The 121,896-nt window shown below is 41.3% G+C and overlaps 5 protein-coding genes across 9 annotated transcripts; 3 read left to right on the top strand and 2 right to left on the bottom strand.

Moving 5' to 3' along the window:
• Positions 1-2,657: 2,657 nt before the first annotated feature.
• On the bottom strand, positions 2,658-22,472 carry FLVCR1 (FLVCR choline and heme transporter 1). 2 transcript variants are annotated; one of them, XM_020794637.3, is made up of 10 exons: positions 21,081-22,470; positions 18,783-18,927; positions 16,819-16,959; positions 15,930-15,997; positions 15,094-15,197; positions 13,376-13,486; positions 12,901-13,006; positions 11,401-11,512; positions 10,445-10,509; positions 2,658-7,828 (listed from the first exon to the last, which is right to left on the bottom strand). In XM_020794637.3, exons 1-10 carry the CDS (start codon positions 21,786-21,788, stop codon positions 7,754-7,756), a joined length of 1,635 nt encoding a protein of 544 aa, XP_020650296.3. In that variant the 5' UTR covers positions 21,789-22,470; the 3' UTR covers positions 2,658-7,753. The 2 variants fall into 2 exon arrangements, 1 of the variants encoding a protein (XP_020650296.3); XR_013540326.1 differs by lacking the exon at positions 11,401-11,512 and having other exon boundaries at positions 21,081-22,472.
• A 133-nt stretch (positions 22,473-22,605) lies between these two features.
• SPATA45 (spermatogenesis associated 45) lies at positions 22,606-29,837 on the top strand. Of its 3 annotated transcripts, XM_072990169.2 has the most exons (4): positions 22,606-22,668; positions 22,861-22,942; positions 25,303-25,560; positions 27,920-29,837. In XM_072990169.2, the coding sequence occupies exons 3-4, from the start codon at positions 25,323-25,325 to the stop codon at positions 27,937-27,939; spliced, it is 258 nt and encodes an 85-aa protein (XP_072846270.1). In that variant the 5' UTR covers positions 22,606-22,668; positions 22,861-22,942; positions 25,303-25,322; the 3' UTR covers positions 27,940-29,837. The 3 variants fall into 3 exon arrangements, with proteins under 3 accessions (XP_072846270.1, XP_078239074.1, XP_072846277.1); XM_078382948.1 differs by having other exon boundaries at positions 22,613-22,961; XM_072990176.2 differs by lacking the exons at positions 22,606-22,668; positions 22,861-22,942 and adding an exon at positions 23,650-23,818.
• Positions 29,838-34,109: 4,272 nt separating this feature from the next.
• On the bottom strand, positions 34,110-49,942 carry TATDN3 (TatD DNase domain containing 3). Of its 2 annotated transcripts, none has more exons than XM_020794640.3 (10): positions 49,753-49,942; positions 47,824-47,856; positions 46,760-46,833; positions 45,943-46,027; positions 43,155-43,217; positions 41,478-41,587; positions 40,930-40,985; positions 38,546-38,658; positions 35,610-35,690; positions 34,110-35,526 (listed from the first exon to the last, which is right to left on the bottom strand). In XM_020794640.3, exons 1-10 carry the CDS (start codon positions 49,801-49,803, stop codon positions 35,383-35,385), a joined length of 810 nt encoding a protein of 269 aa, XP_020650299.3. In that variant the 5' UTR covers positions 49,804-49,942; the 3' UTR covers positions 34,110-35,382. The 2 variants fall into 2 exon arrangements, with proteins under 2 accessions (XP_020650299.3, XP_020650300.3); XM_020794641.3 differs by having other exon boundaries at positions 35,610-35,687.
• Positions 49,943-49,981: 39 nt separating this feature from the next.
• Positions 49,982-82,337, top strand: NSL1 (NSL1 component of MIS12 kinetochore complex). Its single transcript, XM_020794639.3, has 6 exons — positions 49,982-50,167; positions 58,394-58,472; positions 68,649-68,779; positions 70,453-70,507; positions 78,655-78,722; positions 79,976-82,337. Exons 1-6 carry the CDS (start codon positions 49,982-49,984, stop codon positions 80,249-80,251), a joined length of 795 nt encoding a protein of 264 aa, XP_020650298.3. The 3' UTR covers positions 80,252-82,337.
• Positions 82,338-87,032: 4,695 nt separating this feature from the next.
• Positions 87,033-114,493, top strand: BATF3 (basic leucine zipper ATF-like transcription factor 3). The gene is made up of 4 exons (XM_078383343.1): positions 87,033-87,087; positions 87,217-87,851; positions 101,924-102,028; positions 110,410-114,493. The coding sequence occupies exons 1-4, from the start codon at positions 87,033-87,035 to the stop codon at positions 110,593-110,595; spliced, it is 981 nt and encodes a 326-aa protein (XP_078239469.1). The 3' UTR covers positions 110,596-114,493.
• The last annotated feature ends 7,403 nt before the right edge of the window (positions 114,494-121,896 follow it).

Genomic DNA, 121,896 nt, shown 5'->3' with positions numbered 1-121,896 from the left:
ACAGTTTATTTAAAAATTGCTATGGTTATGAAGTGGGAAGGTGGGACAAAATGACAATTATGTTATTAATACTTATCATACATGTTCAAAGCTTAGCACAAATAACCTGATAATAGGACAGTAATTGCACAAGCCAGTTTTTTGCTTTCAAGAGATCATTAATTTTAGCCAGAGCTTGGGAATATTACTTTTTGGACTACAACCCCCAGAATTCCTCAAATGAGCAGCTGAGGGATTCTGGGAAATGTAGTCCAAAAAGTAATGTTTCCCAAGCTCTAGTTTTTAGTTATATCAAGAAGTAGCCTACTGCATGTCATAGTCCTTTGGGAAAAATAATTTATGGTATATACAAAGCTGCTGCAAATAAACAGTCTGTTAATATAAATGCCACATGCTTTGAAATCTTCATTTCTAATTCAAACTGTTCTAAACCTAATTTGCAATCAGTGCCAGTGTCTTGGGAGATTAGAGGGTCCTGATCCTGAGCTTTGTGTGGTGCCGTTTCTGATGCCAGATTTGTGTTTCTTTATTGTTCCTCTTTGTATTCTGCCCAGTTTGCCATGTGTAGAATGCTAAGGGTCATTGCTGGCAGAGCAGTGATTCAGAGACTGTAAGATTGTGAGCACCTAAACTGTCCTTCTGGCTGGAGATGGATTGTTTGTAAGTCAACTCATTTTGCTCACGTGCTTACTATCAACAAGGATCTTGGCTTCCTGGCCACAACTTGTAATCAACACGTTTTGAAGGCATTGAGTAACTGCTCAAAGGTAACAGCAGAGGTCTCCCTTTACTGAGATTTATGCCATGTTGGGGGAAAAAATTAAAGGAAAGAATGAAAAAAAGAGGTAAGTTGACATGCTGAAGTAACAAGGAAGTAAATGTAGCATGAGATAGACTATTGCTACCTGCGGAAAACCTAGATGTTTGCATATTTATGTTGCAGAACTCCATTGCGTTAAGACATTCAACAATTCCTGTGGCCAGCATTCTATCCATCTAATGCAGGGGTCTCAAACATGCGGCCCGGGGGCCATTTGCGGCCCCCCAGATGATAGTTTGTGGCCCTCGTCTTGCCTGCCCCCCCAAAGCGCCCACACATCCTCTGCTGTCAAGAGTAAAAAAAAAAGCCTTGCCTCGCTTGCCGGCTCTCTCCCAAGACAGCACCTCTTGCACCCTCCATCCAGAACTGCAGCCTGCCAGCCAGCCCACGTGTCTGTCGGCTAAGGAAACTCCTGGGCGGCTTCCTCGGGCTCTTGCTCTGCTTGGCGGAAAATCTGATGCAGCCCAGCCTCACCCAGACTCTGTCTCTAGTGGCCCCCAGGTAAATTGAGTTTAAAACCCCTGATCTAATGTGTGTAACTAGACAATAGCTGAACATCTTGCTGCTTACCATAAGTTACATTTGAGTAGGCCCACTGACTTAGTGGGCATTTGGTGAATCAATTCTTCCATAAGTTCCACAGAGGCACATGGCCCACTCTAGGTGCAATTTACTATGCTAAAGTAGCACACACACACCCCAGTAATCCCATTTAAATCAATGGAATATCTGCAGAAATTGCCTCACCAAATCACATTGGGACTATTCTATAGTGCGATTTAGTGAGCAATAGGAATTATTTTACTCAGGAACGCTTTCTAAGTTTATATTCACACTCTTAGCACTTCTTTCAGTTTTTTTCCTTGCACAGTTTACTTCTAGGGTCCATTATGACTTGACTAAAGCTGCCACATGACAAACTAATTTCTAGCCATGATGTTAATATATCAGTGTAAGGTTTATAACTTCAAATGTTTAAACAAAAAAGGTGTTAAATTGGCATCTGTATTAGGTACTCTCAAAAACATGCATCTTTTATTTGGATTTTATTCATGATTTCATTCTCAGGAATATATAGGTGGCCAGTATGCCCTTTGAACAGTTTTCTGTTCCAAAACATAAAGATGCTATATAGTTCAGCAGGCCTTTTTTTGGATCTTCTAAATTATAGATAAATGCAACAGGTATTCTTATTCCATAGTCTTTGGAGGCACTGAGAATTCAATTCTTCAGTGAAACATAATTGTTGTATCTCCAACTGGACAATTCTATTGCTGAAAAAGGTCTCCTACAGCAGAGGTTGTCACCCCCGGTCCACAGCCCAGTGCCAGTCCAGGGCCTGAGCTGGACCGGGCCATGAAGACAGACTCCCCTCCCCACAGCTGCTTTGCACACGTGCCGGAGCCCGCGTAAGTGCTCCCCCACCCCTTTGCGTACACTCAGGGGTGCCTGCACATCTGCTCGCACATTCCCCCATCCCTTCACGCATGCGCCCGAGTGCCCAAGCGCCTGCGCAAAGAGCTGGGTGGGCGCATGGGCGGGCGGACAGGCTCCCCTGCGCAGTAACAAAGGGTGGGGAGGCGGGCACTCCCCCACCACTTCGCACATGCACCCGAGGGAGTGCGCTTACCTGTGTGCACCTGTGGGGGGGGCGCGCCTTTTTCAGAGGTTCAGCCAGTCCACAGTCCCAAAAAGGTTGGGGACCGCTGTACTAGAGAATTAGTAAGAATAGCAACCTAGAGATACAATTCCATTGAGAAATGCCTATAAAATCTATCTAAATGCATAACTGTAACAATTTGAGTTCTGGAACAGTTTACACAGGCAAATTCACACATTGCTTCCATGGGGGTTTTATTTAGTAATACAGCAGTAGATACCTCAATACAGGCAAGTACAAACAATACAAAAATGAATTACAGTGCAAATACATTCAAGACAACAAAGATCCTCCCTTCTTGTTGACTTATGATATCTATTCTGGCACTTAAGTATCCAAACCATTGTGAATGTCATACTAGGATAGCAGTGTTTCAAGGGCATTGTAATCCTTTGGTCTCAACAGCTCTGTAAGAACTTTTAGTCTCTTACAAAATCACAGAAATAATTGTTTGTCTCTGGATGCAATCTTAAGGGGAAAATTGTTCCTAACAATGGAACACTGTTATATACTCAAAAGTCCTCCTGGGCTTTTTGCCACTAGGGTAGAAATATAAAGGAAGGGCATGAGCTGATGGCCCCCTCCTTTACAGGATTGGGGTTTATTTTGTATTTTTTCCATTTTGAATAAAATTCCCTCCAGTAAAAAAAAAAAAAAAGGATGGAATTCATTCAGAACTGGCCTTAATCCCACCTGATCACCCCCCTCCCCAAATTGGAGATGTGGCTGAAGGCTCAAAGGGTTGTGGATCCAGCAGATCCACATTCTTTCCCACTGGCATACCTGCAACATGCCCCTTCTTCCCTTTTCCAAAGCTGGAGTTCCAGCTCCGGGCAGTGGCTGCAAAGGGTACCTCAAACTGGATGTCCCCACCCCATCCAAGGCTGGAGCTTAATAAAAAATCTAAAATGGATTTCTAGAGCTTTCTAACAGCCCCATAGACACTATTCAATGGACCAACGAATTAGAGAAACCCCACTACAGGACAACCCTACCGTTGAATGAAGCCCCTAGCTGCCCCCATTAGATCTTAATTAAAATTTAGGAGGACTGTCCACAGAAACTATAGAGAAATTACAGGCTTTTATGCTAAGCCTTCATGTCACTATTGAATCAAAACAAATGAAACAAGGAGAAGATCTAGAACTAATAATCTCTGGTGTCCGCATCATGCTTATAAACATCAGTTGTTGCCATAATGGTTAATGAAGACAGAAAGCCACGGTTTAGTTTTTTTCTCTCACAACAGTTATGGTATATTAATCTTTCCTACAAAATAGATAGTTTTCCAAATCACTATCATTATCTATCTATGGAGGGTGTGTGAGACATGCACAACTATCAAAGAAATCAAGCAAAAAATTATGATTGCCATATGGGACAGCTAACAGAAATAGCTATAAAATTAGGGGAAAACTTCATTTTAGTCAATCATTATCATCATCATCCACTTCTTGCAGCCTAATTGTGATTGGTAAAAAAACACCTGGTAAAAAAATAAAGGCAGCAATAACAGGAACACAGCTCCTCCTAAATAAACTGTACTTACAACAGAACAATTTAGTGAAATCAAAGCACCTTTTCAGAGAGGTATCATTTAGTCAGTTCAATATTCACAGTATCTCTTTCACACAAACATACAAAAGCATTTGCACCTTGAGCACAAAAAATGTGAAGACTTTCACGTTGAAAGTATTCAGAATTATGACAGATACAGTTTGCTGTAACCATGAGGACACATGGAGTTTTTAAAAATGAAACTGAGGCAACTTTCTTAAAATGTTATACAACTACATTCTTCCTCTCTTACATATACTAGCAAACATTTTGAGTTTAGGGTTTATGATTTAGCTATTTAACAATGATTTAAACACACTTCAGGAGAATTCAGCAAATCCCAACAAAATCCTAAAAACGGATGATACAAAGCCCACATGCATTCCTCTAGTGCAGACATGCAATAAGAAGATCTGGAGCTATTTTTAAAAATAATTTTATCTGATACGTGCACACTGGCACAGTCATTAATAAAATAATGAATCTTCCAATGCAAAAAACTTACAGAGGATTCAGTACCTACAAAGGGAACAAAAGACCATGAAAGTAGTTATGCGAGCCTAGGAATGCTTCACGCTTCATTTTTCCTCAAATGACAACCAACACAACATTGCAAATTGACTTTGAAAGTGAGAGAAGTTTCAAAAGCTACCTGAGATCTGAAACAGAGATGGAAAAATAACACTTCCACTGGACAAATGCAATCTTGCTCTAAGTGATCAAGCAGCTCTTTAGATTCCAAAAGGAATTTTCCTTATAAGCTTGTACCACAGAGGAAATTTTTCTGTAGCTTCTCATAAGAGTTAAGTGATTCACAACGCAATAACCCCAAGTATACTAATGATACATAGCTAATTATGCATCATTGGTATACTTACCTGCCTCATTTTGAAGTCAATAACTTGTATTAATTTTAATTATGCAATACATTTTTCCATCTTGCATTTTAATGCATTCAGGATGTAATCTGCCAAAATATAACTCAAGCTCTTGTTAAAAGCATGCACAGGCCTACTAGGAAGCCTTAATTTGAACTAGAGTTAAGCTGTCATTACCAGGAATGCTTTGTTTGCAAAGGCCCAGCAGACTTCCTGTAACATCAAATTTATTTGGAATTTTGCACAGAGGATAATTTGGAATCTGGTGATGTTATAAAAAGGGACTTGCAGGATTAAGGTTTTCAAATTATAAAATGAAAAAGGAAATAAATCTCTTCTAACACCTAAAAATCCATGCTAAAGTGAAGATGCAGGCATAGAGTGGGTCAAAGAATAAGACTTAAGTTGACACAAAAAACCTGGATATTTATGAAAAATATTCAGAGACACTGATGTTTAAAATATAATATCATGCCTTTCCAAATGCATATTGAAAAGGCTTTTAACTGGTTTCACTCAGCAGTAGATAGAGAAGTCCAGCTACTAACTGATTAATATGCTTACTAGATAATGCTTATTAAAAGGAGACAACAGACTAGTAGGTATTCACTAGAAATACAGCAGAAGCTGAGCACTAGGATTCTTAAAAAATTAGGTGATGTGACAAATTTAAGATCAGAAAAGTATGATATAACAAGAAAAGCTTTAAAAATGTGGATCATATGCTATAAATCACCTGAAAAATCACCTACAGAACCTTCTAGAGCATTAATCTTGGGCTCACTTCTGTTCTAAAACTGAGCAAACAGACCTGCTGCCTCTGCACATGTTTTGAGGTGCAGGACAAATACCTTCCTATTCAACTCCTAACAAAACATTAACATGCTCAGAAATGCACAGCAGGGAAAGAAGACACAATGGCTGGATCAAGAATACCAGTTACATGTAGAAAGGTACCTTCTTCAGAATGCCTGTCCAATCCAACCTTGAGCTACTGGTAGTATAGTCCAGGCATCCAGCATACTGGATTATCACTGAAGAATAACCCACCCAAATGGCTTCAGAACAAGCTTTCAAAATAGCCTAATCATTATTATTAATAAAAATGTTCCAGTAAATAATTTGCATCTGTTATTCATATACTGTATTTTTAACACAAATTGCTAATAAAATGAGGTCTTGTTAAAATGAGTACTAATATGACAAGATAAAATTAGCTTTCCTTTTTTTCACTGTGGTCATGGAAGGAGGAGGCAGCTGTGCAACAAGTAATATCTCCAAAAGAAAGAGAGGAGAAGCATTTCAGCATACCAGTACAAACAAAAGACTCTTTTTGGAAAAAGGATTTAGCTTTTACCTTAAACCTGTGATAAGCTAATGTGGAATAAATATACATGTAAGCCAGAATTCAGTTGCCAATTTATGCTTGCATAAGAAAAATCATGGAAGTCTTGATGACAAATTTATGATCATTAATGAGATCTCAATCGCATTCCTGATCACATGCCTGATTGCACATGTACATACAGACATTAAAACCACCTCATTAATAGGTGACACTTTACTACCAAGACTTGCAATTTACCCGATGTAAGCATTAATTAGTAATTAAGTAATCACTAGAATTCTGGCCAAACAATCAAATAATCACATCAGGAGCTTTCACAAGACAAAAAACTTTTGTTCCTCATGTCAACATTTTTAAGAAAAGTTATTGAAAAGGCCCTTATTTATTTGAGAATCAAGAACAGCAGCATCCAGTGGCTCAGACAAAGCAGCAAACATTTCACTCTGATTGTTCCTTTAAAACAGAAAGATTTAACAGCTATTCCCCAGACAAGGTATTAAAGGATACGACAGAACATATTGTTAACATTTCTCAAACATACCAGAACTGACAAATTTCCACTCAATCAGCAAAAACTGAACACATGTATAGGTATATTCTCGTAACAGCATAAGGGAACAGATATTAAGCCTTAGAATGAGGCCACATTCTTTTGCTACATGATTCTTTAAACCTATGCAATATGCCAGACCAGGTGAAACACTTGACAGAGTTCATGGTGGGCTCCTGTCTCTATTTATCTGCCCCAAATCCATCCCTACATTAAGTGTTACTGACTCTCTCTCTCTCCCTCCCCCCCCCCATATATATATATATTCTATGCATTTTTGGAATGCAAAGGAAAAATAAGATGAATAAGGGTCTAGGAGTTTCAGCCCATAAATCTGAAAAGTCTTTGCCTTTAAAAGTCTGGAACATTATTTCAAAGAAATGTTCATTTAAGAAGTTCCTTCATCTGTATTTGGACATAAAATCATAAATCTTCCAAGGCCAACAGAAATGACAAATAGAATTTACAGTATAACCAATTCAAATCTGAATTTCTTATACTGTACGTCCCTCCTGGAGAAAGGAGAGTTTAAAATTTGCAACATATTTACAATTAAAAAGTTAAAAACCATCCTATGCTAAAAAGAATACCCATTCAACTATGCTTAAATATGTTCTGTGCACACATTTCATGTAAATATTAGTGTATGGATTAATTTGTTGTGGCTGTTTTTAATTATCTGTCACTTGCTGGAGCATTCCAGTTGCTTCACTGTATGTGCTTTTCAAAATGGGATATCATGACAATGTCAACAAAATGGCCATTAAAAATAATCAATGGAAAATGAAAATGTATCCTCAGCACAATATGTACATCCAAATGCAAACTATACTGCATAATTACCACTGGTAACACTCAGTTCTATTACATTCAGGCATATAGATGAGTTGGTTCTGTGCTTGATATAACTTGACTGTCCCACACTGTTAGCATTTCTCTTCTAAATTTTTGTTTCAGACTGACATTTTGGTGCAGTTTTACTCTGTTCATCTTCTGCAGAAGAGTCAACTGGTATCTGTGAGGAAATAAATATGGTTTAGAAACTGATGACTGTTAGATGGAGCAAGCTTATTTTGTTCAGCCCAAGTATACAACTCAAAGTATCGGATCCAAATTACAAGATATGCAATTTTAACATTAGGAAGAACTGTCCAACAGTAAGAGCTGTTCAACGATGGAATGAACAGTCTCAGGTGAGAGTGGATTATAAGCAGAGGCTTATGGCCACCTGTCAGAGTTATGTTGCTGGTGGATTTCCTGCTTCTCCAGGGAGCTGGGCTTGATTACCCTTGTTTATTTGTTTGTTTGATTATATACCATGTCACTAGTGTGAAGCACTTCCTACCAGTTCTATAATTCTATCACTCGATGAGTCAATCAATTCCTGATTAGATCACCCTTGAAGGTAATTCAAAACATTTCAAAGGCTCTAAAAGTTAGACATGTGACCATCATTTTAGAGAAGTAACTTTGTGAAAATAGACTTCTGACATCAGCAACGTGGAACTAAAGAATGGAGATAAATAACAAAACTATTCATATCTTTGATTCATTTGTTTGTCACACACAGAAACTTTGTGAATTACACTTAGAAATACTACTACAGGTTCAAAATAAGAGAGAAACATTGTATTTTAAAGTGTGATGAATTAATCTGAGAGTTTTCCAATTACTCAGATATTGTAGTTTGTTTAAAATACTTGGATATCTGACTATGTATGTATGTATGTATGTATGTATGTATGTATGTATGTATGTATGTATGTATGTATGTATGTATGTATGTATGTATGTATGTATGTACGTATGTATGTATGTATGTGTAGGTGATATATTTATTAGATCAGTGAAACAACTGAACAAGCAGCAAGCTTTCATGGGATAAGGCTACTTCTTCAGGCCACAGTTCAGAAAAATTACAAATTAGAGTCCCAAAAATTCATGGCAGGTAGATGTGACAAGCCCGCTTCTCAGACATGAGTTCAAATGCTGACTGCAAACAACCTTTGGGGCAATGTGGTTTCAAGATTCACACCTTTAGCATTTGGCTGGAATTTTCCCCCAGTTGTCCAAACAATGAGCTGTCAAACTGCAGGGTGCCTCTCGCACTCATATTGCCCAGTTTCGAAACAAAAAGTACCTATTTTCCCGAGGGACTGGGGAAAACATCTGCTTAGGTTCACCAGGTAACACTGCTAATTTGGCTTTAATTGGCTTCTCCTGTCTGGTGAATACACCACATTTTGACCCCAGCTCTTTCATGGAGGCTGCTACTTTCTCTGTTGGCTTTTCTCCTCCCGAACTTACCTCTGAGTCGTAGACTTAGCACAGTTACCTGCCATGAATTTTTGAGATTCCCATATGTAATTTTTCTGCACTATGGCCTGAAGAAGTGGACTTGACCCACAAAAGGTTGCTTTTTAAAAAATTTTTAGTGATCTAATAAAGGTATCACTCTTGCATCTGTGTAATTTTAAGGATCACACAGCTTTTCCCTAATTTTTTAAACTATGTGTATGTTTATTTTATATTCTGATTGCTTTACAAATTATTCTCCACTGATAAAGATGCTAAAACACTACTCCTTCCTGGTATTTTGTATATCTATCAGAAGCATAACCTATAAGAAAGAAATGCTACAATTCCCTCCTGTGTATTTCCAAAATATGGCTAATCCCACTTGAGTTCAATGGGCCTGTGCAAGAGTCAGTTTCTAGGCAAAGTTTAACATTTATATAGACCCATATGCCAGTTCAAGCTGTTAGATATAGAGTACACAACATATGGGATGTGGTGGTGCTGTGAGTTAAACCGCAGAAGTCTCTGTGCTGCAAGGTCGAAAGACCAGCAGTTGTAAGATCGAATCCACGCGACAGAGTGAGCTCCCATTGCTCGTCCCAGCTCCTGCCAACCTAGCAGTTTGAAAGCATGTAAAAATGCAAGTAGATAAGTAGGTACCACCACAATGGGAAGGTAACGGCGTTCCGCATCTAGTCGCACTGGCCATGTGACCACGGAAACTGTCTATGGACAAACGTTGGCTCTACGGCTTGGAAACAGGGATGAGCACTGCCCCCTAGAGTCAGACACAACTGAACTAAATGTCAAGGGGAACCTTTACCTTTACCTAGATGACATATGGCCCTCCAGGTATTATTAGCCTTCAGTTCCCATCAACCTTAACACAGCTAAGGGCAACAGACAGTGAGACATACAATTCAGCAATAGGGAGTGGGCTTCAAATTACCCGCAGAGTGTTATACATTTCAGTGCAATTATATAATTGAGACTTACTCCCAAGTAAGCATGCATAACACTGTGTCCATATGCAAATGATGGTCACGGGAAACAAAGTGAGGATTAATTTATGACCTATTCATTTCATAAATGTATAACAAGATATTTATAAGAAGATGTGGGTGAAAGATGATTCAGAGATTGTATTGCTCTGCCTTACAATTTTAGACTTGTATTGTCCTCCACACATTCTGCCAAAATCTTCATTAAATAATGGCAAATGCAATTAGTTACTTGAAGCAACCAGCACTATAATAACATTAATAGTCTTATATCAAGTGGCAGGAATTAGTGGCTAATCAAGCAAGCAAATTAAAAGATTAGAACTACTTACAGATTTAATGTCAACACTTATCCCTGAATTCACATTGTGCCTTCGTAAATCAGATTTGATTAAAGCTGAAAGAAAGTTAAAAATATAAATTATAATAGTTGCTGCAGTGAATGTTTTTGTAGGATAAATTTACTAATCCTTACAAGACACTGTTTTTTGAAACAAGAGACCAGCATGACTACCTGTCTTCAAGCTTTATGTTAGTTCCCTCACTAGTGGTTCTCCTCAATGTAAAAACAATGTTTTTCAGGGACATTTCAGATGTCTTTTGGTCTTGGACACCAAAAGATAATGTAAGAACCAGGGTTTTAAGTATTTAAATTATTCTGTATTCTCTGTAACTTTCAGATGACTAAAATAATAAAGAGAAGGAGCATAACAGAAGTAACATGGGTCAGACATCCATATTCTTCAAAATTCAAATGACTCCACAACCAAAATGCATTTCAAGCTTTCCTACCTATTTAAATTATAAACATTAGGCTAATTCTCATTATATAACTTTACACTGGCATAGCCTAGATCAAGTACTGGAAACATTTAAATTAAACTCAGAGAAAGTTTCCTATCCTCATCCCCTTTCAGGTTCCAAGGCTCCCTAGGGCTCCCTTTTGCCATGGAAAAGTCTTTGGTTGTGCAGCAGGGAGCCTTTATTAGTAAAAATTGCCACTAGATTGCCTCCGCCAGTATGATTTTAACCATTATTTTCTATATTACTTCCAGAGCATTATGTAAATGATGGATACTGAAATCTAAAATATTTAAACTACATTTAGTCAGAATAGCAAAGCTCCTCTACAGTCATGACAGTGTACCACCTACTTATGCAGTGGGTATACCCATGTTCTGAAGGTGTACAAGGGGGATTGTGAGCTATTCTCACTTTTGGACTACAGCATCAACTATAAGTTTTTGCTTTGACATGGTTACAGAGAGAAAAGAAACTAACTGGTTACCTGTTAAAATTATGCCTATAAACATCCACACAAAGAGAAAAATGTTTCCTGCCTGGGGATTGTAAACTGTTATAAGCTTCCCTTGGATCAGAGTAAAGATGACACCAAATATCTGTAAATTGATCATAAGACGACATTTTAGATTTTCCCATTTAGAACATCAAAAATAGAGCTTATCACATATGCAACTTGCATGGTGCTGTAGTATTTTTCTGGTGGCTCTCCTAAGAGACAAATGCTATTTGGTTTCTTCCTCTGCCCTTTTTAAAATTCAAACTGGCCATTATAAGATCTTTCCAGTTCTACGATCTGATGCCTGGGTTTGCACAGTTGCTTCTTCCCCTTTTTTCTCTTTAGGCTATTTTCTTAAGATGACAAGATCAGCAAGATCTGTCTTATTGTTTTCAACTGATCCTGTATAAACACATGCTGAGAACCATTTGGGCTGTTGATCTAAGTTTCTGAAAAGTTTTAAAGAAACAGTGTTGTGTCTGTCAATTAGTATACTACCTACAAGTACAACAACTGCACTATCCAATATCAAAATAGCTACTCCTTGCTATTTATCAAGTTTTTGTGAAATCCCGCAAAAGTAAACAAGCTCCGCAATCTTATTAAAATATCACTGGGAAAATAGCTGAGTGAATAGACAACTTGCATTCAAAACAAAATAAGGTAGGTGCACATGAACAGGAAAGCTAGAATAAACTGGTAATATCTATGACAGAGTACCCAATTGATTCCAGCAACACTACATTACCAAATTTGACACAGATTGTGTTCATACAACACCCTCTGACACACACACACACAGAGAGAGAGGCTTCCAAATTGTTTCAGCAGACATACTGCAAGCTAAGTGTGTCTCAGTGTATGTACAGTTGTGCCCCACTGGACGATTACCCTGCTCTATGACGAATCTGCTTTACGTTGACGTTTTTGCGATCGCTTTTGTGATTGCAAAACGATGTTTTAAATGGGCTTTTTTCACTGTGCGATGATCGGTTCCCTGCTTCGGGAACCGATTTTCGCTTTACAACGATCAGCAAACAGCTGATCGTTGGGTTTCAAAATGGCTGTCGCCGAAGAAAATGGCCCCCTGCTGTTTTCTAGGACGGATTCCTCGCTTTACAGGCACCGAAAATGGCCGCTGTATGGAGGATCTTTGCTGGACGAGCAGGTATTCAGCCCATTGGAATGCATTGAATGGTTTTCAATGTCTTTCAATGGGGTTTTTTTTAAATTCGTTTGACAACGTTTTCGCTCTACAGCGATTTCACTGGAACGAATTAATGCAGTCAAGCGAGGCACCATTGTATTAGGGAAAAAACAGAGAAAAAAAGATTCTTTCTCTGGTTAAACTAGCTGAATCAAGCACTGCACCCAAAATATTTTGAAGCACTAGATATATTTTGCTTTATTACGAACAAGAGTTACACAAATTCAGAATTTAATGGTAATTTTTTCAGTAGATAAGTTTTAGAAAGCATTCCTCATTACCTGTGCTGAAGCATTCAGAAGCCCTGATGAGGTGCCTTCTGACTCTGGGTATGTTATTTCCACCGCAAATTCAAAACCAAGAGGGAGGTAACCAGTCATGAAGAAACTGTCATAGAAGTTCAAACTTGAAATTACTAAGAGCTGTTAAAGATCTTGCACCAAAAGCAGCAACTCCACAGTATTTATTATCCTAGAATAATGCTAAACTAGTGTACTTTACATTTCATAATCATATTTATATTAAAGAACTCATGCTTAAGAAAATGTATCTAACATCAGAACATTTGTAACATTTCAATAGACTATGAAATACAATTTAACATATTTGATATACTGCCGAGAGTAGACCTTTGGTCTAGATAGGGGCTCATAAATCTAATAAAATAAATAAAATAATAATATATACTATTTTAATATTACCTTAATAATAAGATCAAAATATTTATTTTAATTAACATATGTTGAGTAGCCTTACCCAAGCACTCCACCAGTCACAAACACGACTAGAAGGTTTCCACAGTCCAAAGTGAATGTAAATACAACCATCCCAACAAATGACAGGATGTACACAATCAGTGTAGTCTGCCTAAAAACAGAATACAAAGTTCATGAAAGGAACTACAGCCCTGTCAAATACAGATCAAATCATATCATTTTTTTTGGCTGCAGTTCAAACCAAACCACACTGCACTGTAAACACAAATATAATTCTGTCATGATCTATCACATCTTTGTCTCATTCACCACTTTCACTGTCTACATTGAGTGTTTAAATATAACATTCCTTTCCAACTTCTGGGCTTCACAAGCAGTATCATAAAATCATAATCAACAAATGAAGCAACTAAATTAGATAGGGATAGAGAAAACAAATACCAATGCTCTCTTAAATAGCTGTATTAAGCTGTCCTTCGAAACCAATTTTTCTGGCTCCTCTTATATTAAGTCAGAGTTACTGGTTCCATTCGAACTGTGAACAGCAGCTTAAAATACATCTGATTTATTTTCCTGGTTGTTAAATGACATTAAGTGAGAGTTCCACAGCTTGACTATCACTGGAAACTCTGGCTCAACACAAGCCAGGATTTTTTCAAGAAATTCTGTGCAACAGAAGGGTGGGAGCAGTGAATGACGAGCACTTAGCTGCCACACAAGCTCCTAGCTTCATATGCCACAATCTAGAGAGCCTTGAAAAATCATTAAAACTGGGAAAGGATCTTGCTCTGTTTCTGGAAGGCAACAAACCAACTACAGTGGTGCCTCGCATTACGATGTTAATTCATTCCAGTGAAATCGCTATAGAACGAAAATGTCGTTTTGCGAAATTAAAAACCCCATAGAAACGCATTAAAACCCAATTAATGCGTCCCTAGGGGCTTGAAACTCACCATCCAGGGAAGATCCTCCACAGAGCAGCCATTTTCACTGCCTGTGCAGCGAGGAATCCGTCCCAGAAAAGAGCGGGGAACCATGTTTTTTTACCCAGCGGCCATTTTGAAACCGTCAATCAGCAGGGAACCGATCATCGCAAAGCAAAATTCCCCCATAGGAAACATCGTTTTACGATCGCAAAACCTTCAACGTAAAGCGATTTTGTCGTAAAACGGAGCGCTCATAATGCGAGCCACCACTGTATACAACAAGATGTGATGAGAAAAGAGACCAGTCATGGTGCAAGTTCCCAGCCTCATACACCATTCTTTAAGAAATGTAAATGAATAATCGGAATCAGACAAGTGACTGAGCTCTAGCAATTGGCCTACACTACTACAGAGAAACAGAAAGGTACTGAGCACTATAATTCTACATAGTAGCTTTCCAACCTCACCCATGAGAATAACTGTTTTACTTCATGACTACATCAAGAGCCAATATATTATTTTCTGAAAATCCAATCACAGCACATTTATACTCAGTACAAGAGAAGTCACAGAATATGTTAGTCTCCTGTATACCATTAGCTGTTGCTCAGCCCAAATATCCCTCCCCCCCGGAAGTGAGCAATGGGTATCCCTTGAGTCATTGTTCAATTGCAATTCCCATGATCTCTTAGCACCAGCTATGCTGGTTAGGGCTTATGGGAGCTGCAGAACAGCACATCTGGAGAGCCATATTCTGTCCATTCCCTGCTTTACCCCATAAACACTATATTGTACGTTGTATTGATGTTTACTTTCCCAATCACATACTTACTTATATGTTTTGGTATGATCCAGCCATAAGCCACAAATAACTGAGCCCACCATTCCAGCTACCACAAGTGTCAGACCAATCCTTCCTGCCTTCACTTCTTCTCCCTTTGAATAAAAGAGATATGGCAGTATCCATAAGGAATGCCCTCCTTACCACAACGGAGACATACATGCAAACTATCTCACATAAACACACACCTCTTGTCCTCAAAAGCCAGATTCCAACAATTATTACCAAAAAGTAGCCCTTACTTCTAGAGTTAAATATCAAAGACAAATATTGCCATATCTTTCATATATGCAGTGCAGACTAAGAAGGTGCTTCAACCCAAACAGTGAAAGAAACACTAACAGAAGATAGGGTACCAATTTATTGCACTGCTAGACATGACACTTTGTCAGTGTTAAATTTTTATCCCTTGCAGTTCTAAACTCTCAACAGTATTTAATAAACTACTGCATTATGAAAACACTTTTAAAAGGCAACTGTTTTTTTTAAAAAAAGCATAGAAAAAGATGCTGCCTGTTCATGAGATGTTCTGAGAGTCCAGACAACGGACTTACCTGTAATTCATTAATGCTTTCAAAGGCCATAGTTCCATGTTTCATTCCTACTGACATGGCATAGATCACGTTTTTAATTCCTGTTTACTATTCCACTACTGCTACAATACACTACATGAATATATGGTTAACATGTCTGTTTTAACCCCTAAGCAAACTGGTAACACTAAATCTGACTCAGCAAAATGACACCACTAAGTCTGATTAAGCAAACCGATCAAGACATGGAGTCCTTGGCTTTCAAGTCATTCAACAAAATCTAGAGAAACTTACTTCATAATGAAATACTATCATTTGATTTAGTAGAGTTGAGACTGAATAGAAGGCTCCAGTCATAATTCCTACAGGAAAAATACAGTTGATATTATGGTTACTAAAATGGAGTCAAATAACATTTATTTAGAAAGAACAAGAAATGTTTCAGCATATTTAGTGGCTTGATCAGTTTAGCTATCACCAGTTTCAAGTCAGCCAATTACTAAAGAAACCAGGGGGCTGGCTTCTCATGAAACAATAGCTGATATCTTGTTACTTATTATAATAAGTCATAGAGCAGTGATGGCTAACCTTTTTGAGCCTGAGTGCCCAAACTAGAAAAAAAACAACAGCAACCCAGCAGGCAGTGGACAGCGGGGGTGGAAGCGGAAGTTATGGCAGAAGGAGGAATCCTGGGCCTGGAGGTGTCTCCAGACCCCACTAGGATCTGCCTCCAATCATGCCCAACCCTGCTGCTCCGGATCCTGGTCCACCACCCATTGGGGCACTAACACCACAGCTGCAGCTGCCTCCTCAGGTTTGGCTGCCAGGGGTAGCGATCCAGCGACTTATGGCTCGCATGTCCACAGAGAAAGCTCTGCTGCCAGCTCTGGCACACGTGCCATAGGTTCGCCATCGCTGTCAGAGAGTATTCAAATATGCTTACCCTGTCTGTTATTTACTATGAAGTAAAAACTATACTAGGCCTATTTCTATTGATGGAACTCATGGAGGAGTTGACTCACACCCACATATTCAGTGGGTCTACTCTAGTGTAACTTACTGTGCTAAGCAATGGGATTTCAACCAGTCAATGGACAAGAGTGCTAGGGGTAACCTTACAGACAGCTAGGTTCAATCTCCTATTCTGAATTCCTAACAAGACAAAGACTGAAACAGTACTCACCATAACTTATCAGGAGGAGAACAAAAGGAAGATTTCCAAAAAGGTTGATAATTGACTGCTTGTAGGAGTAATTTTCTGTGGATGCCTCCAGGAGAACAGCCTGAGACTGACTTGGAGGATGCTTAGGTTTTTCCTTAAATACTAGGAAGAAGATACATAAATGTTAATTTTGCTATAATTGTTATTCAACAATTGGCACTGTATATTAATCTCTATCAGAACACAGAGAGATAAAATTACACTGAGATACATGACGTATCTTTTCATTGTAAGATCACTCTTTGCATACACTTATTAATAACATAGCCTGCTCAGTGTCCACCTGTGACAAATGAGCAGAAGGACAAGAATTACTGTGCCAGGTGCAAAAATTGTATAACCTAACACTTGTTTCAGTAAACTGCTTTTGCCTATTTGTCCCTCACAATTATTCTCCTAGTCTATGACTTCAGAATGTCAAAATCACTTGCATGAGGTTTCCAACAAAGAAAAAGCAAGGGTAACTATCACTGCTATTCTTCTCTAACAGTAAAAGGATCATGCAACAAAACCACACACAGTCCAGGTGCTCGTCTGCATTTTTCCAACTGGCAACAGTTCTTTTTGTTTCCCCATTCTTCGTGTCATTTCATTTTGGGTTTTGCCTCTTCTCAGATTCCTTCTACTGTCAAGTGCCATGGAGGCTTCTCTTCATTGTATCCAAAACTTATACAGTAGTTACTACACTGGAACTGCCAGGATGTTGCTTCAGGGTTTCACTTCTTAGTAACTGTAATGTCACTCATAGCTAATTTCCATACTTTGTTCTACGATTTATTATTTTCCTTAATATAAAATGGGGAGAAGGAAAATGACATACTACATTGAAATCATTGTAAAAAAAGTAGAGTATAAATGCAATTAATAAGAATGATTGCATATTTTTATCTGCTATCTCCTTTCTACATATTTTGATTTAAATCCAATTCTTCTTTGGTGCAAAATTCTTCTGTATAATCTTCTCTATACTTCACCTTCTTCCTGTTTCCATGATGTGTAGCAGTATAGTTTGGACTGTTGAATAACTTACGCCTCTTATATCTGAGAAACTGGACTTGTCCATGAAAGCTCACATTAAAATATAGCAGCTAGTTTTTAAGGTGCCTAATGTTTCTGTTTTCTTCTTCTTTTGTTATTTTTAATTTTTATTTATTTATTTTTGCCTGATATGTTGAAAAACTGCTACTATGCTCAGTTGCACCATGGACTGAAATACTGTGACTAAGATTCTGAAGAACTTAGGAATCACCAAAATGCAGTTTAGAAGTCAATGAAGTATAAGATAGGGAAATAATCAATGTAAATATTTTCAAATATGTGGTCTAAGAGGAACTGTCCAAACAGTTAATGAAATAAAGGAAAAATGTGAAGCGCCTATAGCAATGTATCTCTATAGCAATGAACTTTTGGGACATGAATTGTAAATAAAATCTGCTACAAACTTTAAAATAAGCCAAAACATTTTCCAAATATAAATTTTACAATGTTCAATGTACAGGAAAAGATTTGATCTCTTGCAATTTTAACTTTTTTTCAGTGTAAATAAGAAACCTAAGTTTAAAACAGGTTGACCCTGTCTTTCCTTCAGAATTCCAAAGTTTATGAATTAGAATTATATAAACGAACCTTGTGGCACAGTGGTTAAACTGTTGTACTGTAGCCAAAACTGTGCTCACGACCCAGGGTTCAATCCCAGGTAGCCGGCTCAAGATTAACTCAGCCTTCTATCTTTCTGAGGTTGGTAAAATGAGTACCCAGCTCATGGCGGGGGGACGACAACAATGTGTAGCCTACATAATTAGCCTGTAAACTGCCCAGAGAGTGCTTTAAGTGTTATGGGGCGATATATAAGCAGCATGCTCTACTTTGCTTTATATTGTTTAAACGCATTTATTTTCATTAAACTACAGATATATTACACTTACCAAGTGCTACTAGTATAAACAGGAACGTGGATACTGCTGCTGTGCCATAGAACATTATGCGAATGTTATGTCCCATGAGATCCATGTCATCAGGTGTGTTTGGAACTAAGACTGGTGGCAATAAAAAGCCAATTGCTGTTCCTAGCTGTAAAACAAATCTATGTAAGAACAAGTTTTAGAAATGGAAAGAGCATATAACATAACAATAAAAAGAAATGTATGAATAGAAAGCATCCATTCGTCATCTTGAAAGGAAACAGATATTAATGCACATGTTTGGAATATATTTAAATAATCCAATGTTCTTGAATAAATACAGATCACATTTACAGTATGTCAACAGCAGAAGACACTGGAATGGTATATGCATTTTGTCCAGCTGCTGATTCTCTAACTGTCTACAGATGACATATAAGAGGATCCTCCAATCTATCAGATCAGTATCCGCTGATTCACTTATCCATGGTCTAGAAATATTACAAATATTAAAAGAAAAATTCTAGAAATAGATATTTCTAAAGGTGTAATTACCAGAACTGGCTTTTAGCATCTGTGGGAGGGCCTTGGAACCAATCTCCTGTGGATACGGAGGTCCTGCTGTACTAAATTTAAAAACCAAGAAACACATACAGTATTTATATGTGTTTCCAGGGTGTAATTACCAGAACTGGACACTAGATGGAGCGATAGGCCATCCGATGTACAGCATTCAATATTTCTATCTTTTTTGGCATTGGGGGGACTGGGCTTGGAACCAATCCGCCACAGTTCTACTGTTGTATCAAATACAGTATTTATGAAAAATAACAGATCTTGAAATATACTAGCACAATTTTATTGATCCTGCAGTTTCAATTCTGTAATTGAAGTTCTGAGGCTGGAGATGTGTTCAAAGTTGTATCTCTTTTTGTTTGTTTGTTTTTATTTAATTTTTTTATTTCTAAAGAAATGAAAAGACAATCCATCATATTACAAATAAATACAAAGCTATTCCCCACAATTCTCCAAATCACATTTATGCAATTCCCCGTCACATTTTAAAGAAATATCAATCAACAATCTAAATGCTCCAAATTCTTTTCCAAATGACATGTCTCGAAGTTTATTTTGTTGGCATATTTTAATAAAGGCTTCCAATTTTCAGTGAATTGATTGTGTCTTATTTGTCCTCTATGTAATCTAACTATTAGTCATTTTTTCCATCAACATCGTATGCCATATCTTATTCGTAAATGCTTGTAATGAGAGATCTTGGGCTTTTTTCCAATTTCAACAATTTCAGATCTTGTGGTGCCTATAAGATTTGCAACTAATTCTTTATTTTCTAGTTTCTCATTTCCCCCTGTGAATAAGGAAAATAACAATAATGTTTCATTGATATCTATTTTTTGATTAGTCAGTGTCTCTATCCATCTAATTACCTTGTGCCAGAACACTTCTTTCAAAGTTGTATCTCAGAGAAATTAAAGGAAGCACATGATTTAATGTAAACATTTCAGAACTGCCTTCCAGCCTAACAATTATTTCAAATAATAGCATAATCTTTTGGTCTTTCAGTTTTTTGTTTGTTTTTCTTTTGGAACTATTTAAGCCTCTAAAAGGATGCTAGACTGTGTGATAGACAGAGTATGAAAATTAAGATTAACCTTCTCAAAAGAGAAAGGTAATTTAAACACCAGTATAGACAAGGGTCTGCAGTAATATGGCTGGCTGGACGGATCTGTGATTTAGGTATTTAACTGTAGAATCACAGGTCTTCTTCACTGTGCTCCTGGGAGAAAAGCTAGCCTGTGAAGTCTTGGGCAAGCTGTACAATCTCAGAGTGCCCCCAGAATGAAGGAATCGTAAACCAGTTGTGAGTAGTCTATATCCAGAAAAATCTGGAAAGAGTTGCTATGACAGAATTGACTTGACAACATATAATAATTATTCTTGCTGTAATTAACCACCAACCATGCAATACACAAGACGTTGTTACACTTTCTCCCCGGGCAAATATTTTTGTCCCTTTTACACAAACCTTACTCCAAATATATTTTTCTTTTCATTAGTAGGAGCTACTGATTTTAAATTTCCATTTACTGTTTCTGAAATGACAATTCCATTCAAAGAATAACCTTTTCTTATATTTTACTTACATTTGCCAGCTGAATACCCACAGAAACTCTCAGGCTGTTTCTGAGAGGTAACGATCAAATAAAATTATCTGTCAGCAAAATAGAAAATTCAAGTACTAGCATTATCCCAACATAAGCATCCCTCCCTAACCCAAGCATCATCAACCCTTCATTTCCTCACCTGGTTACCCAGAACAGCTACAGCACAAGCTGTGGATACTTCCTTTGGTCCAAACCAGACAGAGGCAATGCGGGAGGGTAGCCCCAAAATAAAAACCTGAGCTACAGAACATACAATCTGAGCAAGCAAGGTGACTGGATATAAGTTTCGCTGGACGCTGGCACACTTGATCCAGGCACCCAAGCAATTGAGTCCAGATCCGAGCAAGGCAGTGAGGCGAAGACCACGAATGTCCAGCAGCCAAGTGGCAGGGAAAATGAGAGGAACATATGCCACCATATATGCCATGGAGAGCCAATCGATCTGAGAGTTGAGGACACCATAGTACTGCGTAAAGATGCTTGTCAATATACTATACTGGATCCACTGGAAGGCATTCACCAGCGAGTACAAGCTGAAGATGGCCAGCACCACTAGCCTGCGCTTGGACAGCCGAGGGGTCAGCTTCATTCCCGATGTTGAAGGGGACAGCATAGCCTCCACCTCGGGATGCTCCTCCAGATTAGGAAAGGTGTCCCTTCTTCCAGCCTCCACATCACTCACTACAGCGACCAAAGGTGTGCAGACGCTGCTGTGATCCGACTCTTTGCCTGGGAGGCACCCGTTCTGCTGGAGGGGGGGCGCAGGCGCTACCTCCCCAATCTCGCCGCCCTCTTCCTCCCCACCCCCTTCCCTTGGCTCCACCACATCGGCTCCCTCCCCACCCATCCTCTCACTGGGGTCACCCTCCCCTCACAAAGCGGGGAGGGGGGAAGACTGCTCGATCCCTTTCAAGGCACCGAAGCAAACTCAAAAGACCCCTTCCCCCTCACGCCCCCCACTTTTCTGCACGACGGCTTCTACCCTCCCCCACAGAGACACCACCGCCCCTTTTCCTCTCCTCTCCTTCAGAGATACCGGCAGCCTGGAGCCTTCCCCACCTAGACAAATACACACACACCGGGGGGGGCAACTCCTAACCTTTCCCCTCAGCCCCACATCCCCCCTACATACATCCTCGCGGCGAGGCTCTTTCCCTCCACCTGCACTTCCAGCCTTCTCACCACCGGAGCGGACTCTTCCCTTGCCTCTCAGTTCGCCAAGGTCATCCCCGTCCGGTTCACACAAACACACACACCACACAGCCCGGAGCCTCTGACCTTACCTCAGGTTTCCCTCACCTGGTGCTTCCCCTCCCGCACCCTCGACGCCGGAGGCTTTCTTTCCGCCCACCTCTCGCCCACTTTCCTCCCCTCCTTTCCGCTCCCCCTCTCCTGCCCCTCTGAAGGCAAAATAAAATACGTGGAGCTTTTTTTTTTTTAATGGCAACGAAGCAGTCACAAAAAAAAACCTCTCTCCACGCCTCAACTCCCCGCTCGCTTTAATTACGAGGGACCGGCGGCCGAATGCGCAGAAGCAGCTCCTCGCGTTGCCGGTGCTCAACCAATCAGAGGGCGAAGCGATTGCCGCGCTATCGGACGTTACGGGATGGAAAAGAGGCGTGGCTTAGCCATCACGGACGTCTTCCTTTTCTGCTACGGCGGGAGGGGTGGGGCCGGTGGGGAATCTCCTTTCATCCCTTTCCAGCTCTGCGAGCGTCCACGTGGAAGTGGGTGATGCTGCCCGCAATCTTTAACTGCTGATATGTCCAAAAAACACAATCATGGAATGTTTTAATTTGATTTCTCACTTTTTTACCAGCAGCAGGCCTGATCATGCTGATGCTTGTAGTTCTGAACAGCAGCTTGCTTCTTGTACAGACGAGAATGCTGACCATCTTTTTTCTTCCACTCTTTGGTAGGAAGAAAAAAGATGGAGGAAGTGATGGAGAAACACAGGACAGTTCTAAATATAAAATGACACCTGGACCACAGCTTAATACAGTAAATGCCATTTTTGAAAGTAATTTGTTCATATAATTTGTTACAATGTTTGAGGGGGGAAATGTTATTGTTACTCATTACAATGTTTGAAAAATATATTGTTACATTACTTGTTCTTTTCATTACTTTAACGGGGGGGGAGGGGACTCTCAGGATTGATGTGAGAACAGCATGAAAACAGTACTGTCAAATGCCAAAATCATTAGAAAATATTACTTGTTGCGTCAATAAATTTTGTTTCCCCTAATCAAACTACTTTTGAGATGTAACTCCACTGCAGCTTCATTTCTTTGCCTCTATCCCCACTCTTTATTTCTAAACTTTTCTCTGGACACACCTATCAGACTTTCTGTGTTTGAGGCCCAGTAATTGCACAATAAAAGCCTCTTCAGGAAGTAGACCTTGTTACTGTTGAAGTACCTTAGTGAGTTGTTGGTAGAATTAAGCTGAAGGTTTTATAATCAATGCCCTGAAGAGATACTAGTCTGCTACACAAGGAATCCACTGCAAATCTTTTTCTGAATTTCAGTCTATAACTGTCTTGCCTCATAATAGTTCTATTTCATTTGCGTGACTTCTGTTAAGAATTTAACCACCTTGCATTTAAAGTGTTTTATGAGAACATTTCCCCTTGTTTTATAGTACATCACTATTTTTAGAGAAACCTCAATCTTACCTTTTAAAAAGCAGAGAAACGGGGGGGGGGGGGAGAGAGAAGGTTGGGCAAGCAAATAAAAGACTTAATACTGGTGATGATTTGAATTGGCAGTTGATAAGCCCTGTTAGAATCTCCCAAGATTCTCAAGCTCTCCATTGGCTGATAAACTCCAACATGTAAATCCAATCCACCTGTGTTCCAAAAACAGGCACTACAAGGTATGTATCAACAAAAATATGGGAAAGGGTGATCCAGTAGACCGTGTGTACTTAGACCTAAAAACAGGTCTGGACAAAACCTTCACCGATAGCTCCTGAGCAAGCTTACAGTCGTGGGATAATAAAAATTTTAATGGATTGAAAAAGAAAGCAGGGAGTAGGAGAAAATAAAGAGATGTAAATATCGTGATCTCCACAAAGATCTGAATTGGAAAAATACAAATCAAAATAACTTGTTCATAAATAAGCTGGTTTTAAGGTGGTGAGGCTTATTAAACGATTTAAGAATTAAGAGGTGAAAGGAAAATGGATAGGTATACATCTCTCTAAACTGAAGAAAAGGGCATTAAAATGGCAGGGGCCATTCATTTGTAAATGTTAAAATGTTGGAAGTTGGGGCAAAGAACCCTAACTTTAAACCCATATGCTGACGGGAGCTGAACTAGTATTTTTTATGTTTTCTTGTTTTAATCTTTTAATTGTATTTTAAATTATATATTGTTGAATTTATCTTTTAATATTTAATTTATTGTGTTTTTAAATTGTGTGAATTTTAATGTTGTGAGCTGCTTTGGGTCCCTTGTTGGGAGAAATGTGGCATCATCATCATCATCATGAGTTAAGGTGGATTCTAAATTAAACTTTTAACCCAGTGCCCAGCTGTGCCCATACTGTGAATAGGGCAAATTCCACATTGGAGAACATTAGGAAAGGAATTAAAACCACTTTTACAATATTGTAAAGAGGGTGTTTATAGAGCTCAGAAAGGTGCAGGTAAGGACACCTAAAATGAACTAGGGAATGAGTATATTTCCCCACATGACGAAACATACTATTGTCGATTATTTAGTATAGAAGAAAATGAGGCATCATACTTTCACCACTTGTGTAATGTAGTGACTTCACAAGTGGAATGCATCGCATGATCTCTGGCTTTCAGTTACAGAGAGCCAGACAGCAACCCCTTGAAAACAACGGGGCTGCCACGTGTGCAATTGGGTAGTGAATACTGTATGTTCTTTTGGAAATGCCAAAAAGCAAGCACACGCATGTAAGTAGAAATAATGTTCACTCCCCAGTTTTAATGTATTAGGTTAAATGCTGATGGTTCCAAGCTCTGGAAGTGGCTGAAGGAACTAGTGTTCTAGCAGGATTTGTAGAATGGTTCTGCTTCACACTACAGAAGTGTGTGGTCACAACTGGGAATGATGATGTATTGATGGAGCAACTTGGAGGAGCTGGCCGTTCAAGCAGGGCTGCCATAATGGCCCCAAAGTCCCATCATCCTCTGCCTCCGGGAATGGTTGCTTTCCAGGTCAATTCACACATCTTCTCTAGCGAGAGAGTATAGCTTAGGTTTCATTTCCATAGCAACCAGGTAGGATTATATTGCCTCTTTTCAGAGTAATGAAGCGCCTTTGAGGACATGAGGCCTGTTTTGCTTTGTTTGTTTGGCAAAAGCAGCAATTTATCTCACTTTACAGAGAAGTCTGCTTGACTAACCATGGCTGCAGATGAAAAAAAGCTCTTAGTAGAATATAATAAGCTGAGAGAATCCAACTGCTGGCTGGAAGAAAAGAGCGAATCAACCTGGCTCAGGCCTCAGAGGAGACATTATCCTCACTGGAATCAGGCATCACAAGAGAAGTATATAGAAAAGAAGAAAGAATACAACAGTGGCAGGACCTCCTGGATAAAAATAACACCTGAATATAAAGAAAAGAGACATTTTCCAGAAAAAAGTAAGCTTCTATTATATATTTAAAAAAATTTTTAAAACATGTTAAAATATATGTAGTTCAATATACATAAACGTGTGTGTGTGTGTACACACATTGCATTTTTCATAAATATTGAACTGCATATATTTTAACATTTTTAATTTTTTTTTTAAAAAAAATTGGAAATGCAACTAGGCTCTGGTGGATCTGTTACCCCTTTCCTGTCCACTCATCAATGCTTTTGCTTTGCTATCATCTACTCCCATGTCCTCTGTGCCTTTCTTCTTTGCCTGTCATGACATCCCCCCCCCCCGGCCGCCTTTGAGAAGCCTGGTATTATTGTTTCTCTCCCACTTTTCAGTCCCATGGGATGCAGTTCGGCATAGTTTCTTCTGTATATTAGTCAGAAACTTACTGTGGATTTAGATCAGCATAAATATAATTGTGTAAATCACAACTGGCACATGGCTAGGAATGCAAGCATAAGGAGAGGCAATTCAGTGTCATGATTTGCATTATTTCCTCTACACCTGGGATACAGAAGTTACCAAAAGTCTCTGGTGACCTCTACTTGTGAAGGATTGGGTAATCAGACTCAAGAGGCATTATCTCCTTTAAAGCACTTGGCATATTTCATGGTTGAGCTCTCTTCCTGCAAACAGATATTTTGAAAGGGCTTGTCTCTTGTGAGCCCTAATTTGCTAGATAGCTCAGTGGTTTAGGTCTCTGGTTGTGGAGGCAGAGGAGTTTAGTTCCCCACTGTGCCTCCCTGAGAGGGGCTGGACCCAGGCTATGACCCACAATGTTCCTTTCTTCCTGCAGTTCTAAGATGATTATTATTAACTGCCTATGACATTCCTTGTGAAATTAACTATTGATGTTGAGCATGGGCCAGTAATAACAGCATGGAATGCTATTCCGTTCCCTCAGATTTATTTTCATCACTGCTTTCAGAACAATGAGGAGAAAGGTCATGCTTATTTATCTAATTCTACCTTATCTTTCATGGCCCACAGTAGTACATGCAATTAAATTTCATGGCCAAGAGATATGCCAGTGACACAGCACTGGAAGGATTTTATGCCATTTGTCTATTTGTTGTTGTTGGTAGAACATTACCTCTCATCTGCTTTATTTTTAACCTTCTTTCCCTACAAATAAACAGTTTCTTCTTTTAAAAAAATCTGAATGGGATTCTATACAGCCTCCTAAATACACTTCGGAGTTGAACTTACATATTAGGTGCATTCCTTGCATATTCTTCCTGGTTTTTCTGCAAGAAATTGCAGAATCAGATCTGAATCATTTTCAGAAATCATTAGAGAACCCACAGTTGTTGGAACCCTTTTTCAGCTCAGGAAATGAAGTTCAAGTTGAGAAGTTGTATAGGACTGCCAGCAGTGGCTAGGCTAAAACAAAAATAGGTTGGGCAAGACATACTGTAATACCAATTTGATAAGCTACAAAGCATGGCTTGGTTCTATGCCTGTCTGTTCTGGAGCAGGTTTCAATACCACGCCTTCTGGCATGCAAAGTACAACTCAACTCAATGGCTGAAATCCTGCTGGAAGTTGCACCTGCAGATTGGTGCCAGCACTATGTTCAGGCCAACAGCATTATGCAATTGATTGCATGGTTCATGGTTGTGCAATGAAACATGTGGTTCCTATTACAGATAGTTTATGACACACCTACAGAAGTGCTTCACGGATTATCATTTCCACCTTGCTCTGTTTTTTTTTCCCTACCAGTTTTACAGTTTCATGTTATATACACATAGCTGCACAACAGGATTTTGGTCAATGCCTTTTACCCATATACAAGACTGAGGGAAGCAGCTTCCTGGGTTTCCAAACATATCTTAGTTCCAGGAACAGTCCCATATCTGCCTGGGCTTTAAATACTCTTGTATCTCTGATCACTGCTCAGAGATAGGAGCAGCAACAGAAGCTTGCAGCTGGGTGAGGAATCCTATAGGCATTATCTGGGGTCTCCAGCCCTCGTTTCTAGTATTCAATGGATCCAGATAGCTCAATATCCTTTGCCCACCAGAGACCAACTAAGTACTGGGAGACCTACGGACAGGCTTGGAAAAGTTTTTAGAACTGCTAGTTCCCCAGCCAATATATTTACATTATACTCTCCTTGAAGCATTTCATTAATCACCACCCACCATCCCTATACATAACAAGCTAATTTACAGTTGCATTTCGAAAGTGTACTGTTTGTATATCCTTAGTTTATATGTTGTTCCTATTTCATCTGCCATAAAAGTTAAATTCTAATCTAACGTTTCTCTATGAATTTATATATATATAAACAAAAGCACGGATTTTGTTTCCCTAATTTCTGATATATATATTTAATTTTTATCTTGCAGACAATGCTATATTTGGATGATCAGTCTACCAAAAGCTGTTTCTTCCTTAATAGAGGGGCATGAATAAAGAAACAATATTATTGTTATATTGTTTTTTCTGAAATTAAATCAGGCTACATTGTTTGGATTAATTTATTGTTCCGTTCGTATTTATGTAAAATATGCTGCTTAAATTGATTTTTGGAAAAAAAATCATCTACTTAAACTGGGAGAAGTAAGTAAAGAATAGTTTTCCACAAGAATGCATTTTTAACAGAATATTTCACATGCAATGGCCCAGTTAAATGGCCTTGGAAGTGCTATCAGGTTTTCATGAATGTCTGGTAAACATTTTGGCTACAGTTTTGATCTTAAGGGAATGGGGGAAATGTGTTTAATTTTATAGATTTGCTATAGAACTGTCTGTGGATCAGCTGTACAGCTGTTGGCTGAACTGATGATTCATGCCCATCTTTATCCTGGAGATAACTAGGGTACTGTCCATGTAATGGTTTCTCAGGCCATGCATCCTTGTGCTGTGGGATTTTCATTAATGTAGATTGGTTCCCACTGGCAAGTTATAGCGTTATTAGTCCTCTATCATTTTCTACTGCCATTTGATGAAGTGGAAATGTGTTTCCATGGAAGAATTTTCAAAGGCTGTTTGATCCAGTCAAGAGGTTGACAAACCCAAATAAAGCCCATGCATACATGTCTTTGGATTAGAGCACTGGTGTTTGGTCAGGACAATTTGTTTTTTTTTCTGTTTAAATTATCATGACTAGAGATGGGCTATATACTATAATATTCTCACACACGTCCTCATTATTTTCTCCCTATCTTTTAATTTTACAATTAGCAGTTTATACAGACTCCACACACCTTGTTTCCTTAATTCCTTTCTCCTCACTAACACAAGACTGACTCTCAGCATTCTTCTAATTTTCTGATGTCTCTCTAAACAGTCACATTTCAACTGATCCTTAGATCACATCTTTCCACATTCCATTTATACTAATTGATCAACATTCGGCTACTTAACTGCCACTCACCCATGCTCAACCGCAACTTGGGCATTCGAACCTGTGTACTGTACGTACAAACCTAAGTCAAGTAAATATACACAATAAATTTAAACATAAAGGCTCCAAATCAGCAGAAGTGCTACATGGATGTTCATCTTGCTGTTGCTTCTCTGAGAGCAATCCTAACCACCACGTTTCCCTCAAGAGAATCTTTGGAACTGTAGCTTCGTACTGTTTGTTAGAGATTCATGACAGCTTCCTCACAGGACTGCAGACGGAATAATGGTTAGGCAGTTTAAGCCTGTATGGCAATACATTCCCACTTTAGGCAGAATAGATTCAACGGTTACACAGAGGAAAAAAGTCTTCTACAAATAGAATGTCTTTCAACTTAGGATGATGTAAGATGTCATTTCATAACACTTATTGATTTCATAACACTCGATCTCAACAAATATTAGTTCTTGGAACACATAAAATACTTAAGTTAAGAGATGGTCCACATCTTGATTAATAGTCCAGCAGTTAAGCCAAGACAATCTTGGTAAAAAAGAAATGGAAACATTATTCTTGTGTAATAGACTATTAACGTGCTTCTCTCCTGTGGCGCACTAGATTCTAGTCAAGATAAGCAAAACTTGACTCATAATCTCAAAACCTTAAAAGCCCTTTGAAACTGTAATGATAACAGTGCAGGCAAGGATCAGGTGAGACAAGTGTCAAATTTATGCCTCTAATTTTAAAAAAAGTCTGTGCTATTGATGCTGCTCCAGATCTCTCTCTCTCTCTCTCTCTCTCTCTCTCTCTCTCTCTCTCTCTCTCTCTCTCTCTCTCTCTCTCTCTCTCTCTCTCTCTCTCTCTCTCTCTCACACACACACACACACACACACACACACACACACACACACACAAAATCTCTTATCATTCACTATGGTGGCTGTAGTGCTAGGAGACATAAACACAAAAAAACAAACCCCACAACCTTCTGATGGGCCAGTTCTATGCTCATGATAATCAATGTCCAAATCAATATTGATTACAGTACATCAATCACGATTTAATGGAAATTGCACGTTTTATCTTGAAGTAGTTGACAACAATGCTATTTCATGGTCTGCTTTTGATCACCACTAAGCAAAACACAGCTTGCCGCTAAAGATGCTTGCACAGACCTGGATGGATGGCTGGATGGCTGGATGGCTGGATGGCTGGATGGATGGATGGATGGATGGATGGATGGATGGATGGATGGAAGAGGCAGTTTTGGATGAGTACAGGTTACAGAGTATAGATTTTCCTATTTTTTGCTTTCTCCTCAACTATCAGATGTCTTATCCTTGGAAGCATGGGCCAGCAGGGTAAGATTCAGCTGCAGAAGACAGCATCTGGGCTAAGTAAAAGTTCTAATCATATAAGCATGTGGCTAAAATCAAATATCATAACAATGCTTGAACATAAATATTGCCATGATAGTCAGGTATGTTCCTGGGTTGTTCTGCAATAAGGGACCAGGAATTGTTAAGAATCTATCTCAAGGAACTAACTACAGTACAAACCTATTGAATTATCACAGTTATTCCATAGTTGCTTGGTGTTTGCTCAAATAATACTTTGCACGTCTATCCAAGTACTACCAACCTTGCTTTACCCATACAGTCCCACATTGAAATGGACTAGGTGAACTTGTGAATCACAGGTGGGGTGAGCAATAATTTCTGAGAACAGAGTAGCACATTCCCTTATTGACCTGAACTTTGGAATTAATGCCTAATGTATGTTTGTCTGGCAAGTTCTCACATGTTTTTTCCTACATTCCAGAGTAATTGGATCTACACAGTAAACTATATTTACTGTGTGACTTGTATATTGGTTGCACAGCTACAAAACCCTTGCATGTCATGATTGTTGACTAACACAAATGTTTGGACCATTTAAAGGAATTAGTGCTGGTCTGCCATACTACACAGATACCCATTACAATATAAACCATCAGTGAAATTAGTCCTACCATACTATCACTGCATTTGTAGCCATTATGTAGCCAAGTGCAGTATTGAGTTTAAATGTGGGGCCATAGGTTTTTGGTGGATTTTAATTGCTGAGAGAAAACGGGGTATCTATATTTGGATGGTGAAAGTTGTGTATATTTTAACTTTTTTTTGTAGTGTTTTCCAGTTTTCCCTTGGGGAAGAGCACCTCATTTCGTTGCACCCACTTGTGAGCGCAATGACAAATAAATTTCTTATGTCTTATGTCTTATGTCTATGTCTTATGGACAAGTTTCATCAATTAACAGCCAAGCGTCTGATGACGAGCTTCTCCATGTTTAGTCAGGCAGGACTTAGGAGCAAAGATACACAGTCCACCACTTGGTGCACTGATAGTTTTGGAAAACTCATACAGCTTGCAATCAAATGGCCTTCAAAGACCGCTTCACCACCACACTGTAATGAAGTGGCAGAATAGGACTTTTCGGAGGATTACATAAAGATATTCTGGAAAAAAAATATATAGTAAAATGCTTAACATATACCAAATCTAGCACTCTTAATAAATTTGAAGGTAGGGAGAAAGCTGGGAACGGGGCCAGCCCTACCATTCAGCAGAAGGCAGCAGTTGCCTTAGGTGGCACACACTGGGTGGTGTGACAGGTGAAACATAGCTCTTTCCTTTTGTTGTGGGATAGCCCGCCCTGCACCCTCTAATCTAGCCTGCTGCATCCAGATGCAGTGGAGAAAGATACTGTCTCACCACCCACATCAAAATAAGACACAACTGCTTGTCTAGTTGTCTTCTAGAAGCAAATGGGGAGGTGCACAATTTTGACCTTTGCCTCAGGCAACTAAGTGTCTTTGGTCAGCCCATGTGGAATAATAAAATGGCTGCTTCAGCTTCTTTTTTGACAGCTTGTGACATAAAACGCAGCTGTACATGTCTCTACAGACTCTTCCAGCATGGCAAAATAGCCTCTGGGTCATCTCAGAAACTGTGAATGGCCTGAAAAACAACCTTGACATTATTTGTATTCTAAAGCACTGCTAGGATTGAAGGCACCAGGCAGCCGAGCTGACTTTGTCTTAGAGCAAAGGAATGAATGTAGATTTTGATTTCCCACCCTTTGGTCAGTGGGATGAAAAAGGAGCAGGAGCAGGATGAAGATAATGAGCAGGAGGAATCCTTCATAATTCAACCAGGATGTCTAAAGCCAGTGCAGTGTAGTGGATGATGGGATGATCTAAGACTCTGGTCTTTTGCCCATCCCAGTATGTAATGAAATCAAGATCCTAAGAAAAACACTTCTTTCCTGTTCAGAGCTCACCCACTGGATTAAAGCATGGCCTTGTTCTCTGCTGAATACTCCAGAGGTCCCTTCCAAAGCCTGCTGCACCTTTTTGGCCTGCTCATGCACATCCATTTCCATTTCCAATTGCCTCTTACCATCTGCTTCCATGTTTTAATGGCAGATGTCCTGCATGGTCTGATTGCAATCTATGCTTCAAATCTTTCCCAAGTCTGACTTGCTATATTAACAGAGAGAGCCAAGAATAACGTCTGGCTGTAAGCAGAAACAAACAACACACACACAGCTTCCCTCCTTTCTTTCTCTCCACAGGAGAGCAAGGAAACAGGCAGGAGCCAGCTGCCCTGCCCCTTTTGATCCCACAGCATCTGTCAGGGTAATGGGAGGACAAAGAAATTTTTTTGCTGCTGGAAGGAACACAAACCTCCAGCTAGGTGCCTTCTCCTCTGCTCACTCCTGGCCAGTAACAACTCTTGCTTAGATCCAGGTTGCTAGAAAGCCATAAAATGAATGTTCCCATGTCTGTTTCTGCTTTTCCTGGTCCTTTATATTCATTGCCACTAACAGGGGGGCAATTATCACAGGGCTTTGGCTCTCACACAGATCCCATAGTACACCAAAGACTGGAACAATGAAGGATGTGTCAAGTGGAGTCTCAGGTCAATAGTAAAGCACATGCTGAGCCTGCAGAACATTCAGTTTGATTCTTGGAATCTCCAGTTAAAGAGAAAGAAAAGATTAAGGTAGAAGAGGGAAGGAAACACCATCTGCCAATGAACTGCTGCCTGTCAGAGAAGACATTTAATAGGCTGGGTGGAGAAATGGCCTGACTTAAAATATCCACCTCTTATGTTTCCATTAAGACACAGCCACACATCTGGATCCAGCTATGCACACTGGATGTGGGGGAAAAACTGGAAGCTCCTATGAAAAAGTCACTAAAAATGTGTAATTCCTCACTTAAAAGAAAGGCAAACAGGACAGACTGAGAACCTCTTGTCATTCCTGTTTTGACGCGTCACCTGCCCCACTTTTCAAACTCCAGAATTTGATATCATGTCACAACTGGGTTACCAAGTATAGCAGACAGCCTGTCTGGGTGTTAAGGCCATCAAGGGAGGCCTTGCTCTTGGTTCCATCACTTTCACAATTTCATTTGGTGGGGACACAGGAGAGCAATCTCTGTCACTGCTCTCAAACTCTGGAACTCCCTCTCACAAGAAGCTAAGCTGGCCCCATTTTTGCTGTCATTTTAGAAGCAGGTGAAGACCGTTCTCTTCAGGCAAGCTTTTCCTGAGTGACTAGCTGTCTAAGAAAGGTTCTTAAATGGACTGTTGTCCCTTGTTTGTTTTTAAATATTTTTGAGTTGATTTTTTTTACTGTTTCAGTGTGATATTTGTTTGATTTAATATATGTATACTTACTGTTTTTAGCTTTTAAATATGTAAACTGTCTTGGGTCCTTTTTAAGGAGAAAGAAGGGGTAAAATATTTTAAATAAAATTTAAAAAATAATAAATAAGTACTATAGCATTTTATCTAAGTAACAAAGCAACACTTTTCAGCATGCTTTCAGGATTCAGGGCCCACATCTCCCTACCTAATCTCTATAAGCTGACATTGAGAACACTAAGCATTCATTGAAATGTTTTTAGTTCTCCTGCCCTGCTTAAGACTTCTTCTGTCTCCCTCCTCCCCTGCAACACCACAAAGTATTTTTGTACTTCTACCAACCTCTGAGTTCTGAGTCTATTGATAGTCCTCCTTATTGTTGATTGTGTGGTTCTGGTGACATAAAAATTCATAACTTTTAGTACACAGAACTAGTTCAAATACCTTTGTGATGCAGTACTTGAGAAACAGCAATGACTGCTTGATACTGTGCAGTAGCTATGTCTTTTTTTTAATCAGTTATTTAAAGCTTTTTGTGTAACTCTTTTCTTGACTTGGAAATACAGTAGCATTGTTTTGCCAGAGTCCTTTCTACAGAAGCCTGAAAGTAGGAGTGCATGTGACTTTAAATGATAGGTTCCCAAACTGAGGGGAGTGACCCTAGAAAGTTGTGATGAAATTCTAAGGGGGTGCAGGATTGTGAGATTCATTGGAACCAGTATTGCAGATTTCTCAATAAAAACAATTCATGTTTATTCTTATTTAAAGCATTTTAAAATAGTTTTGATTTTTATTTATATTGTTTGTGTTTATTTTTAATTTTTAAATATATTTTAAAAGGGTTTGGAGGACAGTAAAGGAGAGCCACAGTGGCATGTGGGTTTCTTAGAAAAAGGGATGTGTGTGATGCTGAAAAAAATTGGAAATTTTTGCTTTAAAAATAGATGTACTAAGTAGTATTGTACCATCCAAAGACATGGGGAGGGCCTGCAGAAAATCAAGTTACAAACTCATATTAAGCATCCCAATGGACCCAGGGAGACTCTAAGATGCAAACTAAAATTGTTTCAGGATACAGCTTAATTTGAATGTCTTTTAAATTCATATACCCGTACTTTAAATCCATGTAGTCAAGTGTAGGAAAAATATTATGCAATCCTAAGTGAATGAGAAATGACCCTTTAGTCAGATGAGGTTTGTATGTAAGGGGATCTGAAATTGCACAATCCAGATTCTTTTAAAAGGTTTGCAGCTATGTCAAGGTATCTCACCCCCTCAGTCTAATTGCCTCACGTTTTTTTCTGACCTTCTCATGCAGTTCCTTGCATGGCTGCAAACCCATGGTAACGAATTAGAATTCCAGAGGAAAACTCAGGTTCGAATCCTTACTCTGCTAAAATGCTCCCAAAATGACATGTTTCTTTCTCTGCTAACCCAGCTTACACTACTGTGAATATAAAAGACAAAATTACATCTGGATGAGCAGGCATGCAAATATGAGAATTAAATGGCTTGATTTTATCACTAATATCTTTTTCTGTGCTTTTCATTAATTAACTTTTAAATAAGCAAATGTGAAAGTTATGGGAGGAAATAGTATTAAATTAAGAGAAATGCAATAGCATCATTTGGTACATATGGTAGCTTTCTTGATCAACCGATAGAATGGAAAACAGAACCAATATAACTTGATATCAGGCAGGATGGGAAGTTCCACTGAGATGTACATCAAAGCTGGATCAGAAGAATATCACAGCAAAATATTAGCTATTTCCCAAGGAAATTTTTCAGTTTGGGAAAGACCTTCAGTGCATTATGTGTAGTGACGTTTAAAACTTCTTCCACTGATATTTCTTTTATTTTAGCAATATATTCTGCAGCAATGAAGATATTCTTTGGTTCATTTCTCACCTGAAATACATTTTAAAAAATGTGATAAGTCTCCAGAAGCATCTGTTGCAGACTAAATTTGTCTTTACAGCCAATTCCTTTACCTGTTTTTCAGGTCCTAATGCAGGAGAATCAGTTTCTAAGCAAATGCTTTCTAGTGGCAGCTGCTTCACAAGCTTCTGCTTCTTGAATGAAATTAAAAAGCCAATTAATATTTATTGATCTTGAGTGCATGAGACAAACATTAAATGAAAGTAGAGCTGCTTGCTTAAAAAAGAATATTTATCTGATCCACTGTATCTCTTGCCCAAAGAAATATAATTAAAATATTTATATTCCCCAAAGTTGTGCCTCATGTGATAATAATAGAAACAACTGTGCACTGCCAAGTTGGTTTCTGACTTTTGGCAACCCTTTCCAGAGTTTTCTAGGTAGAGCGTGCTCAGAAGTAGTTTACCACTCCCTTCTTCTAGGGGCAGCCTGGAACTATGCAGCTTGCCAAAGGCTACACAGGCTGGCTCTTCTTTTGGTATACAGTGAAGAATCACGCACCTGCCTTTGACTCCACAGCTTAGATACCTAACTCACTGAACTATGCAACCAACCCATTGCCTCCCATAGGTGGCTCATAACCAGAGTAGGGTACATCCCCCCCAAAAAAAAATGGAAGGTGAGGGCATCCCTACCCTCCTTAGTCCATCAGCTTTCCCCACCAAAAGCATAATGCACATCACAGTGTGAGGATATGGGAATATTATTAAATCGTAAGCTATCAATAATTCCAAGAAGGAAACTAGGCAGTTAATGCTTTCTTGGCTGTTCCCTGTGCAGTAACATGAGCGCAAGACTGCTTCTATTAATAAACAAGAGTGCTTTTAGTTTCCAAGGTCACTCACAAAATATGTCCCTACTACTTCATCAATTAAAGCTTTAATTGACTAATCTACCCAAGTAACAGTTCAATGTGTGCATGTGTGCTCAAAAGTAAGTTCTACTGTAATTAATTGGACTTATTTGCAAGTAAACATTTATAAGATTGTAACCCGAGAATATAATCCTATGAATGTAGTGGGAAGAAATTCCCACTACATTCAATCTGGCTCTACCTGAAATAACCACGAATAAGATTTGTAAACTTTGTTTTTATTATCAGAAGTATCAAATGACAAATCTGTAATAAAAATCAAGAATCACAGGAACTACTCTAAATTACGTTTACGTGAAAGGTAAGTTCCTGTTCCCCTTGAAATACTGTTGCTATTATTTACTTTCCTAAATTTGTAGTATAATTAATTCCTAAACAGAGAGAAAGGCTTTCTGCTTGATCAGTCAATGTGTGCGCCCCAGGAGTTTCATGCACAAACCCATTTCTATGACAATACCAGGATATCCATCCTCAGGCAATAAACGGGAGCATTATACAGGGGTTTATTTGTACTGTTCATAAAAACAAATGTGGGCTAAAATTCCACTTGTGAAAGAGAAGGGAAAGTGAACGCCCTCTACAAATTACAGCAATACCAAGGATCCTAAACAAAAGGTTCTCAAGATAAGACAGCATCACTTCAGACAAATGAGAGCAGGAAGTTTTAATGGTCATCACGGCTGCTTAAAATAGGAATGGGCGTCATATGAGCCTCCAAATGTCTGCAGCAACCAACAACCCTGTGTCTGGAACTGGATGAACTAAGATGCCCCTAAGAAAACTACCGGTTTCTGCATTGACACAGCTCTCTGCAGAGAAGAACAGGCAATGTCACACTTACGTCCATGGACTTTATGCCCCTAAACATGTACTATGGACAATCTGATGGTAGGTGCCCCAACTGATGTTGCCCAGTACTGGGCAAAATGTATCTGACATATTTATCTAAGCACTCGTTTATATGGATGGGCTGGAGTGGGCTGGAACAGGCTAAATAGGGTCGCTAGTAAGTCCAGTATGCCCTTTGGTGCAATCCTCACATCCAAATGGCATATGGACCTCAAATGACCCTACTTGGCCCTCAGCAGTTTGCTGTGAATTTGTCAATACAGTAGGACCCCTGTATCCATGGGATCAGTACCCACAGTCCCTGGCACTCCTTAGTGGCCAGTTCTAATAATGCATGTGATAATAATTGCTCTTGTTTTGTTTTTCTTATCATGTGATAGATAGATAGAGAACGATAGATATATGTGTGTGTGTGTGTGTGCGCGCGCGCACGCGCCATTCCCAAGGTTGCTAAGCCACATGGGTGTTCTAGTGAGGGAAAACTCGCCTAGCATCCTGTGGCTGCTTCTGAGGGAAGGAGCTGCCATCATTCTCCCTCCTTCTCATTATCATAGAGAGCTTGGCATAGAAGCCTTTCCTTAGGCCAATAAGAGGGCTTGGTTAATTGCCTTTCTCCAGACCAACCCTAATGTAACCATTGTCCTATATGGACCCTGTCTACTCTTTGTAATGCTATCACTACCTGTGACCTTGTAATGAGTTCTTCTATCTATTGCTAAGAGACTCTTTGCTATCCATTATCTGGTGATCATCACAAAGCCCATCAGAGAGAGAGAGAGAGAGAGAGAGAGAGAGAGAGAGAGAGAGTTCACTATTGTCCATGGTTTTCAGTATCTGCGGATGCATGAAACAAATCCCCAGCAGATATCGGGTTCCTACTGTATCATGAAGTAGGTGAAGAAGAGAACTGGAGTCTCTACATGGGTGAGCTGGATATAAGCCCCTACTTCAAGATATTGGCAAATTAAAGACTTCCTCAGTTCTATGGAGGGGCCAAGGAAGGGGGGGGGGGTTGAAGTATTAATCAGAGCAGTGATTATGCACTTCATCACTTTAAACCCAGCACCAGGTATGTATACTCGTATAACAAGTTACATATGTGAATTAGGTCATATCCCTTCGTATCTTTTTTTTTTTGTCAGCTCTGACCTCTAGGCTGTATGTACCATGTAATTTGTATCTGACCTCATTGGATCCTGATAAACTAGTGCTGGATGATTTGAGATGTGAAGAAAGCACATAAAGACTAGGATCGTTGAGTCTCACCTGTTCACTCCTTATAATGGAAGGAGGAATAGAGAAAAAGTATCCTGCCTTGACCCCTTCCAAAGCTACTGACGGCTTGCCATCAAATGCGTGGAGCAGCACTTTTTCTGCACCTACAAGGAACCACAATAGTCATGAAAAATACTTTCAGCTTCCAACAGAATTGTAATATCACATGTTCAGCTCAGAAGTACAATCACACAGGCAGAAAAATTCAACTTCCCATGGGACTCTAATGCATAAAAGAAGCTCACATGTGGAATAAGGGCTGGGATCTTGACTTGGTGCAGTTGCATCTTTAAAAGATCATTGTGACTCAGTGCTCATGTAACCCACCTGGCAAAGAATGACTAATCTCAAGGATGAACACAATTGCAGAAGTTTTCGTAATGCTGTAGTGGCTTGGATTGTTGAACCAGGACTGGAAAAATTCAGGTTCAAATACTGAATCTTGAAGCTCCCTGGGCGACCTTGAGCCAAACGCTGCCTCTCAGACTGAACCAATTAACAGACCTCTGAGGATCTGGGGGGAAATAAAATGGAGGGGGAGATTTCTGGGAATTGTATTCCAAGAACATCTGGGGTCCCAAGTTTGGGAAGCACTACTATACTGCAATGGCTTCAGTATCTCCAGAGGTTTGGGCCTACAACTCCCATCAGGCTCACCCCACTTGCTCAATGGTAAATGATGGGGGACGTTGTAGTCCCAAACATCTGGAGGGCCAAACATTCCACACCCATTTTAGGGAAAGGATCCTGCTTTTGCCAGATGCTTGCCTTAAAATCCATGGTGCTTTCAACCAGATAATTTTAGACCTCAACATTGCTTTCAGCCAGGTAGTTTTAGACTCTGCACTTAATGGTTTTCTGCCTCCCAAACAGCATTTTTTAGCAAGAAATGAGTTTCACTTCATTTCCTTCAAAGTGCAGCACAGGAGCTCAACCTGCTAGTGCTGGGCTTCTTCCTCTATGTCATGGCCTAGTAGTCTTGCTCCTTATTTCTGAAGGCAGCACCTCCCCAAATGGAACTGTTGAGGGCCTCCAGACACCTACACTGTGCCTGTAATTGGGAATTGGGCCTTATTCAATTGTCACTTATCCACTTCTTGGCAACATTTTTCAAGAGGAGCACCTAACCTTCCCCTCCCCATTGCTGTTTTCTCCTCAGGGAGCAGTGTATTTGAAGAGAAGGGTACTCCTCACATGTAGGCTCTGACTGCAGGCAACAACCCTGGAAAAATAGGGCTTTTGCTGCATAGAGAGCCTACGTAGAAACACCTTGCCTCTGTTTTAGCTGCCTTAGGTCTCTTTTAGGGAGAAAGGTGGGGCAACTGCAAAGCAAATAACAAATACATGAATAAGATATATCACTCTCCACATTATGGAGACAGGAGGTGCCTAAGCACTCCTGTGACGGAAAGGTCAGTAACCACTCCTGTTCATCAAAATGGAACCTTGATATATCAACCAATGGTTGAACAGAAGAGGCGGAACTAAGGAAATATAAGAGGAATGGAAGACAGTTAAAGATCGGTTAGAGTTAGGGATATGAGTTAGAAATTAGAAGTTAGAGTTAGGGACTTCAGTTAGGGATATCAGTTAGAGAGAAGCAATTTAGGCAGTTAGGACTAGCCTCATGTTAGAGAAGAGTACTAGAGAGATAGAGAATAAGATAAGAAATGAATAAATACCTTGATTAAAATGATTCTTCATAAGCAAATATAAATGTTATCAAAGCACAGTTTATTGAATGAATAAAATAAGACCATCCATGATTCACTTTATATGATTTACGGATAAACACATAAATAAACGTATTCGCGAAGGCTTTCATGGCCGGGACCTAATGGTTGTTGTGGGTTTTTCGGGCTCTTTGGCCATGTTCTGAAGGTTGTTCTTCCTGATGTTTCACCAGTCTCTGTGGCCGGCATCTTCAGAGGACAGCACAACCCTCACAACATGGCCAAAGAGCCCGAAAAACCCACAACAAACATAAATAAACATTGTTATATTGGAGAACTGTGATTTAAGAGTCATTTTTGATAGAGTGAGGAATAAGTCCTCTGGTGGCAGCGAAAAGGGTTGAAAAGTAAATGTCATACCCGAAAGTGAACCTGGGTTGTGTGGAAGAACAAACAGGGGAACTGGGTGTGTGTGACAACTCCTCTCTTAAGTATGCTGCTGAGAAGCAAGTAAATAATGATTAAACAGGGCTTCTGAAGTAAAGAATGGTCATTCTCTTGTGGTGTAATGTGCAAGAAGAAAATTTGACTCTGTCCCCCATAATGGGTTTGGGCAATCCTTCACCAGGTGATCACATATTCTGGCAAACACAAAACAAAATCCATGAATTAACATAAATGATCAAATCAAAATAAATGTACCTTGTTCCTTTAAGAGGTTAATGGTTGGCCCTCCAGCTGAGCGGGAGTGGACATTTCTAGGGTAAATAAGAAGAGGAAAAGACATCAGCAGGATATGTTAGCAAAGCCAGGCTGGATTTTCAGAGCTTGATAAGCCAATTACAGAGGTGATGTCTGAATATTCCTAAGGCTTTTTAAGTTTTATCCAAGATGGAGATTTTAACTTATTGTTATCCACCGCAGGCCTTCAGAACAGGCTTAATTAAAACATTCTATAAACAAATAAACAATGTCATTGTTGATTGTTCAATGAACTGCTGATTTTATCAAAACCAGTGGGGGGAATAGAGAGAAGAAAAGATTTATTAATATGATGCCTGGAAAGACCTCATAAAGATTATAGAACAGCTTATTTCTGAAGGCAGCAGAACTCAAATGGAAACAATGAATTACTTCATTAATTAGTAAATGGGATCCAAAGAAAGCGGAATCAAGAGTTATTCTTCTAAATAGAAAAATAGTATTATTTTTTTCTCGTGGCACACACATAGAAGGCACACAATACCTACAAAGGCAAATCTAGTTGTTTTGCTAATTGAATCTGTTTGCGCAAGACTTGTCTTTGCTCTTCCTTCTGCTCATCAGCACTAGCAAATCGGGGTGTGAAATCCAGACCAACCTGCAGTGGAAAAAGAGAAATTCGAAATTATTTTCTGCCCTAATCTTTCAGCTCAAAATGCATTCTGGAAGGGGCAATGATGAAAACTGTTGCCTCTAAACAGCTGCATAGTCTCAAACACTGGGTTGGGAAATGGAGTGTACTCCAGATGGGAACTGAAAGTCCCATCAGCCTAGCTGCGCCCAAAAACACCAACTGCTGATGATTAACAGGAGTTGCAGTCCAACAACACACACAAGCACACACACACATTTGCCACCTTTTTCCCCATAGGGGAACCAAGCTGGATCACAACAGATAAAAGTATAAAACAAACACAGTTTTAAAATACTATATAAATTTCACATTAAAAAAACAATCAAACCTACTGTACTCTTCCATTTATAAGAGCCCCCAATGTATAAGACGACCCCCACTTTTCTAACCCCAAATTAGAAAATTTGATCCTTGCTTTCCCCACCACCTCCTAAGCCCGGGGCTTAGCAAAAGGAGGGGGAAAGCAGTGGTCAAAGGGCTGCAGAATCACTTTGAACCCTGCTTTCCCCCTCCTTTTACTAAGCCCTGTGGGGCTTAGGAAGTGGTGGAAAAAGCAGCGGTCAAAGTGATCCTACAGCCCTTTGATCCCTGCTTTCCCCCTCCTTTTGCTAAGCACCGTGGAGCTTAGCAAGTGTAGGGGGAAAGCAATGATCAAATCATGGCAGGATCGCTTTGATCCCTTCTCCCCATCCACTTGTTTTTGTTCTCAGCTTACTTCTGTGTATAAGACAGCCCTCAATTTTAGTCTAAAGATTTTAAACAAAAGTATCATCTTATACACAGAAAGTATTAAGATTAAAAACAAATTTAAAACAATTTAAAATCTGTAAATTAAAGACCAGCATTGTGTAGTTGGCCACACATTCCTCACTCCTGCTCTAACAGAAGTCTATATTTAATTAAAAACACATAACACATTATAGAAGATTTGTTATTTTTGTGATAGACTTGAGATGCTTAACCAATCTGTTATTCAGCAGTCCAAAAGTAGAGTTGTTTTTATGCTGTTTTAAATGTTGATTATGTTGCTTTTTAAAAAGCCAATATATGACAGTTTTAAGGACCACTTCAAAACTGAGAGAACTCTTTCAGGGAAGTTAATTTCCTATGTAGAAAATGCTATGTAACTCACATGTAGAACAACTGCGCATATGCTCCACATCAGGAAAAGCAAACATCCCATATATAAAACCTTCATTTATTTGTCTACATATTTATGTCCTACTTTTTCTTGAACAATCTAGGACACATAATTATTATATATCATGGTCACATCTGTGAATATTTCAATATGTGCGCATTTTCCTTTCCATGTGTGTATGTGCATGTGAAAGTGTGATACAAAAGCATCTAAACAACAAGTCTTCCTTATTATTTGCTAGGGTTCGCTTCTACAGATGTGAACTCAGAAATAAGCCCACTGAATTCAAGAGAACTGACAGTGCTTTCTCCATAATAAAAACATTACCCATGAAGCAATGCCAACATTGAAAGCAGAAACAATGGGAAAGGTTACCACAATTGTGCTTACCTCTCCTATGGCCAGCAAGCGGTCCTTATAAAGTTCTATGAGTGGCAATGCTTCATCCAAATCCTGCAGGAAGATCTTGTGTAAATGTGATGCAAACACTGGTGCTTCAATAGCTGCTCCCATCCCTGATGTAGTTTCTCTTTTGATCTACCCATTGCCATTTTATTTTTTTCCAACAGCCTCTGTTCCCACACATGCGAAAAATAGCACAGGTGTTCCAGAACCCCTTGATTTTATTGTCTGGAGAAAAGGGGGCTTTTGGATTTGAATCTCTGCTCAGCCACAGAAGTTCACTGGAGGTGTGGAACTGGTAAAATCATTCTTTAAATATCTTTCTTACCTTTAAAACCTAATTAGAGTTGCTATAAGTCAGCACCCACTGGATAGCACATAAGAGAATGCAATCAATATTTGAACTTTCACAAAGTCTATTTTGTCCTCTTCTCATTCTGTGTAACCCATGTCTGTAAGACCAAAAAGTCTGAAAAAGATACTTTATTTTGTCAACTTATATACAACCCCATTGTGCTTAAACCAATTTCTGGGTGGTTTACAATTTAATTATGCAAGCTACACATTGCCCACCCTTCAGCAACCTGGGTACTCAATTTACTGACGTTGGAAGGATGGAAAACTGAGTGAATCTCAAGCCGGCTACCTGAACCTGTTAGGATTGAACTCAGGTCATGAGCAGAGGCTTGACTGCAGTACTGCAGTTTAACTAATGCGCTACAGGACTTACTTTACAAAATCCTACTCTACATTTTAATCATACAGTGAACAGCTCATGGAATCAAAGCACAGCCTGAGAAGAAAAGATTCTGCCTTTATGCATGTTTCTTCATAGAAACACATACTGTATTCAATATGAAATTAACACAAAATGTAAGATGTTTTTCATCTAATCAAATAATGCTCATTAAGCCATTTGGTCTAACTAAGGAATCATGTATCTTTGGTGCTTTGATCCTACTCATTACGTTACTTTTCAAATGTGACTCCATCATGCCCTGGTTACTTTTGAAAAAATACAATATTATTTGTCAGAAGCAACTATACTGTTACACACAAGTTCCAGTATGGGCAAAATGTCAGAAGCAGGCTTGATTCATCACTCCAAGTCTCCCTTTCAAGGTACTTTCTTTTCTATAAAGTAAATAGTGTTGCATTTCAATTTGGTGATAAAGGAGGAGCTGCATTTGGGTATGCTCCTCCTTTACGACCAATCATGAAATCATGAACTGGAGATTGTTCATGATTTTGTGTACCTTGGCTCAATGATCTCTGACACTCTCTCTCTCTAGATGTCAAGCTGGATAAACACATTGGCAAAGCAGCTACCATGTCTCTAGACTCACAAAGAGAGTATGGCTTAATAAGAAGCTGACGGCATATACCAAGATTCAGGTCTATAGAGCCTGTGTCCTGAGTACACTCCTGTACTGTAGTGAGTCCTGGACCCTTTGTGCATGGCAGGAGAAGAAGCTAAACACGTTCCACATGTGTTGTCTCCAACACATTTTTGGTATCAGCTGGCAGGCCAAAGTTCCAAATATAGTAGTTCTAGAACGAGCTGGAATTTTTAACATGTATACATTACTGAAACAACGATGTCTACATTGGCTTGGGTATGTCGTGAGAATGGCTGACGGCCAGATTCCAAAAGATCTCCTGTATAGAGAATTAGTGCAGGGAAAGCGCCTCAGAGGGAGACCACAGCTGTGATACAAGGACATTTGCAAGTGGGATCTGAAGGCCTTAGGAATGGACCTCAACAGATGGGAACGGCTGACCTCTGAGCAATCAGCCTGGAGGCAGCCAGTGCAGCATGGCCTCTCCCAATTTGAAGAGACAATTGTTCAGCAGGCCGAGAGAAAGAGTCCTGAAACCAGCAAAATCATGGAGCTGGACAGGGGACAGACTGTATTTGCCTCCAGTATGGAAGGGGCTGTCACGCTTGAATTGGCCTTCTCAGCCACACTAGATGCTGTTCCAAGACCTCTATTCAGAGCACGTTACCATAGTCTCTCAAGACTGAAGGATACCTACACATATGGCAGTTGGAGAGAAAGTTACATTAACCTTCATTAATGGACTTCTTCACCCCAGGAGTCACTGTGTCAGACAAACTCTTCCTCTACACATATGTGCCACCAGTTGTAATGAAAAACACTCATTAAACTGTTTGTATGTATATGTCTATAAGATGTGTTTTGCTGTCAGTTATTTTAGAGATATGCCATATAACAGGAATGTGAAGCTCTAACTTAGAAAAAATCTTAAATATGGAATTTACAAATTAAATGGACTGCAACCTTGAACAAAGAGAACCCAAAACCTGAATCTCACTGTAGAAGTCAGGATAACCAAGGTCACAGGTGAGCAATGTGTGTGACAGAGGCATCAGCAGCCAGGTCCTAACTCCTTTAAAAAAGACTTCTTCCATGACAGCAATCATGTGAGAAATTGTTTAGCACATAATTGTTTATTACCTAATCTTTGCAAAGGTGCTGTTTGCAAAGATTAGGTTAGTGCTAAACAATTATGGGTTTGGAAACTTGTGTAGCCTACAAGATAACATTCCATAGGTTAATTGCCACTCATTAGATCCACACTGCGGCCTTTGGCAAGTCATCACCTTTCCCCCATCTGTAAAATAGGCACTATAGTGATCACCACATTGCTGTACTTTCATTTTGCTTTGCAGCAAAGACTGAAAAATACCTGGGAAACTGAGAAATACTACAGAAGTGATAAACTGCAACAAGCTAACTTGCTTCTACTTCACCTTTAAAGTAACACTGCGCTCAGATCCTGCTGGAATGCTTTGAACTGGATGGACGCCCAGACATCCAAAGACAAATCCTGGGTACCTGGATACAAATACATATGATGGATGGAAAAAGTCAGGGACATATTATTGTTAAATAACAAGCATAAGGGTTTGAAAAGGCCAATATATTTTCTAGCTCAGTTAATTCTTGATTATTAGCAGTCTATCCTAATTTCACGCTCTGATTCTGACTATTGCTTAGAAATAGCTCCAACCTAACAAGCTTGATTCAAAACAATAACAAAGTTTATTTTTGTATTTATTCAATCTGAGATAGTGACTGGCTCAAACGTTTTCATGAGTCTCATGAATGAGTATAGATTTTGATATGGGTCTGCCAGCTGGGACCCAGGTTCAACATTCTGTCCATGTCACCACACTGATGCTCCAATATATCCCTAAGAATTATTAAAATATATATTCTGAACACAATGGAATCAGTTACATCAGCATGCTGAAGTTTCACTATAAAATACCATAAGAAGGATCAAAGGCATTCCAAAAATCCATTGGTATGTTTTATTGTTTTTCTTTCACCGGTGGATGTCTCCCAGACAGAAGAGCATATCTCTTTAAAATAAACATTTTATAAAACATTTTGCATGCAACAGCAGGGAACTAACTGCTCACTGAGAAGCACAGTCTAAAGCCTGACATATGTGAATGCATTGAACTATGCGCACAATTTTTAAAAAACATTTTATTTTTGCATTTCACTTGGCAATTGTTTTTACCTCATCAAAGTACGCTAAAAGATGGGAAACTTCAATACCTTTCTGAAAGTTGAATAATTTTCTCAAAATCTCCTGCATGTTCAGCTACTACCACCAGGGCCAATACTCTGGACTAAATTAAGAGGAAATAAGTTAGCTAGAGCTGAAAACCATAATGAAAAATTGTAAAATATAATTCAAAACATACAGTATATGCTCAGGAATGAGAATTTAGAGTTATTTCTAAAAGCATGCATCTCCTATTTTTAATTGACCTTATAGTTATATCTAAATTCTAATCTTATAATTATGCCTTAGAATCTTGGATCCTAAGAGGTGTTAACTAAAGGAAACTTACAGAAACAAAATTTAGCATTTCTTGCAGCTCTTTATGACCAACTGAAAGCCTCAGAAAGCCTTTCCAGAAAGATGGGGGATACTCCAGAAAAGAAAATGGTGTCTGCTAGAAGGATAGTTAAGAAGATTTAGCAAATATTCCTTCTGGGAACTTCTTTGCTATATCTTGATATCCAAGACTGACTTCAGAATCATCACTCTCACTCAGTACCATGATCACAATAGCCTTCTGCCCCTCCAGAGAGAATATTGGGGAAGCACAAGTGACTACAGGGGAAGTAGGCGATGGGGAAAAGCTTCCTCCTTGAACTCTCTCATGAACCTACCCAAAGATCCATGTCACTGTCTTGAGATGCAGTAATCTAATGATTACTGTAGAAATGACTGTTCAGTTCTATATACATTTCCAAAAACTAATAGCAAATGTAAACATCTCCAGAACTTCAACAGCTATTGGTGGTGCATGCAGTGACTGGTAGGGAGCAAAGTACAACATCCAAAAGTGAGTGGAGCCAGGGCAAAATTGGTTATTCATGCACACAGAGACAGAGATCAGCAAGCAGTCTCGCTCGCTCTCGCTCTCTCCACACATACACACACAGATCATCTGCCTTTAGTGAAGTGATAGGCAGATGTGTAATGGCTAGATGTAGTCTGTGTCTGAGGTGGGGCAGCGGCCCGCTTGCCCTACTGAAGAATCCACCAATAAGCATAAACATGACAAAATTAAAAACTACAACTACAAAGAAAAGGCTCAATTACAAACCTTCTTTGCTTCTTCTAATACATACTCAATGTCCTAGAAGATAAAAAATATAATTGTAAAGAAGGAAGACATAGTAAGGACAAGTTGTACAAGTGCCTTTTCCTCATTCAGTGTCCTTCAGCACATATAAATGATTTTGCTGGACAAATGAATGAGGATTTTTCCAAGAAAAAAAACATCACCAACATTGTTCTTTAACTTTTCTGACACTGGATGTTTACCAACAGATAACGCCTTTGTAATGTTTCATTCGATTCACATAAATGTATTCAGTAAAAATAAGTGTTTCCTAAGTTTTTATCAGCTCATGGCTTTTAATAAAATTAAAAATCACTTTTTAGATTTTCACAGACCAACAGATCAGTTATTCCCCCTGCCTTCTGCAAAATTCTAATTAACTACAGTATGTAACTATAACACTGTGGCAAACACATTACTGACATTGTTGTGTGCACAATGCAAAACTATACGTACGTATTTAGGTCTGAGTGGGGTCTCTTACCTAGATTCAAATCCCCACTCAGGCATGTATATCACACCAAAGGCAGAGTGTTTGAAATCAAATGGCCATTTGTCATGCTGTTTGGTTCACTGCACCTATCTGAATCCCTGTCAGGGCTAACACTTTTTTGGTTAGCATTGGTTATCACTTTTTTAGGATCATTCCTTTTTTGTTCATTTCCAGCATGTGCAATTGACAGAACTGAACCAAAGCAGAGCTTACAACTTTCAGTTTCCCCTCCGTTTTCAGTTCCCCAATATTGCTAAGTGGCTTAAGAAGACAGCTTAGCCACTTCATGATATTAGGAAATTAAATACTCTGTTCTTCTGTAGAGGTGCAAAGCAAGGAAGCAAACATTTTAAGTATGAGGTGCATATGTCATGTGGATGCAACAATCACACTAAATGGCATACTGGATTTCTATCTGACCTTAAGCAACCCTATTTAGCCCACTCTAGCATTTCCTAGTTGAGATGTTTAGACAAGTTGAGAGAAAGAAAGAGAGATGGTGGCTTCTGAAAAACTAATTGCTATATTTTAATGTGAGTTTTTGTGGTTCAAGTCCACTTCCTCTTACAGCTCAGATTCATCAGATGATGGAAGTGGATTTGATCCAAGAAAGCTCATATTAAAATACTGTATAGCAGTTATTCTTTACCTATGCCTCAACGTCATTGCTTGTCTCATATCTTGCACAGACTAACATGGCCACTTCTTCAAACATGGAAATTCACGGCAATGGTAAATCATTATTTGAACATACCTCAAACCCCCTACCAATGTTAGCATAAATTGAAAACGGCTTCACAGCACATGACAAAGTCCTACCGAGTTAAATGGCACCCACAATGAGGGTGCACAGGAATGCAGCCTTCAATTCAACAAGGACGGTGTAACAATGGTGTTGAAACGCACCATGAAGAGGCTACTGAGTCATGGTCAGTCGAATAGGATTTTCAAGATATGTGAGATATTGAAGGAGTGGTTTCTCGAATACAGATCCCTCTTTGTCTACCACAACACAATCCCGACCCTGTACACCACAGTGCCGCAATAGTGCTTCTTTCAAAGTGGGCCAGTGGAGAGGAAATTAGATGGGTAGACCTATATTGCTATAAGGAGAAAACAATACACAATTTGTGGAAGTTCCTGCCGCGAGATATGACGGGAGCAACAAGGCTTTGAAAGGAATTATAATTCATCATTTTGCCACTTAATTGAATATCCCACGGATACCCCCTTTAAGCAACTTCCTCGCAGGCTTCCCAGTTCACCGCGGCGGGACACAGGGTTTTTTAGATTAAATGATCCTGCCTCTTCCTCAGAGAGGAAACGGGAAAAGGAGCTCGCGGCGGGGCATCGCAGCCCGACCGCTGCGCTGATGAGGGGGACGAGCCTCGCCCGTCCTTCCAGCGCCTCGGACTCACCCCTTGGAACTCGGGCGCCGCGAGGTGGCAATGGCAGTCCACCGCCCCCATCTTTTGACACCCCCCCGGAACTCCAAGCGCCGCAGTCTCCGTTCCTGGCCGAGCCCGTTCTTTCAGCGCACCCCCATCTTCGCTTCCGCGCTTTGCCTCAAGCGGCTTGAGTGAGTTCTGCTTCCGGGTTGGGGAAGTGGGTGGCTCCTGTTAGCGAACGGTTTCGAGAGAGCGGGAAATGGCATCGGAGGCGGAGGCGCCGACCTCTTCCCCTTCTCCGTCTCTCGACCCGCGGGTGAAGTGCCGTTCGCGGAGCCGGGCGGTTGACTTGCTGGGCTGCTACGAGCCTGTCGTGGGCAAGCTCGGGGCGGGTCAGGCGGTGGAAGCCGAGACCCTCGAACAGGCTCTCGGCGAAGCGCTTTGGGTGAGAGCGGCCGGGCCGAAGTGAAGGGTGGGAGAGCGGCCGGGCCGTCAGTGTCTCCCTTTCGGAGCCCTGTAGGGTCCAGGCTATTTGGAGAGGGCGTGGGATTCCTATTTTAAGCGTTGCTTTTTTTAAATTTATTTTTCTCAGAAGAACAACGCCTGAAATATCCCCAAACAAACGTCACTTAACTGCTTGGGAGAGTGGGTCTTGGTGTTTATTGCTGAAATGTTTGTTACCATATTTTCGGAGAAGGTTCCTGGGTTCCCAGCAGAAAAGAAATCGTCTTTTCTTTTGCTTTAAATTTTGTCATTTTTTTAAAGATCTGCTCTCCTGCACATGCAGCCAAAACCGGTGTCAAAGTAGTTTTGAAACAGGGAGAAACATATATCCAACAATTAAGGACGTTTGTGGCCAGGGAAGCTTCATTTGTGATTATACAACTGAGGTGCTGTCCCTGGTACCTGTAAACCAAGTTTATACTGTAATGTTGATGGGTTAGAAAACTTAGGTCCCAGTTCCAAGGAGCCTTAAAAGTAATAGCATTTTAAATTAAGTTCTAGAGTGGAATAGATTACCAATTTGGTGATAATTCAGTAAGTGCAGCTTCACAAAGTGTCCTCTTTTAGGGAAAGGAGCCTCTGAAATATTGTGGTACAGGAAATTATTTATGAAGTGCCTTTGTGAAATGTTCTTCATGTACATTATGTACCAGTGAAAATATTTACCTGTTTACTTGAATGCCCACTGTGTTCAACAGGTTTATCCTTAGTACATTTCTTTAGCAGTCTTAGCAATCCTTTTAATAGATATTTTCACTAACTCAGTATTACCTGTATATTATAGTACAGTGGCAGAGATGTAGTGACTCACCTGAAGCCAAAGAGTGAGTTAATAGCTGTTGATATTTGCACTGGTATATTTGAGTCCATAGTGTCACTACAGTCATTGACTAGAACTAGAATGGTCTGCAGAACATATTTCACCTTTGTATCCAGGGGCTCATTGCAGTACATCAGTGGTTTCCAAGCATGGGCCCACAGAATGTTATTGGACTAAAACTCCCAGAAGCCTTTGCCATTAGATGTTATGGCCAAAGTTTCTGGGAGTTGTAGTCCAGGAATATCTAGAGACCCAGATATGGGAACTACTTCAGTACACTGAATCATGTTTTGATCCCATGTCATTAAAAAGGAAAGGGTAATAGTCAGTGGGTTTAAGGATTCTTGGCAAGTTGACAGCATACCTCCTAGGACAGCCTGTGAGGTTTGTAACCTGTTGCTCTGTCCTCCTCCTTAACAGGAAGTCACCTACTACCACTGCAGGTCTTGTCCTCATCCAGAAAGTAGAAAGAATCCTTCCATTAACTGAACCCTCCATGGCTACTTCTGGAGTGTCTGCTATCCCTTTTCCAGCAGCTCAGAATGGGAAGGGACAGTGATTGTTGCCTTAATCAATGCCTCAGAATTATGGTTCCTGAAAATCTCTTTTCTAGTATTCACGTTCTTCCAAGTGCTTCCTCCTGCATTTGCTATTCTTCCTCCTTAGAATCATCTCCCTTCAGTTCCACCTCTGGGAAAATCTTCTCTATCTACTGTACTCTTTATTGTCCCTCATCAGTTAAAACATGGATGAAGGGATGGGGTAGAGGGGGCTAAAGGTGCTGGAGTTCTTTCACTAGGGCAGCCAGACTACATTTGATGCAAGGTGGGCTTCTGCTTCCTCAGGCAGGGAAATGAGCATGGCATAGGTATTTCACCATTGATATCTTTTTGCTGGGTGCCTCCTGTTTTTGTGGTGCTGTGAAACCATTCCAGGTTTTAGTGTGTACTTTACAAGGAGCTGTCCACCATGCTGAACCAGATCCCCCCAAAATAGGTTTATCACCTTAGATAAACTGTTGTAAAATGCAGACTAGAACTGAGAAGGGATTAAGAGCACACCTGAAATTGGAATCACCAGTCACCACTGCTGTGTAGGTGGGTCACAATATTCCTGTCCTCCTCTCATACTCTCTGTGGCTGTAGTTGTAGATCTGAAAACTGCTGGCTCCTTCCTCAACCAAGTTGGTAGTCTCCTTAATACTCACTTAATTTTATGTTCTTGGAGCAGAGCATATGGTGCAATCAACAATCCAGAAACACATAGATAGACCTAAAAAATAACTCAGACACAAACAGTCTGAAGCAAATAGATACAGCTTCACCTTTTGATTCTTCACCAGTCCACACAACTCACCCATATTTACCCACACAGTTCACTCACTTGCAGTTAGAGACTGTAACAGAGTAGCTAGAGATCAGACAACTGCTATATCCTCCCCCAACCAATTTGCCTTGTACAGTATCTTATGTATATCAATACAGTATGTGCTTTTTAAAAATTTGGCCTTATATGAAGATTCCACATTTGGTGCTACCTGTGACAAGGCATGTAGAATTGCAGCATGGATTAGAATAAATCATTTCTTCATAAACAGTGTGTCTGTTTCCTCTGGAAAGACAGAGCAAAAAAGCTCCCTCCAATCTGGATTTGCAAGTCCAGCAATAAGTGGAAAGACAGGTGAAGAAGTGACAAAGTTGGATACTTTCAATGTATCTGTCATTTAATAAGACCCTACTGTCATTGCTAAATGCCACAAGACAAAGAGGATACTTCCCCTGGGCATCAAAGAAAAGTGATAAAAGTCATTATTTCTGAATTACCATCTACCAGTTTTAATTACAGGAGTAAAGAGGCATATAGGAAGGCAAGAAATTATAGGAGTGTTGATGGATCAAAAGCATCTGTACCCTGAGAGAGGAACTTATTTTTCCCTTCCGTTTTATAATTTAATATTACTTTTCCTCAATTTTTGTTTTTGTTTGCAGATTTTTTGGGGGTCTTTGGACCCCAATCTACCTTTTTTTGGTCTAGTCTGGACCTAATACTGTATTTTTAGTGTTATTGCTCCCCCACTCCTACTTTTCACAGGCAGTTCTCCCTGGGTGCTGCACTTATGCTGAATGTTCTCACACAAACTTTGCCTTTCAGGTGCATTCACTTTCCTTTCACAATTTCAAAGTGGGTTAGGTTTCCCATGGGATGTCTTCCACTGACTTGTTGAACGGCTCTGATTAATCTCTGACATTTTGTCTAAAAGATTATACACCTCTCAGTTAGAACTTTTTCCTTGTAATCTTCTCACAGGATTAGTTTTTTGTTTCATGGTCAGGTTTGAATAAATCTTAATTTCTAGTATTTTTTTTATTTAAATTAATGTTTCATTTTGTCTTCAGGTGAAGCTCAGGCCTAATTCTTTTATATTACTATTTTTGCCTGAAATCTTGTTATACAGCTCTGTGTGTATAGTTATGATGATCTTAGCAGCTGTGGTAAGCCACTGCTGGTTAAAGGCTTCCTTTGGTGGTTTTGGAGTGCAGTTGACTTCATCACATTGTGTATGAGTTGCATGAACGCCAAAATTGCCCTTGATCAGGGGAGATTTACATGTAACCCATGGCAGTTGCCAGTGAGGTTGATATCCCTGTTGCACATGTGGAACGGCACACCAGGATTTTAGCCAATGTGTGTTTTTCCTTTGACTAACTTCTGATTCCTTACTCCTATTGAATGGACCATGGATCAGTCTTGAAAAATGTGGATAAAAATCAGTGATTTTTGAAAAAATTCAAAAGGATTTTAAAATATAAATCAAATTTTTGTAATTTAAATTGTTTTTTTACTTACATCAGTTTTTGTGTAATAAAATGCTTTTTGAGGAAAAATCTATCTAAAGATAGTTTTCTATTTAAGACTGTCATGATTCCTTGTAGACCGATTGTTTCACCAAACTAGGAGCTCACGCTACGTGCCCCTCAGCTGCTACCAGTTGATTTCATCAACAATACCTATTATGAATGATAGATGTCCAGGCCATATGTCATTTTAAAAGAACCAAATAGAAATTGTTTATTGATACAGGTGTTGACAGAACAAGCAATGTTGTTAACTCTTAAACAAACATTATTCTTTATCCATCCTTAACCACCATTCTCACACCCAAATTCCAAAACACTCTCTCCCTGTCTTCAAACCTTATTTCTAAAACCCTATCTAAATTCCTCCTCCTGCTGAATCTCTTATACCTCACGACTCCGCCCCTCTAGCACTCCGATTGGTCTGTGTAAATAGTGTATGAATATGACCTGGGTGAATGTCACAAAGACACATTATAGCCCAAAGGTTTTTCATCATAAAAGAAGGATTAGTTTTAAAAATTGTAAATTAATTCCATTCATTCATTGATTAGCACCCCTATGCCATGGTCTCTCAGAGCTTTCTGTAAGTTTATTTTGGTGGCTTTTCTGTTTAGAGTGGGGGTTCTAAATCTTGGGTCCTCTGATGTCATTGGACTGCAACTTCCAGAAATCCTAGCCAGTACAGCTAGTGGTGAAGGCTGCTGGGAGTTGCAGTCCAAGAACATCTGAGTCCCAAGGTTGGGAATTACCAGGAGAAATCATTACAGATGCTTGGTATTACAGTTCTCAAAACAGTGAAATAGATCTACAGAGATATCATGCCTCTTTTTAAAAGCAAAAACATTTCTAAATAAACATATATAGACTTGATAGACTTCTCTGCTAATTTTTAAAAAAAGCATATTTATTAAAACAAATAAGAAATTTATTAACTGAGCTTGAAAATTTTTAGAATGTCTCAACAGTCAGTCAAAAATTTCACCAGTCAGCATGACCGGACTATAGTCTTGCAATTTATTGGGAATCACTGATTTATACCCTCAGACTTGGGTTGCTTTATTGCCTGAATGCCTGTGAGGTCATGAAGCTTGTACTGTATTTGAATGTCTTTCTTTTGAATGTCTCTAGCAAAAATTAAAATGAAAGCAAAAGCGTCCAGCCTCTTAAAGAGCCATGATTCCCTCCCACCCGAGGATGTGTTCTTGTTCGGTTGAAACTGGGAGCAGGGAATCTCCATTTTCTCCAGCATGAGACTACTCTACATTCTCCTGCAGAGCTATACAGTATCTCTATGTACCGCTCAAACTCTCTTCTCTCGAAAAGAGGGCAGTTTTCATTTTGCAATCTGAGGGGGGAGGGGAGGACTGCAGAATCAGAGAGAGAGAAAGAGGCGGAAGACAAGGAGGCAGGGAGGGAGGGAGCTGTGACTCATCGAGCAGCATTTTTCACTTGTCACAGATGAGTGGACGAGTGCATTTTTAAGCCTTGTGCATTAATCCAGATCTAGCTAGACAAAATAGCATACATTGCTGTGACATCCCACCCTCGTGACCCTTGCTTGACCGTTAAGCCTCAAAGCACACAAAGGCAAACACTCTCTTTTACACTTGCTGCCACCAGGTGATCTCTAAATAACCATTACTTCAGAAAGATTCAGGTCCACACTTCAAGTTCTTTTAAATAAAACTTTGGTTTATTGATTACAGATATTCATAAATATCTTCAGTAGGTAATCACACCTCAGAATTTCCCAAACTACACATTCTATTACTCTGTCTGGCTTTTTTCTCCTACCTGACTCTTACATTTCTCTAACTGACTTAAAACTGACTTAATCTGACTTCTGACTTCACCTCTTATAGCATCTCTTTTGGCGCCGCCTCTCAGCAACATGAATATTCATAAACCATTACATAATACAACAAGAACCATAGATCTAACAAATGGAGAACGCTACAACTGCAGTGTCCAGTGCAATTACACACTGTTAAGCTAAGTGCAACAGCTGCAAAAAGGGCTAAAGAACGTTCCTTTTTTAAAAAGGAATCTTATTTGCAAACTCAGTAAAAGGCAACCAGCTTTGTTTGTTGACTCTAAGCCTTTGGATCAGGGGTCTCCAAAGTTTTCAGAGTGAGGGTCACAACATACATGTTCCAGATTTTTGAAGGCCAAAGGAAGACACGTGTGTGCCCTCTTGTCTGGTCGCATGTGTGTGTGCACACTTGCATGCCCGCCGGGCCGAACTGAAAGGCAATCTGGATCAGATGTGGCCCGCGGGTCGTAGTTTGGAGACCCCTGCTTTAGACGGTCTCAATTTGTTAGTCATTGACTCTGAAAAAGCCATTGACTAAATTGCATCCAAACAGATGCAAATGCTAAACTTGTCCAGATTTTTCCAGCACTGAGTAAACTCCAATCTGGCCGTAGCTAGGAGTGATACAGTGAGATCCTTGTGGAATACAGAGGACTTGACCCTTGCAAATATTGATAAAGGCAAAACAAAACAAAATAACCTCTCCTTTTCTTTTTTTTGGCAGATTTTTCCTGTGATGTTCTTTAAAAATGTAAATTTAAAGTTTAAATTTTAAAATACTAAGATTAGGAATTGCACATTGATTTATACAGAATCAGCCCTTTACTACTTGAATGCTAAGTTTCAAGAAGTTAAGTGAATAGAAGATTCTTCGGGATTTAATAGATCTGGATTAAGAAGATAAAGAGCCAAAATAATCAAAAATAATTACAATGCAGAGCAGTTAAATTTAATTTTTATGCAGATCACCAAACGGTGAATTCCTAGAAGCATGAAGATGTGAGGCAGGTTGACTCCTTAGTTTCAGGCTTTTTCACTCCTCCTGCTACTTCATCTGAAAATATTGAGGCAGAGTCCAGACTCTTGGGAAACTATCAATTTCCTCTTGTGTATATTTATCTAGCCTTTTGGACACTTTGCAGAGTTCATTACTTCTCTGATAAAACTGTAAAACTAATCTGGCAAGTTATTATTCTAAAAATAAAGAATTGATTTGAATTGTAAATATTAATGTTCTTACAACTAGCAAGAATGAGCCTTTATCTACAAAACCAGGATACAAACTACATATTGCAGAATCAAATCCACCATGGTTTTGAACAACCTTTGCCTGAGCCTCAAAAAACCTGCTCCTTGGAATAGGAAGAATATATCTTTCTTGATTCTCAGGTCTAATGGTCTAGATAGATGGGAGCATCATAAGCTTTATTTAAGGGGCTAGTGGACTATAAGAGCCAAATGTATTGCTTTGCAAATGTCCAATAGTGAACTTCACTTTACATGTAAGACACACCAGATGCTATAACCCTGGGCTGGGTAGCCACAGAGAGTTTGGGGTCTTTTTGCTTCAGTATATACCCTCCAAGTTCTGCAAGGGCTGCACCAAGCCCCTTCTTCGAAATAACTGGACATATCTGGTTTGGTAGAAAAAAGATTTCTGGGGCCCAAAAATGAAGCATGCAAAATGGCCTTAAAATGAAGAATCACATTGCCCAGATGTTTATGGGGGCCTGATGCCATGTTTTGGGGCAAAAAATATTGTGGGGCAAGCAGGAGAGGGAGTCTCTGCAGTCTGCCCATGTGGCCTACAGGCTGCACAGTTCTTCCCCGTTTTCATCCAAGTTGTTTTACACTACATGCTTCATTTAATCACTGCATAATATTTAATCCTGTTATTTGTTTACTTTCCCTTGATTACCCTGTTTTCATCTCACAGACCTTATTCTCTTTTAACACTGTGATTTACATAATCAGATTGACTGTACCTGTGAATAGTTTTGATTCATCTCTGGTTACACCCTATTGCTCATTGGGGCAAGGAGAGAATCTAATTTTGAACCAGAATTAGATTAACCTTGTGTTATTTTTGGCAGAAATACTTGTTGCTATCATAAACATTATTTATCACTTTCAGATATTGAAACTTTCAATATATTTTTAGCCCTAGTATAAACTTTTAATTATGAAAACATAGGACGGAATGTTGGTAGACAGATTTGGAATGTTGGAAATTAACACCTCTGTCCAATTTATTTTAACAACATAGGAACACAAGTTGACTTTTCTGGCTCAGAGGTTCTTGAGCCATTTCTGCTGAATCTTTAGTGTGCTCAGCCAAAATCTTTTTCTTAGTGTGTGGCAACATTCTACTGGTTCACTATTAGCCTGTTGCTGGGTAGCTTTTGCTAATATATAATGGAATCTTGATATGCATTGAACATTTGGGTATTTGCCAATTCATTACTAATTTTCTTTCTGTCATGCTTGCTGGATTTGGTGAAGTGCGTTTCTGCACAGCTTGCTCCATTTCCTACATAATAGTGAGAAAAGATGGGTGGATAATGTCATAAGAAATGTTTATGTGATTTCTTGCGTGTTATAATACTTCTGAAAGTGTTAAAAATGTTGGTGTAAATATTTTCTTTTTAAGGCTGTTGGTGTATATATTTTTCACAGAACTTTGAAAGTGCTGTACGAGAAAATGTCACTATTAATGGACAGCCATGGCAGGAGTCATCAGATGCTCTTCAAAATGGTATGTACACGTGGAATATAATTTCTGATTTTTGTGCTTCATTATTCAAACTCCTGTGAGACTTTTCTTTAATCTTACATGTGAAAATAAATCTTACAAGAGTGTGTTTATAAGTACTGCTTAAAGAGAATATATAATGCTGAATATACTCTTGATTAAGCATTTGTATTTTCTGCTTCATTCCAGAGGGATTCTCATGTTACAACTGGTTTGTGGATGGCAGTACTTACTCCTATTTTCTGCACTATACACATGAACAGTAACATAATACTGTCTTATTTTCTACCGTAACCAGAATAATCATTAAATTACTTCAAAGCTTGATATATTGCTTGTTTAATTTCAAAGTTTGTGTGGTTAGAGTTAGATAAGTCCTCTGAATTTCTCTACACACGAACAAAATTAGTTGGATCTTACTCTAGAACCACCTTCTCTGATTTTTTGGTATGGAACTGTTCTGGGACTAATCTCAGTAGTACATAGAGGGGATCACTCAGCACACTGGAATACGTACTGTATAATTCTCTGTTGTTGTTCTTGTTGTTGTTCTTGTTGTTATCTATATGCCGTATTTCTCCCAACAAGGGACCTAAAGCAGCTTACAACATTAAAATTCACACAATTTAAAAACAAAATACAGTGGTGCCTCGCACAGCGAGGTTAATCCGTCCCGGATTAACCCTCGCTGTGTGAAACATCGCTGAGCGGGGCAGAAAAGCCCATTGGAACGCATTAAACATAGTTTAATGTGTTCCAAATCGGCTGAAAACTCACCGTTCAGCGATGCTTCCGGGGTCCGGCAGCCATTTTCGCGCCCTCCCCTCGCTGAACGAGGGCACGAAAATGGCTGCGATCAGCTGTTCCACAGCTTCAAAATGGCCGCCGGAACCGCCGAAAGGGCCGGGCGCAGTGTTTTCGCGCCCTTGGTAAGCGAGGGGAGAGCGTGAAAACGCTGCGCGCAGCCATTTCGGCTGTTCCGGCAGCGTTTTCGCGCTCTCCCCTTGCTTACCAAGGATGTGAAAACGCTGCGCACGGTCCTTTCGGCTGTTCCGGCGGCCATTTTGAAGCCGCGGAACAGCTGATCGGCGGGTCGCAAAGCGAAGGTCGGTAAGCGAACCGCTTACCGACCTTCGCTCTGCGATTTTCGCCCATTGGGGCCATCGCTGTGCGATCGCATTAGCGATCGCAAAAGCGTCCTCGTAGAGCGAATTCATCGCTCTACGGGGCGCTCGTTGTGCGAGGCACCACTGTAAGTTAATATTAAAAGATAAATTAAACATTATATGATTTAAAGTAGCATTGTGCTTCATATCCCATCAGGTCTAGTCAGCACAGTCAAGGTAATTTGAACAGAGCAGGTTGTATGAGGGGAAGAATGTTAGATTAGAATGGAATCCCCTTCATTTATTTGGAAAATTTTTTCTTATTTTCCTGACATCATTAAGAAAGTCTGTCTAGGAACACCAGTTTTGCTCCAGTGATACTAACTGGGACTAAAGTGATTTCAGTTAAAATACTCAGTGTTCGCCAAGTTATCATTCTAGCTCTGTTTCAACACAATCCTAGACAAAATCAGGTGTAATGATCTGAAAATGTCAGGTGTAATGATCTAAAAACTGTACTCTCAAATTTTTACAGTCTTAGAAAAGAACCTTAGTACAGTGGTGCCCCGCATAGCGACGTTAATCCGTTCCAGGATTAACGTCGCTATACGAAAACATCGCTGAACGGAATAAAAAACCCCATAGGAACGAATTAAACCCTGTTTAATTCGTTCCTAGGGGGCAAAAACTCACCGTTCAGCGAAGATCTTCCATAGGGCTGCCATTTTCACTGCCTCGGTAAGCGAGGCACCAAACGGGCAGCCATTTTGGAACCGCCGATCAGCTGGGCGGCGGGCTCTTGGGGAGGAGTGCGGGGACCTCCTCCACCCTCCTTCCCAAGAGCCGGCGGCCTTTCCCCCCAGCTGGGCGGCGGGCTCAAGCGGCAGCGGCTGCAGGGTGGGTGGGGTGTCTGGAAGACTTCCAGGCCTTTGTCTGGAAGCCTTCGGGACACCCCCCCACCCTGCAGCCGCCGCCACCGCTTGAAGCCGCCCACCCCAGCCGTTCTCGGACTTCCAGGCATCCGAGAACGGCTGGGGTAGGTGGCGCGGGGTGGCTCCAGGCGGCGGGGCCAGCACATCCGAGCGGCGGTGGAGAAGCCTTCCCCCGAGGCCTCTCGGAAGCGCTGGCCAGGAAAATGCCGGCCAGCACGTCTGAGCGCCGGTGGCGGAGCCTTCCCCCTCCTCCCGGCTCTGGACGATCCACCCCTCACCCTCATCTCCGCCGCCGCCGCTGGGTTTCAGAAGCCCCTTCCGAAACCCAGCATCGGCAGCGGAGAAAGGGGTGAGGGGTTGAGAGGAGGGCAAGGCTCGGGGAATACCCGAGCCTTGCCCTTCTCGACACACCCCTCAGTCCCATCTCCGCCACCGCCGCTGGGTTTCAGAAGCCCCTTCCGAAACCCAGCATCGGTGGTGGAGAAAGGGGTGAGGGGTTGAGAGGAGGGCAAGGCTCGGGGAATACCCGAGCCTTGCCCTTCTCGACACACCCCTCACCCTCATCTCCGCCGCTGATGCTGGGCTTGGAAGCGGCTTCCAAAGCCCAGCAGCGGCGTCAGAGAATAGGGTGAGGGGTTGGGAGGAGGGCGGTCGTGATCTGTGTCGCAGCCGGCTACCCCATCCATGGACGGACTCCAGAGAGTCCGTCCATGGATGGGGAAGCCGGCCGGGGGGCGGATCCAAGCCCTGGATGCCTGAAAGGTATCCGGACCCCTCCCATTCTGCCGCCGCCGCTTGGATCAGTCCCTCCCTGGCGAGGGTAGGGATCCCGGCCGCGGGGGCAGGGTGGGAGGATCTGGATGCCTTTCAGGGTCCTTCCGAGGCTACTGCCTGCATTTCCCCTCAGCTGAGCGGCGGGAGTGGTCCTTCGAAGGCAAAATCGTAATGTGATCCGAAAAGCGATGGCAAAAAAGCCATCGCTATACGGATCCATCGTTAAACGGGGCGCTCGTTAAACGAGGCACCACTGTACTTCAAATGGAGTGAAGAAAATGTTTAGATTCACTGCCATCTGCTGGCTTAATAAAGCCAGTACGGAAGACAATGTGTAATTTTCTAATTTAAAAAATTATGTGAATGAACAATGTTTGAACATTGACAGAAAATAGTCCTGAAAATTTCTGTTAGTTTTCGTGACCATGTAAAACTATTGATGAATAAAGTTTTATTATAATACAGTAGGACCCCCGTTCCAGTCCCACCCCCGTGGATGGTGAAAAACGTGGTTCATAGCAAACACTATAACCATTTGTAGCACCCAGTACCCATAATTTTTATCTTTATGGGATCTTTATAAAAGCCAAGCTGAAGTCTTCTCTCCGTTACTAACCTGCTGAAGACTGAAGGTGACAATCTCAATGGCTCTGCGGCATTTCTTCTTCAAAGACAATTAAAAAATCATTTTCTTGTTTGCTGAGGAGTCTTGAGGAAGGAGCTGGCTGGAAGGCAGGAAGGGGCGGAAGGTGGGAAATCTCTCTCAGGAGGCAGTTTGGCTTGCACTCTCCCTCCAGCCTCGCCAGCCAACCCAGCTCTCAGTTTTACCACAACGCTGCTCTGGAAGGAAGCTGCCTTGCCTATAGTGTGTAGTGTCTGGTTCCATTTAGTGACTAGTTCTGATAGCTACATTTGATTACTCCTAAATCTAGGTATTTTCCTTTAAAATATTTAATATTTCCAGACCGTGGTTTACTGAATCAGTGGATATTGATCCAGTGGATATGGGGTCCTACTGTAATTACATGCCCTCAACACAGTTCTATAGTAATATCATCATTATTTTAGAACTTCTGATCTGGATGGAATCCTGCGGATCATCAAGTCCAGCCCCTGTCAAGGAGGAACTGATTTATAGTGACACTTTGCAGGGTTTGCTAGGTACAGACTACTCAGAAGTGGCTTACTGTTCGTTTTTTCTAGGGAGACTCTGGGTCTGTGTTGTTGATTTTAAACAGCATGGAAACAACGTCCTTCCCTACTTCCCTGAAAAACAAAGTTTGCACACTCTATATGTAATGTCCTAAAATGTAAGTGCAAGGGGGTTCCTGTTCCCCTGTTGAAATTCTGTGGCAGCCAGGGCTAGGGTGTGGCCTTGGTGGTTTGGGTTGGCAGTGTGGCCTTCCTCTGCTTTTCTAGTTAGCATATTTTCTTATCTCCTTCATGGATTGCTGCCTTGTCGTGGCGAAGGGGCTTGAGTAACTCAGAGAAGCTATGGGCTATGCCGTGCAGGGACACCCAAGACGGACAGGACATAGTGGAGAGTTCCGACTAAACGCAATCCACCTGGAGTAGGAAATGGCAAGCCACTCCAGTATCTTTGCCAAGAACGCCCCATGATCAGAAACAAAAGGCTAAAAGATATGACGCTGGAAGATGGGCCCCTCAGGTCGGAAGGGGTCCAACATGCTACTGGGGAAGAGCGGAGGACAAGTACAAGTAGCTCCAGAGCTAATGAAGTGGTTGGGCCAAAGCCGAAAGGACGCTCAGCTGTGGACGTGTCTGGAAGTGAAAGGAAAGTCCAATGCTGTAAAGAAAAATACTGCATAGGAACCTGGAATGTAAGATCTATGAACCTTGGGAAGCTGGAGGTGGTCAAACAGGAGATGGCAAGAATAAACATCGACATCCTGGGCATCAGTGAACTAAAATGGACAGGAATGGGCGAATTCAGCTCAGATGATTATCATATCTACTACTGTGGGCAAGAATTCCGTAGAAGGAATGGAGTGGCCCTCATAGTCAACAAAAGAGTGGGAAAAGCTGTAATGGGATACAATCTCAAAAATGATAGAATGATGTCAATACGAATCCAAGGCAGACCATTTAACATCACAATAATCCAAGTTTATGCACCAACCAGCATTGCTGAGGAGACTGAAATTGAACAATTCTATGAAGATCTACAACACCTTCTAGAACTGACACCAAAGAAAGATGTTCTTCTCATTCTAGGGGACTGGAATGCTAAAGTAGGGAGCCAAGAGATAAAAGGAACAACAGGGAAGTTTGGCCTTGGAGTTCAGAACGAAGCAGGACAAAGGCTAATAGAGTTTTGTCAAGAGAATAAGCTGGTCATCACAAACACTCTTTTCCAACAACACAAGAGGCGACTCTACACATGGAAATCACCAGATGGGCAATATCGAAATCAGATTGATTATATTCTCTGCAGCCAAAGATGGAGAAGCTCTATACAGTCAGCAAAAACAAGACCTGGAGCTGACTGCGGTTCTGATCATCAGCTTCTCATAGCAAAATTCAAGCTTAGACTGAAGAGAGTAGGAAAAACCACTGGGCCACTCAGGTATAATCTAAACCAAATCCCCTATGAATACACAGTGGAAGTAAAGAACAGATTTAAGGAACTAGATTTGGTGGACAGAGTGCCTGAAGAACTTTGGATAGAGGCTCGTAACATTGTCCAGGAGGCAGCAACAAAAACCATCCCAAAGAAAAGGAAATGCAAGAAAGCAAAGTGGCTGTCCAATGAGGCCTTAGAAACAGCAGAGAGGAGAAGGGAAGCAAAATGCAAGGGAGAGAGGGAAAGTTACAGAAAATTGAATGCAGACTTCCAGAGAATAGCAAGGAGAGACAAGAGGGCCTTCTTAAATGAACAATGCAAAGAAATAGAGGAAGATAACAGAAAAGGAAGGACCAGAGATCTGTTCAGGAAAATTGGAGATATTAGAGGAACATTTTGCGCAAAGATGAACATGATAAAAGACAAAAATGGGAGGGACCTAACAGAAGCAGAAGATGTCAAGAAGAGGTGGCAAGAATACACAGAGGAATTATATCAGAAAGATTTGGATATCCCGGACAACCCAGACAATGTCGTTGCTGACCTTGAGCCAGACATCCTGGAGAGCGAAGTCAAGTGGGCCTTAGAAAGCCTGGCTAACAACAAGGCCAGTGGAGGTGATGGCATTCCAGTTGAACTATTTAAAATCTTGAAAGATGATGCTGTTAAGGTGCTACATTCAATATGCCAGCAAGTTTGGAAAACTCAACAGTGGCCAGAGGATTGGAAAAGATCAGTCTACATCCCAATCCCAAAGAAAGGCAGTGCCAAAGAATGCTCCAACTACCGTACAATTGCACTCATTTCGCACGCTAGCAAGGTTATGCTCAAAATCCTGCAAGGTAGGCTTCAGCAGTATGTGGACCGAGAACTCCCAGAAGTACAAGCTGGATTCCGAAGAGGCAGAGGAACTCAAGACCAAATTGCTAACTTGCGCTGGATTATGGAGAAAGCCAGAGAGTTCCAGAAAAATATCTACTTCTGCTTCATTGACTATGCAAAAGCCTTTGACTGTGTGGACCACAGCAAACTATGGCAAGTTCTTAAAGAAATGGGAGTGCCTGACCACTTTATCTGTCTCCTGAGAAACCTATATGTGGGACAGGAAGCAACAGTTAGAACTGGTCATGGAACAACTGAGTGGTTCAAAATTGGGAAAGGAGTACGGCAAGGCTGCATATTGTCCCCCAGCTTATTTAACTTATATGCAGAATACATCATGCGGAAGGCTGGACTGGAAGAAACCCAAGCCGGAATTAAGATTGCCGGAAGAAATATCAACAACCTCCGATATGCAGATGATACCACTCTGATGGCAGAAAGTGAGGAGGAATTAAAGAACCTTGTAATGAGAGTGAAAGAGGAGAGTGCAAAAAACGGTCTGAAACTCAACATCAAAAAAACTAAGATCATGGCCACTGGTCCCATCACCTCCTGGGAAATAGAAGGGGAAGATATGGAGGCAGTGTCAAATTTTATCTTCCTGGGCTCCATGATCACTGCAGATGGAGACAGGTGCCCTGAAATTAAAAGACACCTTCTTCTTGGGAGGAAAGCGATGACAAATCTTGACAGCATCTTGAAAAGCAGAGACATCACCTTGCCGACAAAAGTCCGAATAGTCAAAGCTATGGTTCTTCCTGTCGTGATGTATGGAAGTGAGAGCTGGACCATAAAGAAAGCAGACCGCCGAAGAATTGATGCCTTTGAATTGTGGTGCTGGAGGAGACTCTTGAGAATCCCCTGGACTGCAAGGAGAACAAACCTATCAATACTAAAGGAAATCAACCCTGAGTGCTCACTGGAAGGACAGATCCTGAAGCTGAGGCTCCAGTACTTTGGCCATCTCATGAGAAGAAAAGAGTCCTTGGAAAAAACCTTGATGTTAGGAAGGTGTGATGGCAAGAGGAGAAGGGGACGACCGAGGATGAGATGGCTGGACAGTGTCTGCGAAGCAACCAACATGAACCTGACACAACTCTGGGAGGCAGTAGAAGACAGAAGGGCCTGGCGTGCTCTGGTCCATGGGGTCACGAAGAGTCGGACACGACTAAACGACTAAACACACACACACACATATTTTCTTATAACTTGTAACTAGACTTCTTTCTTATTAGGTTGAAATGATTTGCTACTCATCCAAGTAGCATCTTCAGTATGATGAGAGTTGGTAGGAGACCCCTCATATATCCTCCAAGTTGGTTTCACTTCCCCCTGGTAGAGGATATATCAGGAGTCTCCTACCAACTGTCCTCAAACTGTCTTGGAATACTTTGACCAGTGGAAGTTGGCATTTAAACTCTTGGTTAAGTATCATAAATCCCTTCTTTATATAATTTACAGCTTTCACAGAGTCACATATTATAAGATGAATGGTTTGACATTTTATTCTGGAATCAAAACTTGGATAGACCTCCAGGAAAATAGTATACATGTATTCTTTGTATGATCTCTGTACTTTTAATAGCAATACGTTTTTGTGAAAAGATTAACATATTTCAGTTTTCATTAATCCTAATCTAAAATAATATAAGTGTAGGCACGATCTGGCCCAGACCTAACTTAATTATAATCTCTATAATCATGCAGCATGAGATGAGTGATTTGTCTTTGGTCCTAACACTAAGCTGTAGTTTATTATTGCAGGCATGAATTTCAATAAGTTGTGAACTAATACTATATGGTCTCGTCTTCTCTTCAGGATTGGCCATAAGGGGGCAGTAGGAAGCTTTTGCTCCCATGTCTGCATTAAGCAGAGTTTCTCACTCTGTTAAAGTCAGTGTTTAATTTAATCAGATCATGATGTGTGCTTCAAGCTTGTTAACAAACTATAATTTGAACTATTCAAGAGTTCTCCTGGGTTTGAACATAATGAAGAATTCTATCTAAAACAGAAGCAAACATTTCCATTCATCTCCTAGCAGATGCTTCTGGTCTCCTCCTTATAGCTGTACAAGAGTTAAGAGGGAAGAATAGGGCCACATGAGTCCAAAGCTTCCTGGTGTTCATGGTAGCTTTTCAGTGGCTTTAAATTAGAATGAATGTGCTTGTGATTAAAAGTAGTCTTTGATAGATAAAAAATACATATTGCCCTGGATTAGTAGCATTTAATTTTTGTGATTTGTAAGTAATGAACATTTTAGCTTCTTTCTGTCACAATATATTTATTCCACTGTAGTGAATCTCATTATATAAAAGATTCAAAGCAGTTTTGTGTGCTTAAAAACAAGCATGTAAACATAATAAAGAAGTAAAAATTAAACAAGAATAAGGGCTTAAAAACATCATGCATGGCTATATTTTGTATAAATCCAGTGTGTAAAAAAATAGAGATGGGTATCCTTTATCAGACTCTTGTCTCTTTTTCTCAAATGTAGAAAATATACAGTACATATAATGGGCTTTCTGGGGGTTTTGTAGCAGTTAATGTAATGAATTTTTTTAAAAGGATTAGACGTGGAGACACATAGGTTGAGATGAAAAGGTAAATGTACAGTAATGTATTTAAAATACCATTTTATTCAGAAAAAGCTTGAAGCAATGTGAGCATATGCAGAAAAGGCTACATATTTTATTCATCCATCCATTCATTTATATACAGGTACTGCCTTTCTCCTTATATAAGGAATTCAAGGCAGTTTGATGTGCTTAAAACAAGCATGTAAACATAATAAAGAAGTAATAATTAAACAAGAATTAGGGCTTAAAACATCATTAAAATATAGTGACTGCCACCTAAATATCAAAAGATGCATTCTGATTCCGAAGCTTGTGCTTTGTACAAAAAACTGTGTACAAAAAACTGCCAGGTTCCCTTATGAATTGTTATATTTGGATGCTATGTTCTTAGTCTTTTTGCGAGACACCCTCCTTTTCCAAGAATTATTCAAATGTGTTTTCATGTTTGTCCAGTAGAGGTTGCTCAAAATGCACCACTGCCTGTAGCACTGTGGTGGTAACTGAGAGAGAGGTACCCATGATACTGTAATCTGTTGCAACAGAAATCACCAGAAAGCCTTGAATGTTAAAAAGGTGGTAACTGTTTCTCATAAACTTTTGTTGACTAGTGGAATTGGATTCTATCTTTTGTTATAAGAAACATATTAGTCTTTTGTTCATTGTGTTTTTATATCTTTTGAGATAAGTAGAAGATGCTTTGCAATCTATTTCCTTAGATAATGCAGATATAAATTGTTCAAAATCTCAACAAGAGATCAGCAAGATGATTCATTTTTTAAATGGAAGAACAGTTAGTAATATAGTCTTAAATATAGTCATAGTGATTATTTGCAGGCTCATATTATTTTCACACTTGCTTATGATTTGTAAATAGTAGATTAAAAACTCTGTTGTCATTCACTTTTGGATATTTTATGGCCAGAAGTTGACATTGTTTCAAGCTATGAAGTGGGGTAAAAAGCTGACTGCTCATGAGCTTGTTTCTCAACCCACCCCAGCTGGTAGTTAAATAATAGTGGCTTTTCTGAGTTGCATCTCACTTCTTCCAGTACTGCACACTCGATGGAGACATAGTATGGGTCCTTTGTGAATCCATTCATCCCTGGTCATGAAGGAGCGTGTGAATCCCCTTTCCATTGTTAGTTTTTACTTGATAATTTGTGTTTAAATAATGAGAGGGTACTTCACCTGCATATTTCTTGGGGACCATCTGGCTCAGGAGCTTTCTGCGATGAAGCATGTACTGGTTATACAGATCTTGTAAACAGACCTTCACACTTTCAGTTTTCATATACTAAATGTTAATATTTTTCACATGACTTAGATACAGGCATCAAACTCCTTGAAGATCAGCTCGATGAGTTGATTGTGGACGTGGCTTCCAAGCGTAATCAGTATCCCAGAGAAGTGCAAGTGCAGGTCGTCAGAGCCATTAAAGCACAGCAGAAACTGTTGGTGAGTAACCCTAATTCTCATTTCACCCTGGAAAATTTGGAGACACGAAAACTAGACTTTTTAGCTTCGTGAGTATATGCTTTGGGTGCCTCAGCCTGGGATCTAGTGTATCACTACTAAATTGTTAGTACAATTTTTCACCTAAGAATTACCATTCAGATTTTGCCTCATCCAGGAATTTTTTAAGTTGCTTTCAGACTCAGTCTTTCTCATCTGCAGTGTGGGAGTAATAATGCTAAACAGCTTTCCCAAATTGTTTTAAATATTGCTTATATTAATGTGCAGTGTTTTTGAACAATAAGACTTGTTATCTATGGACATGATGCTGGGGAGTTGCATTATTTTATTTTATTTATTTATTTATTTGATTTATATCCCGCCCATCTGGTCTGGTTGACATTACTGTGCACACCTATATAATCATTTTCAGAAGTCTTAAATTAACACTGATCCCCATTTGTATCTGAAACAGATGAATTTTCATCTGTGGATCTGAGAAAAGGGTGCCTTTTGCAAAAGCTGTTTGCTTTGTGGAGGGAGTAGAACTGTAAAATGGAAGAGATATCTAGTGAAAAGGGGGAACAGTTAATATTGTTTTCCTATTTTACTTATGTACCCATAGGTCCCTCCTAGTACCTTTTCCTTAGGTGAATAAATTCCTGGAAGAGGATTTATGTGCTTTGAGGAGGAAAGTTTCCTTTGGCAAATGCCAACTCTTTTAATATGAAAGTGTTCAGCTATAACCGATCTGCTGCTTCTCCTGCAATAATAGGCCAAGTACTCAGAAGTGCTCTACAGTTCCCTTCTTCTGGGGCTGCTCTGGGACTGTGCCGCTTGTGCAAGGCTACAGAGGCTTGCTCTTCTCTCAGTTATGCACATAATTGTTACATGAAATTCTCTGTTATTTCCCTGCCAGCTTATGATTTGAGGCCAGAGCACAACATCAATAATCATGCCACATAACTGTGTAAAACAGAACTACCCTGTTTCCCCGAAAATAAGACCTAACCTGAAAATAAGCCTTAGTATGATTTTTCAGGATGCTCGTAATATAAGCCCTACCCCAAAAATAAGCCCTAGTTAAGTGAAAGCCTGCCCTCCACCATTGTGCAGCAACCAGAAAATGGCACAACTGTATTTGAATAAATGTAGATGGTTGTACATGAAAAAAAAACCACCCCCTGAAAATAAGCCCTAATGCGTTTTTTGGAGCAGAAAATAATATATGTCTTATTTTTGAGGAAACACCGTATAGTGATACCATTGGAAACATAGTAACTCTATGCCTATTGCATTGTATGCTTAGGCCATTTGGTCTTCTGTGAACTTCTGAGAGTCTTTTAAAATAATAAAGTCCTAAACTGTGCAACAGCTTAAGTATTCTTCTTTCCATTAAATTTGATATGAAAATTAAAATTTAAGGTGTTTTTTTTAAAAAAAAAAATCTGTACTTAGGTGATCTGGATGAATAAGAGAATAAAATATATGCATTTTCAATGTTTCACTTATTAGAATATAAAGTGCTATTGGATAAACTTACTTTAGGCCTATCTTAGTTAATCCAGATTCCTATTCATTGTATATGCAAAAATCAGATATTGTCAGTAATAAATGTTGTTCTGATGCAAACCTAAAAGCCAAGATGAGATTTAAATGTGTGTTTATTTATGCAGGACTGCTGTCAACCTGTTATGAATTCTCAAGAGATAAAAGCAGAACCTTCCCAAGGTAACTACTTTTCTGGGACAATGAAACGATGTAGTTTAAAGCTAACTAGAAAGTGTAACTGTTATAAGGCCCATGTGAAGGGAAAGACCAACCTCGGCGGGTCTTTCTGGTGGAGCCGACTCTCTTAAAAACCTCAAAGAGGACACAGACCAGCCCTCCTGTTTCCCCGGGTCGCAAGAAAGACCAGGGTACCGACACCTTGAACTTAGAGGAAACCCCCCCAAAAGGTGTGGTATCCTGTGCGGTGGATACCAGTGACTTGGAAGAGACATTTAAAGGGTTAATGGCTGCTGAGCCAAATAAGGAAGATTTGGAGGGAAAAGAGAAGGTGGAGTTCAAGGAGGAGGAAGGGGGGTTGGGGGATATAACCGTGGGCAGGGAATATATCCCGGGTGGTTGGGAAATGGTGTGGATCGAGGATCCTTGGACCAGACGCTGGGAGCAGGTCCGTGTACCTAAGGAGGAGGCTGAGAGGAGGCGTAAGAGAGGTCTGATGCAGAGGCCCTCCTATTGGGGAGAGACGGAAGCCAAAGCCTGGCGTAAGAAACTGCGAGAAGCAAAGGAAGCAAGTGAGAGGGAAAGGGCGGCCAAACAAGCATGGCATGTAGAAGAGGAAGATGGGCTGTTACCTGGTCCCTGGAGTGCCTCGCCAGGTGAAGGAGACCCCTCATGGGGGTGGATGGGAGATGAAGAGACCCTCCCATTGTTGAATCCCTTTCTGCAAGGTTATGACAACCCCGGGTTGGAGGAGGTCCCGGTTGGGCCTTGGGGACTTGAACATGTTGCAACGGTTATGAACGATACTGAAGTACCCTTACCTGAGCTTGACTCAGCGCGAGAGACTAAGCAACCACCACCTGTTAATGTTGACGTTCCAGTTGTTAAAGTTAATAAACCACAGTTAAAGCCAGAACCAAAGGCGTCGACTCCTTTTTGGAACCCTTGGGAAGCCCCAAAAACTGAACCCTCACAGCCCAGTCTACTCCCTGGGAAAGCCTGTGCTGGCGGAGGGAACTTTGGATGCCTTGCATGTGTCAGAAAAGTTGTGAGCAATGCTATCAGGGGGGCAGAGTCCATTATGAGCCTTGACTCCAACCAAGACAGGTTCACAGCTGAGAGACAACAGACTGAGATTCATCCACCATGTTAAAGAGTAATAGCCATATCAGCAGAAGACAGTGGGTAGTTCCAATGGTGATGTGGTGGAGAAACTTCTGAAGGGCAGCCACTGGGCAGCAGTGGTAACAGGATACCGCTGATAGATGATATTTCACAGACAATGGTAGTAACACTCAAAGTAACTTTGGTTAGTAGTACACAGAAGGCGGCAATGGTAAACTATTGCTTAACTTTTCTTACCTTGAAAACCCTATCATGACAACATCTAAAATTAAATTAGAGATGTGCTGGAAGATGAAACTCCCAGGTTGGAAGCTGCTCAATCAGATACGGGGGAAGAGCAGAGGGCAAGCACAAATCGTACTGTTGCTAATGAAACAACTAGATTAAAGCCAAAAGGATGTCTAATGGCTGAAATGCACAGAGATGAAAGGAAAGTCCAGTGGTGCACAACAGATACAATTGCAACATGGAATGTAAGAAGTATCAGGGTAAACTGAAAACCTTGCCAGTGCTTGATGTCAGTGAACTAAACTAGATTGGAATGGGACATATTCAATCAGACAATTATGAAGTGTTTTACACTGGAAATGACAGAAGAAATGGGGCAAATACTGAGGCAAGATGTAGTGCAGGCAGTTAGGACTGTAATGTATTGTATGAACAAATAATACCAATCAGTTGATGGAAAAAATCATCAACAAACATCTTTCTAATCTATACTACCAACTACTGATGCTGAAGAAGATTAAATTGAAAACTTTTATGCAAACATCCAGGAGGAAATTGGTCATACACAAAAACAAGACATGCTTCTAATCATAGGTTATTGGAATGCAAAAGTAGGGAACAAAGCGGAACTAAATGTTGAAAAATGTGGTTTAGAGGCCAGAAATGAAGCAGGAAAGTGTAGAGTTCTGGGAAGCGAACTATCTATTTACCTAATTAGGGCTGTAGTTGAATGTTAAAACAAAAATCATGACTTCAGAAGAAGTACACAATTTTAATCATGACAGCGAAGAAATAGAAATGTTGTATGTATACCTTGGTTCAAGCATCAGTCCAAATGGAAACTTCACCCATGAAAACAAAACAAGACTAAGACTCAGAAGGGTGGCAATGAAGGAATCACAAAAGATCATCAAGTGTAAGGATGTGCTATTGGAGTTCAAGACCAAGACCATTCACCTCATTCACTATGGATGGGTGTGAAAGCTGGAGAGTGAAGAAGACTGACCGGGGGGGGGAGGGGAGGGGTTCATTTGAAATATGGTACTGGAGGAAAGATTTACAGATATCCTGGGCTGCCAGGAAGACAAGTGGACCTGAGAGCCAATCAAACCTGAACTATCTCGAGAGGCAAACATGACAAAACTGAGATTGTGACTTTGGGAACATCATGAAAAGGCAAGATTCTCTGAAAAAGCCAATAATGCTAGAAAAAGTTGGGGGTAGCAGGAAAAGAGGAAGACCGAATATGAGATGGACTGACTCCTTAAAGGAAGCCTCAGAATTAAGTTCATAAGTGCTGAGCAGAGCAGTAAAGGATAGGACATTTTGGAGATTGCTCATTCATAGGGATGCCGTAAGTCAGAGGCAACTTGACAGCATATAACAAGTATTGCAAAACAAGTTTAATTTTCATTTTTAATGTTTTGAATAATGGAGGAGGAATAGGAGGAGAAGGATATTATAGGAAAACGTGACATCATGTCCCATTTACCTGAAGTTTCGTGTCTTCTTAATATAATGAAAGTTTTTGTTCAACAATTCCACAATTAGCACACCCAGAATTTTAGACAGAGATCTCTCCTGTCTCCTGCTACCTACTCCTTTTAACTAGAGATGACAGACACTGAACAGAGCTTGAGCACTTTTGCTAAACTGACATTCCCTTTCCATGGTTAGCAGTTCTTAGGATGCAATGTCTGTTCTTCCACATGTGTATGTTTTAGGGATAGAGTTTTTGGATTTTTTTAGACCCCAAATCCTATTGTTCTCCATTCTGGGAGTTCTGCCTGATAGAAAGACACCTTATAGACAGCTAAATGTGGCTCGCTTGAGAGAAAGGCCGGAAGCTGGAAGCTAGGCCCAACTCGCTCAAGCTTCCTGAGCCTGCCTCAATACAAGCTGGGTGCTTTTTTCTAAACAAGAAGTTTGGTGGAGCTAGGCATAGCTAAGTCTCAAAGCCTTCCAGTTGAGGCCTTTCTCCCATTTGAGCCTCATTTAGCTGTTTGTAAGGTATCTGTCAGGGAGAACTCAAAGAACAGAGAATGATGAGATTTGTAATCCAGGAAATCAAACAATCCCCACCCCTAGTGATTGAGGGGCTGCTAAGCATATCCTTTGTTGAACAGGTGTAAAGTTTAACTGGATTTCAGGCAGTAATTGCTGCTTCCTGTATAGCAATGGATTTGTGGTTTTGGTCTCACGTAATGCTTCAGATGTCTGCAAACCCTACTGGTGTGATGGACTCTGTGAATAACTTGAGTCACAATTTCTCAACAGTAGCACTTAATGATATAACTCATCAGGTGTGTTCAGAAGGAATATTGTGAAGATTGTAAATAAATTTAAAATGGCAAGCTTTGTCAGATTTAGTGATAGGTTTCTGTCCTTTTAGTGTTTGTCAGGCAGTGACCAACAGTGGGTGTTTATTAACTGTGTTTCTAAGTGGAGAAAAAACACAGATTGCTAACCAAATTATCACACAGATTAATGTGCTATGTTGAATATGTGTATTTGCATAGTGTTTTTGATCTTCAGGTATCCCTGTTTAGTAACTATGCTAGACAGAAACCAAAGAAGTTTAGATTACTCACTACCTTTCATTTCCTTTTTTCATTTCCCTGTGTTTGGAAGCCATGCAGATAATGCAGCTATTAAATATCAACTGCCTTTCACAAGTAACAGTCTTCTTAACTACTTGCATGTTCATCAAATCCTGTTGTACACATTAGTGCCTGACACAGTTTGGATTGGATGCTGGAAACGTTTAAGTTACATTAATTAAAAGCTCTCTGTTCTCGCCCCTGACCTGCTTTAAGTTCCAAGGGTCCCTTGGACTCCCTTGGACTCCCTTTTGCCCTATTGAAACTTTTGGGAGCTTTGAGGTGTGGATTAGGAGCCCCCTAATTAGGTTTACATATTTTTTAGTATACAAACAGAAATCCGTTGAAAATAATGCCTTGGTTTACCATTTTTTTGGGTTTTTTCTCAATTTGCGAAGAGAGTTTCCCCAGTATGCATTGTACCTGGAGGTTTGTAGCGCCACCCCTATTCCTATGACAATCCGCGTTTCGGTTTATTAATTTTTCACTTTATGTAACATCCTGTACCTCGGTTTATGCATTAAATTCATAAACTGAGGTACTAAACTGCTCTGTCTAGATCAGTGGTCGGGGAACAGGGGTAAATTACCCCAAATGGGGTAAAAGTGAAAATCCTGGGGGTAATGAGCAGAGTGTTACCCCCACCCTCCCACCCCCACCCTCAAAACTCAAATTGTAAGCCACCTCTCCCTATTACTTCATTGGTTGCAGCAGGGCACTTGTAAATCCTCCCTTCTTTCAGAGATCGGAGATAAGCCTGCTTGATTGGTTACAGCTGTGGATTAGCCCTGGGCAATCAATCAATCCGGGGCTTCTGAATGACTGCTTCCTCCAGAAATGACTGCAAGCAAGCAGGAGGAGGGAAAGGATCAAGTTAACGAGGGAAGGATGGAAGGAAGGTGTGAGAGACTGAGGGCTTCATCAACCTTATTTAAATGTATGGAGAAAATGTATGGAGAAAATGGAGGGAGGGAGGCTGGATGTGTGTGTGTGAGTGAGTGAGTGAGGCTGTCTCAAAACTATCAAAAAGAACAGGCAAGCAAAAGAGAAAGCTTGAATTAAGGCAGGGGGAGGAAGGGAGGCTTTTTAAGGTGCCGTCTAAGTTTATCATTGCTTTCCTCCCAAGAAGCAGGCGTCTTTGAATTTCGTGGCTGCTGTCAGCCTCTGCACTGATCATGGAGCCCAAGAAAGTAAAATGTGTCACTGCCTCCATATCTTCCCCTTCTATTTGCCAGGAGGTGATGGGACCAGTGGCCATGATCTTAGTTGTTTTGATGTTGAACTTCAGACCATTTTATGCGCTCTCCTCTTTCACCCTCATTAAGAGGCTCTTTAAGTCCTCAGTTTCTGCCATGCTTTTGCATAGTCAATGAAGCAGAAGTAGATGTTTTTCTGGAACTCTCTGGCTTTCTCCATAATCCAGCGCATGTTAGCAATTTGTTCTCTAGTTCTTCTGCCCCTTCAAAATTCAGTTTGTACTTCTGGGAGTTCTCGGTCCACATACTGCTAAAGCCTACCTTGTAGGATTTTGAGCATAACCTTGCTAGCGTGTGAAATGAGTGCAATTGTACAGTAGTTGGAACATTCTTTGGCACTTCCCTTCTTTGGGATTGGGATGGGGACTGATCTTTTCCAATCCTCTGGCCACTGCTGAGTTTTCCATTGATGATGATAAAAAAAGCATACTGGTCCTGTGGCACCAGGGTGGGTGACATGACATTTAGCCTGGTTTGTTCCTTTTTGCACACCACACATAGAATGATTAAAGTGATAGGGAAAGCCCCCCCCCCCCCAATTCTGTGTTGACTGTCTCTAGCAAGCATGTCATTGCTAGCACCGCTCTGGCAGCCACTGATGATGATTAAATCCTCTGCGAGCTAGCAAAAATGTAATGCAACTTGCTAGGCACGTTGGACTCCTTACTACTCCCTATACCACACCATGGCCGGAGTGAAATGTATTCCAGCAAAAATAGTGCACATCTTTATCAAATTTGGTGCATCCTGCTAGTTCGCTACACAGCCTGTGTAGATTCAATAATATTTTTAATTCAAATAATGTATGATTTCCTTCCTTTCGAATCAAGGGGGTAATGTCGGCGTATATAATTTTTTTGGGCGGTAAAAGGTAAAAAAGTTCCCTGGCCCCTGGTGTAGATAGTCCAGTTGTCTTATCAGATGAAGAAAGTCCAGTGTCTTTGGGAAGATCACAAGTGCTTGCAGTCTTCAGTTCATATCAGTCCTGGTACCAGTTTACAGGTGGAAAACAAAGGCTAATAGAGAATAACTTATTCAGGTTCACCCAAAATGCTCTTCCGTAAAGTGAGATTTAGTTATGTACACAGTGCCTTTAGTCTCCGTAGTGAAGTCTGGATGATTGGTATAAATCACTGTGAGAAATCATTTCAGAGTGCTTCATTTCAGGTTGTATCACTGAGCCTTGTTCTATGTTTGACCTGACCCCTTATTAGCCGTGGGACAAATGCTTGAGAAATAGGCCCTAACCACATGGGCAGTTTTGCACGCTTTTTACTAGCACTGCCAGGCCCTCATGCCTGGTTCATCATTTGAAGCAAAATTGGAGAGTTGCGAGACAACAGGAATATCTGTTCACATAACACTGGGGTGGCATATCTTTCTGACTCTGTGCTGGGCAGTCTGCCAAAAGGGAACAACAGAGGAAGATCAAGCAAGCAGTCAGCAGGAGAACTGGTGTTCCATATATCCCCTATAACCATAGACTTGGATATAGTGGGATAGTGAGAATCAAGGGGTTGGTTTTTGTGAAAACAATGGTTGAGTGAGTCAACATTTCATGGGCTTACTATGTTTTTGTTCTAAAAAGCAGTTCCAGGAGCTGAAGTTAAGAGAAGTGGAAGAAAGAGAGGAAGAAGTTTCACAAGGCAGGACTGTATTTCTCTTTCACATCATGTATTAAGAAGTGAAAAACTCTTGATTGGTTCACCAAGGATGGTCATATGATGCAAGCTAACCCACAATCCTCCAACCCAGTGGCAAGCTTCCATGTTTGATTAGCCACTCTGGCAAGCATCTTGAGTGATTGCTGCTTCTCTCCCCCCCTCCCCCCCTTTTTTTTGTATACTCAGACTTTATGGGGGATTTGTGAAGCATTTCTTCACTGTAGCAATCTGGAGCTTTCTGTCAAAACTTCTTGTTGGAGGTACATTGTAGTCTGAAGTGTAGATTCAGAACCCTAAACTTCTTGAAGTTGCTTGTGTCCCTGTGTAGCAAACATGTTATATGAATTGGCCACAATGTTGATCAAGTTCATTTTTGCTTCTTGCTGGTTCACATAGTTAAACATCTATGTAAATAGTATGTCTTTGCTTCTAGTATGCCTTCCTGATTACAGTTTTGTCAGTTCAGGCATAAATAAATGTGTGTTTATTGTGGTGTTTATATTCTTTATACTATGTTCTTTGCTGTATCAGTACCAACACATTAAAATGCATTAAGCATAAGTATTTAATTTCTTAAAATGTCCTGTCTTTTGAGTTTGACTTAACAGAGAGTTCTTACATTAGAGTAGGCGGGTTTTCCATTTTTATTATTCTGGCATCTACCGGTACTTCCTTTATTTGCAAAGATTCTACTGACAGGAAAGAACTTCATTGTAAATTGTAATGAGTGAAAACTAGACCTGACCCAAAACTACATGCAGTTTTACTTTTGTTTATGAGAGCTGACAGAGTCAACATGAGCTTACAAATTCCAAATTGGGAGGGGTGGGAACCCACCACTATGCAAAAGAGTCTTGTCTATGAGTTAGAAAATGTCTGCTTGTTGAAAAAGACAAGTGTCAACACAAAAAGCTAACCAGTCCCTTGTCAGAAACAGCACTTGTGATTATGTGGCAGTAGTCTTGATTTTAATTGGGAGGCAACTGTAGTCTCCAATTCCTATCAAATGTGTACAGAATCTTTTCAGTCTTCTGTAGTATCCTGTCTGCCAATGCAAATATAATCACTTTGTGTCTTGAACTGCAGCCAATGGATTGGATGAAATTTACTGATGTTTGGAGTAGAATCTCTAAAATTATGATTCTTTTCCAATTTTAAAAAATTTTTAACTGATTTCCTTTCCCATGCTTTTTAAAAAACTTTGCATGAGTGACTAGATTTTCTCACAAACTCTTTTAGAGAAGATTTGAAATTTACAGTATTCTGTTTCTTTACAGATTCTTATATGGCAGACTTGAGCCTTTCAACAAAAATTGCATCCAGGCACGTTGGAGATACATTTAAGGTGAGATCTATGAGATGAAACAGTGGGTTGGATGTGCTCCTAGTCATACTTAAAGGAGAACAACTGAAATTCATGGGACTCATATCCCATGGATTTCAGCTGGTCTGTTCTAACATTTGGCTGTACATAGTTGGCTCACATCAGACAAAGGCATTTTAACTTACCTTTCATACACAGACATGGGCCAGCTGCTAAAGCAGAAGTCTTAGAAAAAGGATTTTAATTTGTTTTTAATTTTTTCTATATTTCATATATGTCCATAATTTTAAATTGTGCAGTTCTCTAATACAAATAAAGAAAGAGGAAATAAGAAATATGGTTCGTTTAATTTTTGCATAACATCGACAACTTTAGTTTAAAAAAGGCATAACTTTTTTTAGACATGAGTGAACTGAGTTGTAAGACTGATATATTGTGTAAATTTGAGTGAGAAGTGTATATGCATTGAGACAGTGGCTGAAATCCTGTTGCACAGCTTTGTGTACACAAATGTGAGGATATCAGCAGCGGCAAATCAGTGCTGACTAAATTTTGGGTTGCCCATGACTGATACACAAAGTGGTGAAGTTGAATGAACCCTGAAATCCTTAAAAGAAGCCTTTAATCAGTGGCAATTTGCTGCTGCTGCTGACATAATCACTATTGTGCATGCAGAACTACACAACAGGATTTCAGCCCATGAAACACAGATATTATTTGTTGGTATTGAGTTGTGTGACTGATAATGTCTACAGTAATTTCTTAACTTGGGACAGTTTGCCTCCCTAAATTATGCTGTCTGCATAGCTGCACCAGAGGATTTTGACCGTACTTTCTCTAACATGTACATACACTGCATATATGTGTTCACGCATCTGTAAATTAATTTACTAGAGGAGGTTCCAGTTGTTCTGCTGAATAAGCCTCTGTAGTTACTATGTTCTGCATCTAGATTTAACCTAGAAAGTAAGGGAAACCTAACTTGTTGGGTTTTATCCTTCATTGCTGCCGTGGTAGACTGTTGAGCAAATTGCTCACCTAGAAGGTAGCCACAGGCAACACATGGGACTCTCTCTGTCATGAGAGAATCACTAGCTTTATGTTATTAAGTGTGTCACTGTAACTCACATTCAAAAATGGCTTCTTCTTTAAAATAATATTTTAGTATATTGGACATTTAGACAGATAAAGTAATGCAGTTTACATTGGAAAAAAACCAAAGAACTTTCATTTTTAACATCTTTTTCTATTATTTTCTTTTCCACCATCCAAAGACTCTATCATCCCTTATAGAAAGAGCAGAAGGGTTCTCTAAGGCCTTGTCTTTTCAACCAACGTTGGAACTGTGCAAAGTCCGCCAACAGATTGTTTCTGCCTCAGAAGGGAAAAAGGAGACTAAAACTGATGTCAAAGACCTCACATCGCAAGTGGAAGTCATACCCCCACAAACTGCAGCTAGTAATTCTGTTCTACTAAAAATAAAGAGACGGCCATGTTCCCCACAGAAACGCTATCCAATTCAACAAAGAAAAATTCGTCTTGATACATGAAAGGCTTTTCTTGTGGAGGACTGTCATGCGGCTTTCTCTTTTTCTATTTGAAGTTGTCTACAGCGTGTAAGGATAGACTAGTTACAAACGCACACTCTGAGATTTGGATAACTAAACAGATCTCATGTGGTAGCAGTCAAGGTTGTTGCTGCATCTTCATGTGTTTATGCACATATTAAATTTGAGCTTTGACATTGAAACCTGAGGAGGCTGTAGTTTCACAATGATACATCAAGTTCTTCGGCAATGGAAGCTTGAGTTGCTTCTGAAGAGAAGGATTTCTAAGTCATCCATTCTTCAGAGAATAGATGCCCAATGCTGAGAGCTGTGGAGCAGCATAACCAAGGTTCTTGCTTAGCTGCCACCATACCCTGAGGAGCTTCAGAAGATGTGTAGCAGATAGCATCTACAGCTTGAAGGAAGAAAACAAGAAGTCCTGCTACCAACATTCAACCCTTTGGGTGCATGTAAAAGAGTTGTCTGGATTATGAGAAGAATTTGCATGTGCGGTGTCCATAGAAATGAAATATCTGAGGATGGAGGCTTCCCTAAGCATTTAGAAACAGACTTGGGAGGGAGGCTGCAGCGTGGAGGGTGGCAGGTGTGCTTGCCTCCTCCAACGCCATCTGATTCATTCTATAATTTTTTTTCTCCCATACTTGATGTACAAACATTCAGGATCCCTAATGGGAAAAGACTTGGACAGCAGTAAGTGCAATTTTAGGTAATTAAGAATTCTTCTCCTGCCCTCAATATCTTCATTCCAAATCATTTTTTAGATGTTTCAAGTATCAATGAATCTAGCATTGTCCTGACAAGCAGCTGGAATTATATGTAGCTACATTTGAAATAGTTATGGATATCTTTGCTGGCATAGTATGTCATTTTAAAATTAAAACTGGGCTCACAGTGCCTGTCTCGGTCTACTATTTACCATGGCTATCATCTTTTAAATACTGTGCTCTTTAATGACATTGATACTTCTGTGTATCTTATAATGTCACCAGTTCCAGATTATTAGCCTTGGTACTAGATTGAAAATATTTATTAGATTGGTCTAACTCTAGCACACTTGTCACTGAATTCCGAACTCTGCTGCTTTTCAGTTGAAGTTGCCTTAAAAAAAATCATCTTTGTTCTTATAAAAAAGTGAAGAGATAGTGACTTCTAGGCTTCCTTTTAGAATACATTCAGGTAATTGTTGGTCCTTTCTTTAGAAACAGTTCAATGTTTTTTTAAAGCCACTTTCAAACATACTTAAGTTGTAAGCACCTGCAAAGTGGACGGGTGGGCAAGAGATGGACTTGCCCAAAAAGCATATATGTAAGAAGAGTTATAAAAAGGCAGTACTGTTATGGGATTACTGGACTTGCATTGCTTTGAGACTGGTACTTCCTACTTCTGTGCTTGCTTGCCACATAATGCTTGCTGAACTTGTAAATATGAAAATTGCAACAGATGCACTCTTAAATCTCCTGTGCTTTCCACTTAAACAACAACAATAACCCAACACACACCCTGTAAAGACTGTTTTGAAATTCTCACAATTTGGGAACAGCATTTATGTTTCGTGACTGTATGAGTAAAACCTATTTATATCTTTCCAAGCTCAATGCATTGTTTTCCTTTTATATTAATTGGATTTTTATTGAAAAAAACATTGTTTTTGAAAATGAGAAAAGGATGCTGAGAAGTGAGTTAATTATTTTGTGTTTAGTTTTGCTTGGGTAGCCAATGGCCATTTTCCCCATTCTGCTTTTAAAGCAATATTTTAAATATCCATCAGTGCATAAGATTTGTATACAATATGTACATTTATTTTTACTCCTTTGTAAAATGGATATTTCTGTATAAAATACATTTTTCTACATCAAAACCAGATCTCTGGATTTGTATTTATAGTTGCTCCCATGATAGTTTTGATTTGTCACCTCACAGATATATTTAACATAGGCCACTCGATCCCAGGTGCATTTAAATGAAGATGGTATTCTATTTTTCATATTGTAATTTGGTAAGAACTTTGACAATTAAAATATTAGCCAGATCCTTCATTAAACTGACAAGAGGCAATTTTTCACCATAATTTCTGTGTTCTCTATTTTTATTGTGGGGAATTTTTTTTTTGTATCTTAAATTGTTTTCTGGTATCTGTTATTTACTCCTATTTTTGCCTCTGCTGTTAAGAAATTAAAATTAATGGTTTTCTTTGTGTGATTAATTCCCCCAAATATTCCCAAGAAAATGATCTTTAGGCCCAATGTTTATTTTATACTTCATTATTTAGGTAACAAACAGTCTAATTTCTCACCACATTTCTTAATTGGAGACCTTCCTTCTGCAAATGACTTATAATCAGCATCATACTTAATGATTCTAATGTCTAATCTAGAAATCTAGACATAATAAAAGAACTAATGAACTAACTTCTTAAAATTGTGGATATATTAAAGCTGATTTGAATTTAATTTGGCCTTATAATTTTTACAAAAAGGACTAGAAGGCATGTAGAACACCATACTGTACATTGCTTGCCTAATGCAGTTGAAATACATACAGTATATCATGGAATTGTACAGTTTGACTACTTTAATGAGCCCTAAGGAGGAAGGTGGTTAAGACTGGTTTGTTTGTTTTTTAATTGAACCATGAAAGTATCCTGTTTATATCATTGTTAAAATTTAGGGAATGAAATGACAAAATAAATTTCTTGGAAAGCAAAATACAGTTGGAGTTACACAGCTGGAAATGAGGAGAAGAAAATTAAGAAATGAAGCAGTGAAGTGAATGTGTAAGGAATTATGAAACATTAAGAATCCTTTCAGGTCTCAATTGTGGTAAGAATAACATCACTTCTGAAGGACCTGGTGAAATTCACATTAAAAAGTATTGCAAAAGAAGCCAATGAGAATGATTTCCTGTGAGATTTAATGGGAATCTGACGTAGTGCAGCTCTTGCAATTTAAAATGGGCTTCTATAAAGCAAATTCTTTTTCTTAACTCTGTGTAACTATTTGGTTTTCTTGTCAGGAGTCAATGTTGTTTAGAATCCCTCTCTACTTGAAATGTCTCAACGCTCAACTTTATTTTTATCTTGAGCATAAAACCGGTATTGCATCAGAAGTTGTCTGGCTGTTTTCTTAATATAGCTTAATTCCTCCACTAGACACTGGATAAAAGGATGGCTGCTTGATTTTTGTGTGTCTAAAGTCTCAACTCAAGGATGGGCTGAATAGTGTGTACCTGGCACCCCCCAAGAATACTTTTATCATTGTCTTTAAATAATTTTCAACAAGAAAAATATTTTTGACACAGTCTATAGCATGTGGGAGCCAGGCTGTAGCTATCTGCTATGTAAAAGACAATGGAAAGCAGCTCTTTCTATCTTCTCTAAATTTCTTGAGACTTGGGACCAACAACAGCCTTATTCAGGTGTCTTGCCTGAAAGCATGTAGGACTCAAAGGGTGATGATGACCTGGGGATGCAGATAAACCAGTATCCACACACCTGCTGACATCTGCATTTTCAGCACATAGTCTTAATAGGAGGAAGCTCATTCAATTGAATCCTTTACAGCATCTGTGACTGGCAACCTTGATAAGGAAGGTTTCAGTAATATTGCAAATATTTATAAGAATGGCATGGCACAATTTTTGGCTGCAGGGGAGAAGTTTGTTCCAAGTTTTTAACTGTTTCTTCTTTAGACTTATTAATTAGGCAATTGCATGCCATTTATTTTGTAAAAACATTTTCACCCAACTCACCACAGCATCTTTTATATGAATGGTAAATAGTAGATTTAATAAAGGGAGGATTTCTATAGTGTCATATTTTTCTGAAGCTGTTTGAATTTATAAGTGGATTTGGGCATGTTTATGAGTAATCTGGTGAGGAAGGCCAGATTACTCATAAATAGAGATGGACATGAATCAGAAAAATGGTGAATCATTTTCATTTGTAATTCATTAATGCTGACGAATAATGAATTTACTTTTTTTGTGATTAATCAATGAGTCAATTCATCAATTCAATTTTGCCTTTAAAACACTATAAAATGCCCCCAAGCACATAGAGACATCAAAATCGCAGAGATGTTTCCCCTGACTCTCTCCTACAAGACGTGCAAGTTTGGTGACATTTGAATTTCAGATTTTTAAGTTATACACCCACAAAGTGGGTCCCCCCCAGGAAAGTGCCCTTTAGCAGCTGGTTTAGGCAAACCAAATCTTCATCAAACTCGGACATACTGTAGAGGAGAGTCATAGGAAGCTTCTCTGTCATTCTGGTGTCTCTAGGTGCCTTGGAAGAATTTTCCAGGGGGAGCCCTCTTTATGGGTCTACAACTCATACATCTGAAACCAAATCTTCACTAAACTTGGAGGGATTGTAGAGGAGAGTCAGGAGAAGCTTCCCTGCAATGTTGATGTCTCTAGGTGCCTGGAGGGTGTTTTATAGCCCAACAAATTGACAAATCAAAAATCGCTAAAAAATAATTGATTCATATTCATCAGGGGCAGTGTTTCATACAAATTCAAATTGATGAATTAACAATTTTTGATGAATTTTGTTTTTCAATTTGTGCCAATCTCTACTCATAAACACGTTTAAACTTGCTTGTGGGTTTAAGTATAGGTTGCAGAGAAAGTGTGACATGTCACAGAAATCCTCCCCCTATTACTATCTACAGCAAATGGAGCGGATTGTGGCAAAGCGAGCTTTTGAACTGGGAATTCTCAAGCTTTCAGGGAAATTGACCTGAGGAGTCTGCACTTCCAGTTCTAAAAGGAACATCATAGCAAGGGGGAGACCCTTGCATTCTCTAAACCAGGGAAATATGGAGTAGCACTCTGCTGTTATACCTCTTTTTTAGAACCAGAACTATACAGCTAGAAATGATCCCAAGGGACACTGAATCTAGGCTGCTGGCAATGCAGGAATCTACAACAAAAGCCATCTAACAGGTATTTTAAACATCCAATTCCTATTGAAAAACTTCCAGTGGAGTCCACCACCTTTCAAGATAGTCTATTCCAGTGGTTCTTAACCTTTGTTACTCGGATGTTTTTGAACTGCAACTCCCAGAAACCCCAGCCAGCACAGTTGGTGGTGAAGGCTTTTGGGAGTTGCAGTCCAAAACTCCTGAGTAACCCAAGGTTAAGAACCAGTGGTCTATTCCACTGTTAAGCAGCTCTTGCCAGGATGTTTTTGTTAAAATCTTTTTGTTAAAATCTGTAGTTAGCTTTCCATCACTTTGGGTTCTGTTCTCGAGCTACTGAAAAACAAGCTTCCTCCATGTGACCATCTTGCAACTATCTGGAAGGTGGCTGTCATGTCGTCTCTCAGTATTCTTTTTCTCCAGGCTAAATATACCCAGCTCCCTCAACCGTTCCTCCTAGGGCATGGCTTCCATCTTTGCCACTCTCTTGTGGACATGTTCCAGCTTGCTGCTATTCTTACACCCTTTCCTTCCCCATTCCTCTCTCTTTGTGTGTACTATGGCCTGCATATAGGGGCTATTTCTTAGGGTGGAATGTGACTGCCATCACGCAAGCAATTGGGGCTGTTGCCCAGGCTGGCCATTGCTTGCCCGGTAGTCCCTGGTTCTGCAACTGGACATGCAACTGGTAGCCCAGAGAAAGCAAAAGGTAATTGCAGACTTTGTCCTTCCCTATCTCCACAGTTCTTTTAAAAATGTAACAAAGCCTTGTGGCCCATTAAAGATGCAACAGACTTTGTATGACATGGACTTTCATGGGCTAGGGACCATGAATCACAGTGATATGTATCAATGCTATCAATGCTTTGGGAAGAATGGGATGAAAGGAGAATGAAATGCAGAATCCTGATTGGTAGCCATTCCTAAAACAGCTGCCAGTAATGGCACAGGCCTCTTAGCTTTGGTAAGCCAGCTTATTGTGGGGCTGTAAGAAATCCTAGTATTTTAATGTTATTTTTATTTTGCAGTGGAAACTTTTTTTTAATATTGACATAAATCTGATAGTTGGAAAGACTGTACAGTACATCTGCATAATCAATGGGACTGAGTTGTTATGTGCAATCAAGTCACCGACCTATGAATGAGCAATCTTGAAAATAGCCTTTCCTCAACAGCCCTGCTCAGCTAGACTCGTGCCTGTGGCTCCTTTAGGGAGCCAATCCATCTCATATTTAGTCTTCCTTTTTTTCTGCTGCTTTCAACCTCTCCTAGCATTATTGTCTTTTCCAGAGAATTCTGCCTTCCTATGATGTGCCCAAAGTAGCTCAGCATCAGCTTCAGCATTCTTGCCTCCAGAGACAGTTTAGACTTGATTTGCTCTAGGATCCACTTGCATGTCTTTCTGGCACTCCAGAGTATCTGCAAAGCTCTCATCCAGCACATTTCAATTAAATCTTTCTTTTTTCCTTTCCAGCTTTCCATACATGGTGACTGAAGAGTGTGGACAGGGTCTTGATTTCCAGTGACACTTATCTGACTCTTTCATTTCTGCTCTTCCCAGTCTCAGTCTTCTGATGTCTTAGCTGCAGTCTCCATTTGGATTGCTGGCAAATGGTAAATAGCAGACTCTGAGTAAGTCAAAACAAGTTAACTGCTCAGTGATAATAAAACTTTTCTTTCCATTACCTCCCCCACCCGCCCGTGGGATCATTAAAAACACTGGTATAAATCCAACGGGCAGTCCCAAGTGAGAGAGCAAACCCACTACAATCAACGGGGTTTGGGCAAGTCACCAGTTATATGCATCCCATCAGTGCAGTGGGTCTTCTCAGCCTGGAGCTACTATGGATTGCATCGACGCCCGCTGTTCCACTACCACCGTCCGTTCCGTCGACTGGGGCGAGGAGACTTGAGTTGCCCGATGGCTCAGCCATCGGGGCCCGGCAGGTCCACGTGGCCGCCAGGAGGTTGGCGCTCCGGGAGCCACGGAAGGAAGGAAGCCCCCCCCCCGCACCCCGGTCCTTACAGCCGCCCCAGAGGCCACCCGCCGCAAGCAAAGGGGGAAAGCCCCCCTGCCTCTTTCTCGCTTCCTCATCGGGACGGCGGCGGCGGCGGTAGCAGCAGCAAGAGGAGCGGAGGCCGCCCCCGTCCCCCGCCCGGGCCCGTCGCCGTCTCGCCGGAGCCCCAGTTCCTTCCCGCGGTCGCAACGCGCGCCACGTGATTTCCATGAACTTGCGGACCGCTTTCGCGGCAAGGGCGGCCGAGGCGCTGCGATCCAGGGAGGAGGCGCGGGTTTCTCCCCGGCCGGGCTCTGCCTAGAAGGGGAAGCGCCGGGGAAACACGCGCCGCGCGCCGTCGGGCAGGTGTCGCGGGGCTGCCCGGGGAGCTCACGCGCCCGCCGCCGCCGCCGCCGCCGGGATGCCCCGCGCCGGGTTTCCCGCTTAGAGGGCGCCTGGCGCCTCACGCCCCCCAGGCAGCTCCCTCGCGCCCCTTCCACACGTGCACACACGCACCCTCGTCCCGGGACCCTCGATGCCTTTGGGCTGCCTTCGGGCTGGTGGTGGAAGCAGAAGCGCGCCTCCTCGGCCGGCATGTCTCACGGCCTGGCCGCCGCCGCCGCCAGCACTTTGCAAAGAAGCTCCTCTTCGGAGGGCGCCCAGCAGGTGAGTTTAGGAAGCGGCGGCCGCCGGGGTGAGGTCGGGGCGGGGTGGGCCCGGGGAAGGCGGGAGAGCGGGAAGGCGAGACGCCGCGGGGCACCAAGAAAAAAAGAGGGGGGGGCTGCGGGCTCGGGCTCCCGGACGGGATCGGAAAGGACCCTGCGCGGATCGGGCTCCCCGGGTTGAAAGGGCTTGAGCGCCGCTTTGCCTCGGGACCGCAGCAGCTCCGACGGGGGATAAGAGTTGGAGAAGGCGGGGTGAGAAAGTGAGACGGAGAAGCCCCGTGGGGAGAAAGTGAGGAGAGAGGGGAGGTTTTCTCTCTCACTAATCGTAAAGCTGAGCATTAGCTACTGGAGTGGTATAGCCAGAGGTTTCTCCTTCTCCGGAGGTTGGATGGCACGAGAGCCAGAATCTGTAAACGTCCCTTTTGTTTGTTTGGAGGGGATCACGACTTCGGAAGTTTTGGTCCAGAAAGGTTGGGTTTCTGAGCTCTGATCTTAGCTGTCTTGACTTGGGATAAAGCAACAGGAGTTGATGTGTTGCAGGTCAGCTTCCCAGGGAAATCGAGGACAATTTAAAAGTACACAACGCCTAGCCAAAATGTGGTGTCCTCAAAGTTGTCCTTAAGGAGGGTCAGCATTTTGTGTTTTTTTAAAAGGGGGAGCTGATATCTTCATGGAGGCTGGAGCCATCAGTGACTGCTAGGCAGGACGGTTTACAACACCACTGTTACGGAATGCCCAGCTAGGCAGCCCTTTGGCCAGCATCAGCACAGGCCTGCTTGTGTTCCCTAAACAAACATCACTGCTCATGAACGAAGTGCCGGTTGTGCTCCTGGGCACATGGGGTGCATTGTCCAGGGACACGAACAGCACCTCATTAATGAGTGGTAATTTGCTGCCAACTTTTATGTGATTTCACTCATGGAAGTGTAGGATTCTGGCCATTGTATTTGAAAAAGTTGAGGTGTTTCAGGGTTATCCCATGGGATATCAGTTCCCTTGCTTGCAATATAGTCACACAGATAAACAGGGAGAAGGGTGGCTTCCCTCTGAGGAAAGGTTATATATTCTGAATTGGAAGGTCTGGGAAAGTGTAAAGAAGGGACTTCAGGGAAGTGCATACTATTATGTGCTGTGCATTGTACACAGAACAGTCCCTTTCCTCATCTCCTTAATGCTAGAACATGGGGAACCTCCAGTCCAGCTGACTGGAAGAGAGAGTCATGTGGGGGGGGGGAGGAAGGGCTTTTTCACTCCAAGGCTATTTAAGTCTGACCCCCCCACCCCACCCTACAAGATCTGATGTCAAAGGCTGGTTCAAAGGACTTTCTGAAACAGGTTAAAATAGACAAGAAAACTTCCTTCACGATCATATGTCTGAAGACCGTAACTCACAAGCACTGATGCTGAAATAAATCTGTGAGTCTTGAGGCTGACACACTTTTGCTTTTAATTTTATTATATGTGGTGACACCCATTAGTACCACTTTCAAAACAACTGCACAGAGGATAACTTTCTCAGTAGCTGCTTCTCATGATGGCCCTTGAGCTTATAGCCCAGAAGCCAGTCTTAGAGGAGCACCAGCAAAAGAGTGCTTATAGAGTGCTCTCCCAAGCAAACTACACCAGAGCACAGAGTGCTGTCCTCTGAAGATGCCGGCCACAAAGACTGGTGAAACGTTAGGACACGGCCAAAGAGCCCGAAAAACCCACAACAGCCAGTGCTTATAGTCCTTGCGTTCTGGTTATGGCTACCCAAAGGCAGGTGGTTGACTACTGTAGGAAAGAGGATGCTGGATTCGGTAGGCATCTCGGTATCTACCAATTTTTTTTTTTAACCGCAGCTGCATGGAAATCACTATGCAGTGGGGGGGCTGGCGGCACACAGGATCAGAGTGCAGTGGGTTGGGGAGCGAATGTGTAGCTTGCCTAATTGGAAATCGCCCATGGAGTGCTCTAAGAGGAATGCGGTGGCATATAAGCAGCATGCTTTTTAATGACTTGGGCAGATGATGTCATCTGTCAACCCCTTCAGGTTCTCCCTTTCCCTTTTGAGCTTCCCTCCCTTGCAATCCTCACAGTAGGCACAGCAGGCAGTGCATTCTCCCAGAGGCAACGTATTCTTGCCATCTGTCCCTGGCGTAAGTCAGAATATTTGGAGGCAACTTAGTTTTGAATGGGAAATTAAGATCTGTTACTCTTACAAAACACCTGTTTCATGAAAACAGAGAAAAATTTTGAGTTAAATAAGTTAAACATTAAATGCTTCTCTGTGGTGCTGACAAAAGAAACTCCTGAGGGATCTTTAGCTGGTGGTCTGATGCTCTTGAAGGAAACATGGTATCCGTTCTTTTCCTTTCTCATGCAGCCCTAGCCAAGGTGGAACATGCTGACATACATTACACTTTGCCGGCTCAGTATCTGATAACTTGCAACTGGTTCTAATAAAATGGACGTTATACTATGTACTGCTGTGCATGTGTGCATACACACATATGCACACATACTAATAGATAAATGTAGTTATCTGCATATTTGGACCCTTCTTGAGGGCATTGCTAGACAGACAGTGATGCTGAATGCCTGAGGTTCAACATCCAGATCTGTGCCATTGCTGTTGGGGCAACAATCCACAGTGCCTTCGTTTCATTCCATTTCTTCATCTAAAGGGACCCAAGGTAGCTTAGAAAACCATTAGAAACCAATGTGGCTTCAAAACGCAATAAATTACATTTTTAAAATGAGTAAACATATCATTGTAAAAACCATGTGAACCAGTAGATAAGAAATCATTTAGAATAATTAAAAGTACAACATCCCAATTAAAACTACAGGCAGCCAGTCAGTTATCAAGGACCCACCAAAACTGGAGTATCTTTACTTGCCAACTGGAGGATAAAAGAGAGGGGGGGGGTCACCCGGACTCCTGGGAGCAGCCACTGAAAAGGCCCTCTTTCAGGTCTTCACCAGGCATGCCTGTGACACCAATGACACCAAGAGAAGAGCCTCCTGCACAGATCTTAAAACCCCGGGAGAGTCATAAAATGTAATGCAGTCCTTCAGGTAGCCTGCGCCCCACATCATTAAGAGCTATCTGGAAGTTGAGTCCTGGCAACTGGACTTCTTACTTGTTAGGTTGAAACGTTTCACTACTAATCCAAGTGGCTTCTTCAGTCTCTGAAGTCCAGTTGCCATGACTCCTCTTCCAGATGCTCTTTGTATTAGTAGGGATGACTTGTCCTTAACTGTACATTTTAAGTTAAGAGTGGGCAGCCTCCATTTTGCGGTCCAATATGTATTACAGGAGAAAGCCAGAGAGTTCCAGAAAAACATCTACTTCTGCTTTATTGATTATGCAAAAGCCTTTGACTGTGTGGACCACAGCAAACTATGGCAAGTCCTTAAAGAAATGGGCGTGCCTGACCACCTTATCTACCTCCTGAGAAACCTATATGTGGAACAGGAAGCAATAGTTAGAACTGGATATGGAACAACTGATTGGTTCAATAATTGGGAAAGGAGTACGACAAGGTTGTATATTGTCCCCCGGCTTATTTAACTTATATGCAGAATACATCACGCGGAAGTATGGACTGGAGGAATCCCAAACCAGAATTAGGATTGCAGGAAGAAATATCAACAACCTCCGATATGCAGATGATACCACTCTGATGGCAGAAAGTGAGGAGGAATTAAAGAAGCTTGTAATGAGGATGAAAGAGGAGAGTGCAAAAAACGGCCTGAAACTCAACATCAAAAAAACTAAGATCATGGCCACTGGTCCCATCACCTCCTGGGAAATTGAAGGGGAAGATATGGAGGCAGTGACAGATTTTACTTTCTTGGGCTCCATAATCACTGAAGATGGAGACAGCAGCCACGAAATTAAAAGACTCCTGCTTCTTGGGAGGAAAGTGATGACAAACCTATACAGCATCTTAAAAAGCAGAGACATCACCTTGCCGACAAAAGTCTGAATTGTCAAAGCTATGGTTTTTCCTATCGTGATGTATGGAAGTGAGAACTGGACCATAAAGAAAGCTGACTGCCGAAGAATTGATGCCTTTGAATTGTGGTGCTGGAGGAGGCTCTTGAGAGTCCCCTGGACTGCAAGGAGAACAAACCTATCCATTCTGAAGGAAATCAACCCTGAGTGCTCACTGGAAGGACAGATCCTGAAGCTGAGGCTCCAGTACTTTGGCCATCTCATGGGAAGAGACTTCCTGGAAAAGACCCTGATGTTGGGAAAGTGTGACGGCAAGAGGAGAAGGGGACGAGAAAGGATGAGATGGCTGGACAGTGTCTGCAAAGCAACCAACATGAAATTGTCAGAACTATGGGAGGCAGTGGAAGATAGGAGGGCCTGGTGTGCTCTGGTCAATGGGGTTACGAAGAGTCAGACACGACTAAACAACTAAACGACGACAATGCCTTACAGTCTCCCTTCAGCATATTGTAGACCTCCATACAGCAATTGTCTTTTTAAAGCTTCCATCAGTGCCAAGGGAAACGTTAAATAATGATCACAGGGGATATTTTTGGGGAGAAATCACCATGAGCAGGTAACTGTTAGCTCTTTTCTCTCTACAAGCTGCAACTCACCCACTTCTAACAGCCACCTTGTTTTCTAATTGCACTTGAAAACACCCTGCCACAGATCCCACAGTTCATCTTCTCCACCCCAGATTACTTGCTGTGTGTGACAAGTGTGTGTGTTTGTGTGTGTGTGTGTGTGTGTGTGTGTATATATATATTTTAAAAATGCAGGTTGACATAGGTAAGAGCTGATGTATAAGATCCAGGTTTGTTTTGATCTGGACCAGTTTTTGCTTTACCACCACCACCCATCCACCTGGAGGATTTTGCTCCAAAAAGCATTTTTTTTTCAAGCTTTAGTTCCACCCCTTGAGGCACCTTAGTGGCAAGGTGTCAGCAGTGGCCCCTCGAAGGTACGTAACCCACTGGAGAATTCAAAGAAATTGTGTTCGTCTCTGCAAGTTAGATCAGCAAAGTACAACACCTCCACCCCCAAAACAGTGTCACCTTCAAGTCTGTATACAAATGTAGCAGTTAGTCTTTAAGGTGCCACAGTGTTTTTGCCACCAGAGAGCCTGGCTTTCAGGCTGAAAAAGTATTCCCCATCGCTGAGGTAGATTCATGTTCCCATTGTCTGCCTCTGACTAATATAAATGGTACTCTCTCTCTCTCATCATAAGAACCAACTTACTCATTTGCACACTTCCTAGATGGTTAGTAGTGTTCTAAACATTTGAGATTGTCATCGTTTCAGGACGAAGAGCTAAAGTTAATGAACCCCCTGCCAGGTCAGCGTATGGTTTTCTTTGAAGTGGAACTATATTAAGTTTAAAAAGTGCCTTCTTCTGAAGCTGATTCAGAGTTAATTAACTGGCAGACAATCAGAGTTGATTAACTAGCAAACAATTAATCACTGTTGCTATGGCAGTGTAATCAACACTGAGAGTTTAATCCTTTGTCTCTTTGAAATTGCCTGTATCCTTGTTTACTGTATCTGCACCCCCACAACATACACTTTTACGCAAATCTGTAACTAAATATTGCATTTCACGTGTGAGCTTTCCACACAACAATGCACTTCTTCAAAGTGCATTGTTGTGTGGAAAGCTCACACTGAAATAAATTTGTTAGTCCCTACAAGCAGTACTTTTGCTTGTATTTTTGCTTTATTCTGATTATACATACTGAGACAGACTAACGCTCATTGCAAACAGCAAGATTACTGGAGTGTGGAAAGGCAACTTTAGTGAAGCGCAGTGCCAAGAATCCTGCTAATAGTATGGATGTGGGCTATCCTGGCTGAGGAAATTCAGCAGCTGTATAGTCTTCTATACGGACTTTTATATAATTTTTTTAAAGGCTTGCTTGATATTGCTTGATAACAAGCAGAATGGAAACCATCTCAAGGTCCTCCTGCCAAGGTTAAGACAATTCTACAATACACAAGTAGACACATTCCATCACAGAACCAAACCTGAAAGCAAAACTATCCATGCCTCTTGCTGACCAACTTCCCTCTTTTCTCCTGTGTGAATCCTTCCTGCTTGTCACTTTCTTCAAGCTCTCTGAAATTTCTGATTAAAAAAAAAAGGTGCCGGCAGGGGCGGGGGGAGGGTAGCAGTCATTCTAAACTCTGCTCATGTTTGTTCATAGTCCTTGAAAATAGGTTCCTTGACTGGTAACATTGTGGGTAAACACTGTAGGTCAGTGTCTCCACTCCACTTGTGGTTAATATCAGAGAGAAATGGCTATTATTGCTGCTGTTGCCACAGCCATGTGGTTTCAGTGACATGAGCATCATCCTTGTCACTCTTCCTCCTCCTTTAGGTCTTCTTGTGATCCATGCCATTTTAAGAGGCTGTAGCTCTATTTGTGTGGCTTGAAACACTGGTTGGTTTGATCCATCGGAACCAGTAGTCTTGGCTGCTGGTGTTTTGCAGCCCCTTTTGCTCCTCAGAGCACCAAACCAGGTTGAAATCCACCCAACACTTGGGCAGAAACTTTACAAGAACAAAAGTAGCAACCAGGCTTGCTGGTTGGTAGCAAGTCACGGCTTCAAGGAGCAGAAATAGAGGCTACTTTCTGATGGACAACCCTCCTCTGATGCCCCGTAGAGCTTGTTTGTGCTCTTTTTCTGGACCACATACCCAGACTCCCCCAGCCAGCATCACCACCATGATGACTGGGGGGATTCTGGTTGTAAACCAAAAAGAGAAATCTTCCAAGTTCTTCTTCTTGCTGTTATGTGCTATCACATCGCCTCTGACTCATGGTGGCCCCCCTGAATGAGCAACCTCCAAAATGCGCTACCCAGCTCTCCTGCAGACTCAAGCGTAAGGCTTCTGTTAAGGAGCCAGTCCATCTCATATTTGGTCTTCCTTTTTTCCTGCTGCCTTCCACCTTTCCCAGCATTGTTATCTTTTCCAGAGAATCCTGCCTTCTCATGATGTGCCCAAAGTAGGACAGTCTCAGCATCAACATTTTTGCCTCCAGAGATAGGTCGGGTTTTATTTGATCTAGGACCTACTTAGGGCCTGCCTTTCTGACAGTCCAAACTGGTGTTGGAGGAAAGCTCAAGTGAATCAAGTGAACCCATACATCGTGATCAGAAAGACAAGAGTAAGGCTGATCTTGGTGTTGGTCTCCAGAGACGCTTCCTTACACTTGATGATCGTTTCTAGTTTCTTCATTGCTGCCCTTCCTGGTCTCAGTCTTCTGATTTCTTGGCTGCAAACTCCATTAGTTCTTGGGGTGTGACATATGCCCCCCCTTGCACACCAAAATGAGACTTGAATTGCTTCCATTGTATTTTCAACGGCTCTCCCAGTTTCTCTCTGTCTTAAGTAGTATTTATTTGGGACTTTTAAAAAGACATACTGAAAGGCACTTTAAGATGTGCCCTATGAAAAGCGCCCCCATGTGCTTAATAACAACAACAGCAATAATGCACCATAAAGTCAATTGTGATTTATAGTGACCCTTTTCAAGGTTGTCTAGTTAGAGACTACTCAGAAGTAGCTTACAATTCTCTTCTTGTTGGGGGGTGCTCTCAAACTGTGCAACTTGCCCATGGCTACAGAGGCTGGCTCTTCTGGGATGCATAGTGGACAGCTGAATTCCCAACTTTCAGCTCTGCATCCACAGAGATATCCAGCCAACATGTTCTTGATACTGACTAGCATTTATAGCTCACCAGCCAGGAGGCTCATGGATCATTTCAGTGACATGAGCATCATCTCAATTTTATTTTTTTATTTTTAAAAAAATGTTTTAAAAAACCAAACAGAAATACAATGAGAAGAGGAGTAAGTGCAGCTGAGGGGAGCAGAAACCGGAGTTTTAACAGGGATGAAGCAAGAGATTACCTCAGGTGCACAAAGCTGAGGGATGTGGGAAGAGAAATACAACATCTGCCTCTGCTGTCTTAAGCATGCCATGTTATTAGGAAAAAGGCACATTTCTGTAACCCTGTGCAGTTGTCCCCTATCTGGATACACTCACTTTGCTTGAAGGGAACTAAAAAGCTTTTCCCCTCTGTGTTATTACTTGCTACTCATGCTGTGCAGAACATTTTCCTCATGAGAATTCCAGCCATTCTCAAGGTAGTGGAAGAGAAAATGTTATTGGGGGAAAAATCAAAGGAGAAAAAATCAAAGGAGAAAAAAATTCAGACAAATTCTTATGGCATGGTTCAGGATTTTAACCCTCATCAATCTTCAGAAGTGTCTGAGGAATATGTGTGCATGTCTTATCCTTCACTGTAAGTGACCTCACTGGAAGCCAGCAGCATCTTCAGTTCCCCCTTCATTTAAAGCTAAGTGGGAGAGGTCATAAGTAGTAACTCCTCCCCTGTGCATGTTTTTTTTAATATCAAGAAGTGTGGGTGATCAGAGATCCTGCAAGGTGATGAGGAGATAAAGGACAAAGAAAAGCAAACACAGCATTCTCACCCGCCTTGCAATGCTACAGTACTGTAATTTAAAAAATTGACCTGGGAATGAGACAGAAAAGTGAAAGTTTGTTTCATGGGGAAATAACACTTTGAGGAAAGTGAAGGACAAGTTAGGGCACAGTACTAGTTTCTTGTAAGTGGACAGAAGACTGCCTTTCCCCATGCTCAGGACAGGTCTTACAGGAAGTCTGCAGTGTTATAAGTATGTGGAGCCGAGAGGAAATGACTGTAGTGACTCTTCCAAAATGCAATATTCAGGGCTGGGGAAGGTGCTGGATCCTGAAGAATGACAATAAAGTGCTGGGCCAAAATTTCTCAGGAGGCTTTTGTTTAAGAAACCAAAGGGCCCTTGTGCGCAGCTATACTTTCTGCATGTGGGAAATGGGGAAGTCTGCAAGGGGAGATATTCTTCCTTGTGTGTAAGCCCTCTATATGTGAACAAAGGGGACCCTGGTTTTCCAACTTTCTTGCAAAAAAGAAAACGTTGGGGGATCCGGATTCTAGCTCATGCATAGTGACCATTCAGGGGCCAAATACTGCTTTGGGAGGTGATTTTCACTGGCAGAACACATCTTCCCCTGTGCCAGGAGACCAAACACAATGTTGAGGGGGAAAGGTAAAAACAAAAAGAGTCAGCAATCCAGTAGTGATCCTCCAAGTATAATTTGGCCCTAATGGTAAGTATACAACAAAGCCACAAAACTTTACTTTGTGTGCGGTCTTGTTGTCAATGCCAATGTGACCTTTTCTGAAGATACATATATGTCTAAGAAAGTAATAATGCTGTCTTAACATTTGCTACCTCTCTGGGAACTGATGAGAGGAAGGGATCTATGCAATTTGTAAAAAAAATTTTGAGGGGACTGTTATAGGCAAGCTAGCATGAAAGAAATATACTGGTCAGATTCCCATTATTGACACCTGCTGGTGTAAATCTCAGCAATAAATTGTCACAAGTTAAGGAGACATTTGCTGTCACAAGACTCAGCAGGGTAGGTCACAAATGGCCTACACTGATTTCTTACATTGTGGCAATTTGCCACCGAAATTTATGCCGAAGGATAATGCTGCGGTAATTTTTCAATAAGATTCCAGCCATTCTTAGAAAGTTGTGACTCTCTACAGTAATAAATTTGGTACAGTTAAGAACACTGCAATGCCACTTGTACTGTGCTTCGTGTTTGAACATGGAGTGTGTACCCAAACGGCATCTTGTTGCTCTTTTCTTGTGAGAAGTTGACTTTTCTCAGCCAGAATTGCAGTGCCTTCATTCAAGGTTGTGCCTGGCATTCACAAATACTTCTAGCCATTTAAAATGTGAGTTAAGCAGTTGTTTTCTTGCAGTTTATTGTCATTTATTCAGTCAAATAGGGGGCAAACCTGTACTTGACTACTTGGAAAGAAGCCCCATTTACTTTTGGGGGCCTTGTTCTCTTAAAAAAAATCCCACACGTGAAGGAGCACAGCCTTTATTATTACTAAGTGCTGTCAAACTGATTCCAGCTTATGGTGACCCTTTGTCAGGATTTTCTAGGTATACTCAGAAATGGTTCGCTGTTCCCTTCTGGAGATTTTCTAGGACCGCAGAGCTTGGCACACCTATTGGCTTTTCTCCCAGAGGCATAACAGGGAATCAAACCCCTGACCTCTGGCTTCACAGCCAAGTATACAGCTCACTGAACAATCCAGCCAGCAAGTACTACGCACGTGGGCGGCCATACATTAGATTTGGTTTTTTCCACCAATGGGAGTGAGAGTGGACCGATGGTGACTGACCTTGAGTCGGTCCCCTTGTCATGGTCGGATCACCACCTAATAAAATGCTTCCTCAAGATGGCCCTCCCCCCTCGCAGGGAGCAGGGATCTATTGTCATGGTCCGCCCTCGAAGGCTACTGGATCCGATTGGATTCCAGGATGCCATGAGAGGGGTTACGGCTGACCTGGCTGGCGCTCCTGTCGAGGCCCTGGTTGACGGCTGGCTCACCGCCGCGACTAGTGCCATTGACACGATCGCACCTAAACGCCCTCTCCGCCGCAGAGATCGCCCGGCGCCCTGGTTTAACCAGGATCTTCGGGTGTCGAAGCGGGTCAGGAGACGGCTGGAGCGCAAATGGAGAAAGGACCCGACGGTTTTCAATCGTATAGCTGTTAAGGTCGCAACTAACCTTTACCAGTCTAAGGTAAAGGCTGCCAGTAGAACTTACCTCGCTAACCGGATAAGTGAGGCATCCAACCAGCAGGCGGAACTATTCCGTATAGTACGTGACCTATCCGGAGTTGGCCCGGGAGATAGGCCTTCCCCTAGTCTTACCCCGGACCAATTTGCAGCATTTTTTAAATCCAAAGTGGAGGCCATCCGCCGGGATCTTGCTCCTTTTTTGAATACAGTGAGTCAAGTTGGGATGTCCAGCGCTCCGTCTTGCCCGGTGTCTTTTGACTCTTTTCAGCCCGTATCGCCCGACACTGTGGCCAGGACGCTTGATCGCTGTCGTGCCACCACCTCCTCTTTGGACCCCTGCCCGGCCTGGCTAATCAAGGCAGCCAGGCCCTCAACAACGGAATGGGCTACTGTAATAATTAATGGGTCTTTCCTTGAGGCCCATAAGAAAGAAACCCAGTTTGGCGGCGGACGAAATTGGCAACTATAGGCCCGTCGCCAATGTTTCTTTCTTAAGCAAGGTAGTCGAGAGGGTGGTGGCCGATCAGCTCCAGGCGTTCCTGGATGAAACAGATGCCCTGGATCCATTCCAGTCGGGCTTCAGGCCGCGCCATGGGTCAGAAACGGCATTGGTCGCCCTGTGTGATGACTTATTGAGGGAGGCCGACAGGGGCAAAGTGTCTCTGTTGGTACTCCTCGATATCTCAGCGGCCTTTGATACCATTGACCATGGTATCCTCCTGGGGAGGCTCGCCGAGTTGGGGATAGGTGGCCGGGCCTTTGCTTGGCTCCGTTCCTTCTTGGAGGACCGTCCCCAGAGAGTACAGCTTGGGGAGAATGTTTCGGCCCCGTGGTGCCTTAATTGTGGGGTCCCACAGGGGTCGATCATCTCCCCAATGCTGTTTAATATCTACATGAGGCCGCTGGGAGGGGTCATCAGGAGGTGTGGAGCGCAGTGCCATCAATATGCGGATGACACACAGCTCTACATCTCCTTTTTTCCAACTGCAGGAGATGCCGTTCTGTCCCTTCAGCGTTGCCTGGAGGCTGTACAGGAATGGATGCAGGAGAACGGGCTGAGGCTGAACCCGGACAAGACAGAGGTACTGAGGGTGGGCGCCCCCACACCTGGGGACATGGGAAACTCCCTCATTTTTGGGGGGGTGACCCTGCCCGCCAGGGATGGGGTCCGTAGCTTGGGTGTCCATCTTGACCCGGCGCTCACCATGGAGACCCAGGTGGCGTCCGTGGTCCGTTCCGCTTTTTTCCATCTCAGGCGGATAGCCCAGCTGCGGCCCTACCTTGATGTGGGGTCTCTCACCACTCTGGTGCATGCGCTTGTAGTCTCGAGATTAGACCACTGTAATGCGCTTTACGTGGGGCTACCTTTGAGATTGCTGCGGAAACTACAGGTGGTGCAGAATGCGGCGGCCAGACTACTCAGTGGGCTGAGAAGATACCAACATATCTCCCCCACTCTGGCCGCATTGCATTGGCTGCCAATCCGATTCCGCATTGATTTCAAAGTGTTAACGCTTACTTACAAAGCCCTAAACGGTTTAGGACCTCGATACTTGGCGGAACGCCTTCTCCCATCTAGATCTACCCGTGTCACTCGCGCGAGCCAGGAGATAAGGCTGAGGAGCCTAACGCCGAGAGAAGCCCGAAAGGAAAAGACCAGAATCCGGGCCTTCTCGGCGGTGGCTCCTCGCCTTTGGAACAACTTGCCCCCTGAGATTCGCGCGGCTCCCTCGCTGGGCATTTTTAAGAAACAACTAAAAACATTGATGTATAGGCGGGCCTTCCCAACAGAAAACCCTTGACGATCTTTTTTCTTATTCTGTTCTTTATTATTATTATTATTTTATTTAAGTTTCTGCTGTAAAGTTTTAAAATTACATTGTTGTTTTTACTGTAAGCCGCCTAGAGTGGTCTAATATGATCAGATAGGCGGGATAGAAATAAAATAAATAAATAAATAAATAAATAAATAAGTACAGCCTTAGAGTCCCTCCCTGACAGCCAACGCTTGAACCGATTTCTCCACATCAGCAGGTATTTTAGGGAAGGTGGACACTGCTAGGATGCAAATAGTTTAACCTGGCATCAATGTTTTTGAATTACAGTTTATATTAGTCTTAGGGCTTGTTAATAGGTGTAGTAAGCAGATCTCACTTGACATTTAGTGACACAGAAAAGATACTGCTGTGATTACTGTATGTGTTGCAAATGGAGCAAAACCGAGGGAACCAGCTGTTACAACTTTTAGGCAAACACTGTAATTCATCCCTAACCCCCTTCTCTCCCAACACTGTTTTGAAAGTCCAGTAAAAGGATCCCAAGGATTCTTCCTAGAACTTTTTGCAGGACGTAACAAAGAAGATCATAAAATGCATTTCAGCCATGTGAGGCTTTTTCTGTTTTCTTCTAAAACAGACGTGTACATGTAGGTATGCTTAAACGCACATGGTCAAATCTCCCAATAAATTAATTTCCCAATGAAAGCTAAAAAGATACAGTTTTAAACTGATAGATAGATAGATAGATAGATAGATAGATAGATAGATAGATAGATAGATAGATAGATAGATAGATAGATAGATAGATAGATAGATAGATAGATAGATAGATAGATAGATAGATAGATAGATAGCCAGACAGATAGACAGATAGACAGATAGATATACAGTTTTTATATATAAATGTGTGTACCTCTCCCCTTTTCAAACAACAGCAACTGCAGTTTTCTATGGCAATTGTAGACTAAGTTTCTGAAGGCAGAAACAAATATTCTAGGACAGCCCACAATTAGGGCCGAGAGCATGTGCTGAACTATCCCTGTTTGAGAAATCATCTCCAGAGGAATCCCGTGCTAATGTTCTGAAGACCAATCACAAAACAATGGTAATGTGCAAATCAGGTGAAAGAAGAAAATATACTACTGTGCACTCAGACACGTTCAACTGTTAAAGATTTTTTCCAGATGATAGATTATCTGCAATGTCTGTTTCCATCCTCTAACTCTACCATTCTCAAAACCGTCACCAAGGCACAGTGCCAAAAACTCTTGTATATGAATGCAACCATCATGAAGCGTTTAAATAAAATGAAGAGTTAAATAAGAAGTTGAGAGTAGGTCACCCATTTATGAGGTCACTGTAAATTGGAAGAGACTTTACAGTACATAAAAATAAATATGGTCTCTTTATATTCCAGAGGTTTACTCTATGCATTTCTGAGCCATATAATGGGAAGATAAACATTTCTCTCCCTTGACAAGTGGGACTAGAGTTGGCCTTGTTCCAGATAGTGCAGTTTTCTCTGGCAGATGATTTCTTTATTGTTTGAATGTCAAAGGATCCGGGGGGTAGGGCGGGAGGTGATGAATACTAATTGACTAAATAAAAGTGTTCTGATTTTGTTGGCCAGAGTCATGAAGAAGATGAACGGAAAGTGAGACGGAGAGAGAAGAACAGAGTGGCTGCCCAAAGAAGCAGGAAGAAGCAGACACAGAAGGCAGATAAACTCCACGAGGTGATTGTTGTTTCGGCCTCCAGCAGTAATATTGGTCTCCCACATGAATGGCAGAACCTGAATCTGATTTCTCATCCCACCTAGAGTAGATATACTGCATCAGGAAAACTTACATAAGTACTGACTAGAGATCAGTACTTATGTACAGTTCAGCCAATGGAGGCAGGTGCCCACTCAGAGGGCGTGCCCAGAGGAGGCAAGGGGAGAGAAGCCAGAGCATTGCCTCCAACTGGACGGTTGCCGGAGGAGGCGGGGTGCCAAACTGCGGAACAGCTGTGTGACCATTGGCCAAGCCGGCACAAACTGCTAAATCAGCAGTTCATGCCCATCTTTAGTACTGACTTACTAAGTTCCTACTGATTCAGTGAGTCTACTCTCTCTGGAGTTAGCAATAAGACATAGACTAAAGGGTCTTATGGCAGCTTGAAGACTGACACAGGTACCATGACATCATCCACTTTCATAACTTGTGAAAGTTTCTATCTTAATCAGTGTGCTAGTCTTTAAGGTGTTGCAAGACTCTGTTTCTGATGCAACGGATGGGACAACTACTTGTAGAACTAAACACCAGTGAGACCCTCTTCCTGTTCAAAAGATGAGTGCTTGGTACTCCTTGTTGCAGGCCCTGAAATATGGAGTATTGTCAAAGACCTTTCAAAGTAGCAAGGAGGAGGAAGCAATTTTTAAGAGAAACCAAGCAGGGCCTTCTGCTCAGTTAGTTTTTTTCTAGAAACCAGAAAGGACAAAGAAGAGAGAAGCAGTTACAGGAGGTTTGCAGAGTAAACAGCAAGCTGAAGAACGCCAAACTTCTCTTCCCTTCTCTTGCAGTCTCATATTTACTGAGAGCTCTTAGCAATGGGGCATTTGCATTCCCCTTTTGTGCCTCCCTCTTTGTCCTCGAAAACCATGGGCTTTACCTGGACCTGTTGGGATTCGTGTCTGCAAAATACGCCCTCTCCTAATCCCAGAACCAGTAAAACAATAACACAAGCACTGTTGTTATTGGAAGGGGACATAAATCCCATGGAGCTCAAGGGGGCTTGCTGTGCTCAGTCTGATGATGAAGGATTTAGATGATTTATTATTAAGTAAAGTTTTTATTTCAGTAAGGTTTCCTAACAAGTAAGAAGGCACAAGCGGCTGCCACTTCCCCTGTGTTTGTGTGTTTAGTCGTTTAGTCGTGTCCGACTCTTCGTGACCCCATGGACCAGAGCACGCCACTTCCCCTGCTTCCTACCTTATCTGCTTCCCATATTTCCTGTTTAATTTTTTCCCTCCTTTTTTTGGAAGATTGGTGAAGTGTCATAACACAAAATTACTGCCACCGTTGCTTTTGGATGCAGGTGATCGTTCGTTCGTTTAGTCGTTTAGTCGTGTCCGACTCTTCGTGACCCCATGGACCAGAGCACGCCAGGCCCTCCTATCTTCCACTGCCTCCCGGAGTTGTGTCAGATTCATTTTGGTTGCTTCGGTGACACTGTCCAACCATCTCATCCTCTGTCGTCCCCTTCTCCTCTTGCCTTCACACTTTCCCAACATTAAGGTCTTTTCCAGGGAGTCCTCTCTTCTCATGAGATGGCCAAAGTATTGGAGCCTCACTGGAAGGATCTGTCCTTCCAGTGAGCACTCAGGGTTGATTTCCTTTAGAATTGATAGGTTTGTTCTCCTTGCAGTCCAGGGGACTGCAAGATAGTGAAGGTAAAGGTTCCCCTTGATATTTAGTCTAGTCGTGTCTGACTCTAAGGCGTGGTGCTCATCTCTGTTTCCAAGCCATAGAGCGAGCGTATTGTCTGCAGACAGTTTCTGTGGTCACGTGGCCAGTGCAACTAGACACAGGACGCCGTTACCTTCCCACTGTGGTGGTACCTATTTATTTACTTAGACATTTACATGCTTTCGAACTGCTAGGTTGGCAGGAGCTGGGACAAGCGACGGGAGCTCACTCCGTCGCATGGATTCGATATGTAGGTAGTAGGGCCCTTTAAAAAAAGAAAGAGAAAAGGCAAGCTTTGGTCTCGGAAGGAAAATAACCACAGTGTAGCACAAAATAAAGCATGGGCTTGAACAGGAGAAAAAGATGCAGGAACCTGCAGGGGGAAGGGCCATCTCTGCATACTAAGCTAGGATGTATTATCTGGGCAACTCCCACTAAGATACAAACCTAAAAGGGCAGCTAGTCCCCCATCTGGAAGAGCTCTAGGTCACATCCCAGGTTCGTCTTTCTCTGCAGTTTAACACATGGACTAATAACCCTGCCTCATATCCCAATAAGGAATGTACTACTGCTCACATCATTAGAGGAAGTTGGCCATGTGGGTCAGGGACGATGGGCCTTGAAGGCCAACAACCTCTGGGGGCTAAGGTTGGGCTAGTCAGATGCCCAAGAAGTCACCATCCTGCGGTCTGTGTACACAACATGTGATCAGTGATCTTTGAGGTGCTCCTGGCAACATTTTGTGGTTGAGAATTCCTTTGAAAGATACAACATGTCAATGACAAATTTCAGTTTCAATTAGCCTGTACCTAGAACTTACCAATTTCAGGAGATGACTCTGGATTTTGTAATGTTTTGAGTCAGACATGAGGGTTTTATTTCTGAGTATTCACTTTTTCCACATGACCCTGTGAACCATGTCCCAACCATCTCCCACCAAAGCTGAAGCTATAAAGCCTCAGCACCTGAAATATGTGTTAAGACAACCAGTTGCTCCAAGGAGAAAGGGCTCATTTGCCTGGAATAACTATAGCATGAGGAGTCTTCAGACGTTCTGGACTTCCCAAATCCAACAAATCTTTACCAGAACTGCTGGATAACTCACTGGTTTAGTTTCATGGATGCAGAGCCAGGGGTTGGGAATTCGATTCCTTACTGTGCCTCCTTGACAGGGGCTGGATGTGATGATCCCATGGTCTCTTTCAATGCTGCAGGTGTAAGAGTATATATATTGTCTATCTGGATTGGAAATGATGAGAATTGTCAGCCCAAACATCTGCTGTAGAACAGAGAAGGGGGGTTGTTGTGGGTTTTTTGGGCTCTTTGGCCGTGTTCTGAAGGCTGTTCTTCCTAACATTTTGCCAATCTCTGTGGCCAGCATCTTCAGAGCTCTCTGTGCTCTGCTGTAGTTGGCTTGGGAGTGGAGTATTTATGGCTCTGAGATGGTCTTTTGTCTTTTTCTGTAGACGGGTGATTAGTGTCTTGTTGTGGGTGTATTGTGATAAGAAGGAGAGATTATCTGTCACTGTGGTTGATGGGTGTCATTGGCTGGTCTTTTGTGTGTAGTGATCCCCAGTCCTACACATAAAAGACCAGCTAATGACACCCATCTGACAGCCATAAATACTCCACTCCCAAGCCAACTACACCAGAGCACAGAGTCCTGTCCTCTGAACATGCCGGCCACAGAGACTGGCAAAACCTTAGGAAGAACAACCTTCAGAACACAGCCAAAGAGCCCGAAAAACCCACAACACGGCCAGGCTTTCCTGGCCGTGAAAGCCTTCGCGAATACAAAGAAGGGGGGCTTTTCTTTTTCTGTCAAGATCCTAATTCTTATGTGTGGCCAGCCAGATGCTGGCAGTAGAGAGGACGAAGCCAATCATGAGCAGAACTATCTTTTCTTTTTTCTCACTTGCCATCTTCTCTTCCCAGCAGGTTGCTAGAGAAGGAACACATCCCTTTTGCCAGTGGCCTGAACTTTCTGTTTCAGAGAGCTTCTAAAATTAGGTCTAAGAGCCACAAGTTGGCCACTGTGGGATAGAAGGTGGAAAAGTAGCAAATGTGGCTGTTCTAAACCCCAAGTAGCATCCAGGGCCCACTAGAATTTTTTTTATTCTGTCCAGAGCTTGACAAAGGGACTTCTTGCAGCTACAGACCTGAGACTCGCTCATCCAATGACCATGTGCTGGCCAGGCCATGTGTTTTGAAGCCCTGGACTGGACCATAGCTCAGTGAGATTGCATGTGTTTTGCATGTAGGTCTGAGGTTCTTGCCCCTCCTTAAAGGGGTCAGGTAGCAGGTGAGAGGAAGAGCGTTGCCAGAAACGGTGGAGAGATGTTCCCAAACCAAGCAGTCAGTGAGACAAACAGAGAGCCTGACAAGGGCCACTATTCAATAGTCACATGTGTGGAGCTTCCACCATGGAAGCTGCTGTGATGATCTGCCAGCTACGTCCAGCCAGGTGCCTGATGGTATGACCAGGCATGAAACCAGCACCTCATCCCATCACTGCAGCAGCTTCTGCCGCTGAAGCTCCACATGTGTAAATATTTAACACTTGCCTTAATATAGATTAGTTTCTTCCGTTTTTGAAGCCAGTTACCCTGGTCCTTTATTTTTCCCCTCAGGAAGTTGCTCCATTTCTCTGAAGCATCTTTTGGTTTCTCTTTTCTGTGCCTCTTTTTGTGAGATTTGATTTAAGGGAATTATTTTTGCCCTCTTCCTTTAAACTGACATCTTCTACCCCTTCCTTCTTTAGAGTATCTGTTCTGAAATTTCTTCAGGATCTCCATTCACAACTGCCCACTGGATTCTGGTGTGAGGCAAAGGGAAATATTATGGGGTAGAGATTCAGGCCTGCTGGGCTTCACCACTTTGATCTGTCATCTTTTCCCCTAACCCATGCATCTCCTATTTAGTAAAGTGAAATGATGGATGTTGTCCCTTCACCGGTGCTGACCGTAAGATCCATTTTCCAGCCTGGTCCATTTCTGTGCATGGGATGGTATGGGAGATGCCATTAATGCTGTCCCTCAAGCAGCTTAAGGTTTAGCATCTTAGCTTTGCCTTCTTGCATTGAAGATTGTGAACAAAATCATGGAAACAAAGCTGAAAGGCAGTATCCTATTCAGGAAGCATGGAGCAGAGAGACAATTGCATTAGGGTCCTTCCTCCTTTGGCAAGCTCCCCTCTGCACGCTGAGCCTCACATTGAGGGCAAGGTCAGTTGCATGACAGGGGACCTGTAAGAGGAAGTAGAACACTTATGCAATCGCCTTTGTGCCCAAGATGTGTATGCAAAGTGGATTCTTACAGTAGCATCTTATTTATTTAGGGTCCCAGCCTTGCCTTCTTCTGTTCAAATTCCTGACCCAAATCCTGGAAACAATCCAGGACTCTCATAGTAATCAAGCTGATACGACAATGATATTGCTACACAAAGAAGTAGGCTGGGATGCAGGATGAGAGGCTGGATCCAGATTAAATCATTCTGAACATTGATCCACTGAAAATCAATGGGACTGCTTAGTCATGACTAACTTCTATCCCAATGATTTCAACAGATTTATTCAAAACATTACTAAATTTGGATCCATACAATCTCTCGTCCAGCCTATCCCACCCTTGGGCTCTCCAGAGATATCAGTCAATGATTCCTGTCACCTGTGCAGGCTGGGAGAACCAGTGTGGGATGGAGTTAATGAAGTGTTAAGCTAGAATTCAAGAAAGCTGGGTTCAAATCCTGTTCAGCCTTGGAAACTCATTGGGTAACACAATGGTAAACAACTCCTGGAACGTCCCATGCCTGCTGTAAAACCATGCCAGGGTTGCTAAAAGGCAGAAACAACTTGACAGCTCTTAATAACACAAATCAAGCTGGGAAGGACATAACTTAGTTATACCTGGAGACACGTTACTCCAACCTTTCCTCGCACCTCTGTGTGATACATAATATTTGCATTCCTCTCATGCCCTTCCTCCTTCTCACACAAAGCTCACTCATTGTTGTGAGCATGGTTCTCCAGAAGGAGGCTCAAATCTAGACTAACAGGGCTGTTACTGGCCAAGGCTGAGGTTGCAGTGGTGACTACCGGGTGTTATTATGAGCAATCGTGAGTGCCATTTAGCAAAATGGTAAGGGTGGAGGTCCAGAGACTATGATGACCTTTCCATGGAAGACAGCAGATTATTCATTCATTCTAGCAACTCCACATATGGGACAGTACGGCTTTCAAGCAAGTGGTAAACAGATTGGTCACAGTGGCTGAGCAGCTACTGCTGGGTTTTTTTATTATTATTATTTTCAGGCATATTGGTGCAAGTTCTGTTTCACTCGTATTCAAATCAAAGGGCCACTTGTAAATTTGCACCACAAAGGGGGGTGCCCAAATTCCCCTTTCTTTCTCTCTCTCCCCAGCAAGGTTGAGGGATGTGTGTTCCTCAAGTGGTTGTTGTACTCCAGTTCCCATCAGCCTTAGATAGCATAGTGAATAGTGAGGGATGATGGGAGTTATAATCCAACAACAACAGGAGACATGCATCCCCATCTCTGTTCTAAGGTCTATAATTGGCCTCCCATTTGTTTTGGTGTGGATTTAAAAAAAAAAATCAAAGGAGCTGTATGATCCAGATACAGATAGTAATATTTTAGTTGAAGAATGCCTTTAATAATAATTATGTGTTATCAAGACAATTCTTTTCAGGGTTTCCGGGGCAGAGAATACAGAGAGGTGGTTTACCATTCCCTTCTCCTGGGGCACCCTGGGACTGTGCAGCTTGCCCAAGGGCACACAGGCTGGCTCTGTGTGCCGGAGGCAGGGTGGGGAATCGAAGCCAGATACCTAAACCACTGAGCTATCCAGCCAGCTGGAAAATATCTTTAGTGAAGCAATAAAAAGTGGCAAAAAAGAAAATATGACATCTACCCAGATTTTTTCCCTTGAGTTGTAGACAATCTAAATGCAAAGTAAGGTGATACCTTTGTTGGTCCACTAAAAAAAAACACAAGCAAAAACTAGCTTTCAGCTCATACAGGCCTTCATCAGGATGAGCATTGCTTACCTATGGGTGGTGCAGAAAATATGAGTTCCAAAAATCATGGCTAGAGGTCTGTAACAGTTTCAAAAGAAGGCCTGCAAAGTCAAGCCATAAGTGTTGTTTTAAAATTCCACCTCTGGCAATGTTGGTTGATTTGCCCCAACCCACCAGACAGAAGGCTGCCAGCTACTGGGTGTGATTTTTTAGTAGGCTAATAGAGGAACTTACTTACTTACTTACTTACTTACTTACTTACTTACTTACTTACTTATTTATTTATTTATTTATTTATTTATTTATTTATTTATTTATTTAATTCGACTTGTATGCCGCCCTCACCCTGCAAAGGTCTCTGGGCGGCTTCCAACATCCATTAAAACAGTTCAGTTAAACCAAACGCTAAAAACCAATACGGTCACATCTATACAAAAGCAAGAATAAAAAACAGAAACAAAAACAATCTAGATCCATAACTATCAATTTAAATTAGAAACTTCAATTTAAAAACTTCCGGAACAGGAAGGTTTTTACCTGGCGCCGAAATGTCAGTAACGTCAGCGCCAGTCAGATGTCATTTGGGAGGGCATTCCAAAGACCGGGGGCAGCTGCCAAAAAGGCCCTCTGCCTACAGACCATCCCTCTCACCTCACTGAGGGACGGATCTTTCAGGAGGGCCTTTTGGCTAGATCTGAATTGCTGGGTAGTTTCATGTGGAAGGAAGCGTTCCTTCAGGTATCCAGGGCCCAAGCTGTTTAGGGCTTTATATGTCAAAACAAGCACTCTGAATTGGGCCCGGGCAACAACGGGTAGCCAGTGTAACCTGGCCAGAATCAGCTGAATAGGATCTTTTGTGGCTTCTCCACTCACCAGTCGCACAACTCGATTCTGAAGCAGCTGTAGTCGCCGGACTGTCTTCAAAGGCAGCCCCACGTAGAGTGCATTGCAGTAATCTAAACGGGTGTTTACCAACGCATGAGAGACTGTCATGAGGCTCCGTTCGTCCAGGTAGGGACCTGCCTTTGCCTTTGGACCTGTGTTGTGGTCCAACATATTCCTCCAGGCAGTCTGCCAACTTGCTCAGCCCATGATCCTGAGAAGGTTCTTGGTGGTCGAAAGAGGGAAATGGGCACACTTGTCCCCTCACGGTTGGCTTCAATTCGGCCAACAGCTTATCTCTGAGCAAGGGTGCACAAGGGGCAAACCTGCATCGTAGTATGTTTGCATAAGTTGTGCGTATCACACACACCACTACAACCTTGAGCGTCTGTCTGTGTACCTTGAAATAATACTAATTATTACTTTCATTCATTGCTGGCTACTAATGCCTCTGTGGGAAAGCAACCCTCAATAAAGTAAAATATTCCCAGCATTGCAGTAATTGCTTTTAAGCTTACAGCATTGCAGGATGCTTTCTGAGTCTAGATTATTCTCTCTCTCTCTCTCTCTCTCTCTCTCTTGCTTTTATAGTAATGCTTTTATTTGCTTTTTTAAAAGAATCATTTGGGTTTTTTAATTAATTATATTCATTCGTTTGTTTGTTTGTTTGTTTGTTTTGTTTCATTTTGCTCTTTGTCTCGGAGGAAAGATTGAGAGTGAAATTGCTGACCTATTGTGCTCATTCGTTCCAGGAGTACGAGTGCCTTGAGCAAGAGAATATCTCCCTGAAAAGAGAGATCGGAAAGTTGACGGACGAACTGAAACACTTGAGCGAAGCGCTGAGGAACCATGAAAAGGTCTGCCCGCTGTTGCACTGCTCCTTAAACTTTGGCTTGATTCCCAGACCCGACATCCTCAGCAGCCCCTTGCCAAGATGATGCGTTCAGCAGGAAACCCTGAAGTGCTGCTGAAATGAGAGCACCATTCAGAGTTTCATCTCTTTACTGTGTGAACACAACAGCCTTGCAGCAGCATCTCGCCTTTTCATTTTGGAGTCTTCTGAATATTCGGAAGCCATCTGGATGATGAAATGGTGGGTGGGCTCCAACCTTGTGGGAGAACCTTTGGAGAGAGCTGTATGCACCCCTCCTGTGTTCTTCAGCTGTGTACGCGACACCCAGCGAGAAATACGAAGCACATCACAGAAGCTACAATAAGAGGAATTCTTAACTTCATTTTACAGTATTTTCAATGATGCAGTTGGCTAGTCCTCAATTGTTACTCAGAAGTGAGTTGCCACTTATGGAGGGTGAGGAAGAGTGTGCTGTAGCATTTGAACCCAACCAGTGGATGTTCCCATCTGTGATCAATGGTTGGAAGCTCTGTGCATTTAGCTTTCTTTCTGATTTCTTGTTCCCTGCCAGTCCTTGCAGACTTCTCCACTTCGGTGCCACTCTGTCAGACAAGTCAAGCTTTGTGCAAACCTGCCCATTGCAAGGGCACCTGTCGCTTTAAGACTGCTCACAGATATCCATCAGTTCTGCAACACACATTCAGCCTTTGCATTTTTGTGGAGAAGTCAAGAATTGCACAGTATTGATTATCCCTTCCCCACCCATCAATCACGAAGCAGTTCCATCCTTTCTCAGTGCACAGCTGTCTGGCCCTGATATGAGCTGGGTAATCTATTTCCCCCCAACTCTTCCCCAAATCCTGGTACATTAATTTAACTGCAAGACAAAAGTGTGCAGTCAGATGACCAGTAAGTGGCCGTTCCATTCCAGAACACGCTCCCTAGTGATCCCAACTCCTAGAGTCATAGAGTTGGCAGGGGCCAAAAGAGTAAGATTTCTAACAAGCAAGATGCTCCTTTTAATGATGCTATGTGTGTCACTCTGCAGCCTGGGTGTCCCAATTCATGTGGACTGAAGGTCCACATTCTTGCCCGTGTTCCTTTCCCATCTTGTTGCTTCTTCACCTGTTCTGCTCAGATGCTGTCCCACAAAGTAAGTGAAAGGGCGGGGGAGATGGCAGGGCCAAGGAAGCAATTGGCGTCATGAAGGATAGTTGCCATAGGTGCTACTATCTCAGATACTGTACTTTTAAAAGTCAGCCTCTGGAATAAAAGATGAGGATAACCTGTTTAAATCAGAGTGTGTTTATCTGAATAGCACTTATGTCATGGCCGTCTTCTACGGCATTTTGGGATTGGTGGCCTGGCGAGGTGTTCATAATTCTCTGTTATCGAGCTCTACTGCGTTCCCTTGTCCTACTGTGAGGAAGTTGAACATGTGGATCCTACAGCAAACCAAGCCTGAAGTGGAGGCAAAGAAGAAGAAGGTGAAGCTGAGGCTGTCCTACTTTGGGCACATCATGAGAAGGGCGGATTCTCCGGAAAAGATAATAAAGCTGAGAAAAGTGGAAGGCGGCAAGAAAAGAGGAAGGCCAAAATATGAGATGGGCTGACTGCTAAAAGGAAACCTCAGGCTTGAGTCTTCAAGAGCTGGTCAGGGATGCTGAGGACAGGACATGTTGGAGGTCGCTCATTCATGGGGCCGTCACGAGTAAGAGGCGACTTCAGGGCACGTCACCACCCCCACATAGCAAAGAATTCTAAGTACGCCACCAAACTTCAAATTCCAGGATTCCATAAACAAATGACCTTTCCCCCTGCTGACTGCAAAAATACAATAATAAATTGGTATCTCAAAATACCAAAAATCTGATAGCAAAAAAATCTGCTGTCAGTGGTAGATGTCTCACCTTGCTTATTGGTAGGGCTGGCTCTGCTCAAAAGTCAGGGGACCCTCAGGGAGGACCTGGGATGCCAGTGCGTCTGTGGCTGCAAGGGGAGAGTGAAGCCCAGAAATATTTTGCAGAGGCAGCTTCCAGAAGAACTGATCCCATTTACTCAAGCCACCACTGCCCCGTTGCTGACCACCAAGGCAGGCCCCCCAAAATCCCAGTCTTTTCCAGGGAGGCTTTTTTAGCAGATGTGCAGGAAGTGGAAGAGGGGGAAATTCTACCTTGAATGTCCTTATTCTCAGGTCAGCTGCTACCCAATGAAACCATGTGTTTTCTTAACGAACCAGCTCAAAACAATGCCCGTCCTTTTTCTGTTTCTCTGTTTGTTCTTTTTTTCCCCAACCTTCTCCTCTCTCTACCCTTTTGGCAATCCACAACTATAGTTAATCTTGGATGGACTTCCTTTCTTCCCTAAAACCGCTCCGCTCATGTTGCAGGAAAACCAACAAAGAGTCTTATGCCCCCTTAAAGTCTGACAAGTTCTATTTACCACAGGGTTTCACCAGTGGGAGCTGACTCTAATTCATCTGAAGAAATAGGCCACAGCCCTTGGAAGCTTAGGCCACATGACGCTCATTAGTGTTTAGGATGCCACAACGTTCTTTTTTTTCTGTTTTGTAAATATATGGATCTTAAGAGTGTGAGAAGATGGGGATTTGACCCATAATTTGGGGACAAGATGGTTCATGCCTTTTTCTGGCAACCACATGGCATATGGGCAAATGGGAATGAGCCCATCTCTTATCCTTGCTTGCCTGAATCTTCCCTGTCAGGGGCTTTTTGTGTCTGGTGCAGGTAGGATCACTCCTTTTTTGTGCAGCACCAGCACAAGTGATGACTTGGATCAAACTGAAGTGGATGGCTTAAGCTGTCACTTTGATTTACCTGCTTCGCAATGCAGTTAATTATCAGGTGACAGAAAGTTTCCTTCTGGAGGAGAACAGAAGAGGATGCAGGATGTTTTTTAAAAAAGAAAGCACTTTTAAACCAGCACTGGTTGCTCAGCAAGCCATTTCAGTGCTAGGCCACTTGAAAATAATCTAAAAAAATCTGAAAGCTTCCTCCCACAGCAGAAGACAAGAAGGTTTTGTTTTGTTTTGTTTTGTCTTTTGCTGCTGATGTCTTTTTCTTCCTCCTTAAAGGGAGGAAGGGCGAAATAGAGTTGCTTAAGATGTGGTATAGTTTCTTACCTGCAAACCATCCAATCCTTGCGTGTGGATGCAAGGGTCACCCCAAATAACATACTGCACCTGAAAGCAACCCTGTTGAAGACATTCTAGACCAGTGGTTCCCATCCTCAGGCCACCAGACATTTACAACTCCCAGAAAACATTGCCAGCACAGCTAGTAGTGAAGATTTCTGGGAGTTGCAGTCCAAGAACATCTGGGGATTCAAGGTTGGGAATCACTGAGTTGGAAACCACCAGCTAATCCAGGCCAAGATAATTTGACCATCTAGTCTCACTCTAAGTTGTCCATTCAAGACCAAACCAAGAATCCAAATTACTTTGCATTACAACAGGGATAGCTCATAGCTGTGTTATCATTGATGAGATAACCTGTTTCCCTCTTCTTCAGCTGCCACCAGAATTGCAGCCAAGCTCAGAGAGTATGTAGGAGGCTAGCAAACAATATTGTCCTGCAAATCACAAGGTCTTTGGAAATCACAAAGTCCTAGGAGCTTGGGAAATTAGTTTTTTTTAAAGAATAATTTGTTCCTGTTACTCATCATAGGGTTTAAAAGGTAAATCTGTTCCTGTTAACTCATTACCATGATTCACTTCTCATTCCATTGCATGTTGCCTTTTCTTTCTTCTTTTCCTTTCTGAAAAAAGATTGACAAACAGAAAGACTGATGAATTTCTGACAGAATGCCTCTAAAATGGCCATAAAAGTAACTCTGAAAAGAAACTAGAAAAGTTGCTGATTATACTAGCACAAGTAAATTTGTCCCTACTCATTCTTGATATAACTTGGTCACAGAACATGTTGTAAAATAATAATAATAAAAAACTTTTAATGTTAATTGCATTATTTGTCTAACTCATTACTTCCATGTTCTGACTTGGATTTTGTGGCATAGGCAGCTTGTGACTGGAAGAGGGGGCACTTTGGAACAGTCTCCCTCCTGAGATTCGCGCGGCCCCTACGCTGGGTACATTTAAAATTCAACTAAAAACATGGCTTTATGTCCAGGCCTTCCCTCCTGCCAGCATTTAATCTAATTCAATTTAATTTTCCCTTCCTTATCTTTCATTTATGATTTTTGGTATGCTTTGTTAATAACCGATGTTTAAGTTTTACTTTATTATAATTGTATATTTTTTGTTGTGAGCCGCTCAGAGTGGTATAAATATACCAGATGGGCGGGATATAAATCAAATAAATAAATAAATAAATAAATAAATAAATTAGTGAGGTACAGTACTCTCATACACACAGAGAGCCTGGTGAGGCTCATCCATGTTACACCACTGTTGGGCTTTGCAGCCTAAAGTGGGGAAATATGCCTCCCCTCACACTGGATTCTGTGAACCAAGAAGCCTTCAGAGCCCCCCCCCCGGTGTTTTCAGTGCCTCTATTGGTCAGATTGAATGTGACTGAAAAGAACAAAGATCTAGGGTAGAACTTCACAAAGGCAGGCTACGGCTGACCTTAAGAAGAAAGAGCCTTACCTTTCAGGAACTACACAGCAGGAAGGTGTGACTTTTCGTTTCGCTGTGCTGTAGTGACGAAGGAAACCACACTTGACAGAGTCTTCCTCTTTTCGTGACACTTAATGCAGAGGTGGGTAGACTTAGAGCTTGTGGAATCAAGCTTCTGGGATATCTGGAGGCCATTTCTTGTATTCAGTATAGAGCTTAGTCACTAGCATTTCCATTTCCACTAAAACGAGTTTATGCAACATTTCAAGTTGCATTTATCTTCTTCGAAAGGACATGCATATCCTTCTATAGTCAAGAGATCTTCAGCAGCAACCTACAATTATTTCCCCCCCTTGTGTATATGGTATGTCTGTGTGTCCGTGTGTGTGTGTGTCCGTGTCCGTGTGTGTGTGCGTGTGTGTGTGTGTGTGTGTGTGTGTGTGTGTGTGTGTGTGTGTGAGAGAGAGAGAGAGAGAGAGAGAGAGAGAGAAAACCTGTACAAAATTGTTAAGCTGCCCAATTTCTCTTAGGTTGTCTTTTATCTTGACTAAAGGGTCGTCCTAATTATTTGGATAATCACGAAGGGTGAGGACACAGGTAGGCGGAACGCTCCCATCTTAGAAACTCCACTCCAATCAAAGCCCTGCCAGATTCTAGTTGGCCGAGTGGATGTCTTGGCAGATACTTCTTGGGCCCCCTGTTTTGCTTCTGTGGGACTGAGTTACAACTTTACGGAAAGAGATTTTTAAGGAAAGGAGTTAAATACGCTATGAGGCACCCTGGAATTTCCTTCTGTGTTGGGCTGCGTGGGTTTTCTTCAGTCCTTTGGGATGCATTCTTGGGAAAACCATTGCACTCAGCCTTAATGGCTTCCAAGTATCAGCTCTTCCCCCACTGCCAGATCTAGAGTTGATTGTTCCCTCTTTGCTTTCTTGGACATCCATTGTGTGGAAATACTGTACAATGAAATGCTTTTTTCTTGTAGGGGCAGAGCAATAGAAAGCTTACTGCAACTGGTTACAACATTTACAGGCAAGAGGTACTCGTATATCAGTTTTTGTGTTGCTGAGGCACTTCTGATCTGTGGAAACTTTAATGGTTGTTTTGTAACAAGCAAGATTTTCAAGGAGTGATTTACCCTCTTTGACCACCATCCCATATCCTAATGGGGATTTGAACACAGGTCTCCTGAGTCCTAATTCAACACTTTTATTAACAACAGCCTGTCTAGCTCATAAGAACAAGAGCATAACAGAAATGTTTGCCAGATTTATCTTATGTGCTGAAAGGACTCCTAAAATGTTTTCCTATTAAGTACCATTAATTAATTATATGCTGTCAAATTTATTCTGACTTATCCAGACTCTATCCAGCTTTCCTACTGAATATAACCCGACTTTTTTTGCTTTTTTTGTGTTCTAAGTTACAATTACCATTTTCCTTTCTATATTTTTTACATGCAGTTATACTTTAACTGAATTTAATTTTGAGAATACAGTACATGCCTTTGAAGATTTTATGTGTCTTTGAACAGGTCTGTGACTGTATGCCAAAACTGAACTTGAGTTTGATATTCCAACGCTTTAGATGCAAAAACGAAAGTTGACTTTAGAGGATAAAAGTGTCCTCTTGCACAGGGGATGAGAAACTAGAAGTCCTTTTTTCTTTTTTTAAAAAATAGATTAACTTCTCTTTTTGGAGACTCCCATATCCTCCTTATTCTACTTAGGCACCTTAAATGTCACTATGCAATAAACACGAACCAGGGAAAGGCATGTTTATCACATAAGAAACAAAAGGAATTATTGGTACAACCAACAAATGTGATTCTGAAGTAAAAAAAAAAGTCAGTCTCAGGATGTGAAATAATAATAAATCATGTTTTATTTCAATTTAAAATTGCTTGACATGTTTCAACCCAAATTTATGACCTCCTTCAGGGGCTGTACAAAGTAAAACAAAAACAGGGGCAACACATTACCATCTTTACATTTTTACTTTACGTTATATATAAAACCATCTAAAACTTTAAACATTGTACAAAGTAGAAATATTCATCCAGCATATTAATACATTAAATTGACAAATGCAGCCATTATATTTTATACATACTGCTGTTCCATTTCTTCCTTAACAATGTATGCTGGCAGATCAACATCTATCTATTATCGAAGGTTCGCTCATAGAGTTCAGACCTAGCCAAAGCATACCCATTAAATCAATGGGACAAATTAATAATTACTAAATGAAGCCCCAGTTGATTGAAGCCAATCTACTCTAAGCATGACTTAGGATTCAATCACACTTCCGAAAAGAACCCCAGTAATACCATTTTGGCCATTATTTGTATAATTTCAATTTTTTTGTTCACATGATGCACATCTAACATTGATTCATTCACCCTGGCAATCAGTTTATTTCCTTCTTTCCAGGAGGGTTGTTTTAAAATGTACCAATCATGTACTGCTTCATTCCTTATTGTTTCAGCATGTGTGAATGCTGCTGTCAATTTATTTCCTTTGTGAATGGGTTGGATTTTTGGGCACTGTGGCCACTTCATGGCCACTGCACTTGTAGTCTCTTTCGTTTGTTTGTTTTTAAAAGGAATATTGATAAATTATCAGTAGCAGCCACTGCCGCCGCCACCACCACCAACCACCACATGAATACATTGGTGAAAAAAGACAGCCTTCCTTCCTCCTTGAGGGGGGAAAAGGGACAGTTCCTGCTTTGAATTGAAAAGAAAGGGGTGTTGCGTTAACGTCTCCTCTCTTTCTCTTTTTAAAATCCCTGATCTTCAAAATACTTTGCAAGTCTTTTAAAATCTGCTTCCTCTTGCTGACACTGTGCAAAAAGGAAAAGAAAAATGAAAGCCATAAACTGAGGGGGAGTGATATGCAGAGAAATGAGGAAAGGGGGATGAAAAGGAGGAGGGGTGGAGCGATGGCAGTGAGAACAGAGGAATCCTAGGGCTCTGGGAACCCCTGTGTAAACTCCGGGTCAGGGGACCCCCCCAGACGTGAAGGGGGGCAAGTTTTTCACAGGAGAGTGGACTTGCAGCAAGTAGGGCCTGGAAACCTCCGAATTCGGACAGCAAATCTGTCTTCATGAGAGTTTCCTTCCTCAAAGCAACTGGCTCGGGAGATGCCATGTCTGGTGAATCAGCTCTTGAACTTTGCCAGGAGGGGAGGTGTGTGAAGACGATTTATGCCTGACTGCATGAACAGTGAGTAACTGACTTTCTATTCAGCTTCAGCATGTACAAATCAAACTTAAGAGGCTGACTTTAAAGGAGAGAAAAATAAAAAGTGGCAAAGAAGCATTTGTATCCCTGAAACACTGGCAAATATTTATTGCATCACATCTGAGAGAAACAGAAACAGAAACTAGTTAAAAACATAGATGGATATTTTTTTTTCCTCATCCCACTGTCCTCCTTGGATGGCATAACTATTATATCATAAAATTAGAGATTCAAGAAGATTGGGAACTCCCACCTTAAGTGATCTTGCTATGACCTGCGAATGGTGGATTATAAATTAAAACTGCTGGCCAAAGTTGGATTTACAACTGGATGTGTTAGTGGGAGTCTGAGTCTGGGCTAATTCATATAACATGAGGGTGAACTGATTAATGGTTTTACTGTTTTATGGCTTCTGACTGAACTGGGAGTACAGGAAAGGGGAAAAATAAATAAAAAGCCAGACTTGGTGGACTTGGGAGAAAACAGAAGAGCTCTGTAGCAGAAAACGTTATTCTACACTACATTCAGGAAGCAAAGAGGATGGCCTTTGTTTAATGTACAAGTCCATCAAAATTTACAATGGAGTTTCAAATGAACATTGTCAGTCAAATTAAGGATCACATGAAGGCCCAGACCTTTGAAGTTAAGGCCATGATTCAAGGATATAATGTGGAGGGGGAGAATGTGCAGAAGGAAGCCCAGCCCTCCTGAGCAGCAGAAGCAGCAAAGAGAGAGACTTTAGAATTAAGATCAAAGGAGGCTAAAATAATGGGCCTTCATGAGAAGGGAAGGTCAGGTGGATGAGTTGGGGATTTATATTAATGAGAAGATTACTCAAAAAATGTATACTTGCTTGATAGAAGATAACTTAAAAAAAGGAAAATGTGAAGGCAATGAGGTTGGAAGGGCTACAAAATTCCGGCTATAATTTAGACATATATGACTGGATTTGAAGGTGGATTAAATCAGTAAATTTGAGAGAAAATGGTTTAAAATGGTTCTATAGATGGCACTTTAAAACTGGTAAAAAGGGTGTTAGAGATTAATTCCAGTTAAAATACTGTCAGCAACTTGGGACTTCCACTTTGTACAGGTGGCAGATAAGTATATGTAATTTCTAAACTAGAAATGGCCATGTTGAATATAATATTCAAAATTGTTGACTGAAAGATATATATATAGAGAGAGTAAACATATGTGTACTATAATATAGTTATATATAGTTATGTAGTTAAGATTATATATTAAGATCAATTTAGATCAAAATACTGTTAGCAGCTTTGGACTTTCCTTTGTATAGATGGTAGATAAGCATATATAACTTTTAAACTAGAAATGTTCATGTTAAATACGATAACAGAAATTGCTGAGTGAAAAGTAAACATAATAACATAGTTATGTAGTTAAGATTATATATTAGATAGTGTATTATGGTAACCACTTTAAATTAGAAAGGCTTTTCCTGAATTTAATACTAGAAGTTTTGATCTGAAATATATGTATGTATATATACATATATATATACAGAGTGGAGAATATAATATGGTTTAAAGATTTTAGTAGGGTAATATGGTTATGTAGTTAAAACTATATACTGTATTAGATACGATTTTATGCAAAACACCTCCCTGCATATGTTTGGTATGTCTTGTTATGTTTGTCTGTAATATAATAATATTTTTTTTAAAAAAGGTAAAGAGGACGAATGAGTAAAGGACGGACAGGAAAAGGGAAGGAGGACAGAAGGCTCATATTGTTCTATCGCTATATCACTCTTATAATTTTTTTGAAAGGACAGAGGGAGACCTAATTGCCCCAAGAAGTAGCAGAGAAAATGAATCGATACAAAATTAAAGAGCAGTGTAGCCGGCTATAATGGTTAGAATAGAAAAATGTAGTAATGCAGTTCAAAACAGTGTAAACGTTCCCGTGCACGTGCGCATGTGCCGTGTACACACACACACGCGCGCGCGCACACACACACACACACACACACCATGTGACTGCTGAGTAAAATGTATCAATATAACAAAGGGATAAAAATAATCAGTATCACTGGAGTGTGACTGACCCCTGAGTCTGGATGCAATCTGGAGGAAGTCTTAGATTCTGAAGTGGTGTTGGAGGGTTAAATTGATATCTAGTATGATCTCAAAATGAATTCACTCTATGTTATGTAGATATTTATATAACGTAACCAATGGTTGTATGGATGCATGTTTTCAGTGTGATTTTATTGTGGTTTTTTTCATTTAAGTGATGAAGCTGTACCATTGTTTCATGAAATTGCTCATATACTCGGGGAGGGGGGAGGATCATGAAACTTTGGCTGAAATCCAGTAGCAAGTCACAACTAGAGTAAACCCATTTAATCAGTGGAATTTACAAAAGAGTTGACTCACCAAATTCTCACTGCTTCAATGGACCTACTGTAGTTGTGACTTATTACTGGATTTTAGTTCAAGTTGTTTTGTTTTTCAGCTAGTGCTATTCTCCATAAGCATTCATACCAAAACAGCAGTGACAAGTTCGCAACCAGAGCTCCACCTAGTGAGAAAATAATTTAAAGTGGAACAGCCTTTTCTTTCAGCCTGTTCAAACAAGCACACACACCAAAAACCAAACAAACAAACAAACAAAAAAACCCATAAGCTCTTCGTCCTCAGGAAACTTTCGTTACTGAGCCTGGGCTTTCCGCTAGTGAGTCAGTCGAGAGAATGTTGAAGTACTGTAGTAAAACTGAACAGAGCACTGGATATAAAAAACAAAACCCAAAAACCCTTCTCTTGTCTTCCCATCAGCATGATAGTGTAATTTCTCTCACAGGAAGGAGTGGGAAAGAAGGCTTACTGTTTTGCAAAGCCATTACACCCAATATTATGTGTAACTTTCTGTTTTAACACTTAGGATTTAGGAGAAATGCTTCACACAAATTTGGGAAAGCCATATGTGCATTATTATTTTTATATTTAGTATTTTATTTTATTTATATACCCCCCACACCATTAGTGGAAGCATCACCCTGGGCAGTTTACAGGTTAGAACTTGCCCATATAACCCCACATAACAAAATACATTCAACAAATGTGACAGTTTAGATCTATACATACAATAGTATGTATAGATCTATATATACAATAGTATGTATAGATCTATACATACAATAGTATGTATAGATCTAAAATTCCTACAAAAATGAGGAGAAATTAAAATTAACAGAATTTGGGAGAATCTGTTATTGAAGGAATACTTATTTTCACAAGTTTCCTGAACATAAAGAGGGAAGGAGCCTTGTGTATTTCAGTTAGGAATTGATTCCAGAGAGTGGGGCTAACACTAAAAATCCCCGATCGCTTGTTGTCACCTTTTTGGCCTCGCTCAGTGTCACCATTTTTAACAACATGGATTGAAAGGAGTGGCAGAAACAGGCAGCTGATTTCTGAGAGAGACATATCCTAAAATGTTAAGGGCTTTTTAGGTCATAATCAGCACGATGAACTGAGAATGGAAATTGATAAAGCCAATGAAGACACACCAAGACCGGG

The sequence above is a fragment of the Pogona vitticeps genome, chromosome 1 (assembly GCF_051106095.1).
Source record: "Pogona vitticeps strain Pit_001003342236 chromosome 1, PviZW2.1, whole genome shotgun sequence".
NCBI classification, from domain to species: domain Eukaryota; kingdom Metazoa; phylum Chordata; class Lepidosauria; order Squamata; family Agamidae; genus Pogona; species Pogona vitticeps.
Note: the sequence above shows the minus strand (reverse complement) of the source record. Positions and strands in the feature narration are given on the sequence as shown.

Bases quoted from the DNA above. Each gene is read 5' to 3' on its own strand.
- FLVCR1 (XM_020794637.3), bottom strand. From the start codon at position 21,788: ATGGGTGGGGAGGGAGCCGATGTGGTGGAGCCAAGGGAAGGGGGTGGG. The intron at 18,928-21,080 runs GTGAGGAAATGA...TTTGTTTTACAG, and splicing joins TAGCTGTTCTGGGTAACCAG to CTAGGAACAGCAATTGGCTT. The intron at 7,829-10,444 runs GTAAGTAGTTCT...ATTTCCTCACAG, and splicing joins TAAGTGTTGACATTAAATCT to ATACCAGTTGACTCTTCTGC.
- TATDN3 (XM_020794640.3), bottom strand. From the start codon at position 49,803: ATGGGGGCGGTGGACTGCCATTGCCACCTCGCGGCGCCCGAGTTCCAA. The intron at 43,218-45,942 runs GTGAAGTAGAAG...ATCTTCCTGCAG, and splicing joins AGCGCAGTGTTACTTTAAAG to GATTTGGATGAAGCATTGCC. The intron at 40,986-41,477 runs GTAGGTATTGTG...TATTTACCCTAG, and splicing joins AAACAACTAGATTTGCCTTT to AAATGTCCACTCCCGCTCAG.
- NSL1 (XM_020794639.3), top strand. From the start codon at position 49,982: ATGGCATCGGAGGCGGAGGCGCCGACCTCTTCCCCTTCTCCGTCTCTC. The intron at 58,473-68,648 runs GTATGTACACGT...CACATGACTTAG, and splicing joins ATCAGATGCTCTTCAAAATG to ATACAGGCATCAAACTCCTT. The intron at 68,780-70,452 runs GTGAGTAACCCT...TTATTTATGCAG, and splicing joins AAGCACAGCAGAAACTGTTG to GACTGCTGTCAACCTGTTAT.
- SPATA45 (XM_072990169.2), top strand. From the start codon at position 25,323: ATGGCTGCAGATGAAAAAAAGCTCTTAGTAGAATATAATAAGCTGAGA. The intron at 25,561-27,919 runs GTAAGCTTCTAT...TTTATCTTGCAG, and splicing joins GAGACATTTTCCAGAAAAAA to ACAATGCTATATTTGGATGA.
- BATF3 (XM_078383343.1), top strand. From the start codon at position 87,033: ATGGATTGCATCGACGCCCGCTGTTCCACTACCACCGTCCGTTCCGTC. The intron at 87,088-87,216 runs GCGAGGAGACTT...CGGTCCTTACAG, and splicing joins CGTCCGTTCCGTCGACTGGG to CCGCCCCAGAGGCCACCCGC. The intron at 87,852-101,923 runs GTGAGTTTAGGA...TTTGTTGGCCAG, and splicing joins CTTCGGAGGGCGCCCAGCAG to AGTCATGAAGAAGATGAACG.